The 123,293-nt window shown below is 50.9% G+C and overlaps 8 protein-coding genes, 1 non-coding gene and 1 pseudogene across 33 annotated transcripts; 2 read left to right on the top strand and 8 right to left on the bottom strand.

The window, feature by feature from the left end:
• Positions 1-2,184: 2,184 nt before the first annotated feature.
• HNRNPL (heterogeneous nuclear ribonucleoprotein L) lies at positions 2,185-14,407 on the bottom strand. Of its 3 annotated transcripts, none has more exons than XM_022585722.3 (13): positions 14,132-14,407; positions 12,084-12,202; positions 11,227-11,464; positions 11,011-11,096; positions 9,859-9,955; positions 9,700-9,772; positions 6,315-6,386; positions 5,923-6,203; positions 4,728-4,849; positions 4,230-4,431; positions 3,336-3,393; positions 3,138-3,233; positions 2,185-2,556 (listed from the first exon to the last, which is right to left on the bottom strand). In XM_022585722.3, exons 1-13 carry the CDS (start codon positions 14,390-14,392, stop codon positions 2,498-2,500), a joined length of 1,764 nt encoding a protein of 587 aa, XP_022441430.1. In that variant the 5' UTR covers positions 14,393-14,407; the 3' UTR covers positions 2,185-2,497. The 3 variants fall into 3 exon arrangements, with proteins under 3 accessions (XP_022441430.1, XP_089759022.1, XP_022441429.1); XM_089902896.1 differs by having other exon boundaries at positions 14,297-14,407; XM_022585721.2 differs by having other exon boundaries at positions 5,923-6,386.
• A 14,179-nt stretch (positions 14,408-28,586) lies between these two features.
• Positions 28,587-37,870, bottom strand: RINL (Ras and Rab interactor like). 5 transcript variants are annotated; one of them, XM_089902861.1, is made up of 12 exons: positions 37,638-37,870; positions 36,466-36,557; positions 36,107-36,266; positions 34,715-34,817; positions 33,657-33,729; positions 33,509-33,573; positions 33,092-33,241; positions 32,608-33,006; positions 31,886-32,203; positions 31,494-31,625; positions 31,179-31,342; positions 28,587-31,096 (listed from the first exon to the last, which is right to left on the bottom strand). In XM_089902861.1, exons 2-12 carry the CDS (start codon positions 36,516-36,518, stop codon positions 31,034-31,036), a joined length of 1,680 nt encoding a protein of 559 aa, XP_089758987.1. In that variant the 5' UTR covers positions 36,519-36,557; positions 37,638-37,870; the 3' UTR covers positions 28,587-31,033. The 5 variants fall into 5 exon arrangements, with proteins under 5 accessions (XP_089758987.1, XP_022441422.3, XP_089758986.1 ...); XM_022585714.3 differs by having other exon boundaries at positions 28,587-28,764; positions 37,638-37,661; XM_089902860.1 differs by having other exon boundaries at positions 28,587-28,764; positions 36,466-37,725.
• A 143-nt stretch (positions 37,871-38,013) lies between these two features.
• Positions 38,014-57,579, bottom strand: SIRT2 (sirtuin 2). Of its 3 annotated transcripts, none has more exons than XM_022585718.3 (16): positions 57,340-57,482; positions 56,460-56,506; positions 53,268-53,316; positions 52,895-53,008; positions 49,376-49,417; positions 49,109-49,215; positions 48,924-48,980; positions 48,198-48,266; positions 42,841-42,970; positions 40,952-41,011; positions 40,572-40,627; positions 40,342-40,418; positions 40,204-40,255; positions 39,086-39,156; positions 38,872-38,938; positions 38,014-38,751 (listed from the first exon to the last, which is right to left on the bottom strand). In XM_022585718.3, exons 1-16 carry the CDS (start codon positions 57,464-57,466, stop codon positions 38,596-38,598), a joined length of 1,281 nt encoding a protein of 426 aa, XP_022441426.2. In that variant the 5' UTR covers positions 57,467-57,482; the 3' UTR covers positions 38,014-38,595. The 3 variants fall into 3 exon arrangements, with proteins under 3 accessions (XP_022441426.2, XP_089758988.1, XP_022441427.2); XM_089902862.1 differs by having other exon boundaries at positions 52,904-53,008; XM_022585719.2 differs by lacking the exon at positions 56,460-56,506 and having other exon boundaries at positions 57,340-57,579.
• A 173-nt stretch (positions 57,580-57,752) lies between these two features.
• On the top strand, positions 57,753-66,423 carry NFKBIB (NFKB inhibitor beta). Its single transcript, XM_022585711.3, has 6 exons — positions 57,753-57,978; positions 63,741-63,846; positions 63,928-64,261; positions 65,065-65,153; positions 65,244-65,501; positions 66,275-66,423. Exons 1-6 carry the CDS (start codon positions 57,800-57,802, stop codon positions 66,368-66,370), a joined length of 1,062 nt encoding a protein of 353 aa, XP_022441419.1. The 5' UTR covers positions 57,753-57,799; the 3' UTR covers positions 66,371-66,423.
• Positions 66,424-66,682: 259 nt separating this feature from the next.
• CCER2 (coiled-coil glutamate rich protein 2) lies at positions 66,683-70,393 on the bottom strand. The gene is made up of 6 exons (XM_089903498.1): positions 70,375-70,393; positions 69,691-69,765; positions 68,559-68,599; positions 68,310-68,397; positions 67,519-67,981; positions 66,683-66,842 (listed from the first exon to the last, which is right to left on the bottom strand). Exons 1-6 carry the CDS (start codon positions 70,391-70,393, stop codon positions 66,800-66,802), a joined length of 729 nt encoding a protein of 242 aa, XP_089759624.1. The 3' UTR covers positions 66,683-66,799.
• SARS2 (seryl-tRNA synthetase 2, mitochondrial) lies at positions 68,929-82,132 on the bottom strand. 2 transcript variants are annotated; one of them, XM_022585704.3, is made up of 16 exons: positions 81,855-82,132; positions 77,746-77,841; positions 76,192-76,221; positions 75,460-75,600; positions 75,323-75,377; positions 74,939-75,002; positions 74,595-74,700; positions 73,862-73,909; positions 73,506-73,614; positions 73,143-73,188; positions 72,971-73,058; positions 72,764-72,873; positions 72,003-72,096; positions 71,815-71,907; positions 71,637-71,702; positions 68,929-71,549 (listed from the first exon to the last, which is right to left on the bottom strand). In XM_022585704.3, exons 1-16 carry the CDS (start codon positions 82,092-82,094, stop codon positions 71,406-71,408), a joined length of 1,530 nt encoding a protein of 509 aa, XP_022441412.2. In that variant the 5' UTR covers positions 82,095-82,132; the 3' UTR covers positions 68,929-71,405. The 2 variants fall into 2 exon arrangements, with proteins under 2 accessions (XP_022441412.2, XP_022441411.2); XM_022585703.3 differs by having other exon boundaries at positions 81,828-82,131.
• LOC111180881 (large ribosomal subunit protein eL39 pseudogene) lies at positions 77,750-81,818 on the bottom strand (annotated as a pseudogene). The gene is made up of 2 exons (XR_016390936.1): positions 78,101-81,818; positions 77,750-77,841 (listed from the first exon to the last, which is right to left on the bottom strand). The product of XR_016390936.1 is annotated as a large ribosomal subunit protein eL39 pseudogene (transcript).
• Positions 81,895-86,505, top strand: MRPS12 (mitochondrial ribosomal protein S12). 2 transcript variants are annotated; one of them, XM_022585708.3, is made up of 3 exons: positions 81,895-82,395; positions 82,691-82,758; positions 84,732-86,505. In XM_022585708.3, the coding sequence occupies exons 2-3, from the start codon at positions 82,710-82,712 to the stop codon at positions 85,100-85,102; spliced, it is 420 nt and encodes a 139-aa protein (XP_022441416.1). In that variant the 5' UTR covers positions 81,895-82,395; positions 82,691-82,709; the 3' UTR covers positions 85,103-86,505. The 2 variants fall into 2 exon arrangements, with proteins under 2 accessions (XP_022441416.1, XP_022441415.1); XM_022585707.3 differs by having other exon boundaries at positions 81,897-82,399.
• On the bottom strand, positions 86,308-114,001 carry LOC111180879 (F-box only protein 17). 14 transcript variants are annotated; one of them, XM_089902863.1, is made up of 9 exons: positions 113,450-113,960; positions 92,912-93,277; positions 92,091-92,202; positions 91,068-91,127; positions 90,519-90,551; positions 90,027-90,122; positions 89,415-89,550; positions 87,373-87,462; positions 86,308-87,281 (listed from the first exon to the last, which is right to left on the bottom strand). In XM_089902863.1, exons 1-9 carry the CDS (start codon positions 113,733-113,735, stop codon positions 87,138-87,140), a joined length of 1,323 nt encoding a protein of 440 aa, XP_089758989.1. In that variant the 5' UTR covers positions 113,736-113,960; the 3' UTR covers positions 86,308-87,137. The 14 variants fall into 14 exon arrangements, with proteins under 14 accessions (XP_089758989.1, XP_089758990.1, XP_089758996.1 ...); XM_089902864.1 differs by having other exon boundaries at positions 91,068-91,097; positions 113,450-113,958; XM_089902870.1 differs by having other exon boundaries at positions 113,434-113,518.
• Positions 99,275-99,381, bottom strand: LOC115802600 (U6 spliceosomal RNA). Its single transcript, XR_004023102.2, has one exon. It is a non-coding gene; the product is annotated as a U6 spliceosomal RNA (small nuclear RNA).
• Positions 114,002-123,293: the final 9,292 nt, after the last annotated feature.

Below are 123,293 nucleotides of genomic sequence, written 5' to 3'. Positions count from 1 at the left end.
GTGGCACAGTGGTTAAGAATCCTCCTGCCAATGCGAGGGACATGGGTTCCAGCCCTGGTCCGGGAAGATCCCACATGCCGCGGAGCAACTAAGCCCATGGGCCACAACTACTGAGCCTGCGCTCTAGAGCCAGCGAGCCACAGCTACTGAAGCCTGCGCGCCTAGAGCCAGTGCTCTGCAACAAGAGAAGCCACTGCAATGAGAAGCCTACTGGCCGCAACTAGAGAAAGCCCGCAAGCAGCAACGAAGACCCAATGCAGCCCAAAATAAAAAATAATACATATTAAAAAATAAAAGAAAAAAGTTACTACTGAATTTATCCATGTACGGGAATGGGAATATAGGCCCACCAACATTAAGCGCTGACTGTATAATCTGAATTGCCACACCACCGCGGGGTTGTACTATTTTATGTTGTATGCAGAGGAAACCGGCTGAGGAGAAGTCACTAGTTCAAAGTCTCTGTCTCTGGCAAATGGGGTTGTAATGAATACTTTGCTTTTTTTTTTTAATTTAATTTTTTGTCTGTGTTGGGTCTTCGTTGTGGTGTGCGGGCTTCTCATTGCGGTGGCTTCTCCTGTTGCACAGCACAGGCTCTAGGCGCGTGGGCTTCAGCAGTTGTGGTTTGCATGCTCTAGAGCGCAGGCTCAGTAGTTGTGGCCCACGGGCTTAGTGGCTCTGGGGCATGTGGGATCTTCCCGGACCAGGGCTGGAACCCGTGTCCCCTGCATTGGCAGGTGGATTCTTAACCACTGTGCCACCAATGAAACCCTTTGACTTTTCTTTTTGGCCGCACTGCACACTGCATGCAGGCAGAACTTCCTAGACCAGGGATCAAACCTAAGCCCCCTTCAGGGGAAGGGTTGAGTCTTAACCACAGGATCACCAAGTCAGTCCTACTTTGCCTTCTCAATGTGTCAGATGGTAAGGCTCTTTTGGAAAACAGAGAACTGTTTGGTCAGCTACACAATGGAGAACTCTGGAACCACTATGCAGATACCAAGATGTGAGGGAAAAAAATTTAAAGATGTAAACATTCAGTTAGGTTGCTATAAAAAGTTATAGATGGCTGTATCTTCATAAAAAACAATATATGCATAGAATATCTAGGAGACTCATAACTACTAACATGGGATGAAGACTGGGTGCTGGCAGACAAAATGGGGAAATTTACTTTTTACCCCCCTTGATTAGCTTAAAATAATCCTAGATTTTTATAGCTGCAAGGTGACTAGTTTTTCCTTGTCTAGAGGTTGTTTGAAGCTTTTCCTGATGAAGCTTTGATAAATGCCATCTGACTTCAGTAGATGTTAATGTTTAAAAACTCTACAGGAAATTAGCAAAGTGCGTTTTTTCAAGCGCACACAAGGAACTGGACTTTTTGACCTGCTCCTCTCTTCCCTCCAGTATGAGTCAAGGTTCTTAAAGGCGGCTCCCTTTCAGGTTATCGTCTGCCCTCCACCCGTATGGCCCAGCCCCAACCATAAGCACAAGTTCCCACACACCAAGACGGGGGAATATCTATCAAGTTGCAACTGAACGTATCCTTTAATCCAGCACTTCCACTGCTAGGAATTTACCTCCAGATCAGTATCAAGGAAGTTGGGTAACATCTGTATGAAGATGCATAGTAGTACTGTTTGCAGTAGCAAATTGGAAATTACCTTCAGAACGAAGTGAATTATGACATATCCACACAAGATACTGTGTAAGACTAAAGATAATGAGGCTGCCCTGCATGTGATATGAGAACATCTTACAGTACAAAGCATTTTCTATTAAGACACATATGCAAATAGAATTTTCCTTATGGAAAAAAACAACTTGTTTTCAAGGGGAGTGGGGAGATGACTTTCACTTTTGAGGTTTCATTTTCCAACCTTAAAGAAAGGCGGGTGTTTACTTTTTAAGATTAAGGCTTTCTTCTTTTTAAAATCTCTTCAATTTTTTCAACTATTTACTTAAAAAAAAAAAAAAAAGACTCTTCAACTAGATCCAGCTTGCTTGGATAGAGCCCATGAAGGATGCCACCAGGTCTCCCAGATTCTCAAGACCCTTTCACCATTTCCCAATCTGCAGCTCCGGCCCACACCGCTCCTCAGGGCTGGGGCAGCCCCTCTGCCCCTCTTCAGAAGACTGAGTGTGAGGGAAGTAGACACCCCCAGAATCCCAGAAAGTGCTACGTTTATTTTCCAAACAATTTTATTGAAATGTGCCAAGAGTACACGGACAGCACAAATGTATGAACAGGAAAAAAAAAAAAATCACATGTACAATAATTTTTAAAAAGTGAAGGTTAATCTTGGGAGATATCAGTTCCCCTTCCCCTCCCCCTTTAGACTTCCAGCGTTTCCATTATGGTTAAGCCTCTACTAACCTAGCATTAAAAAAAAAGGAATACAGGAACATCTGCAAAACAAAACAAAACAAAAGAAAAAACCAGCATAAAGGAAAGAAATGTTTTCCTGCTCAGATGGGACTCTCCATAGGCACCTAATTAGGAGGCGTGCTGAGCGGTGGAGAAACACAACTTCAGGGTGTAAGGGTATGGCCCATCTGCAAAAGAGAGGACAGAGGTGTAACTGGACCCCTCTCTGGATGCTCCCCCCACCCAGAGTTCCCCTGGTTTTGCACACACCTCTCATTTTCTGCAATTCAACTGCAAGGGTCAAACTCTTCACTGCCACTTTTGAGACTCAAAAACAAGACTAACACACAAGGCATTTCTCCTTCTCTTCCCTCAATTCCATGGAGGATCCCATTCCCAGCTTTTCAGCTGGCGCACAATAGGCCTGCCCAGGAACTGGGTGGGCAAATTTTACCTGCTGGCTCTTACAGCCCCCTTTCCTGGGTACTGAGCCAGCCTCTGATGCATAGAGAATGGCAGCTCCCTGGAGGACAAGCCTGAGCAACTCCCAAGCTGGCAGAGCCGGTGGCAGCAAGCAGCTAGGCTGGCCCTCCCACATGAAACATCAGGCTGCTCTCCTGGGGACCAGGTCCCACCTGCCTGTGTCAGTGACAATAAGGAAATCCCTGGGGCCCTATCTTGATGGCAGGAAGGATGGCTCTGGCCTGAAGCGAGCCAACCCATTAAGCAACAAGGGGGATGGATGACCGCAGGACCCACAGATACTCACTTGGGTTTTTCATCTGATAATGGTTCAGGAAGCCCAGAGTCTCCAGGGCATCGCTCTTGGATTCCCACTCCAGCAGCCCAGAGGAGCTGCGTTCACCTGATGGGAAAAACAAAGGTTTGAGGCTGACCTGAGCAGAAGCCAGGGAGCTGCCCATCTACAGTCAAGGAACGGGGGAGGAAGGTGGGGCAGTTTACTCACTTTTGCCTGAGAATACTTTCACAGAAGATGGCCGCTTCACTCCCAGCTCATCGCAGATCTGCAACAGAAACAGAAAACAGACTCAAAGGACTTCCCTGGTGTTTCAGTGGTTAAGACTCCATGCTTCCACTGCAGGGGGCATGGGTCTGATCCCTGGTCAGGGAACTAAGATCCCGCATGCTGCGTGGCCAAAACAAAAACAAAGAACAGACAGACTTAGAAACACAAGGAGTGCCACATGGCGGAATTCAAGCACACCACAGCTGAACACTTGGACTTTTCGGGACAAACTAAGCTTTTATCACACATTCTAAGGTGTCCCTGTAATCCCCCCAAAGGTTGAGAAACACTGCTCTTAACTATTTTGTTGCCTAAAACCGGGAAACTGCTTTTTAAATTTCCCATCTTCAGCTGTTATTTGGGTGTGTTCTGGCACTAGGTAAATGTTTGCTAAACCGAATAGCAACACCTCAGGCCACAGTAAGGCCCAAAGTCCAACTCCACAGTCAGACTTCCACCCTTCCCCAAAGCTGCCCCGGTTCCCTCTGACAGCACCATAATGGGACCCTCCCTTCTAATGTCATCTAGGCCCCAGATGGCCTGACAGTGTGGATGTTTCGAGATTGGACTCCAATCACCAGTCCGTCACCCAGACAGGGAGGAATGTTTCAAGGCAAATAAGCAGCCACTCTGACTTGCCAAAAATACAAGAAGCACGGCAAACTCCACTGTTGCTGGAAGTTTGGTGCCTTTCTGAGCCTTTCTTGGTCCCTGCTATGTCCCTAGCACCCAACCCAGAGCCCAGCAGAGCAGCTCAATAGATATTCGTTAAAATTCAAAAATGAATGGCCTCCTCAGATGGCTATGCTGAAGGACCAAGTCCACGGCACCCACCTCAAAGAAATTCTCCTCAGTCACCTCCAGAGGGGCATTGAAAAAGTGCAGCACGTTGCTAGGGTGCTGGATGCGGTTCTTGGCTGCCTGCTCTGGAGTGGAGAACCGGTTGTTCCTTGACTCACTGAAGTCTTTGTAACTGCAGGACCCATCTTCTAGCCCGTATGACTGACCGGGCATGATGGCTGGTTGCTTGGAGACACTGCAGGAGGCAAGGGGAGCCCTGTGTCAGACCTCAAGTTGTCCCCCACCTCGTACTGCGGCCTCCTTCCTCTCTGACAGCACGGTATGCCACAGCTGAGGAGAGGCCGACACACTTTCGCCCGCTGTTTCAGAAGAGCATCTGGGAACACACCTGCACGCCCAACTCCAGCCTGGATAAGCACTTAGCTTCTCTGTGCTCCTCTGACCTCTGTCCAGAGTGGGCCCCATTCCCCCTCCCTTCTCTCCTCAGTCCCTCTCCAACCCTCCCCAAGCCTGAGGAGCCTGGGTACCTACCAGACATTCAGCTTCTGCCCGAACATGAAGTTGTTGTTGAGGTGAGTGATGGCCCGGTCCACAGCATATCCATCAGCCATCTCCACCATGGCGGCCCCTGGCTTGCTTTTCATGAATTTCACCTTGAGGAGAGTAGCCGTGATCAGCACCACGGCCCAGCTGTCAGAGACACTTCTCCTGTCCCTTCCAAGTCAGTTAGAAGGAAGTCAACTCCTGCTCTGGATCGAGGCTTCCACCTCCTCCCTTGTGAGGAGCCAGGAGAACAGAGAAGCATGTCTGGCCCACAGCAAGTGCTCAGCCCAAGTTGGGCAGCAAAGACTAGGCAGTCTTTCCCTAACCTCAGGACCTGACCCATGAGTGGGTCATTTAACAAAGCACAACAGAAAAGCAGGAATGGTGGGAGGAAAAAAGCAGCTATTTCCATCAATAGACATATATACAGATACTGAGTCATGACTATGTGGGTTATGGTATAAAAACACTAAAAACAGTGTCAGCTCTGAGTCCTGCTTCCACAAAAAGGTATGTGAACCTGGGCAAGTTATCTGCCCCCCATGCTTTCACTTCCGCTGCTTGTCTCACTAAGGATTCTTGTGAGAATGAAACAACTTACAACATTTAAAGCACTTTTAACAGTGGTACAAAAAAACCCGCTTGACACGTTATTAGCTGCTAATATTAATGGGCCAGGCCAGGGGCTGTAAACCCAAAGGCTTCCAGGACCCAGATGGGTTTGACAGAAGAAATGACCTAGTCTGAGGTGGGCAGTCACCAGACAGCCCCAGCCAACTGTTATCCCAGGCAAGGCAGGAAGGCTCAGTGTTGCCATATCATCTGAAGTGTTCCAGAGAAAATCCTTACATAATGATCTTTAACTGTGATGGATAAATTTTATACACCGTAATATTTATGTAATATTAAATACTAACACTTTCATGTGATAAAGTCTTGTTTTTTTTTAAAAGAAAAACACTGAAATTAAAAAAAATAAAAAAATAAATCACCCACATAGCATGAGAACCAAATAAAATCCATCTGCAATGTCACCTGATTAAAACTAGTTACCCTCTCTGGACCTGCTTGCTCCTAAACACGCTCCTTCCCCCTTCTTTGCTCACTGGGGGGCCAAAAGGTCGGGGCCTCCCCTGGGGCTGCCAGGTCTATAAGGAAAGCAGTGGACCTAGCGGAAGCTCACCTTCTCCACGTTGCCATACAAGCAGAAGACATTGAAGACCCGGTCACAGTTCATCTTAGACTGATCCAAGCCATAGACCATGAGCACAGGGCTGTCGGCGTGGGGGCCATACTCGGGTGGTGGGGGAGGGGGGGGGGGGTGCCCATACTGGGGGCCGTAGCGACTTGGGCCCCGGCGGTGACCCCCCACTGGTGGGCCCATCCTTCTCCCTTCGTAGTGAGGTGGGGGGGGCCCGTAGCCCTCATCATGGTAATGGCTGTGGTACCCACCGTGGGGCCCTCCTGGGGGGTGGGAAGGAAAGAGAGGGAGGACGGGTGAGAATTTGCGCGTCGGGCGGCGGGCAGGGGCACATGAGCCACGGGAGTCCACGGAGGGGAACCCCCTGCCCTCACCATATTCTGCGGGGTGATCTCCGAGGAGAGGGGGCTGCCTCTGGCGTTTGTTAGGGTTGCTGCCAGGGTCACCTGCAGACAGAGAGAACAGTTAGAACCTAACTTGGAAAAAGAGGTATCTCTCTCCCTCCTGACTACAGAGGCTGATCTCAGCGTCCCTCAGCTCCCGAGAGCCTGGGCAGTGGCCTTTCCTTCCTCACAAGGGTTACTGGGGCTTCCTTCCTGTGGCCGGACCCAGGGTGGGCATGAAGCCCAGGCCTCAAGGGTGGAGCCCACTGTCCCTCCCGCCGCCCACTCCAAGCAGGCTGCTTTCCTTCATCCGTGAAGGATGAAGCCAGGTTCTGGGCCTCTCACCTTCCCGAGCTCCCCCTCTGGGGAAGCTGCAGCCACTATGGAAGCTGATATGGGGGCCGGGAACAGATTTCTAAAATAACTCCCAATGAAGGGAGAGGAGTTAAGAGCCAGAAAATAACACAGGGAAGGGTAGAAAAATAAAATTGGGCCCACAAAGCCCCAAGGGTCTGAGCGTGCTAGGGCCCACTCTCTAGAGAGAAGACTTTCTCAATCTTGGTACCAGTCACCCTCCCCTCTAGTCACATCCACCCCAAGAAGAGGGACTGTAGGAAAGGACAAACAGGGCGACATCAACATCAGTTCAAATGAGCAGTCATGTACAAGGCATCAACAGTCTCAGACAATGGCGCAGTTCCACCCCGCCCCAACCCCAACTGCAGTTCAAAATCGCTACCGTTAACCTAGCACTTGAGCGGCAACCACTGTGCTACTTTACAAACAGACATCACCGTTTCTTAAATTCCTCACAACAACCCTATGAGGTAGGTACTATTTTAGTCCCGTTTTACAGATAAGGAAAATGAGCACTTAACTTTTAACTGAGCAGTTATAATACACTTTGGCCCAAGGTCACAAAGCAAGTTAGTGGCCAAGCCGGGACTTCAACCCAGGCCTGGTTGACTCCAAAAACCCAGGGCTCGGGAACACTGCCCCTTCCTGCCACCCGGCCTGGGTTTTGTTTTCCAACAGTCATTACAAAGATGGAAAAGGGCTACTTACAGCAGAAGTACAGAGTACAATGTCCATTTGTCACAAAAACAAATCTGTATTTTCTCTTACCATTGGACGCTTCAAGTGAGTTAGCACAGTTCTGAAAGATGGCGTCCCATCAAACATACACTGCGACCCTGCATCACATGGTTTTACAGTCATAAATACAAGTTACGGTACACATCCGATACAACTTTTTTTTAAAGAATTGTTTTAAAAGTCAATGTTTTGATTAAATCAAAAATGGCTCACAGATGTTCTGTCCTCAGAAGATATCAGAAAAGTGGAAAATAAAGGTGTATGAAGTGGGTAGTGTCCCTCCATGTTGTCACCTCCTCACATTGTGTGCTGCAGTGCGGTGCTTCTGGCTGTGTAGCGTTCCGTGTGCGTGTCTCCTGGTTATGAGGTGTGCCAGTGGCCCCACTATGCCCGCGCTTTTGGCCTTGGGAGCACTCCCAGTTACCCGCCAGCAGGTAACTGTGTACCTCTGAGCTGTTTGGCTGTTTGGTTTTAGGTCTGTTTTGGTTTTTTTGATTTTTTTGCTGCTGTTGTGGTTTAAGTTTTTGGTTTTTTTTGGTTTCTGATCTCCAGTTGGTGCAGATTATGTTGGCAGCCGATGACTGCAGAAAAAATAAAAATATCAAAACAGAAAAAAAAAAGAAGGCCCTCCCCAAACCAAAGGACTTAAAAAACGAAAAACAAAAAAAACCAAACCCACATGGCGAGGAATGGAGAGGATCCTATTGTCTTGGAGGCCCATGGAATCTACTTCAGTCTATGAAACGTTCTCCGAAAAGAGCGCCGCTGGCTGGCTGGGAGAGCTCTGTTCTCTGTGTTTCCTACTTCTGTGTACATTTTCGGGTTCAAGTTTGCTTGGATTTTGGCATTTTTTTTAATGTTTAGTAAGAAAGCAGTGTCTGCTGCCATGTTGCGCCTCTTTCTTTGTCTCTGTCTGCCTCTGTGCTTGTAGCTGTTCCTTGGAGCGCGGTGTGGTGTTCTTGATGTAGTGAGCTCAAGTCTGCGGCTGTTTCTGGGGACGTGGTGGAGGCTGCGTGTTCTGTTCTCTCCAGGAAGAGCTAGTGGTTTCTACCCTGTGTGTTGGTGAGCAATGTGCAGAGGCAGAGCCGCTGAAGTCTGGTTCCCGAGGGGGTGGCGAAGCACCTCCCTCACTCCAGGTCACCTCAACAGCTCTCGTTTTTGACCCCCAGCCTGGGGGCGGCCAAAGCTGAGAGGCATCAAAACCAATGCACAGCCAGCCCCTGCCACTAGCCCTTGCCGGTCTGCACATCTTCTATTTATGTTCCTTGGAGAAGAAATGGTTGGTTGCCGTGTTTCTGTTAGCAGTCATGTAATGCCATTGCCCGCTCTGGTACATTCACTCGGTCACCAATTTGTCTCTGACCTCTGGAGGGGGCAGCGAGCCCCACAGCGCCCATTGTGAGGGTCCTGGGGAAGAGTCTAGCCCACCCGGCCCACGGCTTCCCAGCTGCAAGGGCGAACAAGACAGGCCTGCCTAGGAATGGGGGCCTCTGGCCTCCCAGGGCCTGTGAGATGTCAGCAACCAGCCACCTCCCTCAGCCCATGGCTTAGTCCGACGTATCAGACCAAGACAGAAACAGAGATGGATGGTCTTGCTGAGGGGGCGCCGCTGTTTTTCAAAGGCAATGCTCCACCTCTCCCTCCTATCCAAGGCAAACCATTCTTGACAGATTCTAGGAAGGGGGTTGTCCATTTGGGCCCCCTGCAGAGATGTTGCATTCCCTCTACAAGTGAGGTGAGGCGTGTCCGCCCTGCTCCAATCCAGGGTGTCTCACCTCCACAAGGTCAACTTGCTCAAAGGCTCTGCTGCAAGGGCCTGGGAGCCCTCGTCACATCCCCAATCTGTCCCCCCAGAAGCAGACCCTGTCAAGAGTGGAGAGCAAGAGGACCATTCCTGGCCCAGTGAGAATGGGGTCAGTGACCCTAAGCAGGCTCCTAGAAGAAAAGCAGCAGAATCCGTTTGGGAGCTGCTACTGGTTTGTAAGCCACTGCCATGGCCTGTGCTCAGTGAGGCCCTGCTCCCCACCCCACCCAGGCCTCTGCCTTGACCCTGCAACCCCTGCTGCGTCAAAGGGCCACAAGCAGCAGCTATAGGACCTACAGAGGCCCCTCATTCACCCCCTCCCACTGGAGTATATCTTCCAAGAGCTGACCCCCAAGGCCCTCCCATGTCCACAGGAGCCCAATGGCATTACATAACCCTGAGTCCAGGTCTATGAAGTGCGCTAGTCAAGTGAAGGCAAGGCGGGTATGTTTAAAACAAAGCTGCCGTCAGGATTACCTTGTCCACTGAGATTGGGGTTTGTGTAGTCCCAAGTATCCTGATCATTCTTGAACACGTTTAAGCGTGTAGGCTGCAGGGACAAAAAAAAGCTTGAGGTCAGCCAGGCTCCAGGCTCACCTAGGAAGCTGACAAGGGGCAGCCATTTCCCAGACCTACCTTCGCATACTCAATCTTCAGAGTGCAACAGCCTGAGTAGATGTCAGCCCCATTGAGTGAGGCCTTGGCCCGCTGGGCACTCTGCACAGAGTCAAATGTGAGTAAAGTTAAGGGAAAGTCCCATCCCAAGAGCTCTCTGAAAAGAGCTTCAAGTTGCACCAGAGAGGGATGAGGACAAGTAGCACCCCAAAGACTGCTCCAAGTGGGCTTCGGGGTTAGTTCACTGCCCATAGCCACCAGCCACTTGTGCAGACACAGCTGGAGTGCTGCCCCAAATGCGGAGACTCGGCCAGAGCTCCTCTGAGACCTGTACTCCCCCGCCCTGCCCCACGGCAACAACCTTCTCTGCCAGCCTCACAGGCCAAGTCACCTTCTTCAGCCTCATCTCCCCCCTCCGCCCCAGCTTCTACACGCCTTGACTAAGCCTGAACAATCTCTGAAACGTTAACTAGATTATACTCCTGCCCTGAAAACCCATCAGTGACTTCCCACCACTGCCCCCTGACCCAAGTTCACCCCACTGCCCGGGATGCCGTAACTTCTTCCAATGTCCTAAGGAACCCTCTCCGCCTCGTCAGCTGCTCCTCAGTTGTCAGGCTGTTCACTTCCTGCAACGCGAAGCTCCTGCCCACCTGGGGGCCTCTGCAGGTGGGGTGCCCTCAGCCTAAGTATCAGTTCTCAGCTCTACACGGAGACAAGGACAGCATCTCCTCAGAGGCCTTCCCAGAGCCCCTGTAACTTCTTGCCTCTTGTATCTCATGGCACACTCTTCTTCCCCTTCACACTTTAAACCCTGTACTTTCACACTACACAACACTTGAACATGTATGTGTGTGTGTTTTAGGGGCACCAACTCTCTGTGCAGTTGAAAATCCATGTATTTAACCAGCCACAGATGACATAATACCGTAGTATACATTTAGTGAGTGAGATACACCTTAAGTGGACCCACAGAGTTCAAATCTGTGCTGTTCAAGGGCCTATTTAGGTGTGATTGTTTATTAACCATCCCTTCCATGAGACCATGGGCTCTATGAAGGCATCTGGTACATGGCAGGCGTTCAGAAGACACGTGCTGGTTGAAAAGATGGATTCCTACCGAGCCCTGTGAGATCCCATCTCAAGGAACACCCATTTCCCAACAAAGGATATTCCACCATAGCCTGGACTCCATTCTTCCGGAAAATGACAATTCTCTGGACAGGACCACAAGGGTTACAGATAGTATAAAGAACATCCTGTAAAAACCAAACACAGGCAAGATGAAGGGACACTGGCAGGTCAGTCTGGCTCATGGGAGAAGACAGGGAGAAAAGGCAGGAGGGAGATTCCACAGAAGAACCTTAACGAATAACCACTGGCACGCACCGTGGTAATCGAATAGATGGGGTTCAGGATGGTAAAGAGAAGCACACTGTTGACGCTCCTGGAGTCATCCGAGTCCCCGGGGCGGGAGATTTTCTGGCTGGTAGAGTAATTGACAAAAGCTGGGTGGCCCGCGATGTAGATCTGGTTGTCGGCTGCGTAGTTCACGGCATTGCAAGCCCCCAACACATCTTCAAATTCCACCAACGCTTGTCTCTTTTTAGGCATTACCACCACATAACTGGCAAAGAGAACACAGGTTGCAATCCTCTCAGGGGGATGGAGACAAGAGTCAGAGGACGGCCTCAGTTATCTGTGATCCGACTCCTCCCTGGCTTCTGGACTCCTCTGTGCCCGTCGTGGTTTCTTGACCTGAACACCCCTTGCAGTAAGTGGCACGACAAGCAAAAGAGGTGTGTGCGGCTTTGGCATCAGCTTCTCTGGGCAGCCTTCCTTCCCAACCCCTCCCTCACCTGATCGAGTCAGATGCCTCCCACAGACGCCTGGGTTTCCCCTATCACAGTGTTGACCACTCTGGGTAGGCAACTGTCTGGGAGGAATAAAGACAGTGGTGTTCACCACTCTATTCCCATTACTCACCATGTGCCAAAATTACAAGGCAGAGAGAGAGAAAAAAAAGGAATGAGAAAAAAAAAAAAGGAAGGAGAAAAAGACACGGAACTTGCTGTAACTTATCCAAGTACAATGGCTAACCCCAGGAGTAATGGAGCCCCAGGACCTAGCTAAAGGAACCTGGACCGAAATGGCCAAGTTACTTCTAACCAGAAACCCGGTGACACACAGGACACCAAGGAGTTAACTCATCTGAATACCCAACCCCTGGCCTCTGAGCTGAGTACCTGATGGGTCCAAACTCCTGCAAGGCCTCCACAAGGTCAGCTTCCACCACGCCGTCAATCAGGCCCCTGATGTGGACAACTGGGGAGGCGGGGGTTTTGTGCGGGTCATCGTAGTTCTCCTGAGAAAGGAAGCAAAAATAAGACTTCACTTTCTGCTGTACAAGACGGTGGATTATTGGCTTCTGTGCCACTGGGGACTCAGACAGATAAAACATTCGAGTGTGTCACCCAGAAAAGACATACAGGGCAGGCAACTAGGGGCAGCAATTCAACCAATCACCCCAAAAGGATTCTGGGCCAGCAGAGCAGAAGGCCTGAGTGTATGGCCACATGCCTAATGGCTCTTACTGTAGTTTCTGATGAAGGCAAAATGGAGGACCAGACAAGTCCCAAGTCCCATCTTACAGTCTTCCCAGCACCAGTCTCTTCCCACTGGTCAAAGAAATGTGGGAAAAGAGTGGCTTGGAAAGGGGACTCAATTTTCTGCTGCATTCACCCAAGTTTTTCTGCCCTTCCCCTAGTGGAGGAGCCTACGATCACCACACAGCCAAGCACTGCTGCTCCCCACCATTCATCCCCAGGTCCAGCAGGTGCCTCAGACACCGTGGCATCCAGGCCAGTCTTGACTGCCTCTAGTCTTTACTCTCTCACCAAAATCTGTATTGGAAAATACTACCTAGGTCAGACTAACGAAAAAGACAGTAAAGTCTTTCAAAAGAAGAGAAGATCCAACCTGTACCACTAAAAATCAACACAGTTCCCTTCCCAGGGGAAGTATCTTTCCACCCACAGACAAAAGTGTCTGGGAATCAAGAAAGAACAAAGTAACTTTCTCCACCTCTCCTGGGCTCTGGGCCCAGCCTCCCATGTGAGAACCACCAAGGAGAAGCCCATGTAACACGGGCAGAATTGGATTCTATTTCAGGAATGAACCACACAAACCACAGGAGCCACACTCGCCTGAGGGTTATCAGATCAGCGATTTGGAGTTCCACAGTCCTAAGTTCTAATCCCTGTCCCTCCTCAGACTAGCTACAAGACCTAAAGGAATTTACCTTGCCTCTGTAAATGGGGAATAGTAAGCCCATCCTTTACCTCATAGAGGAGTGTTAAGAACTCAATTAAGATACCTTTCAAATGCGTGCAACAAGGCCTGGCATGGTTTAAATGCTAGTAAGTCACGGCTACAGAGCGCCGCTAAACCGTGGAAAACTCTGCAAATGGCTGAACGAGACAAGGCTTCAGGAACTTCCAAGGAGGAGGGAATGGGCTCCAAGCCAGGAGTAACAATTGGTTGTCTTTTCCGAGCAGGAGACTGAAGAGGCTGAATCCCTTACAAAGTGCCCACCCCTCAAGGAACATTTGGGTTCATCAAACCTACGGCACCCAGCTAACCCTCATAAAATGTAAGCAAACTTGTGATAACTTGAAAGCTTGGTTCAACTTCCAAACGGCTAAAAAGACCTCTCACAACGCTTTCTTCCGGTTTTTAATGCCCACAAAAATGAGGCAGATATTCTGGACTGGGAGAATATCCTCAAAGATATCAATTTCTGTACTGAGACAAATCATGACGCTACAAAAATCAAATAGCGATCACGCAGAATACCCCACTCAGGCACGGAAAAGGCTACCGCCCACTCGTTCCCCGCTCACGCGGTGCCCCCGCCCCCAACCACCCACAAGGCCCGGGCAAGAGAAGTGCGCCTGCGCATGGGACCAGAAAAGAAAATGATAAAGAAAAAATCGGCCCGACCGCGTGCCCGGGCCCCACAAGCCAGCCCGCGGCGCCTGCGCACTGCGCCACCTGCAGCGCGAGCAGTTTCCTCCGCCCCCCACACCCCGCTCTGTAGAGCGCGCACGCGCAAGCGCCTGTCCTCGCGCAAACCCCGCCGTTTGCCCAACGCCTTCCCCTCCCCCACCCCGTCCACGGCGCGAGGGCCTGGGCGCGTGCGCATAGCCCCCCTCTCCCCAAAATAAATGCCCTCAACGTGAGAATTTTCCCCTCCCTTCCCGGCCGTCTCCGGCGCTTAGGGCCCTGGCCTCACCCCGCCGCCACCGCCCGCCGCCCCGGCTCCTCCACCGCCGCCGCCGCCTCCATGCTGGTCGCCAGCGTTGTCAGTCTTGAGCCGTTTAGGGGCCCGGCCGCCCTCACTGCCGCCGCCGTAGTAGCGGCCACCGCCGCCTCCGCCGCCCGCCGCCGCCATCTTCACCATCGCTCCGGACCGCCTCCGCTGCTCCTCCGGCTGCTGCCTCTGCTCCAGCCTCCGACGCCGCTTCTCCGCCCGGGGCAGCAGCCTCCGCGACATGGCGGCCCAGAACCCGCCTCCCCCCGCCTCTCATTGGGGGAGGGACACGCCCGTCACCGGCCGCCCCCACCCGATAGGGGGAGCCAGTGGTCCCGCCGCTGGGGGAGGGGAAGCCTCCATACGCCTTGCGCAAGGATTGGGTAAAGCCCACGCCGTTCTGCAGGAGTGCCCGCCCTTGTTTGTCTGGGACACTCCTTATAGGCGAGCGCTTTCTGCCAGTCATTTCTCCGACCCCGCCGCCTTAAAATAAACTCCAACTTGATTGGTCAGATTTCTGACACTGCCGGGCCTCGTTAGGAGCACCTGATAGGAGCGGCGCTCCCCACTCTCCCCAAAAGCCCCGCCTCCTTCCCACTTTCATTGGTCTCCTCGCTAATCCATCAAACCGAAAGCCCTTAGTCTTCCGTCACAGCGACTACGTTCCCGCGCCTCTCCGCAAGGAACCAAGGAGGCCCCTCCCCTTTGCCTCTCTCCACTGGCTACTGCAGGTGTCCATCTTCTGCAAGACGCCCGATTAGTCAGTTGAGAGTGGAAAGAGTCCTCTCACCAGACGGTAGGACCACTGGTGGCCCCTGATTGGATGAAAAAGGAGAGCCCATCCCTGACCCGTGGGCGCTCTTTGGCGCAGTCTAGGAAAGGATCGGAGGAGAGGACGCATGCGCGAATCGCTTTCAGGCGCCTCTGGAGGCGGGGCGACCCTCTAAAGGAGGGAAGGCCTGAAGTACCTTGAGTCTTTATTTACTGCTGTAAGCAGCCCCGCAAGGGCAAACTAAGTTAGAAGGGCAACTGCCAGTGCAGCTCTGTCCCCATCACTATATTCTATTCCTCTCCATCTCTAACCTTCACAACGCCAGAGAAAATTTTTTTGAGCCCAATCTGACCCTTTCCTTCAGTATAAAACCATTTGCTATTGCCGACTATCTTACGACCCAGTCCGGTTCTCCGGCGTCCTTTCGCCACTCTACCACTAAATTCAACCACAAATAACTCCTTTCAGTTTGCAGAAAGGGAAGGATCTTTCGCGCACCTCTGGATCTTTGGCCCGAGCAGGCCCTTCCACCTAGAACACTTTCTCCGCCATCCCTCCTGCCAGAGCTAAAGAATAAATTTCTCGTGTTCGTGCTCTGCTCACCCTGAGAAGCGTTCCTTGTCCCTACCAGCCCAGACCCTCGGCTTCCCCCATAATAACCCCTGATCGCTCAGGCCAATGGTTCTCACGCGACAGCCCTTACTACTCTGGGTCGTCACAATTTGGTGGCTTTTTCCGTAGCGTTGAAGTGCTTGTGTGAGCAAGGGAGCGGTGGTCTCTGCCCCGGCCTTAGTGAAGCTGGCCACCCTACCAAGCGCCAGGTACAGCACCCGGCACAGTGCCAGCACTCTGCAGAGGGGAGTAGTTAGGGTATTCTAAGCGTCTGGCGGGCCTTGTTTCCTCCGAGGCGGGTAGGGCCACCCCGCAGAGAACACCTTCCCAAGTCTCTAAGGTGCAACGACGCCCAACAGCCGGAACCTGGGGGCGGGGCTGGGGGGGGTGACCTAGGATCCCGCCCTAAGGGCTTTAAACTTATGGGGCTGCCTGCTGGCGGAGGAGGGGGGAGAGGAGGAGGGGACGCTGCTCTTAGAAAGCGAGGAGATAGACGTGGTAAATGCGGGGACGCCCACCAAAGATGCTCTGGAACCTTTCCACTCGGGTGAAAGGGGGTTCCCGAAATAGGGGTCCTAGTGGAAACTAAGTTTGAAATGGGGTCAGTGGCACTAAGAGAGTGGGACAGTCCTGGTAGGTCCGCGGGTTTGAGGAGATACGAAAGTTGGAGTGGGCTGGTGGAGATGTAAATCAGCTCCCAATCACCCCGAAAAGATCCGAAAGGGCCGGCCGAACGGAGATGGGGGACGGCGCAGCGCCTCCAACACGTGATCAGTGCGACGGAATTAAGGCGGTGCGGCTCCGACTGAAGGGCGGGGTCGCGAGGTCCAGACGTCAGAGGAATGCGGTGGGGGGAGGGGAGAGAGGGGCCCCTCCCCTCCCCGCCCCCGCGCCGGGCCCGGACGCCCCTCGCGCCGGCGCGCGCCGACGGGACGCGACGGAACCGTCCCACGCGCGGCAAGTTCCAGGCAGCTTGGCCGCCCGAGCGCGCCCACGGTTGGCGACCGGGCTGCCGCGTTATCTGCACACCCGCGCTCCCGGCCTCCGCCCCTCCCCCACCCCTTGCACACGGGCCGTGGTCGCGGGCCCCGGGCGGCCCCTCCCTGGGATCCCCCCTCACTCCTCCCTGACCCCTCGCCCCCAGCCCCTACCAGTTCGGCGGCGAGCCTGGCCGGCCGTCCGAGATCGAAAAGAGAGCAGACACTGGGAAGTTTTGGGGGAGGGAGGGGCGGGACTTAAAGGGACCACGACCTCTTTCCAGCCCGGGGGGGAAAAAAAATGGGGGGGGTAGAGGGGGGAGATCGAGAGTTGCTCTGCAGTTGAATGGAGGAAACAACGCAAAAAAGGAACGGGAAGACTCCGCGTCCCTTTTCCCCAAACATCCCCAGCCCCTCAATACCCGCCCCCCATCCCTCACAGAAAGTCGCACAGTTGTTTGGGAATCACGCCTCATTCTTCCTGGTCAGCCAAGTATTCTGTTGGTTGAGGTAAATGTTGGGGTGCACATCGTACAGACGGGGAAATGGGCTCAGGGGACGCTAGCGACCTACCCGGGATCCCACCGCTTGTAAGTGTCATATAGCAGGATTTGTCTGCCACCAAAGACACATAACCAGTGCACTGCAGTGCCTGTTACGGTGATGGGGTCTGCAATATCCCTTGGAGGTTAAGAGCATGAGTCCTGGGGTCAGACTGCCAGCGTTCAAATATGGACGGTGCACCTACTTACTCTGTGGCTTTGGAAAAGTGATTTAGCATTCTGGGGCCTCTGTTTCCTCATCCAGTAGGAGGTTGGTCATAGCACCTGCAACGTTGGGTGGTCTTGAGAAGTGCTGAGAATGTCTGGAAGCAGAGGGAACCTCAGGTCCACCTCCATTTCAGAAATTGAGGCTCAGAGAGGGGAAAGACCAACTGAAATTCACCACAGCTGGGCAGCATGTGAAAGAACAAGTCCTCCCCTCCTTAGGGCCCGAACTGCGTAATCCAACCCTTGTGGGCCCATCCAAATCCATGCCTAAGCCTTTCCACTTGTCCTCTACATGGCACAAACACTGGTTCTCCTTCTGTTCATCAGATACCCAGAGCTCATTCCTGACTCTGCACTGGCTGTTCCCTCTGTCTAAAACACCCTTCTCCCAGATCTTTGCTCCTCATTTGAGAGGCCTTGGCTCAAATGTCACCTCCTGAGCACCCCAGCCTAGTTAGTCACCATACACAGTTATAATCATGGCTTCCCATTTATCTCCCTCTTTGCTCTTATTGCCATGTGAAAACAACCAGTTATTTAATTTTTGTCTCCTCACTAGAATCTGGGCCCTTTGGGGGCCAAAAGTGGGTATGTTTTCACCCCTCTAAGGACCTTACCCTGGGGTCATTCACTCATTCATCAGATGTTTATTGAGCTAACACTCTTTGGGGCATCTGGGATAAAAATGGTGAACCAGATAGGAAAAAATTCCCTCCTTCCAGGGGTTCCATTCTAGTGAAAGATGCACAATACATCAGTAAAATATGTATCAGAAAAAAAAAAAAGGAAAAAATATGTATCAGAGGTGATAACTGCTATGAAGATAATAAAACAGGGAAGGAGGCTGAGGACTACATGAGGGCAGTTTGCTCAAAAGGGTGTTCAGGTGAAGCCTCACTGAGAAGGTGACATTTTAGCAAAGGTCTGAATAGGAGAGAGAGGAAGTCATGTGGATACTGGGGGAAGAGCATTCCAAGCAGGAGGAACATCCAGTGCAAAGGCCCCGCGGTGAAATGTGCCTGGTGTGTTCCAGGAATTGCTAGAGACCTTTGTGGCTGGAGTAGAGGAAGGGAGGGGTAAATGGTAAATGATGACATCAGAAAAGGGGGAGAGGGCAGTCTGTGAGGGTCCTCCTGGGCCATGGGGAGGGGAGGACTTTTACTTTTACTCTGAGGTGAGGCCACAGGAGTGTTCCGAGCAGGTAAGGGCCCTGATCTGGCTCAGGAGCCCTGTGGCTGCGTGCTGTGGGTGTGGGAAACAGACTGTGGGAGGTGGGGTGGGAGCAGGAAGACAGGAGGCTAATTCAATGGGAATGGGCTGGAGAAGGTGGATGGGGTCAGGATGGGGGCCGTGGAGGGACTGAAGTGAGCAGGTTATGGATCTGTTTTGAAAGTAGAGCCCATAGGATGGGCTGAGGGGTCAAAACTCCTCATGATTCAAAACCACCCCAACTGTAGGGCTCATAGTGGTGGCCAACATCCCCAGCTCCTTTTGGTCCTCTATCCACTATGAGATGCTTCTTTTTTAAGGAGCATCTCTTCTCCCTCTCCCTTTGACACAGGCCTGTTCCATGGCATCCCAGGACCAGCCATCCACATCAGTGTCGCGAGTGTGCATAACTGCTCTCAAACACCTACAGCAAGCCCATCCAGGTGGAGGTGGGGATTCCCCTGGCTTGTAGCCTTTTGAAAAAACACTTTTTAAAAAAAACAATAATTTTTTAAAAAAATTATAGTTGATGTACAGTATTATGTGTCCCTCCCATGGTCACACCTAGACCTTGTCTCAATCACCACAGCCTCTTTAGAACCTCAGTTTCATGCATCTTGCGCTTTACTGGTCACCTTTCTAGTTCACTCCCTTCAGAAGCTCAACTCCGATAATCCATTAGCCCTACCGTGTTTCCATGACCCCTCCACCCCCTCATACCTTCACACAGATTAAATTCCTTGACAAACCACTATAATCGCCCCCTTACGCACATTCTCTACACACTTCCCCCTCTCCACCCTACTCATCTGGCAAAACCACAATCCTTGTTAAATCTAAGGCTCCATCTATCGCATGCCTGCATCTGTGCAGATGGAAAAAAATACGCAATCATGCTAACTGCTCTCGCCTTAAATTCATACCCACCGACTTGGAATGCTGCCTAACAAATTTTGCCTCTGCCCCTGGTCCCTTGACTCTCCCAGATGATGTATCAGATCTTCTCCTCAAACCTCTCTAACAGCGTCTTCCTCGTTGTCGCTCTCAGCAGTGACTTTCTCCCTGCTTCCTGGGAGAACTACAGCCACCCTCCCCCCATATCCACTCTCCTCCTGCCTACTTGTGAGTGGGGTAGCTAGCCATGTTCCCATCTGCTGGGCTTCTTTTTTTTCCTATGCCTATTCTCATTTTTTTCTTCCCTAGTCAAGAAATTGGTCCCCTGTGGGCCCAGGGTCTCAGGAGAGAAATGTGACAGGCCCCAAAGCAGAAATAAGCCAGCTTTCTTTTCTTTTCTTTTCTTTTTTTAAAGCCTCTTCAGGGCTCCAAGCAGAAATATCTTCATGGTCTATTGGGCCTCAGATTGAAAACTCAGATGCCTTTAGGGGTCAATGGGTGAAGCCATTGTGGTAGAGGAAAAGTTCTCAGTTGCATTACACAGTTGTGACTTATTTTTTTTCCCCAAGCTTTATTGAGATATGCCTGACATTCAAGAAACCATACATATTTAAAGAATACGGTTGATGAGTTTTGACTTATGTATAAACCTGTGAAACCGTCACCACAATCAAGTAATGACCAAAAGGAACAAGGACACCTACTGTATAGCACAAGGAACTATACTCAATATTTCATAATAACCTATATAAGAAAAGAATCTGAAAAAAAATATAGATAGATAGATAGAGATATATATGAATCGCTTTGCTGTACACCTGAAACACAACATTGTAAATCAACTATACTTCAATAAAAAATTAATTAATTTAAAAAAAATTTAAAAAGAGAATCTGAAAAAGAATATAGAACAGAATCACTGTGCTGTACACCTGAAACTAACATGATGTTGTAAATCAACTATACTTCAACTTAAAAAATAAAAAGAGGGGACTTCCCTGGCAGTCCAGTGGTTAAGACTCTGTGCTTCCATTGCAAGCGTGCACAGGTTTGATCCGTGGTCAGGGAACTAAGATCCCTAGGGACACGGGTTCAATCCCTGGTCCGGGAAGATCCCACATGCCGCGGAGCAACCAAGCCCGTGCGCCACAACTACTGAGCCTGCCTTCTAGAGCCCGCAAGCCACAACTAGTGAGCCCGTGTGCCACAGCTACTGAAGCCCGCGCCTAGAGCCCGTGCTCCGCAACAAGAGAAGCCACTGCCGTGAGAAGCCCGTGCACTGCAATAAAGAGTAGCCCCCGCTCGCTGCAACTAGAAGAAGCCCGCGCACAGCAATGAAGACCCAACGCAGCCAAAAATAAGTTACAAATAAAATAAATTAATTAAAAAAAATTTTTTAAATTAAAAAAATAAAAAGAGGGGACTTCCCTGGCAGTCCAGTTGTTAAGACTTCGTGCTTCCATTGCAGGGGTGTGCAGGTTTGATCCCTGGTCAGGGAACTAAGATCCTGCAAGCCACACAGTGGGACCCCCCAAAAAATTCTTTTTAATTAAAATAAATAAATACATTTAAAAAAGAAGAATGAATGGCTTAACCATGAAAAAAATAAAAATTTAAAAATAAATAAAATGTATGTTCTCAGGAACATCAAAAAAAAAAAAAGAAGATAATGACTAAAAAGGTAATGAATATATCCATCATCTCCAAATTTCCCCCTGCCTCTTGATAAACGCTTCATCCCTCACCCCTCCACACACACAACCCCAGACAACCACTAATCTACTTTCTATCACTGTTGGTTAGTTTGCATTTTCTAGAATGGAATTATATAGTATGTACTCTCATGTCTGGCTTTTTTCATTCAATATAATTATTTTGAGATTCATACATGTTTAACAATAATTCATCCTTTTTATTTCTTTTTTTCTTCTTCTTCTTTTTTTTTTTTTTGCGGTACGCGGGCCTCTCACCGTTGTGGCCTCTCCCGTTGCGGAGCACAGGCTCCGGACGTGCAGGCTCAGCGGCCACGGCTCACGGGCCTAGCCGCTCCGCAGCATGTGGGATCCTCCCGGACTGGGGCACGAACCCGTGTCCCCTGCATCGGCAGGCGGACTCTCAACCACTGCGCCACCAGGGAAGCCTATTCTTTTAATTTCTGAGTGCTGTTCCATTGTGTGGAATAGTTTATTTATCAAGTCACCACAATTTGTTTATCAAGTCACCCACTGATGGACATTTGTGTTGTTTGCAGTTTTTGGCAATTATACAAATAAAGGTGCTATGAACATCAATGTACAAGTCTTTGTGTGGATATGTTTTCATTTTTTTAGTGTATATACCTAGGAGTGGAATGTCTGGATCATGTGGTAGGTATATATTTAATTTTTAAAGAAAAGTTATTTTCCAAAGTAGTTGTACCACAGTGTCCAACTACTATTACTATTAACAACAACAATAAAAACCGGGTGAAAATTTAGTATTTATTTTAATTCATTTATTCCTTCATTTGACAAATATTTACTGGGTACTGCTTTGTGCCGGACCCTGTTCTAGGCACTGGGGATTCAGCAGTGAACAAGGCACACAAAATTCCCACCCTCGCGGAGATGATGTTTGACTTATCCTCTCTCAGCCCAGATGATTTGGTTTTCTAGGTTGGGACCACACACGTGCTGAGGAGCCGGATGGCCTGGTCCAAATCCTGGCTCTGCCATTTCCTAGCTACGTGGCCTTGGCAAGACCCCTTATCTCTGAGTCTTATTCTGTAAAAAGGGGGTGCTGATAATACAATCTTTACCTCCTAAGGTTGTGGCATTGTTGGTTCGCAAACTGGCCCCTGTACACAGAAGGCAAGGAGAGACCCAAGAAAGAGGCATGTCCAGATTGGTAGATGGCAGGTTTAAGAAGCAAGGGAAAGTTCATACGAACTTTTTTCATATCTTGGGCAGCCACAAGATAAGTAGATCTCCTTATCCACCTGCCAGAATCTTCAAAGTTTATATACAGAGGCCTTAACTGGGCTCAGTCACACATACCGTCGAGATGGTCTCAACAAAACCCTACTCTCCCAAGGCTGTGTCTTTGGAACAGCTCCCACTGTGGGAACAGTGGGCAGTGTACATTCCAAGGACAGGGGAGCGGGTGAGGAGACTCTGATTGCCCGGGCCCAGCTCTCAGGTCAACTGGCAGTCACGTGTGTCCTCCTGATGACCTCCGCCAACAGGCATACAAGCCACTAAGCATTAGCTATTATCTATGCTGGGGGGTGGGGGGAGCCAGAGAATAAACAGGCAAAACATACATTGTCCCTTAATGAGCATGAAATAGTGGCTTATAGTGGTTTTGATTTGCATTTCCCTAATTATTAGTGACGTTTATTATCTTTTCATGTGCCTATCAGCCACTTGCATATCTTTTTTGGAGAAATATCTATTTAAGTCCTTTGCCCATTTAAAAATTGGATTGTAGGGAATTCCCTGGCAGTCCAGTGGTTAGGACATCCGTGCTTCCACTGCCCAGGGGAGAGCTGGGGGCACCGGGCCCGGGTTCGATCCCTGGTCGGGAAACTAAGATCCTGCAAGCCATGCAGCGTGGCCAATAAATACATAAACAAACAAACAAACAAATAAAATTGGATTTTTGTGGGGTTTTTGCTGAGTTTTAGGAATTCTATACGTATTCTGGATATTGACCCTTTATGATTTGCAGGTATTTTCTCCCATTCCGTGGGTTGATGTAACACTCTGTTGATTGTTTCCTTTCATGCACACTTTTAAATTTTGATGTAGTCCAATTAACTTTTTTTGTTGTTGCCCGTTCTTTTGGCATCACACCCAAGAAATTATTGCCAAATCCAATATCATGAAGCTTTTCCCCTATGTTTTCTTCTAAGAGTTTTATAGTTTTGACATTTAGGTCTTTGATCCATTTTAGGTTAATCTTTATATAGGGTGTTAGATAAGGGTCCAACATCATTCTTTTGCACGTGGATATCCATCCAGTTTCCCCAATACCATTCGTTGAAAAGACTGTCCTTTCCCCATTGAATGATATGGACATCCTTGTCGAAAATCATTTGACCATACGTGCCAGGGTTTATTTCTAGAATTTGCATTTTTAACAAGTTGCTGTTGAAAACCATTGATATATAGTATCAGATTGTTGCAGGAAGGGGGACCCCTTCCAGGGCCCAAGAGAGGGCTCTTGTCTAATACTCAGAAGTGAATTGTCCGAGGAGAAATACATGCTGCAAAGCAAAAGACTTTATTGGAGAGGGGCATCTGGGTGGAGAGCAGCAGGGTTAGGGAACCCAGGAGAACTGCTCTGCCACGTGGCTCACAGTCTCTGGTTTTATAATAGGGTTAGTTTCCAGGTTGTCCCTGGCCAATCGTTTTGACTCAGGGTCCTTCCTGGTGGCGCGCACATCACTCAGCCAAGATGGATTCCAGTGTGAGCGTTTCTGGGAGGTTGGCAGGATATATCATCTCTTCCCTCCAACTTTTGGCCCCTCCCAAACTTTTCTGGGCTGGTTTTACAAGAGATACTATGGATGGGCATGTCCTCCCTCCTTTCAGCCCCTCCCGAATTCTCCCAGTTAGTTTTCAGTGGCAGCACCTCGTTCTTTACTAGGACCTTCTGTTGTGAGACAACTCAGGCAAGCGGTTATCATCCTGCCTGGCTAAGCTGGGCGGTTTTGGTCAACGGCTCCCTAACAAGATTAACAATAAAACAGGAAGGGAGGCTGTACTTTTTGAGAAGTCATAGAAAAGGTGATAGTTGAGCAAAGCCCTGCAAAACACAAGGGAGTCAGACAAGCATGCATCTGGGGAAGACATTCCAGGTGAGGCAGGAGGGACGGGGGGGGGGGGGGGGGGGGGGGGGGGGTGGTGGGGCAGGGCACAACTGTTAAAAGAATGACGCAGCTATTTGAGAATACAACAAAAACTAGTTAGAATCAACTAGGCCCAAGATGGCAGAAGATTTGACTTCCCATAAACCTTGAGCCTCATTATATGCTCATTGTAATACATCAGCATATGCTAAAAGACACACCCACAGGTGCCATGACAGTTCTGAGGCTGACCATAAAAGGCCAAAAAGTGGGCAGTGGCCCAATTTGTGGAAACCCCTGCCCCTTCCCCCAAATAGTTAGAATATTCCTTCTACTCATTAGCATATGAAATTACCCAGCCTATAAAAACCAACTACCCCACACGCACCTGAGATGGTCCACATTCTGTCTATGGAATGTGTGTCTCCCAGGGTGGCTCTCACTTTCTGAGACAGCCCTCATTCTGCCTATGGAATGTGCATCTCTCTAAATAAAAAATAAAAGTGTTTCTTGCAAACCTAATTTCTGGCCTGAGAGGTAGACCTCTGAGATCTATTTTTAAAATTTCCTTCTTGCTGCCACGTGGGTGGGCATTGGAGAGGATCCCCAGGACTTGGAACCAGGAGGCAGAGGGAGGCTGGGGCTGGACCAGGATGGGGCTGTGGAAAGGGAGGATGGAGTGGGAGGGAGTGGGGAGAGGGAGGGTGCAGGACGAGGCTCAGGCTCTGGCTGGCCTAGGGACCAGGGGATCGGGGGGCCCCCTGAGATGGGGACTAGAAGGAGGAATGGGTTTCAGGGAGATGCTGTGGCCAGTTTGGGACACCGTGGGAATGGGAGGCCAAGAGGAGGCATCCAGCACGAAGCCCAGAGCTCCAAAGTGTAGCCAAAGCCCTAAACCAGTGATACCCCAAACATCAGCCATTTGGTTTCACTTTCCCATACTTTGCCTCGTATCCACGCATCACCTGTACGCTTAGCTACTTAATCATTTTCTTTAAATCGATTCACTGTTTTTTTTTAAATTCAACACATTTATTTATACAGGAAACATCATTTTACTCCAGGAAGTGGAAAACAGCCATGAATAGAATATAATAGTACAAATAAATCCAATGATTCAGCAAGGATCAAAAAGAGGTGGGGCTTCCCTGGTGGCGCAGTGGTTGAGAATCTGCCTGCTAATGCATGGGACACGGGTTCGAGCACTGGTCTGGGAGGATCTCACATGCCGCGGAGCAACTAGGCCCATGAGCCACAGCTACTGAGCCTGCGCGTCTCGAGCCTGTGCTCTGCAACAAGAGAGGCCGTGATAGTGAGAGGCCTGCGCACCGTGATGAAGAGTGGCCCCCGCTTGCCGCAACTAGAGAAAGCCCTCGCACAGAAATGAAGACCCAACACAGCAAAAATAAATAACTTAATTAATAAACTCCCACCCCCAATATCTAAAAAAAAAAAAAAAAAAAAAAATGAGGTGCTGAAAGCATTGGGTAAAAATGTTGTTGGGGGACAGGTTATTCACAGGGTCTCAATGTACCACCTACGGATAACATCATAATTCAAATGGGAAGAGATCTGACAGTCACTTCCTATTATGGGCTGAACTGTGTGTCCCCGCCAAACTCATATGTTGAAGTCCTAACCCCCAGTAACTCCGAATGTGACTATATTTGGAGAAAAAGCCTTTAAGAGGTGATTAAGTGAAAATGAAATCATATGGGCAGGCCCTGATGCAACGTGAGTGGTGTCCTTATACGAAGAAGAGATTAGGACACAGACACACACAAAAGAAAGACCATATGAAGCAAAGGGAGAAAATGGGCATCTCCAAGCCAAGGAGAGAGGCCTCAGAATGAAATCAGCCCTACTGACCCCTTAATAGACTTCCAGCCTCCCGATCTGTGAGAAAACAAATCTCTGTTCTTTAACCACCCAGTCTGTGGTATTCTGCTACAGCAGCCCAATCAAACTAATATACTCCTTAACTCAATGGGCAAACTTAGCATCACAGATCACGGGGTCCCTGATGGGAGGTACTGAGAAGGACCAAACCTCACCTACACAGTATTCTTCATTTAACTGCAGGACTGGAATCTAATCGTGAAGAAACATCAGACAAATCCAGCAAGTGGGGCTGTCCACAAGACATACTCACGCAGGATATAAAGAGCTTCTACAACTCAACAACAACAGCAAAACAAATAACCCGATTTAATTATGGGCAAAAGACTTGAATAAACATTTCTCCAAAGAAGATGTACAAATGGCCAGCAAGCATATGAAAAGATGCCTAACATCACTGATCATTAGGAAAATGCAAGCCAAAACTACAATGATAATCACCTTACACCCATTAGGATGGCTACTATCCAAAAAAGAGAAAATAAGTGTTGGCAAGGATGTAGAGAAATCAGAACCCTTGTGCATTCTTGGTGGGAATGTAAGTAGTGCAGCTGTTAAGGAAAACAGCCTAGAGATAAACTGTTAAAAAATTAATTTTAATTAAATTAAAAACTGTTGTAAAACATTAAACATAGAATTACCATATGATCTGGCTATGCTACTCTTGGGTATATATCCAAAAGAAATGTAAGCTAGATTTCAAAAGATATTTGCACCCTCTTGTTCATTGCAGTATTACAATAGTCAAGAGGTGGAAGCAACCCAGTTGTCCACAGAAGGATGACTAGATAAACAAAATGTGATATATACAAACAATGGAATGTTATTCAGTCTTTTAAAAGATGGGGGACTTCTCTGGTGGTCCAGCGATTAAGACTCCACGCTTCAACTACCAGGAACATGGGTTTGATCCCTGGTCGGGGAACTAAGATCCCACATGCCGTGTGGTACAGCCAGAAAGAAAGAAAAAAAGGAAAAGTTTAGGGCTTCCCTGGTGGCACAGTGGTTGAGAGTCCGCCTGCCGATGCAGGGGACACGGGTTCGTGTCCCGGTTCTGGAGGATCCCACATGCCGTGGAGCTGCTGGGCCCGTGAGCCATGGCCGCTGGGCCTGCGCATCCGGAGCCTGTGCTCCGCGGCGGGAGAGGCCACAGCAGTGAGAGGCCCGCGTACCGCAAAAAAAAAAAAAAAAAGTTTAAAAGATGGAAATCCTGTCCTATGCTACAACATGGATGAGGCTTGAGGACTTTATGCTTAGTGAAATAAACCAGTTCACCAAGAGACAAATGCTGTATGATTTCACTTACATGAGATATCTAGAGGTGTCAAAATCATGGGAACAGAAATTAGAACGGTGGTTGCCTGGTGCTGGGGGGAAGGGGAAATAGGAGCTGTGTTCAATGGGTAGTTTTAGATTTAAAAGATGAAAACGTTCCAGAGATCTGTTACACAACAATGTGAATATAGTTAATACTACTGAACTGCACACTTATAAATGTGTAAGATGGGGGACTTCCCTGGTGGTCCAGTAGTTGACTCTGAGCTTCCAGTGCAGTGGGTATGGGTCGCATCCCTGGTTGGGGAACTAAGATGCCACATGCGGCATGGCCAAAAAACAAAAACAAACGAACAGAAAAAGAAAGAAGTGTAGGGACTTCCCTGGTGGCGCAGTGGTTAAGAATCTGCCTGCCAATGCAGGGAACATGGGTTCGAGCCCTGGTCTGGGAAGATCCCACATACTGCGGAGCAACTAAGCCCGCGCGCCTAGAGCCCATGCTCCACAACAAGAGAAGCCACCGCAGTGAGAAGCCCGTGCACCACAACGAAGACTAGTCCTTGCTCGCCCCAACTAGAGAAAGCCCGCCTACAGCAACGAGGAACCAATGCAGCCAAAAATAAATAAATAAAAATTAAAAAAAGATAAGAGCGTAAATTATATATTTTTGCTACAATTTAAAATAAATAAATACATATGTACATACATAAACACATAATAAATCAATGAAATTCTTGATGCCCTGCTTGCCCTGGAGGTCAGCTCCTTCTTACAGGACATGACCCCTCCCATATCCTGGGGTCTGACCACCCCCCTCGGTGCTGTATGAACATAAGATCAGATACTGTGTCCTGCAGTCTCTCCAATCCCTTCTTCCTACTTCACTGCCCAATGCAGCCATCCTCAAGGTTCTTGGCTTTCAAAAACAATTGTGAAAAAACTCTATTGCCTGGGACATTTTTCAGTTGACATCTAAAATTACAGCATTTTGATCATTATAAAATGTAAAATTTTAATGGCAATGCATCTCTTCATTAGATGGATTAAGAGGGATTTTCCTATTTTTCTAGTAGACGAATGTCCCTGTTGCTGGAATGAGGTTGAGTTGAGTATTAATTCTACTCTTTTTCCTTTTCATTAATAGTGCTGAGACTCTGTAAGTTTCCTGGGGCTGGTGTAACAAATGACTACAAACTCGGTGGCTTAAAACAACAGAAATTTATTCTCCTCCAGTTCCGGAGGCCAGAAATTAAACATCAGTATCACTGGGCTGAAATCAAGGTGTCAGCTGGGCCACACTTGTTCTGGAGGCTCCGTTCCTTGCCTCTTCCAGCTTCTGGAAAGTGTTCCTTGGCTTGTGGCCACATCACTCCAATCTGCAAGGCCAACATTTTCAGATCTCTCTCTGCTCTGCCTTTATAGTGCCTTCTCCTGTTTGTGTCAAGTCTTCCTTTGCCTTCCTTTTATAAGGACACATGTGGTTGCATTTAGAGCCCCCCTTGATATTCCAGGATAATCCCTCCATCTTAATCCTTAACTTGGGACTTCCCTGGTGGTCCAGTGGATAGGACCCAGCGCTTTCACTGTCGTGGGCCCAGGTTCAATCCCTGGTCTGGGAGCTAAGATCCCGCAAGCCTCAGGGCGTGGGAAAAAAAAAATCCTTAATTTGATAACATCTGCAAAGACCCCTTTCCAAATAAGGTAACATTCATGGATTCCAGAGATTAGGACATGGATATCTTTGCGGGGAGCCATTTTCAGCCTACCACAGAAAATGTGTTCATTGAATCATTCAGCAAGTATTTATTGAACACCTACTGTGTGCCAGGCATTTGTCTAGGCACTGAGGATACAGCTATGAACAGAACAGAGATCCATAGCCTCTTGGAGCTGACGTCCTAAGGCTATACTCACTGTCTAAAAATGGTAGCTACAGGCCCTGAGTGGCTATCGAGCACTTGAGATGTGCTGCAGTGTAAAACACACTGGAATTTGAAGATTTAGGATACACACAAAAAGAATGTTAAATATCTCAATAATTCAAAAATATTGATTACATGTTGAAGTGATATAATGGGTTAAATCGGATATGTTATTAAAGTTAAATTCACTCGTTTCTTTTTATTTTTAAACGTAGCTATGAGAGTATTTAGAATTACATGTGTAGCTTGTATTCTATTTCTATTGGACAGCACTGTCCTAAGGGGAGGGAGAAGATTGTGGACAATTAACACAGTAAATAAGTATATTATATGGAATGACTGGAAGTGAAAGCTTCTATGGAAAAAAAAAAGATCAGGGTAGGGGAGTGTTCCCTATGGCTGCTGTAACAAATTACCACAAACTTAGTGGCTTAAAAAAACACCCATTTATTACCTATTGCAGTTCTAAAGGTCAGATGTCCAAAATATGTCTTAGGGTCTAAAATCAAAGGCTGAACTTGAGTGGACCTAGAGATTATCATATTAAGTGAAGTAAGTCAGACAGAGAAAGACAAATGTCATGTGGTATCACTTATATGTGGAATCACCCCCCAAAAGAAAGATACAAATGAACTTATTTACAAAACAGAAACAGACTCACAGACATAGAAAACAAACAAATGGTTATCAAAAGGTATAGCAGAGGTAGGGAGGGAGGGAGAGATAAATTAGGAGTTTGGGATTAATATATACACACTACTATACATAAAATAGGTAAACAACAAGGACCTACTGTATAGCACAGGGAACTATACTCAATGTCTTGTAATAACCTATAATGGAAAGGAATCTGAAAAATAATATATATATACATAACTGAATCACTTTGCTGTACACTTGAAACTAACACAACATTGTAAATTAACTATACTTTAATTAAAAAAAAACAAAATCGAAAGCTGAGTTCCTTTTGGAGGTTCCAGGGGAAAATCCATTCCTTGTCTTTTTCAGCTTCTAGAGGATGCCTACATTGTTTGGCTCCTGGACACATCACTCCGACCTCTGCTTGCATCATCATATCTCTTCCTCTGACTCTGACCCCACTGCCTCCCTCTAATAAGGACCCTGGGGATTACATCGGGCCCACCTGAATCCAGGGTAATCTTCCCATCGCAAGACCCTTAATTTTTTTTTTTTGGCCGCACCCCACAGTATGCGGAACTTCCCCCACCAGGGATCGAACCCGCAGCCCCCACAGTGGAAGCGCGGAGTCTTAACCTCTGGACCACCAGAGAAGTCCAAGATCCTTAATTTAATCACATCTGTAAAGTCCCTTTTACCACTTAAGGTAACATATTCACAGAGTATGGAGATTAGGAGGTGAACCTCTTGGGGGGCATTATTCTGTTTATCACAGAGAGGGTCAAGCCAGAGAAGCTGTGGTTTTAGACGGGGGTGTCTGGAAGAGAGCCTCACTGAGAAGGTGACATCTGCCTAAAGACCTGAAGGAAGGGAGGGAAGGAGCAGTGTGGATATCTGGGAATGGCATTCCAGGAAGCAGGGACAGCCAATGCAAAGGCTCAGAGGTCTTCCCTCAGACCCGTTTCCTTTTCCTGGGAGCCCCTCCTTCGTGCTGCCTCTAGTCTAAACTACAGGGGTCAGAAGTTGGTGCTGCCCTAGGTGCCTCCCGAATCTTGCTTGCGGAGCAGAAGGGTTTGAGACTCTAATCATCCCTGGCCTCTTGCACAATCTCTATTGCCCATGGTTCCTCAAAGGGCAGCTTGGCCTGTGGGGAGAGGCAGGAGCCTGGGTCAGAAAGGCAACAGATCCAGCCCTCCCCTCCACCCGCAGTCCAGGGGGGTGATCACCTGGGCTTCGGTGGGGTTCTGTCTATGCAGCGTCCGCCTGCGGTGCCACTGGCGCAGGGAGGCCCGGGCCTCAGAGCTGAGCCCCTGGGGCGCGCGGCCCGTGTCGGGCTGGTAGTGGGCAATGTGGTACAGGGCCCCAAACCACGTGGTCAGGTAGTACCCGGCTAGGGGCAAGAAGGGGAGGTCAGCGCAGCCCCCTCAGGTTCCCTGACCGCCTGCAGGCTCCCTGCAGGTTGCCCGCCTTCCCTCCCGCTGCAGGCAGGCGGCCTAGGGCGCCCCCTCTTGGGTCCCGGCGTTCTGGGGCTGGGGCGTCACCCTCTCCCCGTAGCTCGTCCGGATCCAAGAGCTCCATGAGAAACTCCACGTCGAGCTGAGTCTCCCCAATGTCCGGACTCCAGATTAGTTCCTCTGTTAGCGCTGGCAGGAAGGCGTCGGCCCCCAGGGGCTCTAGGGGAGCCGGAGGACAGGCTCTGGGGTGGACGGGGCGTGCGGGCACCCTCCATCCGATCCCCAGGACCGCAAGTGCTGGCTGCCCTTCCACTTTGCCGAGCATGCAAACGCCCCTTACTAGATTCCCGCGGCCCGCGTAGACGCCTCCTGCTAGAGCATGCCATCTTCCCCTCGACGTGTGCACGGGAGCCTCCTACCTGGCTCCCGTAACCCTCAAGCCACTCCACATTCTGGTAGACTCAAGACTCCTCCTTTACCTTGGTTTTCGTCCCGAGCCAGGCCCTCGTAGACGTCACTGCACACCGCCAGCAGGAGCGACACCTTGCGGCGTGGGGCGCAGGCTGAGTGGAGGCGCGCCAGGCGCGCGTGGATGCGGCTTCGCAGGGCGGGGACGGGGCCCCGCCTCTCATGCCCCGCCCCCTGAGCTCCCGGAGGCCCCGCCTCCGCCCGCAGGGCTATCTGTCGCCGCCGCAGTTGCCGGAGAGCTGGGGCGCGGAGCGTGCGGAGTCGAGTCCACAGGGCCGGCTTCAGAGGCGCCAGCACCGCCCGGCACAGGGCCGCCTCCACCGCGGGGCCTGCAGGGGTTGAGATGGGTGAAGGAAGGGTCGCCAGGCTGACCCACGCCTACCCTCTCTCTCCAGCGACCCACCCTTGCCAACCGCAACACCTTCCTAGCCTGTGGCCACCCACTTGTGTAGACTTAGGTGTGAGCACGTGTGGAAGAAGGAGCCTGGGTGTGAACGGGCGCGTAGGAGAGAGAGTATGGCTGTCACACGTGTGTGAGATGGAGCAGTGGTGAACAGAATAGGTATTACTACAGGTAGGAAAGGGCGTGTGAGTAGAAAAGGAAACAGGTGTGCACACAGATGGAGAGAAGGAAGTTGGGTGTGAACACCTATGTAGGGCCAAGAGATGGCAAACGTGAACCTGTGCGGGTTGGGAGAGTGGCCCTAAGTTCCCTCTCAGCCCTCCTCATTACCTAGATCCTCGTCCTTCTGGGGGGCCCCGGGAGCCCTGCTCTCAAAGACAGCCCGGACATCGGGGTCCTTTGCTAAGTGATCTTGGAGGTCAGCAAGGAGGTGCCGCATATCCTGAAGCAGCTCTGTGGCCGGGTCCCCAGGCCTGTGGGGACCTTCAGCCTCTGAGGTTAGGCGCACCCGAAAGCCCCGGAACTGCCTGGCCACGTAGCTGCTCCGGGCCCTGGCTAGAGCCCGGATGTGACGCGTGAGCGCATCCTCAGCTCCCTCTTCTTCATCTTTGTAGTCATCCTCCTTCTTCTCTTCCACCAGGCTGGCCAGAGCTGGCCTAGGATGGTGTACTTCTGAGCTGAGTGGGCCTTCCACCCAGGAGACCTGGTGAGGGGCTGGGTTCCTGGGCGCTGATGGGGAGAGAGGGTTGAGTTCCACAAAACAGTGGCGGCAGCTCCTTCATCCCTCAGGGGCCCGGGGCCCTGCTCATCTAACCTGGACCATGTCTCTCGGCAGTCTCTGGAGTTGTCTCTGGGGGCGTCTGCTCCATCTCCCACTCTCTGTGGGTCTCCAGGTAGAGCTTGTTCACCACAAAGAACACCCTCCCTGAGGTGTTGAGTTGGATGCTGCCAATCTGCAGAGGATCTGGGGGCCAGCAGAAGTGAGGTGTCCCAGGTGTCCAAGGGGCCAGCCTTGGAGACTTAGTGTCCAGCTTCGTTACTGGAAGAACTGAGGCTTGGTCCCTGGCACCTCCTCACTCAGGCCCAGGAGTCGAGCACACACACCCCCACCTTTCTCAGACCCCAGCCTTATCTTCCCTCGAACCCTGTAGTTTGGTCCCTCAAGTACCATCCTCCTGGGCTAAGGAGGTGGAAAGGTGGCCTCTTCCTCCATTAGAGAATCATGCCTCACCTGTGTTTTGGTCTCCAGGCCCTAGAGTGGGAGGGGGCAAGAGCAGTGTTCTGGGCAAAACATCCCTGAGAAAAAATGAGGAGTCACAGTATGGGTGAAGTATCATAGGGAAGGATCCCCCTTAGCCCTTTTGAAAGGTGACCTGTACCTGCTGGCTGATAGGAAGGCCAGGAGATGGGGCAGGTCTGACATGCAGAGGTTAGAGGACTCCAGAGACACACCTGGTGGGGAGAGGGCAAGGAGGAACAAGTTAGAAAACTTGAGGGGTAGCAGCCTCCTTTTCCCTGGGACTCTCTCTTCCCCAGTCCTGCAGGTCCCCCAAGAACCTTCAGAACAAGGAAATTTCTACCCTTGCAGTCCCTATCTTTTCCTGTGACTTTAGGCTTGCATTCCACTTATGCCACCAAATAGGATTCATTCATTAGACAAATATTTATTGAGCACCTATTCATTTTCAGGCACTGGGGATACAGTTGTCAAAAGGCAGATACATTCTCTGTCTTCCTGTAGTTTACCTTTTAGCGGAGGGAGACAAAAATGAATGAGTAAACAAATAAAGATAAGTGTATAATGTATTGAGTGCTATGAATGAAATGGAGTGATTGAAAGTGACCAGGGCTCTCATTAGCTGTGGTGGTCAAGGAAGATTACATTTCTACAGAGGCCTAAACGATGGAGACTAAACTAACCATTCAAGGAAGGGCATTCATGCAGGAAAAACAAATACAAAGGCCCTGAAGTTGGGACACATTTAGCATGCTCAAGAAACAGAGAGAAAAAAAAAAAAAAAAGAAACAGAGAAAACAGTGTGTCTAGAGTAGAAGGAATGAAGGGCTGTAGATGGAGAGGTGGGCAGGAGCTAATCATTCATCACCTTATAGGCCATGATGGGCTGTAAGGAGTTTAATGTTTATCTAAAGGTGTTGCATGTCCTTTGCAGGGTTTAGGGCAGGAATGTATAACATCTGATTGATGTTTGAAAATATCACTCTGGCTGCCGTGTTCAGAATGGAAGAAAAGGGTGGGAGCAGGAAGACCAGAGAGGAGGCTACTGAAATTGTCTGGGCAAGAGGTGATGGTGGCTAGGATTAGGGTGATGGAGGTAGAGAGCATTGGGGAGATTCAGGAGATATTTTAGAATTAAAACTGACCAATCTTGTGATAAATTTGCTGTGGACTGCAAACTTGGGGGTATAGGCTCCTCACCTCCAGGAAGCTTCAGGATCTGGTAGGTGTTGATTTCCCCTGGTGAAGGTCCTGTCCTCAACACAAGGACCTGTCTGGGATCATGTCCTATGACCAGGAAACTCTGGGGGAATGGAGGCAAAGTTCAGCTTGAAGAGGATTTGTGCCTGCCTAGCATCCATTGCCCTTATTTTGGGTTCCACACCTCAAATTTCCTTTAGAAAACTCTCTACTCCACTCTCTACTCTAGGTCCTGTGGGTGACTAACTCTCCATCAAGCCCTAGGGGTGGGTCCATGACCTGACCTAGCCAATAGGATTGACAGTGTTCTCTGACCACTGTGATTGGTTCAGAGATGGGCACGTGCACCAAGCTCAGCCAATGGAAATCTTCCACAGGATTTTTGCTGGAGCTCTTTGGAAAGAGGCCTCTTTTTACACTGAGGTTACTAAGCTGGTGAGATGTGGCCCTGAGCTGGGGCCAGCCATCTCTCTAACTAAAAAGAGAAAGCCTCCCTGAGGAGGAAACTGTGGTATACCTGTTAGTTGCTTTATCCAGATCTATTCCCTATTCCTTGCAGAACTCCAGCTTTATTCAGGGCATTAATAGGCCCAGCCATAGAAGATGGATAATGATTGATGTAGGCAGTGGTTCTCACCTCTGTATAACTCCCAGGTGAGCTTTTAAAAATGTTGCTACCTGGGCCTTATCCGTATATTCTGAATCAATTGTGAAGGCTTTTGTTTTTCCTAGTAAAAGAAAACAATGCAACTGGTGCCTCCTTTCTTCCTTCCTCCTGCCTGGAATGCACACATGTGCTTGGGTCTGGGGCAGCCACTGGATGACCATGAGGGAAGTCCAGGAGAATTGCAGAGAAGATGGCCTTGATGCCACCCGAGGAGCAGAACTGGAGCCTGCAGCTACCTTTCTGGTTATGTTAGAAAGATAAATGCCTATTTATCTAAGCTATTATAGAACAAGTGTTTACTTGCATCCCCAAATATTTAGAATTCCCTGCAGTTTAAAGCAAAGCCAAGGGAATTCCCTGGCGGTCCAGTGGTTAGGATTCTGCGCTTTCACTGCCGAGGGCCCAGGTTCAACGCCTGGCCAGGGAACTAAGACCCTACAAGCCTTGTGGCAAAACAAAAACAAACAAGAAAAAGGGAAAAACAGAAAAACAAAAAACAAAGCCAAGAAGTGGAATGAAGAGAAATGTATACATTGTCTGATGTTCAGGATCCAGACATTCCTGAAATTACTTTTACTTCTGGGCCTTTCAGTCATTTGAATCAATAAGTAGCCTCTCAGTTTGCCTGGTCTGGGTTGTGGTTGTCACCAGCAACCAGCAGGGTCCGAGCTGATTCAGAGTGTCATGGGGAGGGTCAGAGAGGGTCCCCGGCTGTGAGCACTTACCCCTGGTGGCCACAGCTCCAGAAGGGCTTTTGCATCCTGGGCATCCAGCTCTGGGATCTGCCACACCCCCCATGTCCTCTGAAGGCGAAGGAGTGGCTCTGGGGTCCCAAGGACTCTTAAGGGGGTCTCACCTGCTCCATTCGCCTGTGATGGGATTAGTCTGGGACATGCAGGGACCAGGAGACCAGGGGACAGAGGAAGGCAGTTGGACACTGAGATGGGGTCAAAGGTACAGGAAGGGGAAGCCCAGGGGCAAAGGGTCAGAGATAGGGTTCTGGGTCCTGTGGCAGGTGGGAACTGGATGGAAGGGGCTTCTGAATCCAGGGGCAGGAGTTGGAGACAGCCCCAGCAGCCCTCACCTCTCCCCATCGGTGGAGCCTGCTGAGGCCTTGTCCTCTGGCTGTGCCATCATCCTCAGGATGCAGAAGGCCAGTGAGCCATGGTCTGGCCTCTGGCAGGGAGGAAGATAAGTCTATTTACAACCCACATGGCAGAGACCTTGACCAATCAGAATGGACTTGAGACCCGTTGCCGTGCCAGGTATTAATTCTTTATTTGCTGGATGGTGGGGCGATCTGGGGATCCCAGGAGTCTTGAGTCTTGACGTAGTGGGGGAGGAAGATGACTCAAACTGATAGCTATTTACAAAGCGGTAGGGTAATATTTCAGATTATAACATCCGGTGCAGCCTTATGAATGTGGACCAGCTAACTAACAACCTTGTCAAAATACAGTGCCCGGAAAAGGGCTCTGCCCACAGCAGGCACTCTGTAACTGTGACAAATGTTATACCACATTTCCTCTCCCTCCCTTCCCAGACCACAGAGGAGCCCTCAAATATTTTCTCCCAACGTTTTATTATGAGAGATTTAAAACATTCAGAAAAGCTGAAATAATTTTACAGGGAACATCCACATACCCGCTACCTAGATTTTACTATTATTCTTTTTGCTTTATCACACATCTGTCCCTCTATCCATCGGACCCCAACCCTTCTAACCAGGTAGAGAGTCCTACAGTGGGTTATCAGTTAAGGCGGGCATTCTAAAATATTTTCCCTGCAGCAGTCCCAGGAGTAGGAGTCCTAGGTCCATCCATGCATCCATCCATCCATCCGTGCACCCATACATCCAACAAATATTTATTGAGTACAGGCCCAGAGTAGGGTAAAAGGGTGCCTGAGGAAAAGGGCGATGGGCAGAATAGGCCCCTGCTCCCAGGGGCTTCCATTCTTCTTGGGGTGGGTATAGGGGATGGAAAATAAACAGCTAAACAAATCAATCAGCCCACTGACCAGAAGCCCAGGGTATTAGGAAGTGGGGGACAGAGAGCAGGTGCCCTGGCCAGGGGACAGCGGTCAGGAGGGGTGGGGGGAGGGAGACAGATGCCTGCCTGGGTCCCATGAGAAGGGGAGAAGGAGATGGGTGGTGCTGGGCAGGATGGGACAGCGGCAGCTGCCTGATACCTCAGGGAGGCAGTGGGTCAGTGGGGGGGTGATGATGCCAGCTGCTCAGTCCCTGGGGACCCCTACCTGTTCTCCGAGGGGAGGCCTGGAGTAGCAGGAAGTGAAAGTGTTCCTCGCAGAGAGAGGAAGCTGAGTGGGCAGGGGGAAGAGGCGGGGCTGGGGGTATTTGAAATCGACCCTCCTCCCTCTTTCCGGGGGCTCAGGCCTTAGGTGACCGGGCTCTGGAGGAAGGGACCCTGGCAGTCTGGGAGTCCAGGGGTAAGAACCATGAGGCTCCCACGGCCCCAGGAGTCCCCTCTCGGCACCCTTCGGCACCCTTCACTCTTTCTCATAAGAGCCTGTGGATGTTCTTGTTTCCTTAGGGGCCCAAGGTCTAGTCCCTTCCTCCGGCAGCTTCCCTGTGGGCCCACAGGAAAGAACAGCGAGGCCAGACAGCTGATGGTTAGTTGTTCTTTGTTTTTAATTTGTCTCTAATAAGCGACACCATCTGCCCACCCCCGTCTGGGAAGCGGGTCCCGAGTGAGGGGGCCTAGCACCCGCTTTGGGAGGTGTAGGCAGAGACTTGGGAGGCCTTGAGGCTTGGATCCCCCCACTGGGTGTGAGTTATGTTTGGAGGGCGCACCTCCCCACCCAGGGTAGGTTAGACTTCGTCTACTTGGCCTCAAGCCCCTGGGAACAGTAGAGAGCATGGGGGCCCTGGGGCTCTCGTCCTGGGACAGTTAGCAGTTTGGAGGTACCCCTGGCCCCCTGAGCAGTTAGAGATTAGGGGAGGCTGACCCTTGGCCCTAAGGGTGATTAGGGGCTGCGGGCTGTTAGAGACCGGCTGCCCAAGCCTCAGCCCCTAAGAATGTTAGAGATTTGCCGGGGTCAGGGGTGCTGGGACCCCAGTTTTGGGAGGGAGTAGTTAGTTGATTGAGGAAATGTTCTGAGCTCCCCAGAAAAGAGCTGTTAAGTTAGAGGGGGCCAGGCCTGGTTGGGGCTCAGCTGTCCCAAAGCTGGGCGTCCTGCCTGGGAGATGCGGCTGTCACTGGGGTTTCTCTCCCTCCGTGGTCCTGGCCTCCTCCTTGGCAGGAGGTGGAGACTTCCTGGAGGAAGCTGAAGTGGTGGGGTTGGGAGTCCCTGACCCCGACTGGGCATCTATGCTGGCATGCTCCTTCCGGACAAGGTCCTCCAGTTCCTTCTGCAGGGTACAAAGTTCACAGAGGTCAGAGGTCATCATGCATCATAAGGTCAGAGGACCTGTGGGACGGGGGTCCAGGGACTGGGCTCAGGGTGGGCGGGGGTGGCCCAGGCTCCTCACCTTCCATCCGAGGAGGTCGGCAAGGGCCAGGCAGCCCTGGTCGCAGTCACCCAGCCAGGCCACGTCCCTGTGGGTGGGTGAGAGTCAGAGCTCCCAGGCTTGTCCCAGGGCCCTGCCGGCTCTGCCCTGCCCTGTGCCTCCGTGCCCTCCCTCCCACCTTGGCCCTGTCCCTTGAAGGCTCCACTGCCCCCGCACTGCCACGGGAGGGCCTCACCTGTAGGCCTTCTTGGAGTCGAAGTCCATGCCTCCTCCGAGGCCCATCATCATCCCGAGGAAAGGGTCCATCTGTGGGGAAGGGGGTGGAGTCGGGGGGAGCTAAGAGCACAGACCCTGGAGCCAGGTGGCTTGGGTTGGAATCCCAGCTCTGTGACTTTGCTCAAGTGGCCTAGCCTCTCTGAACGTCAGTTTCTTTCTCTGTAGAGTGGGGGTGATCATCAAACCCACTCCTAGGGCTGTACTGTCAGCGGGTTAATACAGAGGAAATGCTTAGCACGGTATCTGGCACACCGTACGTTTTTTGCCTGTTGGAGAAACATCTGTCCCCAGGAGGGAGCCCCTGCCTGGGAGTGAAGCTACCTCAGGAAAAGAGAGATGAGAGAGGGAGCGGGTAACTCCTGACAGAACTGCTGCAGGCCCAGGGGCCAGCTAGCCCTGACTCTTCAGTCACGGGAAGCACGACATTCTCGTTTTGGCTTAAGTCGCTTTGAGCTGGGGTTCTGTCACTCGTTCAAAAGGGTGAATGAGGGACTTCCCTGGTGGAGCAGAGGTTAAGAATCTGCCTGCCAATGCAGGGGACACGGGTTCGAGCCCTGGTCCGGGAAGATCCCACATGCCATGGAGCAACTAAGCCCGTGTGCCACAACTACTGAGCCTGTGCTCTAGAGCCAGCGAGCCACAACTACTGGGCCCGTGTGCCACAACTACTGAGCCCGTGTGCCACAACTACTGAAGCCCGTGCGCTCTAGAGCCCGTGCTCTGCAACAAGAGAAGCCACTGCAATGAGAAGCCCGTGCACCGCAACAAAGAGTAGCCCCCGCTCGCCACAACTAAAGAAAGCCCATGCGCAGCAACAAAGACCCAACGCAGGCAAAAATAAATAATAAATAAATTAAAAAAAAAAAAAGGGGTGAATGACACAGAGGCCTGTGGAATCCTGGAGTCAGGGCAGCCTGGAACCTGAACACTGTGGATTCCAGAATCCTTAGGTCTGAGCTGAGGGGTCCAAAGTATCGGGATTCTCCAGAGACCCGTCCCCTGGTTCCTGAGGAGGCTGGGGGGAGGCAATGTGGGGCCCCTGTGTGGGGGTGGCAGGGTGTGACTAAAAGGACTCACCTGGCCAGTCTTCTCCTTGTTGATGAGCAGGCGCGGGGTGGAGAGGGGCGCCCTGGTGGAGGGCGAGCCGAGTGGTGAGGGCCTGTCCCGGCTCCCCCAGTCCCCAGCAGCCCCCCATAGCCCCGACCCCCAACCTACTTGCTGATAAGGGATGCGAAGGGCTGCACCTGCAGGGAGGTGCCCATGATGATGAGGAGGTCCACCTTCAGGAAGTCCTGTGAAGGGGGAGCGGCCAGTGAGGCTGGGCTGTGGTCCCCGGCCCCCGCTGCAAGCCCACCCGCAGCTACCTGGGGAAGCCACCTTCCCCAGGGCAGGACCCAGGCTGCCCCTGCGTGGACCGAGATGGGGGGCGCGGCGGGTATACTTACTGACTGCAGGCAGGAGAAGAAACGCGCTGGGAGGTTCTCGCCAAAGAACACGATATCTGAGGTGGAGATAGATGGACAGACATACACAGGGAGAGATAGAGACAGTGAAAAAGCAGGGGGGCAGAGACAGGGAGGGAGAGAGAGGACAGGCAGGAGCAGAAGGTGGACCGCAGGGCTGGGACGGGAGTGTGGAGTGCTGGGGACAGACTAGGGGCTATGGTACCCACTCTCCCTGGGGCAGACTCTGGGCACTGGTCAGGGAGAGAGGGTGACGGGGGTGGATGGATGGATAGGGAGTGTGGCCTTCTTGGGAAGGGGTTAGTGGCTGAGGGGGTCCCAGCCTGAGTCTACCTTGGTTGGTCCCTGGCCCCAAGGCTCACCAGGCTTCACCACACTCCGACATTTCTCACACTTGGGAGTCACCTCGGAGAAGATCTTCTCTGAGCGTGGGGAACGGGGAGGGAGAAGAGGAGGTAAGGGGCTTTGGGCTGGGGCTGCAGCCTGCCTGCCCACCCCATCCTTCCTTCACTGTCAACACAAACACGCCTCAGTCACCGGGTGGGCCTCCTGGGGTGTTTGCCCTGCTCAGGAGGGACCTCCCTTCTTAGACAGCTGTCCCTCCCCCGCCCCCAACATTCCTGGGGTGGCTCCCAGCACCAGCTTATAGCTATTAAATGAACAAACAAACAAATGAGCAGACACTCGCCCCTAAAAGGGGCAGCTGGGTTCCACCAACCCCCGACCTGGGGAATCTGGACTTGGGAGTGAAGCTCGTCCAGTGGGTCTTTGAGGGCAGCCCTACTTCACCGTGGGTCAGAGAGGCCTGGTAGGTGCCAGGCCTAGTGGCAGAGAGGGAAGAATTATGCCGGTGATGCTGGGACGGGGACAAAACCTTAGGTGCAGCTGCTTCCCACTCTTGGGCTCTGTGACAGACACACCCCTGCCCCCACGCACACCCCATGCTTATGACAATCCTCCTCCTCATTGCCTATTGATTAAGGAAGCTTGAAAGCATTCTGTCACTTGCAACCCACAGAATCCTGGCTTGTTCATTCAACTATTCACTCATTCCTTCAACAGATATTCACAGAGCACTGCTTTAAGGTCTGTCATTTACTTGAAAATATTTTTGCATTGACAGTACATGACATTTTGCGGGTGATGCTTGTGCTACTGCTGTAAGAGAAACATAATGGGGTAATGTTAATTGTACATCACCCCCAGCTGCGTGCACTTGGGCTATTCAGGAACCCTCACCCCAGGGGCGGGCAGCTGGCATGTTGTCAGAAGGGCCACACTCCAGGGGCCCTACTATGAGCACTGCAGCTGTCCTTATCACACAGGGACACCAGAGGCTTTGTGAAATCAGCATAAAGAACGTCAGAAATGGGTTTCCATGGATGAAGTAAGTGGCTTCTTAATTAGCACAATGGATGTCAGAAATCAGCTCTCACTGGCATTCAAGAAATGTGGATTGGCTGGATTTTTTTTTTTCCTCCTTCTCTTTTTGGACACTCTGCCCAGGCAAGAACAGGGATGATGACTTTAGCAAGCCCTGGAGTTTGCATCCTTAAGGACAGCCCCCAGTCTTCATTCCTAACCAGGGCTGTGCCCAGCTTCACACGCCACGGCCTCTGCTCGCCTGAATCCAGCTAATGGGCCGGTTGAATCCTGTGCCTCTGGGGCAGTGCTGTCCGGTATGCTGGTTAGAGCCACATGTGGCTTTTAAATTTTAATTAATACAAATTAAAGAAAGTTAAGAATTCAGTTCCTCGGTCACATTAGCCACATTTTAAGAGCTCAACAGCCGCATGTGGCAAGTGGCTGCCGTGTTGGACAGTGCAGATATGGAACATTCCCCTCACCCCAGAAAGTTCTCTCAGATACTTCTGCTCTTCTTAGAGTGTAGCTGCGCTTGCCTGGATGAGCCCCTCATGCAAGACGGGGTCAGAGCGCCCAAAGGACAAAGAGCTAGGCTTTCATGACCTCACAGAACAGGTTGTATGACCACGTGGGGGCCTGTCTGCTAACGCACGTCTCTGTGTCTGGAGTCTGCATCCATCATAACCTGGCTGTGAGGTGGTGTCGGGAGAAATGAACCCCCGCTGCCACCTCCAATCTTTGGGGGCTGCCATTATCTGCTAAAAAGAGCTGCAGAGGTGTGCAGGACAGAGCTGGCGTCCGCGCGTGGAGACCCTGTCCCTGGCGCTGGGGAGCAGACAGGGGACGGGAGGCCTGCCCTTGGGGATAATAACCTCTAGCCCCTCACCTTTCATCCAGCTTAGCGTGTACTCCTGCCGGCAGACGGGGCTGATGCAGTGAGACGTGTAGAAGGTGCCATGGGCCTCCACCAGGTCCTCGGCTTCCAGCCCCGCCACTCGCTCCAGGGTGTCTATGTTCTGGAGGGAGAGATGAAGGAGAGAGGGTCAGGAGCGAACCACACCCCACAAGGGGCAGAAGGCATAGCCAGGAGTCGTGGCTGAGAAAAGCAAGTGGGACAGGGGAGAAGGGAGGGAGGGAGAAGCAAGGGGCAGGGTGTGTCTAAAACTTTTCTGTTCATCCTGATGGTGCCTCTGAAAAGGTAAGTCATGGACACTTAAAGGCAGGGGCCCAAACTCAAATCTCTATGAGCCCAGACCCACTGCCACCAACCAGCCCTGGCAAATTTGGGCCACTTTGCTTCCGTTTTGCTGCAAATGTGTTTTGTTAGAACCAGACACTCTAGTGGCACCTGCCAGAAATTTGGCGAAATAAACGTACAACTTTCCAGTGTCTCCACTGTAAACGCAGCCCCCTCAGATATGGCATCCTTGTGCAGTACCCAACCTGCACAGCTGTCTGTGGCAGCCCTGGCCAGGCATTAACATAAATCAATGAATCAGGAGGGTTTTTTGGGTTTTCATCACACTGTTTTCCTACTTAACCTTACTATGGTCTGCTGCATTGATAGTATATTAACTTGTAGTCTTTTCAGACAGAGATACTTTCCTTATTCAACAGGCAAGAATATTCTTCTCTTGCACATAGACACTTGCGCTTTCTCCAGCCCCGCCCACGAGGAATGCTGCCGAGGCAGGTGCTGCTGGAGGACACTGGCAGGCGTTACAGAGATGGCCGGGCATATGCAGCCCACAGCTGACCCGACGAGGTTTCCTGGAGGCTCCGTGAACAACTGAGAGGGTTCCCTTGCAAGGGCAGACAGCCCCAACTGCCCTCTCTGCTCCCAGCCAGCCATCAGTTTATCCCCAACACATGCAGACAAGAGTCACTGTTCCCAGACTCTCTGTGGCTTTCCCTCTCTCCACTTTACTAGAAATGCTAGTTTTGCCTTTGTTTCTTGACTTAGTCTACCAGCTCCCTGACACGTAAGTAAGCAGTGTGCGTGCATATAACTAAATGGCACGTCAAAGGTCTACCTACATGCCTCTGGGTTACCCTTTGATGTCACTTTTTTTTTTTTTTTTGCCATGCTGTGCGGCTTGCGGGACCTTAGTTCCCTGGCCAGGGATCGAACCCACACTCTCAGCAGTGAAAGCACAGAGTCCTAACCACTGGACCACCAGGGAATTCCCTTGATGCCACTTTTGATGGAGAAACCACAAACAAACAAAAATGAATGCGGTCAACCCATATGTACTGGTATGAAGGGATCTCTCCAAGATGTTAGAAGGCCCAAAGCACAAAGGCAGTGTGTACAGGATGTGAAAAAATCAATATATGAATTTGTGTATTTGCTTGCCTAAGTATGGAATATCTTCAAAGGAGACCCAAGAAGTAGGCAGCAGCCGTGGCCCCCGGGAGGGAAGCTGGGGCTGGGGAATATGGCCCAAGAGGTTCGCTATACAGGCCAAGCAGCAATGAATGCATGGCAACACACAGCAACTGACGTCTGGCCTCAGCATCAGGCAGGAAAGAGGTCATGGTGAGGAGGCGGGCCCCGGGCAAGGTGGGCAGTGGCCACTCAGCTCCAGCCAACCACTCTCCCCCACAGAAAGCCACCCAGGGTACAGCCAGCTCTTCCTGATTTTCAAGAGGAGACTGATGTCTGGGTTTTCATCTGCAATCTCTTGAATTTTAAACCTTGGCTCACTTCTGGTTTCAAGACATCACGTCTCTGACATGCTTTTAAAAAGCATGAAGCTGGGACTTCCCTGGTGGCACAGTGGTTAAGAATCCGCCTGCCAATGCAGGGGACATGGGTTCGAGCCCTAGTCTGGGAAGATCCCATATGCCAGAGAGCAACTAAGCCCGTGTGCCACAACTACTGGGCCTGCGCTCTAGAGCCTGCGAGCCACAACTACTGAGCCCGCGTGCCACAATTACTGAAGCCCGTGCGCCTAGAGCCCGTGCTCCGCAACAAGAAAAGACACCGCAATGAGAAGCCCGCGCACCGCAACGAAGAGTAGTCCCCGCTCGCCGCAACTAGAGAAAGCCCACCTGCAGCAACGAAGACCAACGCAGGCAAAAATAAAATAAATAAATAAATAAATAAAAAATTTCAAAAAAGCATGAAGCTGCTATGTGGGTGCAGATATGGAAGGATCCTCCAGATAGGGCTTAAATGAAAGAAAGCCAAGTACAAACCCTATGTATGACGTAAATGCCATAGATATAGATTTAAAAGAGCGATAAGCTGGTTTGCTGAGGCGATCACAGTGACTTGAACGAGGCGACAACTGTTCTCATGTTTGAATGGATACTTGTGTCTTGAGATAAAAATAGCATCGCGCGTGGCTTTGAAAGTGCTGCATCGTCACAATTCAGAAAGACGTGAAGACAATGTGTTCCAGAAAACTGGGTCAGTGACTCAAAAAGTGGCTGAGGTTAAAGAAGAGGGTGATGAGTTTTAAAAAAAAAAGGTTTCATGAAACGTGAGACTGGAAAATTTTTTTCCACCTTTGTCTATGTTACGTAATGTGCCATTCTGAATACGTATGCGTGCTTAAATCCACACATGAAGAATTGCAACTGGGGGGGAAATGCCACCACATTTCACGCTGACCTCACAACGCATTGGTGTTGGCTTTCGTCTAAAAATAGCCTACAGCTGGTGTGCTTTTGTGGTTGGGGCAGGGGGTTCTGCCTCAGACAGAGCTGGGAAGCGAGCCCTCTGAGCAGCCCCCATGAGCCACCTGGTCCTGGGCCTGGGCTTCTCGTGCTGGGACCCCTGTGATCTCATCCTGTCTGGAGGGTTTAAACATCGTCTATCTGCTGCTCTCCAGCTCGAGTCCAGACTCCTGTGTCCAGCTGTCTGCCCATGTCCCCAGGTGGTTGTCTAATGGGCATCTCAACCCCGACATGCCTACAGCCAAGCTCCTCCTCTGCCCCCCCACCCCTGCACGTCCCACCATCTCAATAAAAGGCAGCAGGTGCTCAGGCTGAGAGGGAGCCAGTCATCCCTGACTCCTTTCCTTCTCTCACGAATCGTTTCACATTCAACCCATTGGCAAGTCCTGCCAGCTCCACCTTCAAAACGGGTTCATAAGCCGCCCACTTCTCCCCTTCGGCGGCCCCCTCCCTGGCCCAGCCTCCATCCTCTCCTGCTTGGAACATCATTGCAGCCTCCTCCCTGGTCTTGGTAGCCGCCCCCCACTGCTCCCACAGTCTGCCCCCCTCATGCAGCCAGAGGGACCCTGTGAACACCTGGGTCAGGTCACGTCCCTGCCCTGCTCAGAGTCCTCCTGTGATTCCATCTCACTCAGGGGAAAGGACAAAGCCCTCCCTGTGGCCCCCAAGCCCCCACACGGTCCACCCCTGTCACCTCCCTGACCTCGTCTCCTCCATCTTCTCCTACTACTGTCCTCCCTGCTCACTCAGATCCAGCTTCTTCTTCTTTTCTCCTTTTTAAAATATTTATTTGGCTGTGCCGGGTCTTAGCTGTGGCATGTGGGATCTAGTTCCCTGACCAGGGATCGAACCTGGGCCCCCTGCATTGGGAGCGTGGAGTCTTAACCACTGGACTGCCAGGGAAGTCCAGATCCAGCTTCTTGAACACGCCAAATGCAGCCTCCCCTCAGGACCTCTGGACTGGCTGTTCGCTTTGCCTGGAATGCACTCTCCCCCGACATATGATCCCATGGCTCCCTCCCTCCCCTCCTACAGGTCTCTGTTTAAATGTCCTGCTTCTCAGTGAGGCCTTCCCTGACATCCTGTTCACTACAGCACCCCTGACCCCACACACACAGAGCTTGAGTCCCCTTTCCTGCTCAGCTGCACGCCACAGACCTCTCAGCATCAGCATAGATACGCAACTCACCCATCTCGTCCGTTGTCTCTCCCCACACTACAGTGTCAGTTCCAGGAGGGCAGGGATGTCTGCTCCCTCCGTTCACTGCCTGCAGGGCCTGGCACTGGGTTGGCACTCAGTAAACATTGGGACAGAAGCTTACAAACAGGTTTGCCAGCAGGGCTATGGTGAGGATTTCATGAAGGCACTTGGCTTCAGGTGAGCTGTTCGTATCAAGTCTGAGTCACATCTCATGGAAAAAACTGACTCTCTGGGAAGAAAGGTCAGGTTTATTCTGAGCTGGGGCTCCTGCTGGAAGGAGGAGGCCATCCCCTCCCCCGCCAGCCCTGGGTGGGAGCACATACCCCACTTGAGAATTCCGGACCTACAAAGATTTCATCCTCCCCCTGGTGGCAACTTCTGAGGCTGCAGGCTCCCGATTGCCAGGCGCAAGAAGAAAATAATAGAACACCTATTTCTATCCATGTGTTCTCTCTCTATTTTATAATTTTGAGTTCTGAGGTATGAATCAGAGCAGGCATGGTATCAGGGCTATAGTACATCATGTAATTTGAATACGTATTTATGAAACAAAGGTAGAGGTGCAAACATTTTTCACTATTAGGGGTGCGAGACCCTAAAAGGCTCACCAACTCGGAAGCCAACAATGTGAGCTGTCCTTCCCTGAGGACACCCCGGCGAGGCCCTCAGCCTGACATGTATGAGCCACGGCCCCACGGTACGCACAAGGCCTTTGTGCAAATTATAAAAGGGTGTCCCAGGACTTCCCCAGTGGTGCAGTGGTTAAGACTCCACGCTCCCAATGCAGGTGGCCGGGGTTCAATCCCTGGTTGGGGAACTAGATCCCACATGCATGCCACAACTAAGGATCCCGCCTGCTGCAACTAAGGAGCTGGTGTGCCGTAACTAATAAGCCAGCGAGCCGCAACTAAGGAGCCCGCCTGCCACAACTAAGACCCAGCACAGCCAAATAAATAAATATATTTTTAAAAGGTGCCCCCCACACACACAAAAAATAGTGCTCTTTCCTTAAGAGTTTACAGCTACCAGCCGGAAAACTGTCAGGTGTAGTGATCATATTAGATCAACTCAGTTTGGAGTCATTTGCTGGAAAGCCCTGCCAAATACGAAATCTATGGTGCCAATAGTGTCTGCTCAGAGAAGTACTCCTGGGATGGCCCTGAGGGAGGTCACTGCCACATCACCACAGGCCTGAGAGGGCGAAGCTGTTCTGGCCTCTGTTTTATAGAAAGGGAAACTGAGGCTGAGAGAGGGGGATGTGAGTCACTGCAGGTCACGTGACAGAGAAGCCGTGGCCTGAGCTCTCGGGCCCCTCCAGCCCGTGCTCTTCCTCCCAGCATGCCCGCGGTCCCGCCTACCTGCGTGTAGCAGCGCAGGAGCAGCCCTTTCTCCTTCAGCAGGCGGATGAAGTAGTGGCAGACGGTGGGCTGGAGGGGAGCAATCATGACAATGCCGATGAAGACAGAAGACACTGACCGCGCACCGCTGTGTGCCGGGAACCGTTCTAGGCACCATGCCTGTTTTCCCTCACGGAATCGTCACACCGACCTCGCGAGGTGCGCACCTTTGTTATCCCCATTTCACAGGTGAGGGAACTGAGGCACACAGACTGTCCTGCCAAAGTCACCCAGGTTGTGGAGTTGGGGTTTGCACAGAGAGGACTGGCTCTGGAGTCTGGGCTCTTGCATGTATCATTAACTCATTTAAGCCTCACAACAACCCTTCTCATGGACAGTTATCAGCTTCATTTTACATAAGGGAAAACTGAGGCTCAAGGACACAAGAGCAGGACTTGGACCCAGGCAGTCTGGGCCCGGAGCCCATGTATATATATATATATATATATATTTTTTTTTTTTTTTGGTTGGTGCCACACGGCTTGCAGGATCTCAGTTCCCCAACCAGGGACTGAACCCGGGCCACAGCAGTGAAGGCCCGGAATCCTAACCACTAGGCCAGGGAACTTCCCCAGAGCCCACGTGTTTAACGGCTATTATATTTGTCTGAAGGGCCCTGGAGGGGGCTTTCCCATGCCTGCTGGCCCCCAACCTTCCCTGTCACCGCCTCCACAAAAGAGTGCTCACCTTGAACTGCCCAGGATAGAGCTCCTTGGCGAGGGCAAAGAAGGGCTCTGGGTGTTTCTGTGGGAGAGAGAGCCGGAGGGCAGGTGGGCACCCAGATGGCCCTGGTGAGATGAGAGCTGGAGAGAGGCGGCCACGCCTCCACCCCCCACCCCCATTACAGACGTTCCTCCCTGCAGGACACGTACCTTGAAGTAGCCAATCTCAAAGATGGCCTCCGGGTAGGGAAGGTGGTACTTCTCCAGGTTGGCGTAGAGGCCCGTGTTTGGGGAGCGGAAGTCAGGGATGCCCGCCGCTGGGGGAGGAGTGGCAGTGGGCATTCAATCGATGAGGGACTTTGGCCCCTTCTCTACCACACTGACCCTCCCAGGCAAGGGCCCCCACATGGCTCCTCCCCAGCTCTTGGAAGGGGCGCCCCCAACCAGGGAGTTCTCTTGGGGGAGGGGGGCACTTACAAGTGGAGATTCCAGCTCCCACCAAACAGATAACCCTGCGACCTGGAGAAGAGTTTATGCAGCGTGGGTTTTTTGTTTTTGTTTTTTTTCAGTTTACGTTTGTTTAGTGTTGTAACATTTTGTTTTGAACATCAAACACTGCTCCAAAATGTGACCATTTATCTTAAGACAGTTGTCTTTGCCATAAACTAAGTCCTGAGCTGGTGTTCACCAGTTGTCTTTGCCATAAACTAAGTACCGAACTGGTGTTCACCAGTTGTCTTTGCCATAAACTAAGTACTGAGCTGGTGTTCACAATGAACTTCTGACAGCTTAAAAAATTATTAGTGGTTCTGCTGTCTAATAATCAAATATATCGTCACAGACTGAATGTAATGATTACATTAAAAGACCAAAGTTTCCCCTTCCCTTTCTTACCCTTAAATAATACCACCCATCACAGTCCCTGAAGCCGTTTACTCTGTGCCTGGCCCTGGGGCAAGCATTTCAGATCCCTGAATGGCTCTCCCAACCATCTCAAGGAGGGAGGTGTTAACATCCCACTTTATAGATGAGGAAACTGAGGCTCAGATAGGGGAAGGGGTCACACAGGTGACTGATGGAAGAGCCAGCGTGGGGTCAGAGAATCCACTGTTTGAAATCACACCAATGCGGACTTCCCTGGTGGCGCAGTGGTTAAGAATCCACCTGCAATGCAGGGCACACGGGTTCGAGCCCTGGTCTGGGAAGATCCCACATGTCGCGGAGCAACTAAGCCTGTGGGCTACAACTACTGAGCCTGCGCTCTAGAGCCCGCGAGCCACAACTACTGAAGCTCGCGCACCTAGAGCCCGTGCTCCGCAACAAGAGAGGCCACCGCAATGTTCTCATGCGTACTGCAACAAACTGCAAGTAGAGAAAGCCCACGCGTAGCAACGAAGACCCAACGTAGCCAAAATAAATAAATAAATTTATATTAAAAGAAATGAAATTATAGCAATGTAGTAAGATTCAAGAAAAGGCCACTTGGAGAGAAATTTCTCCTCGCTAGATCTAGACAAAAATGCATGAGATCTTAGTGAGAGGGGTGGGGTGGGGGGTTCCCCCGGAAGAGCTGCAGGTTACTGTGAAAAAAATCTCTGGCCACCCCTCATCTTTTGGACATAATCTTGGATGGCCATCTACTTCTAGCATACGATACACATTCCTTCACCCTGTGCCTTCCCTCCATAATCAAATGCACATCAGCCACCGGAAGTCTGGTAATTTTCAGGTGAGGACCAAAGACTGGCCACCCTCAGCCCATGCCCAGTGAGCAGCAGAGTGGATAAGGGCTTCCAATCCTAGTTCTTCTGCATACCAGCGGGGGCGTCTTAGTTCAGATCACCACTCTGGGCTTTCGCTTCCTGCTCTGTAAAATGGGCATAATCACAGTACTGACCTCGCAGGGCTGTTGAGAGAATGAATTCATCCCTGTGAAGCTTAGATCAGTGCCCAGCACTGATGATTCTTCAAGTCACTCGTGCTCAACTTCTTTAGCCCCATGATTCGTACACCTATAAGCGCTTTGCTCCCCCATTGTCACCAGCTTTCAGAAAAGAAGATGGGGAGGCGTGGTAGGGATGGCATCACTTCACAAGCACGTGGGGCTGTGCAGAAATAGCCCAGCTGCCTCTTCAGTGGCTGGCTGGCTGGCAGCCCTGCCACGCAGCACCCTTGGCATCTGCCCATCAGCTGATGGACAGACACGGGCGTGAGGTGCCTGTGAACCGGGCGCCTCTGGGGTGTTCTATGCAAAGGAGGACAGCAAGGGTGACAAAGGCTGAGGCCTGCTACAGCCACAGCCCTTGGCTTCGTCTCGGGATGCCATTGGACTAGGCCCAGTGGACCCACCAGGGGCCATGTGGAAGGGAGCGTGCGCCCTGGATTCAGGCGGCCTGGCATCGAGCCCTGATTCTGCCTCTTGCCAGAAGTGTGACCCTGTACCAAGTCACAGTCTCTCTGCGCCTCAGTTTCCTCCTCTGTCCAGATCACTCCTCACAGGTATCATGTGAAGATCAAAGGAGGGGACACCTGTCAAGTGCTTAGCCCAGTGCCTGGCAAACAGCGAGAGCTCAACTCATTGTTATTATTATTTTTATATTTTTAAGATTTTTTTGGTGTGGACCATTTTTGTTTGTTTGTTTGTTTTGTGGTACGCGGGCCTCTCACTGTCGTGTCCCCTCTCCCGTTACGGAGCACAGGCTCCGGATGCGCAGGCTCAGCGGCCATGGCTCACGGGCCCAGCCGTTCCGCGGCATGTGGGATCTTCCCGGACCGGGGCACGAACCCGCGTGTCCTGCGTCGGCAGGCGGACTCTCAACCACTGCGCCACCAGGGAGGCCCCTTTGTCGATCATTTTTAAAGTCTTTATTGAATTTTGATTACAATATTGCTTCTGTTTTATGTTTTGGTTCTTTGGCCGTGAGGCATGTGGGATCTCAGCTCCCCAGCCAGGGAGCGAACCCATACATACCCCCTGCGTTGGAAGGCGAAGTCTTAACCAATGGACCACCATGCAAGTCCCCATTGTTATTATTTATTATTATCCCCTCATAGGCGCCCTCATGAATCAATTATCCTAAGACCCATGCGCAGGAGGACAGAAGGAATGAAAGCTTTGATGCCACTGCCTTCGTTCTCTTGGGGGCCCACCCAAGCCAAGAGATGGCTGCAGACAGCTGTCTGGCCTGCCCTAGGAGAGGGAGGTTCAGGACGGCCGGCCTGGCTGCCCTCGGAGAGACGGCAGCAGCTGGAGGACAGGGAAACTGGAGAAGACGTCCTCAACAAAAGACTGTTCAGGACCCTCAAAGAGTGGATTGTTCTAGTCAAGGACTGCCGAGGGCTCGGTTTCTCAGACTCTGGTGACCTCAACTCGTGGCAAGAAATATAAATTACATGGTGACCCCATAAAGAGGCACCTCTACACCACACCTGAAACAAGCCTCCTGTAATAATCGTCACAGAGAACACTTACGCAGCTCTTGCTCTGTTCCAGGCCCGGTTCCAGGCATTTACATCTATGAATTTATGTAACCCCCTCATAACCCTATAAGGTAATTACTATTATTAGCATCTTCATTCTGTCAAACAGGCCTGGCCAATCAGAGACACGGTGATTGGTTCAGGGGTAGGAATGTGACCCAACCTGGGCCAATTGGAGCCGATCTCTGCTCTTTTGCCTGAACTACAGGGAGAAAGATGCTCTCTTCAGTGGGAGCCACTAGGCTGGTGGAACTTGTATTTGCCACTGCCAGGAGCAACCTTGACCCCAACACAGAGAAGAGCTGCACCAGAGAGGGTTCAGGTTTTTGACAACAGCATGGAAGCCGCTGAATCCAGCCATGATTAAAGCGGGGTTTTCGTTACAGGATCAACACACTCCCTTTTTGGCATAAGCCAGTTCGAGTTGAGGTTCTTGTGACTTGCAGATGAAAGTTGTGAATTAAGTCACTTGGGGCCAGGAGAGGGGAAGGGGCCCAGTGCAGGGAGAGGACTCACAGCGCTCACTCTGCATGTAGCGGGTCACCCCTTCCAGGGTTAATTCATCCAGCAGACGCTCCTTCTGGGTGCCCAGGCCCAGTGTCTGGGAGAAGAAATTCCGCAGGAAGTCCACTGGCCAAAAAGAAGAGAGACAGCAGCCGGGTGGGTGTTCAGTCAGGGTGCCCAGAGGCCCCGAGTGCCCCCGCCCAGCCCTGGGGCCCCGCCGCCTTCCTGCGACTAAGAGCTCAATGCCTGGCCCAGTCAGGGGCCTCCAGGCACTGGCACTGCATCTGTTATTACATACTTTGAATGTCACCCCTGGCGGAGGTGAGCACCCAGATCCCTGCCCTAAACCGCCCCCCAGAACCGTGCTCTCAAGGAAGATACTCACTCTCTCCTTCTCCGCCAGCCGCTCCTCCCTCAGTGTCTGAATCTGAGTCCTGGAAGGGGTGGGGGTGGGGTGATCAGGCCCCAGAAGTGGGGTGAGGGAAGGAGGGAAGTGGGGGTGACACCGGGTTTGGGGAAAAGGCTCTGGCTGGGAGCTGGGCCCGAGGAAGTGAGGGGTGGAGGGGACAGCGCTGGGGGCCAGTGTGTGGGCTCTGGGACAGGCTGCCTGTGTTGGAAAACCCAGCTCTGCTACTCGCAAGGAGCACAGTCTCCGGTGGGTGACTTGGCTTTTCTGAGTCTCCGAGCTCCTCCTCTTAGAGACGGAGCTCAGAGGACACTGACCTCAGAGTGCTGCTGTGAGATGAAGTGAGCTCGCCTCTGGGAGGTGCTCAGAACAGCGCGGGGGCGGGTGTGTGGTGGGGATTGCTCAGGGAGCACTGGCTATGTTCTCACCACCTCCCGGTGTCCACGGCCTCGCCTTACAACCCCTCTAGTCCCCTGCCCCGGCCAGCAGCCCTGCAGCCCTCCTCACCTTCGTCACTCCTGTGAATAATGCCTCGGTCCTCACCCTGCGGCTGTCAGCCCTCCTGCCTGAAGCCCCCACTCCACCTTTCCAACCCTTCCATCTCCTTTATCGACTCCTCCCCTCAGCCAGACTTCCAAATTGAGGGTCTGGGACTCTGTCCCGGGCCCTCCCTACTTTCTCTGTTCACCTTCCCTGCTCGGCCTCATCCACGCCACTGGTCTGTCCTCCAGATCCAGGGTTCCCGCAGCCTCCTGGTATGCCTCCTTCTAAGTGACCCCTGGTCCCTCACTCCCACCGTGTCCCAAACTGGCCTCAGCACCTCCTCCAAACCTGCTCCTCCTCCTGGGCCCCATCTCAGTGTGGCTTCCGGCCCCCGGTCTGCCAGACGCCTCCTGCCTCCCTCCCCTGCCCTCCTGCCATAACACGTGGGCTCCACGTGGCCCAGCCTGTCCTCCCCGCGGTCCTGCCCCGACCTCCTCCCTAGGCTCCCAGCCTCAGTCTTCACCTCTGATCTACTCTGCTGCCCTGTGTGTGGCGGCCTGCCTGGGTCGGCCCGCTCCCCTCCACTTCAAAGGCCCTTCTCTGTGGCTTCTCCAGTCTAATCACCTGATCACGAACATCTATGGAGTCTGCCGTGATGTCAGCTCCAAGAAGGCTGGGAGTTTTCGTCATCACCACTGGATGCCCAGCACCAAGAACAGGGTCTGGCACTTGGCGGGAGTTCCAGAACTATCCACCACTGAACAAACGGACACCGGCTGTGCTGTGTGCTAGACCAGGCCTGGGCCCTGTAATGGACCTCATGCAAGGGTAGGAATGCAATTCTGGGGAATTCCCTGGCAGTCCAGTGGTTAGGACTACGCGATCTTACTGCCAAGGACCTGCATTCAATCCCTGGTTGGGGAACTAAGATCCCGCAAGCCGAGTGGTGCAGCCAAAAAAAAAAAAAAAAAATCTAACCAATTCGCTCTCCTGTTTAAAATCCCTCCAACAACCCCTCTCCATCACTCACAACTCTAGTTCCAAGCCTTTTTGAATAGAAACCTCCCTTGCAAACATAGTGAAAACTTTTCATTACTTTTGGACTATGTAAGCTGCACAAAAACTTTGACCATTAGACAATGTATAACTTGGGGGCACTTGCTTCATGAGTCCCTCCCCCACAACCCCTGTCCCATTCCCCCACTTCAAGCTAACCACTATTATTAACAGTACAATGGTAATTACTCCAGATTTTGTCTCTGCGGGTAAAACTCGTCATTTCCCCAGAAATGGGTCATACCACAGTATGATGCTGCAACTTGCATTTTCCGCCAAACAATATATCATAGACCCACCAGCTACATAGTGTTGCAGTGTAAAGATGCCCCATAGTTCATTTAACCCATCAACTGATAGCCGCTTGGGCTGTTTCCAGTTTTTCTGTATGAGACAATGCTGCAATTTACATCCTCGAATCTCTCTCTTTGGGACTGAGGATCGCTTTTTCACATTAAACCTTTTTCCCTGACAGTGGTCATGCTTTGGGAGCCAGGCGAGGGAGAAGCCCGGCCTGACAGGAAGCTCTTATCCCCTCGGTGTGGCTCTGCTGTGTCTCTGTGGGGTGCTCTCATCACAGCTTCTGCACTGGCCTACATCTGAACTGCGATCTCACGTCTGTGGGTGGGCTGGCATGATTTCAGGTTGCAGACAGTGAGGCTCTGTGGAAGGATTTCAGGGCCCTGCTGAGAACATGGGAGCAACAGGGCCTAAGGGGGAGCTGGAGGTGCTGGTGGGGCCTCTGTGAGCCTGCTTCCAGCGAAGTGTCCGGGACGCAACGTGCTGGGTGCCATGGGTCGCAAACCCGTCCCTGCCCTTCTAGCCAAGGGACAGTGGACAAGTTACTGAACAACTCTGTTTCCAATTCCTCATCTATAAAATGGCTACAGTAGACCTTGCCCCCCAACAGGGATGCTGGGAAGATGAAATGAGATGAGGCACATCAAACACTAAGCAGAGTACCCGGCTGGAGTAAGTACTCAATAAATGCTAACCGTGAATATAATTAGCTGACCTCCCCAGCCACCTGATTACTGAACACATCACATTCTTTCATGCCCCTCAGTGTTTGCAAAAGCTGTACCCTCTGTCTGGGACACCATTTCTCACCTTGCCTGAGAAAATTCTAAATCACTCTACACTCTAACTACCGCGTGCTGTATCTCAATCTGACTCCTAGAACAGCCTGTGGATTCCTCCAGGGGAGGGACTGGCAGGCATCTGTGTGACCCCGCAAAGTTTACTCTGGGCTCCCAGAGTGCCCTGAGCTACTTTCATCATCACCCCATAGGGTCATTGTCTAGTCACTTGTCCCGTGAGATCTGTGAGTTCAGGGACCAAAGCTCTTCCATGCCCAGTGCAAATGAGTTTCAGAAGGGATGGGGGGCGCGGTGGGGAGGGCAAGGAGAAAGGAAAGTTTGGAAGGGCAGGCCTGGGGCTGAGGCTGCACATCCTTCTCTGACAGTCCCCAGAATCCACCATTCCCCAGGAGGATGAACCAGGAGGTGGGGTGAGGGACTGGGGCAGTGAGCTGAGGGCCCTGGGGTATCTGTCTCCCCTCTGCCACCTCCCCCCGTGTGGGGTGTTGGAAATCCATCTCTCTCCTTCCCTCCACCCTTCCCCCCATCTCACCTGAGCCTCCTGCACCTTCCCTGCCTGGGTCTCCACAGGGTCAGAGGCTGGGGGAGGAGGGGGAGCAGATGTGGTTATGGTGAAGGGAGTGGTTAAGGGGGAATGAAGGGTTTCAAAGCAGCGGGGGGCAGAGGGGGTCAAGAAGACCCACCAACCTAGTTATACTGGGGTGGAAATGTAAAAATGGAGTAGATGGAGGGAGGGAATGGGGAAAAGCAGATCTTATCAGAGTGGGGAGTGCTGGGAGGACAGGTGGTTAGTGAGGGACAAAGAGGCTGGGACGGGAAGGTTTAGGAGAGAGAAAAGAAAGTAAAGCATACAGGGTATGGAGGAAGACTGAGGAGGAGTTAGGAAGGACGCAGTAGTGTGTGAGTGTGTACGGGGAGGGTTAGGTTTACAAGCAGAGGGAAGCGTAGAAAGCAAGAGAGAAGATAAGAAGAGATACTCCGCCTGGAAGAGGTGTTGGGTGGTGGGGGGCAGGGAGGGTGGGATGGTAGGTTTAGGAGAGGAAGGAAGAGATAGGAGGGGACACCAGGGGTCCCCTAGCATCCTACAGTTCCCACTAACAACCAGGTACCCTTAGCAACCTGGACCGCGGCATTCTAAGTCCCTAGCAACGAGGGTCCTTAGCAACTAAGGTGAGAGAAAGACGCGATCATTAGTAACCTGGGGGACGTGGCAAACGGACCCTTAAAACCTCGCGACCCAGAAACCCACCAATCTAGCAATATGGATCATTTTGCAACGGCCCCTGAATCCCATTCCCCCCCATGCAGCCCCCATCTCCTGCCCCACCACGCCCGCCCTCGGGCCCCGGGGCCTGCAGCCCTCAGCCAGGCCCCGGCGCGGCCCGACCCTCCCACCAGGGCCCCCGACTCACGATCCGGCTCAGCCATGGGCGCGGGGCGGGGGCCCTCGGGACTGTCACCGACTGCTCTGCCCCGTGACGGCACCGGAAACAGGAGGGGTCCGAGACAGGGCAAAGAACTACAACTCCCAGGAGCCATCGCGGCCGCCAGCAACTCCCGGAGCTAGCCCCTCTGCGGTAAGGAAGACACGAGAGGGCTGGACTACGAATCCCAGAGTGCCCCGCTCCCGCAGCCATGTTGGTAAAGGGCGCGCGGAAAGAGTGGGAAAGGGTGGAGAGTCGCAGTCCATCTGAATTCTCTGATTGGTCACGGTGTGGTATGGGGGCGGGGCGTTTACTATTTAACCCAGTCTGATTGGCTGAGTCAGGGGGGCGTGTTGGGGAATTCCCCCCAGGGCGGAAGCGCTAGAATTCCAGGCAGAGCCCAGCGACTGGCTGGCGGCCGCTGGGGTCCCCTGAGGCTTTGGGGGCCATGGCCGGGGTCGCGTGCTTGGGGAAAGCTGCGGATGCCGACGAATGGTGCGACAGCGGCCTGGGCTCTCTGGGTCCGGACGCGGCGGCCCCCGGAGGACCGGGGCTAGGCGCGGAGCTGGGCCCGGGGCTGTCGTGGGCGCCCCTCGTCTTTGGCTACGTCACTGAGGATGGCGACACGTGAGTGAACCTTAGGCTGCCACACCGGGCCCTAAAATCCCACATCTGACTCTCTATTAGTCTCTGATCCTGACTTCCCAACCTCTCAATCCTAAATCTGTCTTCTAATGCTTGCTCTGACCTCTAACCCCCAAGTCTAACCTTTGATAAATCAATTTCCAATCTAATTTTGATCCTAACCCCTTCCTTTCGGAACTCTGGTTCTCAGAGCTCCACATCCATTGATTGATTCCACATCCAAGGCTCGATTTGACCTTCCTGACTGCGGTCCTGAGACCTATGTTAGAACTGAAGTTCAGGCAGGCTCCTCCTGACATCTGACCTCTAAATATGATCTTTGATCCTTAGCTCCTAACTTAGACGCATTAGATTTTGATTTCCGAAATTAATACTTGGCTTTTGACTCTAAGATCCCACCTTCTGAGCACTAATCTTCAAACCTTACATTCAAACAGAAAATGTAAACTCCATGACAGCAGGGATTCATCTGTTAAACAAATATTTATCCAACACCGACAACGTTTCAGGCCCTGTTTTAGGTGCTGGTGATAAGGCTGTGAAGAAAGCACAAAAACTTATGACTTGTGGAGCCTACATTCTAGTGGGGGTATATAGATGGCAGGGCAGACAGACTTACAGAAAGGAAGGGAGGAAGGGTGCGAGGAACAAAAAAGAAAGAAAGGTAGAGAGAAGGAAAGAAAGAAACAGAAAACCACATAGACACAAAGTAAGAAAGAGAGAGAGAAGAGAAGAAAGATAGGAAGAAACAAAGATGGAAAAATGAAAAAAAAATAAGAAAAATGGTATGTCAGAAGATAGTAAGTTCTTTGGAGAAAAATAAAGTAGGAAAGTGGGACGAGTAGATAATCTGGGGAGAGCATTCCAGGTAGAAGGAACAATGTCGTAGAGGCCCAACTGAGGGAATGTCCCTGGGGTTTTTGTGTGTTGTGTTTACGGTTGTATCCCCAGTGACGGAACAGTGCCTGGCCCATAGGAGGCACTCAAGAAACACCGATCTTCTCAAAGAACCAACTGTGGTTTCATTTATTTTCTCTATAGGTTTTTTTTTTTTTTTGCTTTCTATTTTGTTGATCTCTGTTCTGACTTTCATTATTTACTTTCTTCTGCTTACTTTAGGTTTAATTTGTTCTTCTTTTTCTAGTTTCTTAAGGTGGAAGCTGAGGTCATTGATTTGAGACCTTTCTTTTTTTCTAGTATAGGTGTTTCATGTAAATTTCCCAGAGTAGTGCTTTAGCAGTATCTCACAAATTCTGGTGTGCTGTGTTTTTATTTTCACTTAATTCAGTACACTTTCTAATTTCTCTTTTGATTTCTCCTTTGGCTGGTGGATTATTTAGAAGTATGCTATTTAGTTTCCAGATAGTCCAAATATCTTCCTTTTATTGGTTTTTAGTTTAATTCCATTGTGTGTGCACTTGAAAAGAATGTGTATTCTGCTGCTGTTGGTGTGGTGTTCTCCAAGTGTCAGTTAGAGGTTGTATTGGTTTCTTTGGTTCTTCTGTTGTTCAGGTCTACTGTATCCTTGCTGATGATTTCTGTCTACTTGTTCTGTCAGTTATTGAGAGAGGGGTATTGAAATCTTCAACAATAATTGTGGATTTGTAGATTTCCTTGTTGTTCTATCAGGTTTTCCTTCGTGTAATTTGACGCCCTGTTATTAGGGGCACAAATGTTTAGGATTATTATGTCTTCTTCCTTAATTGACCTCTTTGTCATTAGGAAATAATCTTCTCTATCCGTGGTAATATTCCTTGCTCTGAAATCTACTCTGATATTAAAATACTCACTCCTGCTTTCTTTTTTTTTTTAAACTTGTTTTTCATTGAGTATCTGTTTTTTATGCTAGCCAACGTTAGGGGCTTTTGTGTATGCTGTCCTATTTATTTATTTATTTTTTGGCTGCGTTGGGTCTTCATTGCTGCGGGCGGCCTTTCTCTATTTGCGGCGAGTGGGGGCTACTCTTCGTTGTGGTGCATGGGCTTCTCATTGAGGTGGCTTCTTGTTGTGGAGCATGGGCTCTAGGCGCACGGGCTTCAGTAGTTGCAGCGCATGGGTTCAGTAGTTGTGGCTCGCGGTCTCTAGAGCGCGGGCTCAGTAGTTGTGGCACACGGGCTTAGTTGATCCGTGGCATGTGGGATCTTCCCGGACCAGGGATTGAACCCGTGTCCCCTGCATTGGCAGGCGGATTCTTAACCACTGTGCCACCAGGGGAGTCCTTCACTCTTGCTTTCTTTTGACTGACTGGTGTTAGCATGGTATATCTTTTTCCATTCTTTTATTTGTAACCTATTTTAAAATTTATTTTAAAGGGTGTTACTTGTAGGTAGCATATAGTTGGGTTTTGCTTTTTTATTCAATCTGACAGTTTCTACCTTTTAATTGGAGCTTTTAGACCATTTACATTTAATTTAATTATTGATATAGTTATGTCTATCATCTCGTTATTAGTTTTCTACTTATCTCTTCTTTGTTTACCTTTTCCTCTTTTTCTGCCTTTTGGAACAAGCAAATTTTGTTCCGTTGTATTTCTTTTCCTTTTCTTTCTTTTTTTTTTTTTTTGCGGTATGCGGGCCTCTCACTGTTGTGGCCTCTCCCGTTGCGGAGCACAGGCTCCGGACGCACAGGCTCAGTGGCCCTGGCTCACGGGCCCAGCTGCTCTGCGGCATGTGGGATCTTCCCGGACCGGGGCACGAACCCGTGTCCCCTGCATCGGCAGGAAGACTCTCAACCACTGCGCCACCAGGGAAGCCCCGTTGTATTTCTTTTGTTGGCTTATTACCTTTACCTCTTTGTTTTTTATTTTAGTGGTTGCTCTGAAAGAAAGGTTGGCAAACTATGGTCTTTGCCAACAAAGACAGGCAAAATCCAGCCAGCTACCTGCTTTTGTATGGCTGTGAGCTAAGAATGGTTTTTACATTTTTAAAAGGTTGGAAGAAAATCAAAAGAAGAAAAACATTTCATTGCAAGTGAAAATTATATGAAATCCAAATTGCAGACTCCATAAAGTAAGTTCTGTTGGAATCCAGCCATGCCCATTCATTTACATATCGCCAATGGCTGCTTTTGCATCCTGCCAGGAGAGCTGAGTAGGTGAAAGAGAGACCATGTCGTCCACTAAACTTGAATTATTTATCTGTCCCTTTACAGAAAAATTTGCTGACTCCTGCTTTAGGGCTTATAGTGTGCCACTTTAACTTATTATGGTCTGCCTTCAAGTGATACGATGCCGCTTCTCATAGCATAAAAGAACCTTAGAATAGTATATTTCCATTTGTCTCTTCCTGGCCTTTGTTGTATTGCTGTCGTACATTTCACTTATACATGTGTTATAAACTCCACCAGACACTGTTATAATTTTTGCTTAAACAGTCAATTCTTTTTAAAAAATTATCTTCTAAAGAAATTTACATATTAAGAAAGAAAATCTTATGTACTTACCCGTATAGTTACTGTTTTCAGTGTTCTTTATTCTGTTGTATAGATCCATATTTTCGTTTGATGTCATTTTCCTTTTGCTTACAGGTTTCCTTGAACATTTCTTGTGATGTGGGTCTGCTGGTGATGAGTTTCTTTTGTATAGTTGAAAGCAGCTGTATTTTGTCTCCATTTTTGAGAGATATTTTTGCTGGGTTAAAGAATTCTAGGTTGGGGCTTCCCTGGTGGCGCAGTGGTTGAGAGTCCGCCTGCCAATGCAGGGGACGCGGGTTCGTGCCCCGGTCCGGGAAGACCCCACATGCCGCGGAGCGGCTGGACCTGTGAGCCATGGCCACTAAGCCTGCACGTCCGGAGCCTGTGCTCCGCAACGGGAGAGACCACAACAGAGAGAAGCGCGTGTACCGCTAAAAACAAACAAACAAACAAACAAAAAAGAATTCTAGGTTGACAGTCCGTCTTTGAGTACTTTAAAGATGTGGCCCCATCGTGTTCTCCTGTATTATTTCCTTTGTGAAACCTGCTGTCGTGCTTATTTTTATTCCTTTATACTTAAGGTATCTTTTCCTCTGGCTGCTCCGAAGATATTTATCTTAATTGTTGATTTTGAACAGGTTTTTCATGTGGGGCCTCGGTATACTTTTCTTCATATTTCTTGTGCTCGGGAGTCATAGAGCTTCTTGGAGCCGTGGGTTTATAGTTTCCATCAGATTCGGAAAACTTTCTAGACATTATTTCTTCAAACGTTTTTTCTACCCCCTGCTCCTTTAGGAACTTGTTACGGATAGACTGGGCCTCTTGAAGTTGGCCCACGGCTCACTGATGTTCTTCCCGTTCTTAAGTGTTCTCTGTGTTTCATTCTGGAGAGTTGCTATTGTGAAGTCCTGAGGTTTGCTGATCTTTTTTTTTGGTAGTGTGTAATCTGTTAATTCCATCCAGTGTCTTTTTCATTTCAGGTGCTGTAGTTTTTATCTCTAGGAGTTCAGTTTGAGTCTTTTTTTTTTTTTTTTTAATCCATGTCTCTACTTAACTTGTTGAATGTATAAGATACAGTTTGAATGTTCTCGTTTGCTAATTCTGCCGTCTGAGTCATTTCTGGGTCAGTGTCCATTGATTGATTATTCTCACTATGGATCATGCTTTCCTGCTTCTTTGTATGCTTGATAATCTTTGATTAGATGCCAGACATTGTAATTTTTACCTTGTCAGGCTAGCTAGCTTTGTATTCCTATAAATACTCTTAAATATTGTTCTGGGATGCGGTTAAATTACTTGTAAGTAGTTTGACCCTTTGGGGTTTTGCTTTTATGATTTGTTAGGTGGGTCCTGAGCACCCACCTAATCTGGGGCTCGTTATTCCTCATTACTGATGAAGTAAGACCTTCCGGAGTATTCTACGCAATATCCTGTGAATTGTGGGTTTGTCCTAGTCCCGGCCCTGTGTGAGCACCAGGCATATCTCTCTAATCCTTTTGGTTGGTTTTCCCCCAGCCTGGGGTAGTTTCCTTACACCCTTGCACTGACCAGTATTCTTCTAAATATTCAAGAGGCCCCTCTGCGATCCCTGGGCAGCTGTCTCCTCTCTGGTTCCCTGTCCTGTGACTCCAGCTGTCTTGCTCTCCTGAGACTCAGCTCTGTCTCCTCACCTCAGGCAAATCTGCCTGCATCCCCCTCTCTGCATCATGGCTTGGAAACTCTCAAGACAGAAAGCTGTGGCAGTCAACTGAAGGGCTCATCGAGTGTGCTGCCTGTTTCCCTAGAATTGCTGTCATTCATTGCATGATGTCCAGTATCTTGGGAACTGTTGTTTCATATACTGTATTATGTCTGGGTTTTTTTGGTTGGTTGGAGATGGGAGTGAAATCTGGTCCATGTTACTTCATCTTGGGAGGGAGTAGAAGTCCTACTTAATAAACACTGGAGACTTCCCTGCTGGTCCAGTGATTAAGGCTCCACGCTTCCACTGCAGGGGGCTCGGGTTCTATCCCTGGTCAGGGAGCTAAGATCCCCCGTGCCGTGCGGTGTAGCCAAAAAAACCCCAAACCAAACCAAACGAAAACATTGATTAAACAAATTGGCTGAATTAACTCTGACCTGACCCTCCCAGGTTCCTGACAGCTGGTTCCAGAACTGTGGTCATAATGCCTAGCACCCAGTAGGTGCTCCATGTTTGTTGAATGAACGCATGCTAGAGTACTTGACCTCATAAGAAGTAAAACAAACAAACCAAAAAAAAAAAAAACGAACACCCGAGCAAACTAAAAAGAGAGTGCTAGACCTCTGCCTTCTGACCCAGTCCTTGTCCTCAGGGCACTGCACTTGGCCGTGATTCATCGGCACGAGCCCTTCCTGGATTTCCTCCTGGGATTCGCCGCTGGTACTGAGTACCTGTACCTGCAGAATGACCTGGGCCAGGTGAGCCACCCGTAGACACTGTAGGGCTTGGGGGCCAGACTTCTCTGTGTGACCCCTAACCCCTGCCTTCTGCTCCTGCAGACAGCCCTGCATCTGGCAGCCATCCTGGAAGAGGCATCCACGGTGGAGAAGCTGTATGCGGCGGGTGCCAGCTTGCTGGTGGCGGAGCGTGGGGGCCACACGGCGCTGCACCTGGCCTGCCGCGTTGGGGCACACGCCTGTGCTCGTGTGCTGCTCCAGCCCCGCCCCCAGTGCCCCAGGGGAGTCCCCAACACCTACCTCGCTCAGGGCTCTGACCACGCCCCTGACACCAGCCACACCTCTGTTGCCTTGTACCCTGAGCCTGACCTGGAGCAGGAAGAGGGTGAGAGTGAAGAGGACTGGAAGCTGCAGCTGGAGGCTGAAAACTATGAGGGTGAGTGTCCTCTGTCACTGGGAAGGGCCCGGGCTCCCAGGCAGGGTAAGGGTGCCTGGCTCTGGGCTCGGCTCTCCTGACTCAAAGCCTGGCCCCTTGGGAAATAATACCGAGGCTTTAGGGAACCCAGGCATCAGGCCCAAGGACTCCTGCGCAGGTCCCAGCTTATTGAGAACCACAAGCCCCAGGCCACCCAGGACAAGGGAACTCAAGCGCCAAGCCCTCTGGGAAACTCTGGCAGCCCAGGTTCCCAGAGGTTGACATTGGAGTTCAGGGTCAGCCCTCCTCAGCCAGGCCTCATGGGAAAATAGACCTTGTCTACCCAGGGCCCTAGCATCTGAGTCTCAGCTCCCCCGTCTCTAAGCCCACCCAAGTACTCGGGACCAGGCCCCTCCACAGGTGGAAGGGTGGGACCCAGTGTTCAGGGCCCACCCCACCCCCCAAGGTCATAGGCCCTTCAACTACTCAGGACCCAGGAATTTGGGGTCCTGGTTCTTTGTGAAGTAAGACCAGAGACTCAGGTCTCCTAGCCCCAAGATCCAGGCCTCCTGTCCAAAGCCCCTGGGCTCTTCACGCATGGGCCCCAGACATCCCACAACCCAGGCATTGGCACTGCCAGCAAGTTCCAGACCCCCTGAGACTTAGGCATTTGGGATGCAGGAGCCTCTTTGATATACCCAGGCATGCAGGAGCCAGACCCCAAACTCCATCACCCTCAGGCCAAAAAACCCTCCCCTAGGATCGTGGCATTGGGGGCCCAGGCCCACCCCCCCATCATCTGACATAGGTCACTCTGTCCCCAGGCCACACCCCACTCCATGTGGCTGTCATCCACAAAGACGCGGAGATGGTCCGACTGCTCTGGGAGGCCGGAGCTGACCTCAACAAACCGGTGAGCTGCCCTAGGGAGAAGGCGTGGCAGGGTGGGGATCGTCCCCGAGCGGGGCAGGGTCTCCTCTAACCTCTCTGCTGCACCCCACAGGAGCCCACGTGTGGCCGGAGCCCCTTGCACTTGGCAGTGGAGGCCCAGGCAGCCGATGTGCTGGAACTTCTCCTGAAGGCCGGTGCCAACCCCGCCACCCGCATGTACGGTGGCCGCACCCCACTCGGCAGCGCCATGCTCCGGCCCAACCCCATCCTCGCCCGCCTCCTCCGTGCACACGGAGCCCCTGAGCCCGAGGACGAGGACAAGCCCGGCCCCTGCAGCAGCAGTAGCGACAGCGACAGCGGGGACGAGGGCGTGAGTCAGGAGGAAAGACTGGGCGGCCCAGCTTTGGGGGTCAGGGTAAACGGGCAGGTGGAAGGGGGAGAAGAGAAATTAGGCAGCACGTTGAGACTGACGTCGGGCTGCTGTGATTAGAGAACTCGGGCAGCAGTGAAAGTGATATCAGACAGCGATCAGGGGAGACCTGGACAGGGGTGGCGGGGAGAACTCAGGCAGTGGCAGTTGAGAAGTGGCAGAGGTAGAACTCAGGCAGAGGGAGAGAAAAGACCTTGGTCCTAGTGGTTGGTAAACATCGACAGCAGAGGGTGGCAGCGTGGGGAGTTGTTTTGTGGGAGCAAGAGCTGGAGAGTTTAGGCTGTGGGAAGATGACCTTGGGCAGCAGTGATTCAAACACTGGCAGCGGTGGGGAAAGACCTAAGCCAGCGGTGAGGAGGCTTCATTGGAGAACCCAGGCAGCAGAGACACTGCTGGGGGCAGGGGTTGTCGTTGAACGGTGGGGGTTGAGGAATTTGGGTAGAGGCAGAGGGAAGGGGCGGAGGGGGAGACCTCAGCCTGCGGCGGCTGAAGGGCTGGAGAGGCAGCAGGACTGGAGCCCACACAGTAGCGCTGGGAGAACACAGGTGACCTGGAAAGTGGTGCTTAGAGAACTAGAAGCAGGGAAGTTGAACTGGGAGCGGGGAACTTGGGCTTCAAGGCAGCACCCGGTTCTCAGGGTGGGTGGGAGAACTTGGGCAGCGGGCAAGGTGGCAGCCGCCTGAGCCCCTCTGCCTGGCCCCCTCTGCCCCCAGGATGAATATGACGACATCGTGGTCCACAGTGGCCGGAGCCCAAACCAGCTACCTCCCACCCCAGCCTCGAAACCGCTCCCTGATGACCCCATCTGACTTAATTGTGAATAGAGTTTCCAATTTAATAAAAAATCCCAGTTCTGACAACAGTCGCCTTCCCAGGCCTCCCGCCCACTCCTCAGCTCCTGTCCCTCTAAAATCAAGTGCTACACGATAAGCCTTGGTGGTTTTCTTTGTGCTTTATTCACTCGGGAGGGTTGGACTGCGTTAGACGGGTGTCAGGGCTGTTTCCTGAGTCAGTCTGAGCCCAGCCCCTCTACCCAGCTCAGACTTGGCCCCTCAGGCCTGGTTTCAAGGTGCACCCTTCTCTCCACTCCTGCAGGTTGGGGAGCAGAGTGGGGTGACGGACTGGAAGGGTTTGGGGGTCAACAGTCCTAAGCCGTAGGGTGTGTGAGGAAGGAGGACACGAGGTCAGGGGTCCGCCCGCCCTCCTGAGCTCCTCTCCCAGCATCTCCGTCACCTCCTTCAGCTCATCTCTCGTGTGCTCCAGCCGTTCCACGTCACGCTCCTGGGGGGATCAGAAATGGGGCGCTCAGCACCCACCTTCAAAGGCAGGCCACCTCAGTGGTTGCCCATGAATGTGGGCCAGGTCAGTTCACTTAGTGGCAACCAGCAGTGGTCATCCTGGTCATCGTGGGCCACGATGGTCGCCCTGCTGGTTGCTGCAACCCTGGAAGAGTCACGTCAGCTAACGTGGCCAGCAGTGAGGCCTCCGGTGTGTGCCATAGCCAACAGCGGCAGACAGAGGACTAGCAAAGGCGCTAGTGACTGGGATGCCGTGACCCATTTGTGAGGTGATGGCCCTTTCGGTAACTGCCACCGATCATGGTGACATCTTTACTTCCCATGACCCAGCAGTGGTGTCCATCTATAGCCCAGTGAACCAGCCGTGGCAGCTACTTTTCATGGTGGTCAACTTGCTGGTCACAGACTAGCAATGGTGGCTAACTCGGGCACTTCTGTGTGGTAATGGTGGCCTTCTTGGTTACTGTAATGGAAGTACGGAAGCCCTCTTGATCAAGTAAAGGCCCTGCTTAGATGTTGCTACCTAGTCCTCATGTCAGTCCTGGTCACTACGGCCCATTTGTGGTGGATCTTGCTGTTTATGGCCCAACATTGGTGGCTGTTCGGTAGGAAGTCCACTGACATCTCCACCCCACTCCCTCCTTGCCTCCTCCACTCACCTCCTGTCCGCAGCCTCTCTCTTCTCCTGCTTGGGCTCAGCTTCTGCCTGGTGGAGGTGGTGGCGGTCCTCGCGTCTCTCTCCACCCGCCTCGGCACCCGGCCACAGGCTGTGGCCCCTGCCCAGCACCTGCACCCCCTTCTCCTCTGCCTCGAACTGGGCTGTCTCCTCATCGCTGGTCTGCTCTGCCACCCGCTTCCACGGGCCCTCAGTGGCCTCCATGGGCCCCCTCTCCTTTTCCTCCTCCTCCTCTCTGTGCTTCTGGCGGAGCCGGCCGTGGAGCTGCTCGTGGATGGCCGGTTCCCGCACTTCGGCCTTGTGGGTCCTTTCTGCTGCCTCCTCTTCCTTGTCCCTCACCTCCTGGCTGGATCTTGTCTTCCCAGCCTCTGGCTTTTTAAAATCCCCAACCAGGAGGCCTTTCTCGTCAGTGGACCCACAGCCGCAGGACTCTGTCTCACACATTTCTAGAGGAAAGAGAGGATGTTCTCTGTGCAGCCAAACAGAAAACAGCCCTAGAGGAGTTCTGGGGCTGCCCGAGGTCCCACAGGGGCACTGTCCAGACCTGGGAGGGGAGAGTCAGGTGCTGGGAGACACTCTCTGCCCTCATCCTGTACCCTTGCAGGGAGCCCCGAGGGTGGGGCTAGGGGCCAGGCTCCTTCAGTCTGGACACACTTGACAATGCCAGGCCAGCCCAGACAATGGCTCTAGGATGAGAAGAGGACACCCCTTCCTCCAGGCAGCCCTGGTGGGGTGGGAGCTCCTAAGAGGAACTGCGGCCTGGGCCCTCCTTACCTTTGTGGAGGAGAGCCATGCAGGGGCCTCGCTTGGCCTGGCCCAGCATCAGCACTTCTGTGACCACCTCTGCCAGACAGCGGGTCAGCTGGGGGTGAAGGGTCAGAGGGGAGGTTGAGGGTAGGGCAGATGGGGGGCATGAGAGCAGTGGGAGGGTTGGAGGGGAGACAAAAGATCGTGGAGGGGGCTGGGAAGGGGGGACCAGGGCCCCAGGGAGATGAGGCAGGGCAAGAGGGCCGCAGTCCTCACCTCCTCCTTGGAGGGTCGCGGTGCCAGGGGAGCCGCGGTGGCTGTGGAAGAAGGACGGGGGTGCTGGGCTTCTACTCCGGGCGCTGTCCCGGGTGCTGATTCCAGCTCCGAGGTCGTCCCGGTACCCACAAGTCCCCTCCCCCAGCCCCCCTGCCAGGTGCGCCGTCTCCACCTGGAAGCTCAGCCCATGAAAGCTCTAGTCTGGCCCCGCTGGGTGCGCCGTCCCCGCCCCCGGTCACCCGAGTCCCCCGCTCCCCAGGCTGGCCGGGGGGGTCGCCCTGGTCTCAGGCGCTCACCCGCCCCGAGCAGCAGCGCCAGCAAAGGAGGCAGCAGCAGCAGCAAGAGCGGCACGGTGGGCTCGCGGCGCTGCATGGTGGGGCGTCCGGACCAGGGTCCTCGCACCGTGCGGCCGGGGAGGCAGCTCCTTATAACCCGCGCCCCCAGTGGCCCCCACGGGAGGAAGTGACGTCACCACCACCCGCTCCCCGCCAGATGGAGGGCAACAGCTGCGGGGCGGAGACCCGTCTGAGACCCTCTATTATTCATGGGGGCCCACTCCCTGCACCCTCCCCTCCAGCTTCCGGCCCCTGAGCTCCAGCGCGGGGCGGGTTGGAATTCTCTGCCCAGGTAAACAGGGTCTGATGAGCTTAAGGCCCCACTGGGAGGCGGGACCTGGGTTTGAATCCAGAGGCAGCCACTTACAGACCAACCTCAGGCAACTCCTTCCTTTCCTTGGCCCATTTTCTCCTCTGGAAAGTGGGTCTGATAAATCTACTTCCTCAGAGCTGTATCTGGCCCCCACCTGAGTCCCAGCTCCTCCACTACCAGCTGTGCAGCCCTGGGACAACTGCTTAATCTAAGACCTGCTCCTCACTTGTGAAATAGGGCTGGTGACAACCTACTCCACAGCTTGATGGGGAAGATTAAATAAGTTAATGCACATGTTAGCTTGGGCAGTGCTTGGCACTGCGAACTACACAGGCCCGAGCTCCTTCACCCCAGTCATTTTTATTGAGCGCCCATTACATGCCCAGTCCTCTTCTAGACCCTGGTGCTACAACAATGAATGGGGCTGCTGGCAAACTTCCCTGGCCTCTTGGAGCAGACATCTCAGAATGGGGCAAGACAGTACCCAAGGAAGGAGGCTGCGGTGCATTGCAGCACGGCGGCGTGGATGCCGAGTGCTGGGGTTTGTACTTTGGCCAGGCTGGTCAGGGAAGTCCTCTCGGAGGAGGTGACATCTGGGCTAAGGCCTGAGTGACAAAATGCAAGCAATCACACAAGATCTGGGGAAGAGTAGCCGGGGAGTGGTCTAGCAAGCGCAGAGGCCTGAGTGACAAAATGCAAGCAATCACACAAGATCTAGGGGAGAGGAGCCGGGGAGTGGTCTAGCAAGCGCAGAGGCCTGAGTGACAGAATGCAAGCAATCACACAAGATCTAGGGGAGAGGAGCCGGGGAGTGGTCTAGCAAGCGCAGAGGCCTGAGTGACAGAATGCAAGCAATCACACAAGATCTAGGGGAGAGGAGCCGGGGAGTGGTCTAGCAAGCGCAGAGGCCTGAGTGACAGAATGCAAGCAATCACACAAGATCTAGGGGAGAGGAGCCGGGGAGTGGTCTAGCAAGCGCAGAGGCCTGAGTGACAGAATGCAAGCAATCACACAAGATCTGGGGGAGAGGAGCCGGGGAGTGGTCCAGCAAGCGCAGAGGCCTGAGCTGGGAGTAAGTCTGAGAATGCGGACAGCAAGGCAGGTTGGGGGGTGGCCAGAGCATGGCAGGGAAGAGGCTGGTTGAAGAGGAAGGCGGGGAGCAGGTCACGTGGGGCCCCGTGCACCATGGTGACAGCTTTTCTTTTCCCAAGTGAGATGGAGCCACAGGAGGGCCCTGAGCAGGGAGGGATGTGACCCAACGCAGGTGTCCACAGGGTCCCTCTGGCTTTGTGCGGGGGACAGGGAGCAGGAAGACGGCCGACAGACTGCTGCGACTCTCCAAATGGGAGATATCAGTGGACAGGCCCAGGGAGGGGCCAGGGACGAGAGGGCAAAGGCGGGATCTGGAAATATTTTGAAGGAGGAGCTGCCAGGGTTTGCTGAAGGACGGGATGTGGATGCGGAGAGGAGAGAATAGTCGAGGATGACTCTCAGGGCTGCAGCCTGAGGAGCTGGGAGAGCAGTTCCAGGTACTGAGACAGGGGCACTTAGGGGACGAGTGAGTTCTGGCTTCACCGAGTTTGGGCTGCTTCCTGGACCCCACCCGGAGCTGGGGAATGAGGGGGGAGGTTGGATGTGAGGTGCCACTTGTCCCAGAGTCAGCGGAGAGGCCTCGGCATCCTCTCAATTCCCTCAGTGGCCCCCAAGCTACCCTCCACGTGCTCTGGGGATGCTGGACACTTCTGGCTTGGTTCCTGCAGCCACAGACCCCCTGAGGATTCAGCACCTCTGAGCAATAGCCCAGCATCCCTAGCAGGTTGGCCAGGCCACCCCCTAACTCACAGACCCACAAAGGCCTTTGTTCCACCATTTATTGGGGGATTTCTCTTAAGCACTGAGGGTGGGAAGAAGAAAGGAGGGATGGAGGCCTTCCCCCATCCCTAGAACCTCCAAGTCCCCTTGGAGGAACCACTGCTTCCCAGCACAGGCTGGGAGCTCCAACGACAACAGGATCACTGACTGATCCTGAGGAAGTAGGGGCACAGGAGTGGTGGACCCTGGAGTCCACGGGCCCAGGCAGGGAGCTGACATGAGGAAGGCAAATGTTGGGATGGCTCAGGACAACAGGTCCCAGGGGCCCAGCGACCCCCTAAGCTCCAGGAAACAGCGACAACCCTACTGGCCAACGAGGATGAGTCCTCAGCTGGAGGCAGGCTGGCCCGGGAGCCTGGGCTTCTGGGGCTGGTTGGGGCCGATGTACTGGAGAGGCACGTGGGTGGGGGTCGTGATCCGATCGGTGCTGAGGTAGGGCTGGAGGACAGGGGGCACGAGCACCGAGCCGTCCTGGGGAGAGAGGAGGCCTCAGGCCGCTGCCCTGCCAGCCCTGCAGCCTCCGCCTCCCTGCGTGAGATCCTCCCGCTGCCCCCTCACCTTTTGCTGATTGCTCTCCAGGAGCGCAATGAGGAGGCGGGGGACAGCACAGGCTGTGGCGTTCACCTGCGAGAGGGGCACGCTCAGACCCAGCTGCCGGCCGGCCCAGGGAGGGGCTGAGGTGGTGGGCCCGGGGCGCCGGGGCACTGGGGAGGGTGGGCGAGGGTGTGTGGCTCACCGTGTGGGCGAACTGCAGCTCCCCGGCCTCCGTCTGGACCATGACATGGAGGCGGCGGCTCTGGAAGTCCGTGCAGTTGGAAGCACTGGTGACCTGGGCATAGGGGTGGGGTGGGCTGAGACAATGGGCCGTCGGCGGCGGTGGGGTCCTCTTTCCCACCCTGTCGCCCCGCCGGGCAGGGGGCTCACCTCGCCAAAGCAGCCTCGGCCCGGCATCCAGGCCTCGATGTCAAACTTGCGGTAGGCGGGCAGGCCCAGCTCCTGGGTGGGCATATCCAGGACCCTGCAGCCCAGGAGAAAGACATGGCAAGGGCCAGCAGGTGAGAGGTGGTGGAGGAGCGGGGCAGGGGCAAGGGGAGGTGATGGAAGAGGAGGCAGCCAAAAGAGGGAAATGCAAGGGATAAAGTAGAGGACAGTGGCAAAGGGGAAGAGGTGGCCGAGTGGGCTGTTCACCATCGCCGTGCTTCCTTCTGTAACAGGAGCACCCTCAGGTTTTTGTAATGGGTCACCCAGATAAAAGTCCACACTTCCCAGCTTCTCTTGAAAGCTCCATGTGACTGACAGGGTGCGAGGAGGTGGGGCTTGTGACGTCCAGTCACCCCCTTAAAGGGAAGGGGTGTGCCCTCCCCCCCTGGAGGGTGAAGAGCCATCTTGGACCACGCAGACGAGGCAGCACCCTAGGGATGGGGAGCAACAGGAGGGAAGGGGCCTGGTCTTGACACTGGAGTGCCCTGCGCAGCTTATGCGGCCATTACGATCCTATACGGGATTTTATAGACTGATAGGTAGACGGACATCCTATATATAATCGTAACACAGGCAAAAGGGGGCAGAGGAAGAAGAGGTGGTGAGGATTTTCAAGATGGGGGAGCACCTAGCCAGCCCTTCCCTCCCTCCTCCCTCACCCCCATCCTCTGCCACCCACCTCAGCCCCCGGCCCCTCCCCGCACCGGAAGTGCAAGCCCAGCTCTGTCAAGATCTCCATCTGAAGGGACAGGAACTCCTCCAGCAGCTGCGAGCTCTGCTCCAGCCCAGGGCCTGTCACCCCGAACATCTCCACCTGGGGCAGGGCGGGGGGCACAGGAGTCAGGAGGCGCTAGGCTGTTGGGCTTGACGGGCTGGGGCGCTGGGCTGTTGCCAGTCCTAGCTATGCCAACCTTGGTGAAGTGGTGCACTCGATACAGCCCCCACGGCTCCTTCCCCGTGTCTGTTTCCGCCCGGTAGCAGGTACTGGAACAAACCATCCTGGGGGGAGCAGGGTAGGTGGGGTCAGGGAGAGGAGAGGGAATGTCACTGGTGGGGACAAGGGCTAAAGGAACTGGGCATCACCTGATTGGCAGATCCCTGAAGGCCACAGAGTGGTCCATGAAGTAGCCTGGGAGGAGAGGAGGACAGAATGGGTCAGCCAAGGCCACCATCCAGCCAGCCATAGGAAACCTTTGTGAGAATTAGAAAAGGTGTCCCTCTAGCAGACGCAACCTCAAGTCGGGACATGTGGCTGGATCCTCACCGTACCACTGTGCAGTAAACAACCTACCCAACTGTACACGTAGGCCCTGGGGTCGCTGAGATATCCTGGGCGTGCAGCCATCACCCGCCAGGAGGCTCCTGGCTGTCCCCTTTCGATCCCTTCCTGCTCTGAGGACACTGGAGGTGTCCTCACCCCACTCTTGCCCCCAGGTAGGAACTCACCTGCAAGTCCCACCTCTGCTGTCCCGGCCAGGTTGAGGTCTTCAAAGCGGGAGGGGTCGATGTTGTAAATTTGGGATGGTTTGGCATTTGGTGTCATCCCACAGCCTTCCTGGGGAGGAGGCCAGGCCACAGAGGTCAGGGGTCAGGTAACCTGGGTGGCCCCCATTCTGCAGTCACAACTCCTGCTCCTCCCCTAAAAGCATCTGGAATCACCCTGAGCTCCCTGTTATGGCTTGACCCCCTCAACCCAGCCCCAGGGCAGGTTCCTCAGGGGAGACAGGCTGGTCTCTCCACCTGGAACCCTCAGAATGGGGCCTGACACACGGCTGGGCATGGGGAACAGAGTCCTCACTCACAAACACAGCTCCTCGGAGAAGGTCTGGCACCGTCATGGGGGTGAAGCCCTGTGAGGGGGGACAGGAGGGGTGAGGAGCACAGCCAGGACCCCCACCAGACCCCAAGCTCAGGCCTGAAGAAAGGACGCTGCAGGGTGGCCCAATGGCTCCCCCGTGTCACTCCGAAGTCCATTTCACTTCAGAGGAAATCGAGGCAGGCCTGAGCAGTGGGCTTGGAGCTGGACCCGGGGTCCTGGGCCCCTGTCACTGGGGCCCCCTCTGCTGGTGCTTCCTGGTTTCCTCACTTGGATATACCACTTAGATCTGACCATGTCCCTCCCCTGCTGAAAGCCTTCTGTGGCTCCCCGGTGCCCTCAGGAAATGTCTGAGTCCCTCACCATGGCCAACATCCCCTGCATTCATCCCTTGCCGACCCCTCCAGTTTCAACGGATGCTGTATTTCCCCAACACTCCTTGTACACTGCAAGCAGGCAGTGAGGGGCAGTGGTCACAGGCGCGGCTCCACACGCTAGCTGGGAGACCCTGGCTAGTTACTCCCTCCTCCATCTTTAAAGGGGATAATAATAGCACTCACCTCGTAAAGTTGTCCTAAGAATTAAATATGTCAATAATACATGTAAAGCTCTGAAAACAGTGACTGGAGCAGAGGTCACCCCCTCCTCTCCACCCTGAGCCTTCAGAGCTCAGCTTCAATGCCACCCCCTCCAGGCAACCCTCCCATCCAGGCCCATACCCGGTGGATGAGCTTGTTGAGTGTGAAGTTGACCAGGCCGTGCTGCAGGAGGGCCCCAGCCCCACGCAGGTAATAGGAGCGGTGGCCAGACACATGGGACAGACGCCTGGGAGACAGATGGGCAGACAGGCGGGGGCACGTGGGCCAGGGCTGGTGGGGGAAGAGGGGGACTCAAGCACCCCGGGGCAGAGGCCCAGCTGCCAGGCGGGGGGCCAGGCATCAAACATTCATGCCGGGCAAGGCCCTGGCAGTTCCACATCCCATGCTGAGCCCAATGAGGCGGAGCCGGCAGCCAGCTGTTGGGTTGGGAGGGCTGGGTGATGGGGGCTGGGAGGGGGGCTCACTTCTGACGGATGATGTCGAGTTTCTCAGCTATTTCCAGGTGGCCCCGGGGTTGGAAGGAGAAAGCTATATACGGATGAAAAGCAATGGGGTAAGAGGGGGAGGAGAGACAGGGAACAGGGACAGAGAGAAAGAGGATTAGAGAGAGAGCGGAAGGAGAGGAGGACAGAGGGAGGGAGAGAAAAGGAGAGGAAAAGAGAGGGGGGAGGAAAAAAGACAAATACATGTGTGCATGTACACACACAATCGTGTACCCGCACACACACACATACGAGACAGGGTGAGAAATGAGAAAGCCCTGGGGCTCTACAGGCTCCAGCCATGGTCCCAGACCCCAGGAGCCCCCGCCCCCAGCCTGGGGTCCCCTGGCCTGGGCTGTGGTCCACCTGGCTTGTCTCCAACCACATGGAGCACTCGGGCCTGGCTTTCGTCCCCGACGGGCTGCAGGGAAACAGTGGGTGTCACTGGGAAGGTGGCACTAGGTGGACCCCTGGCCTCCCCCGCTGCCCAGCGCGACGCTCACCACGTCTGGGTGGGTCTGGTTGGGCAGCCTCAGCGCCCGCAGGTAGAACTGCTCCTCGAGTTGGGCCTTCTTGGGGTACAGGAGCATGAGTTGCTTCCGGATCTCCCGGCCACGTGCCCGCAGACTCTGATACTGGGGGTCCTGGGAGTGGGGCAGGCAGGGTCAACCCAGGAGCGGGTGGGGTCCCTCAACCAGTTTGACCTTGATCCCAGCTAGCACAACCTCTGTGGTGGATGTCTGCTGCTGCTTGTTTTCACTCAACATCTTGTATTTCCTTCTAGGAACCTCCCCTCACCACCACAGGGCATGTCCACAGGGACGTGACTCTGGCCTGGTCTACTAGAACATTCCATTGCTTTGACCATAGTGATTGGCTTAAAGACAGGTACATGACCCAAGACGAACTCATGAGAATCAGCCCCAGGGCTGTGTCTGGAGCTGTCAGGAAAATGGTCCTCTCTGCACCAGACCCTGCCTCCCCTTGCCCCAAGGGGAGAAAGCTGGTCTGGGAATAAGAAGGAAGCAGAAGCAAATATGGGCCAGGACCTGGATCCAGCTGTACCTGAAGCCAGTCTGTTTAGTTTCATGAATCAATAGAGCCTCTTGATGTTATTTTCCTTACTCCTATTTGAGTTATGTTTTCTATCACATACAATGGAGACTTCATGGCTGATAATGGGATCTTTGCTGCCCACCCCTCACCAGGGACAGGATATCAACTCCCTGTAGTACCTGCTGCACTTGATTGTGGTCCTGGTTTACCTGTAGAAAAGAGAAGGAGGGGGTGATCAGGTTGATGAAGTTGGGGATGGGGAGGAGGGGTGAAAGGTCAGGGCCAGGGGATCTGAATTCCTTGCTCTGCCAGTGCCTGGCTGGACCCTCCTCCACTCTGTGCCTCAGTTTCTCTGTCAGTAAAGCTGGGAGGAGGCAAGGTAACGTAATAGTAATCATGCCTGCAGCTCCATTTATTGAGTGCTGCCTCATGCCTGGCCATGTGCAGAGGACTCTCATATGATCCTATTTCTTCATAACCCACTCCATGAGTTTCGCGCATCAATGTGATCCCCGTTTTGTAGATGAGAAAACTGAAGCTCGGAATGGTAAAGTCTGTGAGCATGCATTTGGAGGCCTGAGACCAAGGGTCTGTGATACTCTGAACCTTCTGTGGTCCTGAGCACCAGAGGGAATCAGGCAGATCTGGGTCTGAATGTTGGGTGCCTACCAGCTGTGTGCCCTTAGGCAAATCTCTTCCCTTCTCTGAGCCTTGGTATCCTGGTCTGTGAAATGGGCTGATAACAGGAGCTCCTTAGTAGGGCTGTTGCCTGGCTTCCTGAGAAGATGAGCTAGTGCTCACTGAACATGAACTGTGATCAATTTTGTTGTTTTCACTGGCTGCTCGCCTGCGATGCACGTAGCCCAGGGCCTGGCAAGACAAAGCAGGTCACTGGGAGATGTAGTTAGGGTTGGGAGAGTGGCGAAAAGCTGCCCAGATGCCTGGGTGCCAATCCCACCTCTCCTGCTTCCTAGCTGTGAGACAGGCACGTTTTAACCTCTTGAGGTCTCGGTTCCCTCAGCTGTAGAACCGGGTTTGTATTGTTCCTGACTCACAGAGCTGTGACGATTAAGAGTGAGGAAAGCACCTAGGACAGTGTGTGGCAGGCAGCGACGGCTATGTACATGTCTGCTGTTATTACGATGACTGCTTTTCAGCCCTCTGTGGCAGATGCTGTAGGCTGTCTAACCCAAGACCATTTACCCTCCTTCCTCCTTCTAGCCAGAGACCCCTGACTCAGTTCACCCTCCCCTGGGTGGCCTGCAGTTCAGGGAACGTGGGCCCAGCCAAGGTTGCCTCTTGTCATTGACTGGTGTGGCTGTGGGGTGTCTGGGCCCATGAGACATGAGGGGACTCTGCTGGATGCTTCAGGAAAGGTCTCCCTGCTCTTGGAAAAGGCACTCAAGCCAGAGAAGTCCTGTTTTCTGCCTCCGGCAGAGACATGCCAGGAGACGCTGTACTACGGCAGCCACCCTGGGACCCTGAGGGGGCAACTGAGGTCAAATCAACATGGTGAAGTTGCAGGTGCAGAGAGAGGGAAGGAACCTGGCTTAGGGGTGCTGGGGAGAGCTGCTAATTCATCAGTCCCAGGGATGCCTGGCCCTGGGTGGCTTGTTGTGTGACATAATGAATGTCCACATCCTTCACGTTCCATAAATTGGGTTTCCTGTTACCTGCAGCCAGAGGCATCCTCCTGCCACCCCACCCCACCCACCCAGGACCCCCGCGCTCACCAGCAGGGCCTGCACTGCCTCAGCCACGGCCCCCTTCTCCTCCTCCAGGCTCCGGATCTGCTCCCGCTGCTGCCTCAGCTCCTGCCATGTTGAGATCTGGGGGTGGACACAGGAGGGAAAGATGTGAAGCGGCCACTGTCCCCTGCCCCTTCTGGCTGGAGCCTCGTCCCCTCAGCCCCCTGGACCAGCAGTGGGGTGAGGTAGAGACCACTCACTGTCCCCCAGTAGCCATTCTCCCCTCCTTCCCTTCACTACTTGAACCCTCTGATGTTTAGCCGGGCACACAGCTGCCCAGAATTAAGATACACTCCCAGCCTCCCGGGCAGCTACATGTGTCTGTGGGCCCAAGACTGACCAAGGGACATGAGTTGAAGTGGTAGGTGTCACTCTTGAGTTGCCTCCTTAAAGATAAGCCCCCATACTGGACTTTCTCACTCCCTTTGGACTGGACGACGGACCCTGAGGAGAGGTGAACAGGACAACCCCCTAAGGGATGCAGAGCAAGAAGACGAAAGGACCTGGGCGCTGGGGGACGTGGAGCTGAGCCGCACTTACCTCTTGACTCTCATGTGAGAGCAAAACAGCCTCTGTCCTATGGCGCGGCCACGGCAGCTACACCTGCACTCACCAACCCAGGGGGGTCAGGAGGGTCAGGAGGGGCGGGAGAGACGCAGCCCCCTCCAGCCCTCACTCTTTGGGCACACCTACTGCTGTGGAGTCCCTCTGTGAGCCCAGATCCCCGAGCAAAGCCCTCTGTCCTCTCTGGCTGCAGTTTTCCCTTCGACAAAATGGTGAAAGCAACACTGTCCTACCTCCCTGGAAGGGGGAGGGGAAGCCAGAGGGGAGAGAGGGAGATCACAGGATGGTTTGTTACCCACCTGGTGGCTCCCCCTGGATGTCTCCTGGACACCTCCCAGCTCACCGTGTGCAAGAGTGACTCTGGGAAAAGTATCTCCCCCACATCTGCTCCTCCTCAGGGACAGCCCCACTAACGCCCACCCTCCACCCCAGCCCCACAGCCAGGTACCACGTCCTGACCTTTCTGTCCTTCCTCATCTCCCCACTCCTGCCCCACCCCAGATTCCATCATCTCTCCGCAGAAGCCCTGTGCCAGCCTCCTGGCCTTCAGGCTCACCTTCTCCAGTCCAGCCAGAGTTCTTATACAATCCTCTCCTGCCTGAGAGCACCCCTGACCCCCAGCGCCCCCAGGAACAAACTGCATGCCTTGCTACTGCCTGACAAGCCACACGCCATATTCCTCTCCATACTTATGCCCTAAGGAAGTGTTTTTCAGGCTTTGGAATGTGATCCATTTGTGGGTTATAAATTTAACTTAGGGTCTCTAAACCAGCACTTTAGTAAACTGAGGTAAAATATACATAAAACTTACCTTTTGTTTTTCTTTTTCCCAACAAAAGGTTCACATGTTTATTACTGAGCTACACAGTGAGCAGTGGTGAGGAAAGATCAAGAAAAGAGAGAGCATCAAACATAGGCAGTTGTTCCAGACACTAGTGATGTTCTGACAACGTGCGCCACTTCATATGTGAGGCTCCTTATAGCCCCAGCTTGGTTCTTCTCTTAGAGTTGTACCTGATTTCATTACCAGTTTTCATTCGAATCCATTGGGGAATGGGACGATTCTACTTTTGTTTCTTGGCCAGGAATCGCTTGATCCTGAAAGACTTGTGAGAAGACATGGCGAGGAGCAAATCCAACCGCCAAAATTTACCATTTTAATAATTAGAAAAGTATTTTAAAAAATTTATTTATTCTTTTATTTTTGGCTGCATTGGGTCTTCATTGTTGCATGTGGGCTTGCTCTAGTTGCGGTGAGCGGGGGCTACTCTTCGTTGCAGTGCAAGGGCTTCTCATTGCGATGGCTCCTCTTGTTGTGGAGCACGGCCTCCACACGGTGCATGGGCTTCAGTAGTTCTGGCATGTGGGCTCAGTAGTTGTGGCGCATAGTCTTAGTTGCTCCGTGGCGTGTGGGATCTTCCTGGACCAGGGCTGGAACCCATGTCCCCTGCACTGGCAGGTGGATTCTTAACCACTGTGCCACCAGGGAAGTCCTTTAACCATTTTTTAAGTGTACAGTTCGGGGAGGAGGGATAAATTGGGAGATTGGGACTGACCTATACACACTATATAAAATAGATAACTAATAAGGACCTAATGTATAGCACAGGGAACTCCACTCAATATTCTGCAATGACCTATATGGAAAAAAATCTAAAAAGGAGTGGATATATGTATATGTATAACTGATTCACTTTGCTGTACACCTGAAACTAACACAACGTTGTAAAGCAACTACTCCAATAAAAATTTTTTTTAAAGTGTACAGTTCAGTGGCATTAAGTACATTCATATCGTCGTGCTATCATCATAACTATCCATCTCTGGAACTTCTTTACATTCCCAGACTGAAACTCTGTACCCATTAAACTTTCTCCCCTCCTGCCCCTGACAACCACCATTCTACATTCTGACTCTGTGAATTTGCTCCAGGTGCCTCATACAACTGGAATCACACAGTATTTGCCCTTTTGTGACTGGCAAATTTAACTTAGCATAACGTCTTTAAAGTGCATCCACGTTGTAGCATGTGTCAGAATGTCCTTCCCTTTTTAAGGCTGAATGTTATTCCATTGTATGTATTTACCACATTTTGCTAATCCATTTATCCATCAGTGGACCCTTGGGTTGCTTCCACCTTTTGGCTACTGTGACTAACGCAGCTATAAACATGGGCATACAAATATCTGAGTCCCTTCTTTCAGTTCTTTTTGGGTATATATCTAGAAGTGGAATTGCTGGAATACATGGTAATTCTATGTTTAATTTTTTGAGGAACTGCCATATATTTTTTGTTTTTCTTTTTTGAAAAATTAATTAATTTTTAATTTATTTTTGGCTGCGTCGGGTCTTCCTTGCTGTGCACAGGCTTCCTCTAAGTTGTGGTGAGCGGGGGCTACTCTTCCTTGCAGTGTGCCGGCTTCTCATTGCGGTGGCTCCCCTTGTTGTGGTGCTCGGGCTCTAGGCACGCAGGCTTCAGTAGTTGTGGCACATGGGCTCAGTAGTTGTGGCTCGCTGGCTCTAGAGCACAGGCTCAGTAGTTGTGGCGCACAGGATTCGTTGTTCCGCGGCATGTGGGATCTTCCCGGACCGGGGCTTGTACCCGTGTCCCCTGCGTTGGCAGGCGGATTCTTAACCACTGCGCCACCAGGGAAGTTCCTAGTTTTTCTTTTTTAATTAACTTCTCTGAGCCTTAACTTCCCCTCTGATAAAACAGGGGAAATAATGGTACCCACCTCATAAAGTTGTTGTGAAATTTAAATGAGACTCATCTGTGTAAAGCACTTAAAATAGGATGGTAGGGGGGCCCAAGAGAGGGCTGCGAGGATTTGGGGTCCCTATCATCCTCAGCACCCCAGCAGGGTCTAGAAGTACGGTGACCCTGGTTCTAGTTCCCCAGCATGCAGTATTATATAAGTGCTAGCTTTATTATTATTATTATTATTAATATTCACTGCCTTATTCTCAACATCTGGAAAATAACAGGGGTGCTCCCTACATATCTGTTCAAAAGCACATTCATTCATTAAATAACACTATCTAACTGCCTACTACCAGTGGGGTAGGTGCACAACTCTACCTCTCAGTCTCCAAAGGCAAGAGGCAAGCCCCGCCCCTACCGCTGATTCACACCCCCCGCCGCTGATTCACATCCCTGTCCCCCATTTTCCTTCGTGGCCTTAGGATAAGCCTGGCATGAGGTCTAAGCACAGAGGACACTGACAGACAGTAAGTTCCTAACGCAGAGTGGGTACCCAGCACGCTTTATGGGGCAAGCGCATCATGGGTATCTATACAGTAGGGCCTTAGCACTCTGGCTGACTGGCACGTAGTTAGGTGCCAAGTACAACACGTTGGCTAAACTTGGGAAGGAACTAAAATTCCTGCGATAAGATCGCCCCCTGCTGGAGAGTTTCTTGCTAGCCCATTTCGTCCGTAAAACGAACAGCCAATAGACAAAGCGGCCCGGCCTCGCAACCACCGGCCGGCGCAAGCGCACTCACGATCGCGGGCAGATCCTCCGACCGCACCTCCCCCTTGCGGAGCTCCAGGGCGCGCGCGGCCTCTTCCGGGTATGCGCACAGCGGCTCCATGTCCAGCTGAGGGAGCGCGCTGTAGCCCTCACGCGCGTGCTCGTACAGCAGGTTCCGGTCTCGTCTCTCCGTAGCGAAACTTCTCCTTGGGCTCTGGTTGCAAACGCAGCCTCCCCGGAGCCGCAGGCCCCGAGCAGCCACCAGAGGCCACAAGCGCCGCATTATGGACGCAGCCATCTTGGAAGGGGGACGAAGAGTCACGCACTCTTCGTCCCGCCCACTACGCGTTTAGACTAATTGCAAAGCAGCTATTCTTGGGACTAGCCAATCAGAGCCTGGAAGGGGTGAGCCCTCTCCCATGCCTCAAGAAAAAAGATCAGCGAGAACAGTTGACCGAGATTGACACTGTCGTTGCCCAATCGTCGTCTGTTCCCCGCCCCTTCAGTGTACGGGAGAGGCAGAACCAGCCAATCCCTGCCGGGATAATCCTCAGACTGTGCTAGAGGCCAGGTTCGGCGTGTCTGTGGACCCGGCTAGGGTCGGTAAGGTCGACAGAGTTCTCGGGTCCTCCAAACTTCCCGGGCCTCCTCTCAGTTTCTAGTTTCCTTCTGTTTGTGAGCGGGGGCGGTTGGGACAGCCTATTCAGAGCAAGACTAAATTTACGGAGGGATTTTCTGTTAGCAGCGTTAGTGGTTGTAGTTTTACAGTGAGAGGAAATTCCTTAGATTTAACCGGAAGGCTCCGAGAGTGGGATGGGGAGAATTTGGACCCTCCCCCGACTACGGCCACTTTCCCCTCCTCCTGCTTAATGAGTCTCTTATCCCCTAACACAGGGACGCTGCCGGCGGCGGGATGTCCTGGTCCGGCCTTCTCCGTGGCCTCCGCACGTCCCTAAATCATGGTAAATGGGGGGCTTGGGCTGCAGAGACGAGGCTGCGTGAGGGTTATTTCCCCTGGGACTTGTGTCCCTCTGCCATAGCCCCGAGTTTCGGCGGAGCTGGGGTTGTAAGGGCAAGAGGTAGGAAGTAGCATTTAGGCGTCTGGTGGGTATCAGGAGTTCGGGTCAATTATTTTTTTCAGCAAATGATATTAAATACTTCCCATGGGTGAGACATCCAAGCAAGACTTTGAAGTCATTCATTCAACTGACGTTTTCTTTTCCTTTTTTTTTTTTTTTGGCCGAGCCACACGGCTTGTGGGATCTTAGTTCCCTGATCAGGGATCAAACCCGCGCCCCTTGCACCCTTGCAGTGGAAGCGTGGAGTCTCAACCACTGGACCGCCAGGGAAGTCCCCAACTGATGTTTTTCAAGAGCCTACTACATGCCAGGCACTGAGAGGGACACTTTATTTATGAACCTAGTTCTTCCACAAACATCAAATGATTCTCCTGGGCCATGCCCTTATGAGAAATATTCCACTCAGTCACTCTGCAGACCTTTATTCACCAAGGGTCACAGGACTGGACAAGACAGATCTGTGCCCTGCTTGGGGAATCTGGGCTGGCTTGACATGCATATTTCATGGAAGCCTCTCACACACGGTGCTCAGGAGGGAGACCTGACTGTGGTGCACCATACAGATGAGGACACTGAGGCACTGAGAGGTGAACAGTCTTGGTCAAGGGCAGACCCGTCGGAAGAGACTTCTAGGAATGTCTCGTCCTCTCTGAGGATTGTGCTGTAACTTGAGGCATAAGGACACATGGAAATGGACTGTAGGGCCAGGACCTGCCCTGAATCTGGAGGGGAGTGTGACGTTTGGGTGTGAGAGGGCATTCGTGCTAGTGACACAGAGAGAGGATGCACCTCACAGCTCTGGCCTGGGAGCTCCAAGAGGACATGGCCCAGGGTTGTCTCAGTCACCACTGCGTCTCCATTATTGATTGGGGCCAAGACACAGTAGGTGCTCAATGAATGTTTGTCGAAGAGAATCCAGTTGTTTGAGTCTTTTTATGTCCTATTTCCTGTCTATGAGCACATCCTGTCATCTACCTTAGAACCATATTCCTGCCCTTTTCCCCCACCTGCCTTTCCTCTCACTGCACTGCAGCCACACTGCCCTCCTTTCTGTTGATGTGTTTGTGGACACAGGCTGAGGCTGGAGCAGGGATAACGAGGGGGCAAGTGAGGAGATGAGGTCAGAGAGATAGCTCGCAGACCATGTGGGGCCTCGTGGTGGGGCCTCGTGGGCCCCCGGGGGGGAATTTGGCTCTTACCCTCACTGAGATGGAGCCACAAGAGGGCTCTGAGCAGGGGAGGGATGTGATCTGACCCAGGTGTCCATGGGGTCCCTGTGGCTTCGAGTGGGGAGCAGACAGTAGGAGTCGGGAGACCTGGGAGGAGGAGGAAGGAGGACAGGAGAGTCCAGTGGGAGACGGGGGTGGACAGGACCAGGGTGGATGCCATGGGGGAGGGAGAAAAGGGATTCTGATCAGTTGTGAAGGTTCAGTTGATAGGATCTGCTCACCGGGACAGGAGAGGGTGCGACGGGAGGAGGAGGAGTGACACCTCCCAGGGATACCCCTTGGGGTCGCTGTGGAGCAGCATGAATTAACGTAGGTACAATGCATAGAACAGTACAGGACACAGTGGGAGCCTGTTTGCGTTTATTGTTGTTTAAACAGCATTAAAATTAATGTCTTCTTTGCATAATAAAATGAGTTAATTCATAGAAAATGCTTAAAATAGGACCTGACACGTGGTGGTTACTCCATAAATGTTATATTACTCTCAGCCGTGAGTACCCCAGCCGTAAACAGATGCACCCTGGCGAAGTGCTTGGAACGGTGCCGACAACACCAGAGCGGAGTGGCTGATGCTATCATCTGTTCACTGGGATAATAACCGCGGCCCTCCCGGTTGTGTCTCTCCAGGCCTAGCCCTGGCCCCGCGGCCTTGGGCCCCGCGTCCCATGGCCACCCTGAACCAGATGCACCGCCGGGGGCCTCCAAAGCATCCGCCTACGAAAGTGGGCCCCACGGAGGGCCGGCCACAGCTGAAGGGCGTGGTCCTGCGCACGTTCGTCCGCAAGCCCAAGAAGCCCAACTCGGCCAACCGCAAATGCTGCCGCGTGCGGCTCAGCACCGGTCGGGAGGCCGTCTGCTTCATCCCCGGAGAGGGCCACAACCTGCAGGAGCACCACATCGTGCTCGTGCAGGGCGGCCGCACGCAGGACCTGCCCGGCGTCAAGCTCACCGTCGTGCGGGGCAAGTACGACTGTGGCCACGTGCAGAAGAAGAAGTGACTCCCTCCCCACCTCCCCCGGGACACGGCGGGTGGGTGATCACCGCAGAACAAAACCTTCCCCTTGGGGCCCCTGCAGTGTCCTTGGGAAGCTAGTACAACTCTAGAAGTAGCTGGTCGTGGTTCAAAGCCTGGCCGCCTCTTCCATCAGGACCACCCTTAACCCATAGTGGTCCTGGGTGTGAGTCAGAAAAAAGGCGCCCCTCTCCCAGCACCCTTGGTTTCCATGTTGGCGCCAGGGACCTCTTCTGCTGGGACGAGACACTGTAGTGCCATCTACTGGGAAGGGGTTGCAATAAACACAGAGACACGCCCCCCCCCTTGTGGTATTTGCATGGTATTTGCCCTCTGTGTGGTCTTGGGCACCGACATCCCCTCTGGCCTCAGTTTCCTCCTGCAGAAAAAAATAGCTCCACTTGCAGTATCGCCTTTGTTGGGTTTGGTGAAGATTAAACTGGGTGCTTTATGTGTATAACACATGCAGTGGCCACTCTGTTTTAAACTTTGGAGTTAGTGGGCAGCACTGAGGCCCAGTTCCCCTTCCTGCAGGCTGAGGGCCTGGGCACGAAAGCCCTGCTGTCAAGCTTCCTCATCTGAAAAGTGGCAGTAATTGTAATGTTGGCCACGAAGGGGTGTTGCGAGGATTAATGGTGCGTGCTGCTCTTCTGTTATTCTCAGACTCACACACACCTGGCTTCAAATCCTGCCTCCACCTCTTCCTTGTTCTGTGACTCTGGGTATATTTGCTTCCCCCTCAGGCTTCAGTTTCCTCCCTTGGAAAATGGCACTGAGCGTGATGCTGCCCTCACGCGATCATGTGCTTGGCCATGTTAGGTTTGAAAATTTGGGAGCTGAGCTTGTATCATCAGGCTTTGGAACCCAATGTCTGGTATAAGTCCGGCTTCCCCTGTTTCCTGGCCAGGTGATGCTGGGCAGGCCTTTTAAATTCTGAGCCCGTTTCTGTCTGGACTAAATGGCAGTGATGACAGTGCCTCCGTGAGAGCTGCTGGGAGAACAGCTGAGATCGGGCACAGGAGCTGTTGGGTGAGCCCTTGTAGCCCGTCTCTGGGTTCTCAAAGCCCACCTCTGTTTCTTGCACGGCACTTAGCACACCTGAAGTTCTCACGATTGGAAACATCCCACAAGGCCTTTTAGGATCGGAGCTAGCGGCAAACAAGTGCATCAGTTACAGACAAAAATCCCCCATCACCTCATGCTTAGCACCGATTTTATTGAGCGAGCTTGTTGGCTGCGCTCAGTTGGGGAAAGGAGAGCTTTCCTTCACAGCATGCCTTGCTCCTGGGGTCCATCTCCAAGCGGGCTCAAGTGTGGAGAAAAGGAGGCTGTCGCCTGACAGGAGGCGAGCTGCCCCTGAGGCAGGGGCAGGAGGTGGGGGTGGAGGATACAGTTTGGGGGTCAGCGCAGAACTGGCCTCAGAAATTCTGAAAGAAATGGCACCAGTCTGGCCCAGAGGGGAGGTGCTGATGGGCGTGGTGCTGGAGGAGGTTGCACGGGCCCCACTGCCAAATCCCAGAGACTCCCCAAAACAACAGGAAGAGTTCACTTTGAGGCCGCTGTTGGTCCCCTCAAGGACCTCTGCTCCCTCCCAGCAATCACCTTGCCCCCAAAACGTGCTGATAAGAGTCCTTGTCCAAGATTGTCAGCAGCTTTCCTCTATTTGAAATCCTGGTTTGGCCTTTGTTTTTTGACTCAGTCTGTCAACTGATATCCACACATGTGAGAAAAAAATTTGCAAGTAACGTACAGGTCTCTGAGTTACTCTTTGACACTCTCCCTGGGAAGCTGGGGAAGCAAGTGCCCAGCCTGGTTGGATCCCTGGTTTCTCAAATAGCATGGGGGCCACCACGCTGAAGCAGCAGCAAGTGGGGTTCACTGGAAACATTCCGGGAACAGGCTACACGGGACCCCCACTGTCCTCGGGCATCCTCCGGCTCGTGGCTGCAGAGCCGACCTTGATTGACGATGGTGTCTGGCAGATGGTGGTCTGTCCCAGAAGGCTGGATCAGGCTGGTTAGCTAGGACAGGCGGATCCTGACCCTCACGCTGGAGTGGGTCACGAGGGCACCATAGTGCCCCACCCAGGAACGCGTGTCTCTTCCATACTGCTCAAAAGACACATAGCGGATGCCCTTGCCAAAGTTGGTAAAGACGTGGGAGACCTGTGCAGGGAAGGAGAGTGAGGGAGTGAGGCTCCATGGACTTCTCTTCCTCCGCAACCTCAACAGATATTCCCCAACACCAAGTAGGTACCTGGCCCTGCTCCAGGCGCTGGGGATATAGCCGTGAAGAAAGCAGCCAAAAGATCGTATCCTGGCGAAGCTGAGAGTCTAGACTGTGACGCTGAAGACAGATGGGGGAAAGGGCGGAGGAAATACTGCAGGAGGTGGGATTGTAAAGCAAGGGCCCCACTGAGATGACAGAGACTTGATGGGGCGGGGGAGCCAAGTGGGGATCTGGAGTGTTCCAGACAGAGGAACAGTCAGTGCAAAGGCCCTGAGGTGGCAGTGTGCCTGGAGCAGAGTGAGGGGAGAAGTAAGAGATGGGGTCAGGGAGGTAGCTGGCAGATCGTGTGGGGCCTTTGAGATTGGCCACAGAAGGACTTTGGCTTCTGGCTTTTTTTTTTTTTTTTTTTTTTGGCCACGCCACTCGGCATGTGGGATCTTGGTTCCCCTGACCAGGGATTGAACCCACGCCCCCTGCAGTGGAAGCGTGGAGTCTTAACCACTGGACTGCCAGGGAAGTCCCTGGCTTCTGGCTTTTTAAATCTTCTTTAATTTTTTAAATTGAGCTGAAATCCACCTAACATAAAATGTACCATTTAAAACTGTACAATTCAGTGGTTTTTTTGTTTGTGTGTGTGTGTGTATTCGTAATGTTATGCAATCATCACCACTATCTAATTCTGGAACATTTTCATCACCCCAGGAAGAAAACCTCGAATCCCTTAGCTGTCACTTCCAATTCCTCCCTCCCCCTATCCTCTGGCAACCAGTAATCTATCTGCTTTCTGTCTCTATGGCTTTGCTTATTCTGGAAATTTCATATAAACGCAGTCATACAATATGTGGCCCTTTGTGTCTGGCCTCTTTCACTTGGCACAGTTTCCAAGGCTCACGCATGTTGAAGTGTGAATCTGTACTTCATTCCTTTTTATAGCTGCATGATAGGCTGTTGGCTTCTGCTCTGAGATGTAGCCACGGAAGGGTTACAAGCAGGTGAGATCCGTGGTCTGACTCACCTTTTTTAAAAAATAAATTTATGGGCCTCCCTGGTGGCGCAGTGGTTGAGAGTCCACCTACCGATGCAGGGGATGCGGGTTCGTGCCCCGTTCCGGGAGGATCCCACATGCCGCGGAGCGGCTGGGCCCGTGAGCCATGGCCGCTGAGCCTGCGCGTCCGGAGCCTGTGCTCCGCAGCGGGAGAGGCCACAGCAGTGAGAGGCCTGCGTACCGCAAAAATAGTAATAATAAAATAAAAATAAACTTATTTTATTTATTATTTTTGGCTGTGTTGGGTCTTCATTGCTGCACGCGGGCTTTCTCTAGTTGCGGCGAGCGAGGGCTACTCTTTGTTGCAGTACTCGGGCTTCTCATTGCGGTGGCTTCTCTTGCTGTGGAGCATGGGCTTTAGGTGCACGGGCTCTAGACTGCAGGCTCAGTAGTTGTGGCGCACGGGCTTAGTTGCTCCGCGGCATGTGGGATCTTCCCAGACCAGGGCTTCGACCTGTGTCCCCTGCATTGGCAGGCGGATTCTTAACCACTGCGCCACCAGGGAAGCCCCTGACTCACTTTTTAATAGGAGCTTTCTGGATGCTGAGTCTGTGTGTTGGGTTGGGGGTGGGTGGGAAGAGATCAGGAATGGAAACCAAAAGACCACCTAAAAGGTTACTTTGATAAGTGAGGTATGATGACCATGACAGTTTAGGCTCAGGAGCCAGCCTGGGGTTGAATCACGCCCTGCACGCTTTAGGGTGACTTCGGGCCAGTCACCTAACCTCCCATGCCTCAGTTTCCCCAACTCTAGAATGGGGATGGAGCAAGGACTTTGGTTCACTGCTGCATTTCTAGCAACTAGAGCATAGCAGGCACACAGTAGGTGCTCAAAAATGTCTGTTGAACAACGAGGCCATTGTGCTAATGAAATGAATTAATGGGTGAAACTCTTGGGCAGGCCTGTAATAAGGGTTCAATGATTGTTAGCTGTTGTTATAGATACCCAGCAGTGCTGAGAGCAGAATTTGAGCAGGGTGAGAGGTGGGTGTGCCTCTGGGTCAGGGAGGTAGTCTGGACCCACCTGTCGGCAGCCTCTTTCAGTCCACTGAAGGACCGGGTTGGGTGATGCCGAGAACTTGGCCACTTCGTCTTCGTACATGTCCAGGAGGCGGACGCGGAGCCGGTAGATGCAGCCGCAGTTCTCCCGGGCACCCCACCTGCCGGGTGGCAGTGAGCCTTGATAGCCTCACCACCCGCTCAGATTTCTGGGTTGGGGAGGGCGACTGAGGTCTGGCCTCCCTGCACTTTGATGAGGTTAAGCCTGGGAAACTAGGGGGAGGAGCCTAGGTGCCCCTGGGGTGGAGCCAGGGCCTGGGGGAAGAGCCTGGGTGCTCCTGGGGGCAGATTCAGGAGGCTTTGGGTCAGGTGTATATGGAGGGGGGTGGGGAGGTAATGGTGTTCTGGGAAGGAACCACAACCTTGGGGAGGAGCTTGAGGGTGTAGGAATCTGGGGGTTCTGGGCTCACCAAAGTTCCGCCCCTCCCTGGCTCTGCTACTATGAGAGCATCACTTCCCCTCTGTCAGCCTCACTATGAAGGGGGCACAGTAGCCGTGCCAGCCCGTGGAGTTGATGCGGGTGTGAAATGACTCCCTTCTGCAGAACTGCTGCCACCACGGGGGGTTCTCCACTCACCAGTCGGCCACACAGATCTCGATCTGGGAGCTGTCGAGCAGCTCCTGCCACACACCCTCCATCACCAAGTCCACAAGCTGCCTCTTGAAGCACCATCTAGGAAGGGGGGATGATAGGATGGGTGGGGGGGTAGAGAGTCCCATCATTCAAGTGAGCCCAGAAATCACCTCCTCCCAGAAATCACCTCCTCCCAGAAGCCTCCCCTGACTACCCTGTCTAAAGCAGCCCATCAGGGTTGCTCTACCAGACAAGATGTATGATGGGCTGTGCAACCCCACTGGCCTCTCAGATCCCCTCCACCCTTCACTCTGCTGTGGACTCCAGGAGGCTGACTGTATGCAGGCCTGCCCCTAATATTTGTGGGGACCAGGACATGAATACAAATGGAGGCCCACATACTAGACATCTGAGCAGAGAATTCTGGGATCTCCTCAAGCACCAAGAAGCCCATGGTCTAAGGTTGTGTTGCCTGTATGGAAGGGTCTCCCTTACCCTCTACTTCCTGTTGGGTCAGCCAATGGGAAGCTCCAGCAGCAGATAGAAGGGAGAAGAGAGTGAAATCAGGGTATTTATTCTCCTGGCTCCCTCCCAAGGGATCATCGTGGGACTGTTGTATTTCTCAACGAAAGGGCCCTCTCCACAGTGCCCTCTCCTCCCAGCCCTCTCTGTCTTCATGTTTCGGTAATTGCTTCCTCCCCTTACCCCTGCCAGGCCTAGGGGTGGTAAGGTCCCTTCCCCCCACTGTTACTAGCCTAGAGTCCTGTAGTATCTCTTGTGTTCTGCCTGCACCTTTGTAAACAGTCCTTCTCCTCGAATTTCAATGTACCATAATAACAGAAGTAGTGATTTATCAGAAGAACTGATAAATTGACCAGAACTGAACAGAGTGCTCAAGGATAGACCTAGGTTTGTATGGGAACTTCATAAATGATAGAGGTGGCACCGCCATTCCATGGGGGAAGGGAAGGATTCTTTAGTAGATGGTGTTGGGAAAACTGGCTCAATATAAGGAGGGGGATAAAAAGAAAACTGGATCCTTACCTAACATCACATTCAAGGTGGATTAAAGATCTAAATGTAAAAGATAAAACTATGAGGTTACTAGAAGAGAGTATAAGAGAACACTGTTAGGATCTAAGGGTAGGGAAGGATTTTTTAAACAAAATTTCAAAAAACAAATTCTAAAGCAAAAAGATAAATTTGATCATATGTAAATACCAAATAACACCATGGACATAGTTAATGCAGATGGTAGAGTGGGGGATTTCTATAATGTCCAGGATGGACAAGGGACTGACAGCTAGAATATACAAGAAATTCTTGTATATCAACGAGAATAAGATATCAACCTTAATAGAAAATATGAACAGGCAACTTACAAAAGAGGGAATCCAAAAAGCTAACAAGCACATGAAGAGATGTTTAATTATTAGTAAACTGAAACATGCAAATTAAAATAACAATGAGATATCCCGTCACCCCTAATATACTGGTAACTACTAGAAAGCTAGATGCCACGAGAATGGTTGACTGTGGGGGGAGGGCACAAGGAAAATGGGTATGGGGTATGAGGATACAGAGAATCAGCCAATCAAACTGTTTTTATGTCTTCACAGCATTTATCACCATCAGAAGCTCTGAAGTCAGACTACCTGGGTTCGAATCCCAGATCCACCATTTATAATAATGGTATTTGTGTCATAGGGTTATTGCCAGGATTTAAAAATTTACATGTAAAGCATCTGGCATAGAGTAAGCCCTCTAAATGTTTATTATGTTTGTTTGTTTTTTTTTTTTTTACTGTTTATGCGTTTAATGGCTTCCCCAACCCTACATCTAAAATGCAAATGAAAAAAGAGCAGGTTCCTGATCTTTCTGAATTTTCCTTGTGTCTCTGACATGTAAAACAGTGCCTGGTACCTGGTAGGCCCTTAACAAATATTAGCTGGTTGACTGACTGAACAAATGAATGTGCGAAGGAGAGGCTGAAAGTGGGTGAGGGTGAGGATGAGGACGGTAGGGTAGAGTCCCCCTCCCTCGCACCAGGGATCAAGGGCCACTCACTCGAAAGAAGTCACGAAGCAGGTCTGGGAAGGAGCGCCCGGCACCAGTATTAGGTTCTTTTCCACAGCCCAGCCATTCCCGCCGTGCTCCACCTCCCAGCCTCTGAAGCCCTCTGTGAGATATAAAAGGGTTGAACACCAGGAATTCGCCCGCCAGCTCGTCCCGCAGACAACCCGCCACCACCTAGCTTGCTCCGCCCACCAGCTCCTCCCTCCCAGCAGGCTGTATTCGTGGTCCCACCCCACAACGGCGTCACTCAGCCCTGCCCATCCACTCAGCTTCACCCCAGCCTCTCTAGGCCCCGCCCCCTGTTCTGCCTCCCTTCACTCTCAAACTACAGGGCTTCAATTCTGGCCCCGCCCCGGGCTCCTTACACCACCGCTTCCGGGCCCCTCCTACCTTGGTCTCGCCCACTTACTCAGTTCCCCTCCCCACAGCCTCTCAATACGACCTTATATTTCTATGCAAGCTCCGCCCCTGCCAGCACCCAATCGGCTTCTCCCCAGGCCTCCCCGGGCTCCTCCCCCTTTAACCGCGCCCACCTAATCTACAGTTCAAGCATAGCTTCCCGGCCCAGTCCCCTGGATCCTCCTGCTCTGTCTCGCCCAGCCATCTTGGCTCGCTATACGGCCCACAGCCCCTGGCTCCTCCCACCCAGTTTCCCAAGAGCCTCGACCACGTCCCCTGGCTCCCGGCCCCGCCCCTGTCTGCTTCACCCTGGCCGCGCCCACTCACTCCACCTCGCCTGGGTCCCCAGGACACACATCCTTTTGGTCTCTTTTTTCCCGCCCCTGCTGCTAGCCCCTGCCCCCGGCACCCACGCTCTCCGCAGGAGTTGAAGATGAGGTTGCGGCCGAGGGGCGCTCTCAGGCAGTAGCGCGCCAGGGCGCAGAGCGGAAACTCCTCCTCGTCCTCGCTGTTGGGCGGGCAGCGCTGGGCCACCGCGTAGAGAGCGCGGCCCTCCGCGCTGCGGTCGCGGGCCAGCTGCAGCAGCCACACGGTGGGCCCGTCCACCACGTCGCGCCAGGCGCGGCACACTGGGCGGCAGCGCGTCACTAACGCTCGCGGTGGCACGTGGCTCAGCACCTCCACGAGCAGCTCCGGCGGCAGCGCGTCCAAGGCTATGGGCGGGTCCGCGGGCAGCCGCCGCCGCGAAAGCCGGGCGCCCATCTCCGGCCGCCAGAGTCCTGCAGGTCGAGAGGGGTCGGCGGGTCAGAGCAGCCCGGCCTCCCTCCACTTCTCCTTCCAGGACGCAAGTCCCCTGCGACTTGACCGTGACCTCACCAGGTACACGGGCGACCGGGGGACTGCCATAACCAAGAAAATGCAGCATCTATTTCCTACCACTTGGCTCTGGACGGGGACCGGTTTCTCCCCACCTTTCCCCCTCAAGCAGCAAACCCCTGGCCTGATCACGACCCCACCAGGACTGCTAACCACGACTTCTGTCTCTGGCCGGTGCACTTGTGTCTGGCTAAGCACTTTACATATGCACACTGAAGACCCATGAGAAAAATCCACCGAGGAGGAAACCATTTCCATCCCATCCCCCAACCTGTCCCAACTCTAGGGCCTTTGGAATCCAGGACCTGTCCTTCAGCAAAATCTATTTCTTCAATCTCTTCGCTGAAGATTCTTGTCACATTTTTGCTCTAACCAGAACCCAGCTGTCCTGTGAGCCTTCCAAGTGGGTAAATCTCCTTGCTCCCTGGTGCTGTTTCCAGAGATTCTCCCTCCATCCTCCCCCAAATGCCGCAGCTATGAATCTCATCATCAGGGTAGATCGTTTGTCACCTTGTCATAATCTGCTGACCCAGATGACTACCCCTCACTTCTCCATGATTTTAGCTCCAGGCTCACAGCCACTCAAGCTGCTCTTATCAACATTCTTGGTGATTTCCGTATCCAGGATGACGATCCTTCCTTCTGCCACCAGGCCTCTCTTGTTCCCTGACCAGCTGTTCTTCTAGCCCCTCCATCCCGTGGTCGCACCTACACCTTGTCTCAGTAACCACAGCCTCTTCAGAGCCTCAGCCTCAGGCTTCTCACTCCCCACGCATCACCTCCTCTCTTTCCAGGTCTCTCCCTCCAGTGCCCTAGACCTACCCCCCGCCACACACACAGTCCTTCCAACCCACTCTGATCTCCCATCCTTTGTCCCTACCTCTTTTTCACTGCACCACACCCCCTCAAGTCCTCAGTTCTTCCTTATCCAGCTTAAATTCCTTGGTTAATCATTTAAAACATTCTTTGCATACACCCTTGCCTCCTCCGGCTTCTTCCAACGCGTGCCCCGGTTAAATCCAGCCCTCCACCTACCTGTGCCTGTACCCGCACAGTTTAAAGCAGCTGAAGAGCAACACACAACTCCACTGGCTGGCCTCACTTTAAGTTTGTGCGCTTGATGCTCAAGCGTACCCACAGTGCTGCCTGGCAATCAGATTATATTTCTCTTATCCTCTTGCTCTTCCTCTCTGTAGATAACTATTTCACACCTTCTCCCCTATCCCCAACACATCACACTTCCTTCCACCTTTTCACTCTCTCTTTGCTTCTTAATTTTTTTTGGCCGCGCTGTGCAGCATGGGGGATCTTAGTTCCCCTACCAGGGATCGAACCCATGCTCCCTGCAATGGAAACACGGAGTCCTAGCCACTGGACCACCAGGGAATTCCCTCCTTGCTTCTTATTTTCCAGAAAAACTAAAATCGATGGGAAGTGAACATCCAGAGACCCCCACCGCCCCATGTACCACCTGTGCTTTCCCACCGTGACTGCTCCCACCCCAGGTCACCGTCTCACAGTTCTCCCCTCTCTCTGCTGCACCTTCAGCTTCCCCCTCTGCACTGGATCATTCCCGTCAGCTCGCACAGAGTCATCTCTCATTTGAAAACAAATTAAACTCCTCTTGACTCCACCTCCCCTTCCAGCTCTGACCCCATTTCTTTGCTCCTCTTTATAGTAAATCTTCTCCAAAAAGTTGTCACACTCACTGCCTCCATATTTTCTACTGATCTTCTCTCTCAAACCTTCTCTAATCAGACTTTGCCCTCCTTCTCTACCCTGAAATGTCAAGGTCATCAATGACCCCCCCCCTTGGTGCTGAGCCAGTAGTCACTGTTCAGTCCTCACCTTGCTTGACCTGTCAGCAGCACCTGACACGGTGAGGTGACGCTCTTCTCACTTGGCTCTGGGCCAGCACGTCCCTCTGAACCCCTCCCGTCTGCCTGTGGCTCCTAGTTGGTCTCCTCAGCTGTTCCTTCCTCCTCCCTCTGATTTCAGTGTCAGGGATCGGTCTTTTTTTTAAAAACAAATTTATTTATTTTTGACTGCGTTGGGTCTTCATCGCTGCGCATGGGCTTTCTCTAGTTGCAGCAAGCGGGGGCTACTCGGCTACTCTTTGTTGGGGTGCATGGGCTTCTCATTGAGGTGGCTTCTGTTGTTGCGGAGCACGGGCTCTAGGTGTGTGGGCTTCAGTAGTTGTGGCACGCGGGCTCAGTAGTTGTGGCGTGCGGGTTTAGTTGCTCTGCAGCATGTGGGATCTTCCCGATTAGGGCTCGAACCCGTGTCCTCTGAATTGGCAGGCAGATTCTTAACCACTGCACCACCAGGGAAGTCCCAGGGATGAGTCTTTGAACCTCCTCTATTCTCCATCACCTCTCACCTGGACCATTACTGTCTCCCTGCTCCTTTCCCCAGCTATCAGGTGTGAACACCTGAGTCAGGTCCTGTCCTTGCCCTGCTCAGAGCCCTCCTGTGGCTCCACCTCACTCAGGGTCAGGGCAAGGTCCTCAATGCAGCCCACAAGCCCCACACGATCTGTACCCATCACCTCCCTGCCCTCATCTCCCCCTCACTCACTCTGCCCCAGCCACACCGGCCTCCACACCTCAGGGCCTTTGCACAGGCTGTTTCCTCCACCTGGAACCAGAGCATTTCTTGGCTCACCTCCACATTCCCTTCAGTCTTTGCTCAGATGTCAAATTCTCCATGAGACTGTCCCTGGCCACATTATTTACAATTTCAGGGCCTCATGACCATCACCTCCTCCTCCTTCCCATTTTCTTACTTTATTCTTCCCTAAAGAAACCCACTTCACAGATGAGCAAACTGAGGCATAGCAAGGTGAAACACCTTTATTTAACAAGAACTCAGTGAATAGTTCAAGACCTAGTGAGAAACGCATTTCATTTCCCCATCAGGGCAGAAGAGCTTAGTGATGAAATGCTCATGCCTGGGTCCAGCCAGCCTGGGTTTGAGTCCCAGCTAAGCCTCTTGCCTCAAGGGCAAGTCACTTCAACTTTTTATGCCTCAGTTTCCTCTTCTGAAAATGAGGATGTTAACCTTACCCACTTCATAGGGTTATTGTGAGGATGAAACGAATTAATATTTATTTGTAAAGCGCTTAAATAATCGCTGGTGTTTCATAAATAAAAGTGGTATTGATATAATATTAGACACTAAATTATGTTAGTTGCTATTATTATTACACACCATAAAAAGGTGGCGAGCAACCATTTAGCTACAATATTTTCATCTGGTGACATTTACTGAGCCCTTACTAAACCACCCGTGCTGAGCATTTAAGCTGGATCATCGCACTGAATCCCATCATCGTGTTTTAATGTCCAAAACAATCCTTGGAGGTTGCCCTGGGTTAAGAGGCTTCAATGATCTAATGCTTGTTATACTATCTAATGCCAGTAAGTGCTCCATTCATGTCAGCTGTTACTATTTTGAAATAAATTGATTAAGGTCTTGTTAAGGATTAAAGCTCTATCAAGCCAGTGGTCCGTGGACGTGGCACAAAGCCCGATTCCCCTTCATCCCCACAACAGAGAACTGAAGTTGTAGAGACACGCTTTAGAGACTAGGGTGTGCTTTGCCCCAGGTGGTTATTAGCTGCATTAATAATTAGCTGCAATTTACAAGCGAATCCACCAGCTTGCCCGGTATGGATGTGTGCCGATCACTGGCAAACAGGGGATCCCTGGAGCTGGGGGTGGTCCCCTCACACAACGAGGGCAGCCAGACTTCACTGAGGGGCAAGGACCTTCAAGTGATGTACCATACGAGCCCTGGGTATTCAAAATGATTGTGTGTGATGCTCTCCTGAGGACCACGAGGTGCCTTGTAGCCAGCATGTCCAACACGGCTGAATGCCAACGACTGGCTGGGTCAGAATGGCACGGCGCTGCCTGCTGCTAGGGTGTTTGGGAGTGTGTGTGGGGGGGGTGTGTTTGGTGGGGAGGATATTGCATTGGTTGTCACAGTGACTGGGGGATGGTACTGATATTCGGTTTCCAGGGACCTGTGATGCATGGCAGACATCTTCCCCAGATGGTTATAACAACGTATCCAAACTGATGTGCTCTTTTCCAGGGACTGGCCGTTCTCCATTAAGGAGTGGTGTCCACAGCCCTCCCCTTGACATGGGCAGGCCTTTGGGATTGTTTCGCCTTTCAGAGCATTGCAGAAGTGACATTGCTAAGGGATTTCAGAGGCTGGGTCAGGAAAGAGGATACAGCCTCTGCCTGACTCTCTGGGGATGCGTGCATGGGGAGCCGTGAGTCCAGCGGTGTGCTCCTAAAACGTTTAACAACTGGCTCTGTAGGGGAAAAAAAGAAAAGAGTCTGGGTGTGTAGCATTTGCTGATTTCTGTGGTGTGTATACACCTTCCATGGCTGACAACAAGCTACCAACACGACGTCCCTGGACTTTGGCGTTGGAAAGAGCTGTCCACAACGTGCTTCCAGGATCCAGTGTGAGCCAGCTCCAGCACACCACGGCCTGAGTCACCATGTAAGTCTGGCTGCCCTGAAGTCGTCACACTGGAGATACACAGGGAGATAGACATGCTTGGGAGCCCCAGCTGTTTGGGTCTCCCCGTCCAAGGTGCTACAGAGAGGAGTGAATGAGCCCTCAGATGACCCAGTCCCAACCACTGCCTGACGGCACCTGCACAAGAGCCCCTGAGAACTGCTTAGCTGAGCCCAGTCAATCCCCAGAGCCGTCAAAATAATAAAGGAATGGTTATTGTTTTAAGTCATTGCGTTTTGAGTGGTCTGTTATGTAGCACTTGCTAAATGTAACGATGCTCAGCGACCTGTATTTCAGGGGACAGGTACCACTCACAAAGGGTGGCCAAGAGAATTCCAGTCAGCATTAAAAGTTCCATCTGGAATGGACAAAGAAGATGTGGTCCATATATACCATGGAATACTACTCAGCCATGAAAAAGAACGAAATGATGTCATTTGCAGCAACGTGGACGGACCTGGAGCTTATCGTACGAAGTGAAGCAAATCAGAAAAAGACAAATACCATATGATATCATTTATATGTGGAACTAAAATATGACACAAATGAACTTATCTGTGAAACAGAAACAGACTCACAGACATAGAGAACAGACTTGTGGTTGGTTGCCAAGAGGGAGGGGGTGGGGGAGGGATGGACTGAGAGTTTGGGATTAGCAGATGCAAACTATTATAAATATTATAGAATGAATTAACCACAAGGTCCTACTGTATAGCACAGGGAACTATATTCAATATCCTGTGATAAACCATAATGGAAAAGAATATAAAAATGAATGTATATGTATATGTGTATAACTGAGTCACTTTGCTGTATGGCAGAAATTAACACAACATTGTAAATCAACTCTACTTCAATAAGTTAAAAAAAAAGTTCCATCTGGGCAGAGGAACTGCCTTTAGAAACATTTAGAAAGGTTGTTTTTCTTTCTTCTTGTTTTTTTTTTTTTTTTTTTGCGGTATGCGGGCCTCTCACTGTTGTGGCCTCTCCCGTTGCAGAGCACAGGCTCCGGACGCGCAGGCTTAGTGGCCATGGCTCACGGGCCCAGCCGCTCCGCGGCATGCGGGATCTTCCCGGACTGGGGCACGAACCCGTGTCCCCTGCATCGGCAGGCAGACTCTCAACCACTGCGCCACCAGGGAAGCCCTCTTCTTGTTTCTTGATCTGAGGGCTGGTTACATGTGCGTTCGCTTGTAAAAATTCATCAGGCTGTATAGTTTGTGTACTTTCTAGAAAAGGTTTACTAGAAACGATAACAACAATAAAAACAGAGATGGTAGTCCATGGAAAGGAACCAAGGGATGTCCAAAAAGCTCTCCCCACTGTTATCAAACAAAAGATAGGATTATTATTATTACTATTATTTTAAAATGGAACGCTTCACAGATTTGCTTGTCATCCTGGTGCAGGGGCCAGGCTAATCTTCTCTCTATTGTTCCAATTTTAGTATATGTGCTGCCAAAGTGAGCACGATAGGATTATTTTTAAATTAAGGACCCCATGAGAGTATTAAGAGGTAGCTTCTCTCTCTCCTCAGTGGTTCCTCCAATCAAGTAGGGCCTTTTTATAGTGATGGAAAATTTTGCACAAAAATACCTCCGTGACTCAGTGGTGATACCATTGCCATGGTTTGGTGGCATATACTTATAATAACCATTATTTTATGATTATTTTTTATGGCTCTAGGGACTGACTGGGCTCAGCCAAGCAGTTCTCAGCGGCTCTCATGCAGTGGTCTTCAGGCAGGGGCTGGTGCTGGGTCACCTGAAGGCTCATCACTCCTCTGTCGAGCACCAGAGGTGGGGACTCAAACAGCTGGGGGCTCCCCAGCATTTCTCCGTCTCCACGTGGTCTCCTGCTAGCGCATACTTTTCCCTGAGTAGCCACTCTTTTTTTATTTTTAATGCTTTTTGCCACATAAAAGTAAACACTTTATTTTCTTTGTTGTTGTACAAATCACGATGATGGAATTGTCCTTCTCTCTCTCTTTTGTTTTTGGCCGTGTGGCACAGCATGTGGGATCTTAGTTCCCCTACCAGGGATCAAACCCTGGTACATTTTGGTACTTGAAATATCATGTCGTTAACTTTTGTTTTATGAATTTGGAAGACTGAACAGTTACTGTGAATAGTAATATTTCAGTATCGGTCTAAAAAAATACATGGGTATTGTCCTTGTCTCCCTTTCTTAGGAGTCAGTGTTTATTCACTGTATAATTATTTCAGCTTTGGGAATTTCCTGGCAGTCCAGTGTTAGGACTCGGAGCTCTCACTGCCGAGGGCGTGGGTTCCATTCCAGATCAGGGAACTAAGATCCCACAAGCTGTGCAGCGTGGCAAAAAATAAAAATAAAAAAATAAAAAAAATTTAAAAATCAGCTTTTCTGTATGCTTGAATTCGCTTTTCTGTATCGTTGAATTTTTTCAGAATATAATCATGTGGGTAGAAAAGACCCAACTGTCAAAGTTTCAGTGTCCAGGCTTCCCTGGTGGCACAGTGCTTAAGAATCCGCCTGTCAGCGTAGGGGACACAGGTTCGAGCCCTGGTCCAGGAAGATCCCACATGCCTCGGATGCCACAACTACTGAGGCTGCGCTCTAGAGCCCATGAGCCACAACTACCGAGCCCGCGTGCCGCAACTACTGAAGCCCGCACGCCTAGAGGCCATGCTCTGCAACAAGAGAAGCCACCGCAATGAGAAGCCCGCGCACCGCGACGAAGAGTAGCCCCCACTCGCCGCAACTAGAGAAAGCCCGCGCACAGCAACGAAGACCCAACGCAGCCAAAAATAAGTTAAAAAAAAAACAAGATTCAGTGTCTGCAAAGCCTATTAGGACCCTCTGCCGAGGGCAGGGAGCAACTGAAGGTTTCCAGGACCCTGGGCTGCTGCTCCCAGCAGGATAGCTGATGGTCAGGACCTCCCACTATGGAGGCAGACGATCAACGTTCAAATCCTGGTTCTGCCTCTTCTTGGGCAGGCCATCACTTAGGCATGTTGCTGGCCTCTGAGCCTCAGTTTTCTTGTCTGTAACATGGGAATAACTATTGTTCTACCTCAAAGGATGGATGTGAGCAGTGAAGGACAAATATCCCTAAGCCATGCCTGGGACTCAAGGAATAACTCCCAATGGTCATAGAAGAGCTGTAGGCTTTCGCTCTTTGGATGAGGATTTGATAATCTGAAAGAATTGGGAACCTAGTGAGATGTCCTCTGTGGATCCCCCTTGGGAAGAAGGGAAATGGGAGAAGGGGGTGGGCACACATCTACCTCATCACCCTTTCAAAACTCTGCCAACTACCCAGGGCACCCATGTTGAACTTGAACTCCTCAGGGAGAATGCATGAGCAAACCACAAAGCCAAAGCCAGAAACTACTTCCAATAACACCCCATGGAGACATATGCACCTGCATAAGCTGGGGAATCTTGGTGGTGGGATTTGTGGTGCATTTCTGCTGTGTGTGTACACGTACATGTTCCATTTATATTTGCACACAGGGAGCCCTGTTTCCCAGAATGGGTACCTTTTTAAAAAAATTACCTTCATGGATGTATAAATTACATCCAATAAGATGCACACTCTTCAGGTGTACAATTTGTGTTCTAACACTGCGTACAACTGTACAACCACGCCCACAGCCAAGATGTGGGACATTTCTCTCACTCTAAAAGGTTTACCCCTTCCCAGTTAAGCCCCACCTCCATCCCCGCCACTAATCTGCTTTCTGTCACTATAAATTCGAGTTTTCTCTTCTAGAATTCCATATAAATGGAATCATATGGTGTGCCAGTTATTAATTTACTTCCTCACAGCTCCAAGTTGAGAAATTGGAATCTGGGCGTGTAAATCTTTTCCCTTTGCCGGCTGACATGTTAAATTTTTCCAGTAGAGGGAGCCAGAGAGGCATTGCAGGAGGAACTGCTGTGTTAGATTCTGCTGCACAGCAAAGTGAATATGCATACATATATCTCCGTATCCCCTCCCTCTTGAGCCTCCCTCCCACCCTCCCTATCCCACCCCTCTAGACGGTCGCAAAGCACCGAGCTGATCTCCCTGTGCTATGCGGCTGCTTGCCACTAGCTATCTATTTTACATTTGGTAGTGTATATATGTCCATGCCACTCTCTCACTTCGCCCCAGCTTCCCCCTCCCCCCATCCCGTGTCCTCAAGTCCATTCTCTATGTCTGCGTATTTATTCCTGCCCTGCCACTAGGTTCATCAGTACCATTTTCTTTTTCCTTTTTTTAGATTCCATATATATGTGTTATTTGCAGTGAGGTGGATGGACCTAGAGTCTGTCATACAGAGGAAGGGGTTTTGCTTCCCACTTCCAGACTGCCGGGATAGGCAGTTTCTCCTGCCCCATTCCCAAGCGTACATGCATGCTTCTCCGGTGTCTGGCAGTCAGCAGCGTCCCTCAGCCAGCACGCTCCCCTGGCACCCACCTCAGCTGGTTTCCTAGCTGAGTGCCGCTGGTGAGATACTTCCTTGGGAACTGCTTTCCCTGGCATCCTAGAGGACTGACTTCTGGCAAGTTCCAGAGGGTGGATTTCCAGCAAGTTCTACAGGTGCAGCACCAAAGGGATTCTTTTGCCCTTTAGTGAGCCATCTCCAAGTGTTCTCCAAAAACAGCAGGGATTCTGGGGCTGCCACGGACGGCCTGGGACTGGCATCTTTCTCAAGCTCTCTGTCTTAGATCTTAGGGGTAGTGGCTGCCCCTTGTAGTTGCTATTTCTATATTCTTTAGCATTATTTCTTAGCAGCTAATCCCTCTAACTCTAATTCTCTGCTATAATTAATAATTCTGTATATTAAACATTCTCCCTTCAAATTCCTGTGTGGTTCCAGTCTCCTGATTGGACCCTGACTGATAACTATAGAATGTGCCCCCGTGTCTTCTTTCCTTCAGCATCACATTCTGTGATTCAGCCACGTCGTTGCATGTATCCATCAGTAGTTCACTCCTTTTTATCGCGGAGTAGTATTCCGTTGAACAGGTTAAACCACGACCTGTTTACCCACCCAGCATGATGGACATTTGGGTTGTTTCCAACTTGAGGCTATTATGAATAAAGCTTCTATGAACATGCACATACAAGTGTTTGTGTGGACATATGTTTTCATTTCTCATGAGTAACTATGTAGGAGTGGAATTCTTGGATCACATGGTAAGTGTGTATTTCACTTTACAAGAACACGCCCGATCGTTTTTTTCAGCATGTTGTGCCATTTGCGATCCCATCAACCATGTATGAGAGTTGCAGTTGTCAGCACCTTGTATTGTGAATCTTTTCAATTTTAGACAGAATGGCTTCCTTTTGATGCCCCGGGGAGATTTTCCTCTACCTGACATCCTCATTTATTAATTTTTTTTTTTTTTTTTTGGCTGCACCTTGCGGCTCGTGGGATCTTAGTTCCCCGACCAAGGACCGAACCCGTGCCCTCAGGAGTGGAAGTGTGCAGTCCTGGACTGCCAGGGAATTCTCTCCCTTATTAATTTTAACTCTTTACTCTGAACTGTGGTGCCAGTGTTGTTTCTAACCTGTGACAAATGGTTACAGAAAAACCATCAATAAAACAAGATTGAAAATTCTTTGCTTTTTGGAATTATTTGCATGTACGAAGATTTGGTGTGTCTTCTCGTTTAAGAAGGCAGACTGAGCTATTGATAATCAGAGCCTCTACTGGCCTGTAAGAGTTTTTAGGTAGATTTTTAAAAAACGGTACCCTTTCTGGGTGAATGCAAGCCTGGGGTAGCAGGGCCTGGTGATCAGAGCAAGGGCTGCATTCAAGCCCCCGGCTGGCCTCATAATAATAATAGCTGGTTCTGTGCTAGATGCTGTCAAAACAGAATCCCAGGAATCCCAAGTTCAAATGCCTACAAGAGACAGGCAGTATCCAAAGTGAGACCAACTGGGTAGAAGCAAACCAGAGAGAAGAGCCCAGCCTGGAGGCTGTGCCAGTGTTCACTGTGGCTGATTTATTGCCCAGTAGGAAGGTGGGCCCAGTTCGGCTACATTTTCCAGTTTGTCAAGTGATTGGAAATCCCTGTTTTTATGTGAAATCACCCAATTTTTAAATGTTAGCAGTGCATTTAAAGAAAAAAAAATAAAGAACAGTGTGGGCCAGGTGAGACAGATCTGCAGACCCAGGAACTGATTGCGGGTAGCCTTTTGTGGCTTCTGTATTATCCCAGTTGATCTTCACACCATGAGGAAACTGAGGCCCAGAGACGTGAAATGAGGCACAAAAGGTCACACAGCAGTCAGAAGTGGAGTGGCGATGGGAATCTGGGCAGTCTGATCTCCCTCCCAAAGGGCATCCTCCCTATGTACAGCAAAGAAATTAAAAAGCAAAGTGAACAGGAGGGAGGCCATCACCAAGAAAGAAATGTTGATAAATTTCTGCAAGACAGAAAGCAGAAAGAAGTGTAGGGGCTAGGACAGAACTCAAGGTGGGGACAATGGAGCCTCAAGGACCCCCAGAGGCTCTGGACCCAGAGTTGAGGATCCAGAGGGGCCCAGGCTGTGGTAGAAGTGCAGGTCAGGAGTCGAGAGGGCAGAGGGAGGACAGAGGTTAGTCCATCTCTGAAAAACTGTGCCTGTTGGTTCCCCGTTCCCTCACCTTCCTCCCCCACGCTTTGCCGCACAGATCTCAAGCTACCCAACATTCACATACAGGAAAAACAAAACAATACTGGATGACTGTTCTTTGAAAACATTGCATGAAGCATCCAGGAAGTGCCCAGGCTGCTGGTGCTCCTGAGGATAGCCTTCCCCACTCTGGCATCTGGGAGTGAGCTCCCAGCAGCCTGGTTTCCCCCAAGTTATCACTGACAAGTGCTGCCTCCAAACACAGGGTTCTCAGTCATACCTTCAGCTGGACAAAGAGGCCAGTGGGAAAGCAGGACCATATTTACGAAAGCCCCAAATTTCATACCAGTTACTTAAATAAGTCACCCAGCCCCTTGTTCGTTTGAAAATGTGATTGGACAAGCAGGGATCACCAGATGCTTAAAGGAAACCAGCAGCCTGAAAAAGAACCAGTAAGATGAACATGCAGGGCTTCCCTGGTGGCACAGTGGTTAAGAATCCGCCTGCCGATGCAGCAGGCACGGGTTGAAGCCCTGGTTCCTGAAGATGCCGCGGAGCAACTAAGCCCGTGCGCCACAACTACTGAGCCTGCAAGCCATAACTATTGAGCCCGTGTGCCACAACTACTGAAGCTTGCATGCCTAGAGCCCGTGCTCCACAATAAGAGAAGCCACCGCAATGAGAGGCCCATACACCGCAACGAAGAGTAGCCCCTGCTCACCGCAACTAGAGAAAGCCGCGCACAGCAACAAAGACCCAATGCAGCCAAAAATAAATAATAAATTAATTAATTAATTTTTTAAAAAAAGATAAACATGCAGAGCAAAAGTGAACTGACCCCAGAGGTAACAGAGACAGTTCAGAGGGCCAAAAGAATGTAAAGGAAAAGAAAAACCCTAATTCGTACACTCAGGGCCGGCTTCAGGCTTCACGGGTGTGTGACCTTTGGAGTTGTACTTAGAAGGGCTCCATGCCTGTTTAATGGTCTGCTACTGCCAACCTGAAATTCTTAATCGTTTTTTAACAAGGGGCCCAATTTTCATTTTGTACTGGGCCCTGCAAATTATGTAGCTGATCCTGAGTACACGTAGATTTGAGAAGAAATTCAAAGCAAAACAAGAACAGGATACTAAAAAAGGAAGAATGTCTTTAAAAAAAAAAAAAAAAGGAAGACTGTCGTCAAGAAGAAAAAAGAATTCCAAGAAATAGATGGGATGAGTTAAAAACAGGAAAATCCTTCTCTCAAAAGAGAAAAAGTAAAGCTATTTAAAAATACTGCAGGAAAAACAAAAAACTGTTTAAGAAAGTCATGGCGCAAATATGATATACACTAAACCATATCCATGTTATATCCATTTGATAACGTACAAGAAAAAGGAATCCATTTGACCTGGAGGCTACGGGCATTCTCCTTATACTAGCTCTGTTTATTGGTTTTCAAGGGAAAAATATTGTTTTTGTTTTATTGAGATATAATTAATATTGTGTAAATTTAAGATGTACAGCCTGTTTTTTTTTTTTTTTTTGGCCGCAGCACGTGGCTTGTGGGACCTTAGTTCCCTGACCAGGGATCGAACCTGGACCCCCGGCAGTGGAAGCAAGGAGTCCTAACCACTGGACGGCCAGGGAATTCTCCAGCCTGTTGATTTGACACATTTATATATTGCAATATGATTATTTATTAGCAATGCCTTTATCACTTCACATAATTATTTCCTTTTTTGGTGAGAACATTTAAGATCTGGTCTCTTAACATAAAGATTGTCTTTTCAAAAAAAGACAATCTTTTGGATTGTGCTAGGAAATCTACACGCAAAAAGATGAATTTAGGCCTTTACCTCACACCATACACAAACATCAACTCAAAATGAATTAGAGACCTAAATGTAAGAGTTAAAACTATAACATTTTTAGAAGAAAACAGGAGAAAAATCTCATGATCTTGGGTTAGGCAAAGATTTCTTAGATACAATACCAAAAGTATGATTCATAAAAGAAAAAATGGATTAATTAAACACCATCAAATTTTTAAACTTTTGTACTTCAAAAGACATCATTAAGAAAATGAAAAGACAAGTTATAGATCAGAAAATATTTGCATACCATATATTTGATAAAGGATGTGTATCTAGACTATTTAAAGAACACTTAAAATTCAATAATAAGACAAGCCAATTTAAAAATTGATGAAAGGGGCTTCCCTGGTGGCGCAGTGGTTGAGAGTCCGCCTGCCGATGCAGGGGACGCGGGTTCGTGCCCCGGTCCGGGAAGATCCCACATGCCGCCCAGCGGCTGGGCCCGTGAGCCATGGCCGCTGAGCCTGCGCGCCCGGAGCCTGTGCTCCGCAATGGGAGAGGCCACAACAGTGAGAGGCCCACGTACCGCAAAAAAAAAAAAAAAAATTGATGAAAGATTTGAATACACACTTCACTGAAGAAGAAATACAAATGACTAATAAGCACATGAAAAGATGCTCAACATCATTAGTCATTAAGGAAATGCAATTTGAAATCACAATGTGATACCACTTCATGCCCACTAGAATGGCTATTGTCCAAAAGATCGGCAAGGACAGGGAGAAACTGGAACCCTCACACACTGCTGGTGGGAATGGAAAATGGTACAGCCTCTTTGGAAAACAGTTTCTCTAAAAGTTGAACATTAAAAAAAAGAAAAAGTTAAACATAAACTTACCATGCAACCCAGCAATTCTACTATTAGGCTACCTACCCAAGAGAAATGAAAACACACGTCCACGCAAAGACTTGACTGCAAAAGTGCATAGCAGCATTATATCTTTGGAAACAATCCAAATGTCCATCAACTGGTGAATGGATAAACAAAATGTGGTATAGTCATACAGTGGAATACTGTTCAACAATAAAAGGAATGAAGTACTGGTACATGCTACAGTATGAGAATGAACCCCCAAACAGTATGCTAAGTGAAAGCACCAGACACAAAAGATCACATATTGTATGATGGATTCATATGAAATGTCCGGAAAAGACATACAGAAAGATTAGTAGTTGCCTGGGACTGGACATGGGAACAGGAAGTGATCACAAATAGGCACAAGGGATATTTTGGAGGTGATAGAAATGCTCTAAAACTGTGGTGATGGCTGCAAAACTCTGTAAATTCACTAAATCACTGAATTGTACACTTAAAAGGGCTGAATTTTATGGTATGTAGATTGCACTTCAATAAAGCTGTCCAAGAAAAAAAAAAAAAAAGCCCAAACCTGGCAAACTTTACAGTTAAAGCATGTAAGACTTAAATAGCGTAACAGAGCAGACTGTAGAAGTAATCAACCTTGACAGTGTGAAAGCAAGTGTACAACTGACAAAAGATGGGAAAGGAAAAGGTGGGAGGAGGGGAAGCCAAGACACTTCTCTCACTCACTCAGTATCATGGGAATCAAAAGTTGCCAGGATAAGAAATACAAGTGAAGCATAAAATTTAAAGTTACAAAGGTAAATAAGAAATGATCTTTTAAAAAGTACAATTATTAAAAATTAGTGGAGCGAATACACAGTGAGCTAAACACCGTCTTTCATAGCAGACGGTAATAGATGATACTGAATTTCCCTATTTCTCTGTCATTTTCACTGTCATCACCCTCTCAGTTATTCAGCTGCCTTCTGGGCCACAGCATGGGTGAAATGGGAGGCAAAGTTACTTCTGATTTTGGTATATTCTAGTTTAAATGTCATGAACATCATGCGTATTAAAATCAACCAACCAACCAGCCAACTAGGGCAATGTCACTATAACTTACTTAAAATGCCACTAGTGAGAACTCCCATACACACCTGACGAGAGTAAAAATTGGTGGAACCACTTTGGAAACTAGTTGGGCATTTTTTTAATTAATTAATTAATTTATTTATTATGTGGCCGCACCACAGGGCATGTGGGATCTTAGTTCCCCATCAGGGGTTGAACCCGCCGCGCCTGCAGTGGAAGTGCGGAGTCTTAATCACTGGACCGCCAGGGAATTCCCTAGTTGGACATTTTTAATTAATTTATTTTTGGCTGCATTGGGTATTCGTTGCTGCGTGTGGGATTTCTCTAGTTGCGGTGAGCAGGGGCTACTCTTTGTTGCGGTGCACTGGCTTCTCATTGTGGTGGCTTTTGTTTGTTGCGGAGCACGGGCTCTAGGCGCGCGGGCTTCAGTAGTTGCAGCACGTGGGCTCAGTAGTTGTGGCTTGTGGGCTCTAGAGCACAGGCTCAGTCGTTGTGGCGCACGGGCTTAGTTGCTCCATGGCATGTGGGATCTTCCTGGACCAGGGCTCGAACCCGTGTCCCCTGCATTGGCAGGTGGATTCTTAACCACTGCGCCATCAGGGAAGTCCCAAGACATTTTTTACTTAAGTTAGAAATGTGCCTTCTCCATGACCCAGCAATTCGACCCCAGAGCCAGGAAACACATACTAGGATATTCACGACAGCATTGCCCCTAACAGCTTCAGCCTGGAAATGACCCAGGTGCCCATCCCCTGTAAGATGTATAAACAAATTAAGGCAGCCACAGAATGGGATACTAAGTAGCAATAAAAAAGAGTTAATGACAAGTAAACACAACAACACAAATGGACCTCAAAAGCATAATTTTGGGTGAAGTTGCCAGACACAACAAGTCACCCAGAGTGCGAGTCCCAGGACAACCAGACAGCTGGGTGGCCTGGGGCAGTCCTGTCTACACCTAGTGTCCCAGGGTAATTAGGGTCATTGTTAACAGTAACCCCTATCACTTCCAAAATTCCCTGGTTTAGATGATAAATTATATACTCACACCAGTGGTTCTACTCTTAGAAAGTTTACAAACAAGCTAAACTAATCAATACTACTTATGGATGTACACACATATTAAAAGGTACTAACACCATATTAAAAAAACCAAGCAGGGAGACGAGCATTATAAAAGTCGGGACGCTGGTTCCCTCTGTGGGGATGGAGAGGGCTACTAACCAGAGGAGCATCTGGGGGCTGGTAATGTTCTCCTTGTTGACCTGGGTGCTGGTTATATACTTTATAATTATTTGTTAAACTGTACATGTATATTTTATGTACTTTTCTGTATGAGTGTTATATTTCGCCATTTAACAATTATTAGTGCTATCAGTGAACACCATGATTATTTAAGTCAAAGAAGGAAACAGTCACACTGCATCTTAGTGCAAATAATAGTTCATATTTGTCGATGCTTTCTTTGTGTAAGGCATCCTGAGAAATTCTTTACGTGCATCATCTCATTCCCTGGAGGCAGCACTGACATTTCTGGGGCATCACAGGGCTAGTCGGGGACATTGGTTTTGGGAACTGCTGGTGACAGCCTGCAGAGGAGGTGGCACTGGGGAGAGGTGAAATGTTGCCAGTTCCACATTCAGTCAGCCCCGGGTTCGCCCCAGCCCTAATTCAAACTTCTTCGTGAATTTGGGCATATGGCTTTCCCTCTCTAAGCGTAGATTTCCCCTCTGGAAAATGGGAAATGTGCAGGTCCACATCTCCTGTCCACAATCCCTAAATCCAAAAGCTCTGCAAACCAAGTCTTTCACTGACCCATTTGGTGGCAGAGCTGCCTGGAACTGATGGAAGGTTTTATTTATGGTATGAACTTGCATTTCACTGAAGAAATATCAGTGTGTTTGATTACTCTCCAGCCCCACTAGGAATCTTATCTAATGTATAGGATGGTTCCTATGGCTTAGGCTCATATTCACTTCCCAAATGCATTGGGCCTCAAAAGTTTTGGCTAAGACACTGTGGACTTGTAGTAACTCTCACTTCTCATGGTGATGGGGAAATTCAGTGAGATCAAGGCCTGGCCCTCGACAAGTGTTAGCTGCCATTGTGAACGCTGTGACTACGATTAGCACTTAAGTCCATCTATGGGACTGGAGTCTGTGGCTGCACCTCCTTATGTCAGAATCACGCAGCCATTAAAACCATGACTGGAGGAATGTGGGCTAAGGGGATCCTTAGGGAGTAACGAAACACAGCAGGACATGAAACTGTAGCAATGGCAAGGTCAGAGCCATTCAGTGAATTTAAAAACGGCAAAAGAAAATGCCAAGTTTGGGACTTCCCTGGTGGCGCAGTGGTTAAGAATCTGCCTGCCAATGCAGAGGACACGGGTTCGAGCCCTGGTCTGGGAAGATCCCACATGCCGCAGAGCAAATAAGCCCGTGCGCCACAACTACTGAGCTTGAGCTCTAGAGCCCGCGAGCTACAACTACCGAAGCCCACGTGCCTAGAGCCCATGCTCTGAAACAAGAGAAGCCACTGCAATAAGAAGCCCGCACACCACAAAGAAGAGTAGCGCCCACTCGCCACAGCTAGAGAAAGCCCGTGTGCAGCAGTGAAGACCCAATGCAGCCAAAAATAAATTAATTAAATTAAAAAAAAAAGAAAATGGCAAGTTCAAAAGCTATCTCCAGAAAAAAAGAGTAGAAGGAAGGGCTCAAGAGCAGTGATGATGTTATGAGCAGTTATTCCCAGGTGAGCAGACCATGGTAGTTAAGAAAAATCCTTCACAAAATACTAACAGCTAATGTTAACTGCACTCTAACTGCTCTAGGCATGTGGAAAGTGCTTTACAAGGTCTCACAGAAGCCCCCACAACAACCCCATGAGGCAGGCGCTATTTTTCAGCTGGGGAAACTGAGGCTTGGAGGAGGGAAGCAACCGACCCAAGGTCACCTGACAGGCAAGCAGGTCGGGGATTTGAACCTCAGTGTGGAGGACTCCAGGGTTTGTGCCACTGTGCACGTCTTCATCTCTGAGTTTCTATACTGTCTTACTTTATTTACATCAAATTTTACCATAAAAATGTCACCGTACAGAAAAGTTGAAAAAAATAGTTAAAACGAATATCTCAATGTGTTCCATATTTTGCCATATCGGCTTTCTCTCCCTCCCTCTCTTTTGATTAACCTTTTTGGTTTTTTTTGATGGTCTTGAGCCACGTGGCATTTTATTTGAATTGCATTTTACATTTTCTGTCTTGGTATGTTGTGACTCCAGAGGACTAGCTACTGTTGCCAAGGCAAGATGACTTTGGGTTACTTCAGGGATCCACAGGGGTTTTTGTTTGTTTTTTAAATTATTTTTTATTGGAGTATAGTTGATTTACAATGTCTCTTTTGATGAACTATTAAACATGCATCTTCTAAGAAAGAATAAGGACCCTCTATAAGTCTATACTAACATTTAATCCACTAAGAGAAATCCATTCTACCATCTAATCTTCACTCCATGAACACTTTTTCCCATTGTCCCAAGGTCTTCTGGAGCTGTATCTTCCTAACAAAGATGGGGCTCACACACTGCTGGGGGTGCTCATGTCTCTCTAATCTCTTTTAATCTAAAACACTGCCCCTGCCTTTTCCATTTTTCTTAAAGAGATTATATTTCTTTAATCATAGGAAAAAACTAAGGCAGATTTTTCTATTTGATTTGTGAACCATATGTATAACTTGACTGGATTGAAAAATTAGCATTTAAATAAATATAAATACTTTATTAAAAATATTTTAGGGACTTCCCTGGTGGCACAGTGGTTAAGACTCCACGCTCCCAATGCAGGGGGCTGGGTTCGATCCCTGGTCAGGGAACTAGATCCCACATGCATGCCTCAACTAAGAGTTCGCATGCCACAACTAAGGAGCTCACATGCCACAACTAAGGAACTCGCAAGCCGCAACTAGGACCCAGAGCAACCAAACAAATAAATTAAAAATATATATATTTTTTAAAGTAGATTCCTCAGCCAGGCATACAAAAATGGGAGTCAACAGATTATATACATATATATATATAAAAAATATATATATATAGTTATATATAGATATATTTAATGGAAAAGAAAACAAAAGTTTACAAAAATTATTTCATGTTACAAAAGTGTCAATAGAGAAACTAAAAGGAATGTCACGATTATATAGGAAGGAGGGAAACCGTGGAGATGATGAAAGTTGTCTCCATCTATTTTTGGCAAAGGATTAACAGACATTGTCTCAAAGTTGATAAACTAAGAAATAACAATGGAAGAATTTGCTTTAAAAATTTGGAAGTAACTACCAGAGTAATAAAAAGCAGAGAAAGGTTTAAAACCATGCACCACGGATCACAAGTTACTTTTGCCATTTCTGAAAAGTAATTTAATTACAAAGTTTTAAAACTGGCTGCGGGGGAGGGTGCGCTGTTTAAACGATTGATATTTCATGCAAAGCTTTGTCCCGTTTGTCTTCTGTTCTTGTGTTACTGGGACATTTAAAAAATTGTTATTACTTATTTTAAAAGTAGGTTGGTAATATTGTAAATTTGAATATTGGTAATATTCAAAATAAGGGGTAAACAGCTGCTGTCTAAAGTTGAAGGATCAAGATACGGAGTGTTAACAAATATTACTGAACACTGCAAAGGTTAACTTAGAACAAAATTTAAATTGGGTGGAGCGGCCGCAGCTAAAAACATACTGTGCCCAAGTTGCTAAATCGAGAAACGGCGCTCTAAGATCTTCTGATTCACAGATTTTTCCGCCGGTCAGAGGAAACAAAAACCAGAATTGGTAAAAAGTGGTCTGGCCTTTCACCAGCTGCTGCGAACACGTGTTGGTCGGGTAGGTTTCGGAGGGGGATTTATTTAACGGTGGCCTCCGCGGGCCAGCAGCCGAGCGGAGAGGCGAGGGCTTTAGAGGACTGCTTTTAGCAAAGCCCTTTCCGAACGATCTGGGGCTTTCAAACGTGCGATTGTGTAACTCTGGACTTAAAGGGGCAGAAGCTGGCTGGGGCAGGCCGGGAAGGGGCACTAGGGCGCAGGACTCTCGGGACACGCCCCTCCGGGCAGGCCCTGGGGCGGAAATCCTTCCCGGGGAGGCTCAGCCGCGAGTGGGGACGGGACACCGGTCCCGACCTGGGTCCCTACCTGTCCCGGCGCTCACCTGGCGGCCTGCTCGGAGGCGGCGGCGGGCTAGGATCCCCTTCCCCACCCTGCTCTGAGAGGCAGTCGGGGGGCTCCCCGGGAACGGCCCCGCCCAGGGAGCCCCGGGACCCGCGCTCTGGGCAGTCGGTCCTCTCCGGGGCGGACGGCTGTGAGATCCCGCGGGCGGGCGACTGCGTGGAGCCGGAGCGAGGGAGGGGCGGGGTCTGGGAGGCTGTAGGCGCTGGGAGGAGGGCCCAGCTGCCGCAAGGCTGGCGGGAGGGGAACCAGCCCCCGCCCTCGTGCATCTCGGGGCCCGCTCCTCTGAGAGTCTACATTTTCTCCACGTGGTTACGTGCTGCCCAGGCGCCCCGCGATCTGAGACCCGGGTTCCCCGGCGCTTAGCGCAGGCACCTCCGGTGGGCGAGTCCCACCTCCCGGGGAGCCTCCCGCCGTGGGAATGGTCCCAGCTCCCCCCACCCCCCTAAATCCTGTCTTTCCTTCCTTTTCCCGCCACCTGCCTACAACCGCCTCGCCATTCACAACATCTCTCCCACCATCTGTCAACTTCTAGTAAATGGCCGAGCTGTGACTTCGACCCTGGGCTTGGTGTGAAACACTTGGATAGAAGTTTCTATCCACAGGGGTTCTCTCGAATTTACATTGTGTCCCCAGGGTGGTAGTGTCTCAGAAGCCCAGGCTTGTTCTTAAGTTGAGCCTCTCTGCCAAACATACCTCTCTGGGGCGACAACCTGGGCGCTCCTACGTTAGAAACCTGTCCCCTCCCCTAAATTGCAGACAAGGTAATTAATCCGAGGTTCACAGTAAGGATGGGGCCAAGACCCATTTCTCTCTTGACCTCTGCCCTTGGCCCTGCACAGTTTCTTCGGATTGCCCTGTACTGCGCAAGGAACCTCAAGGACTGACCTTAGCCTCCCCAGAGCCAGTCTTCTGAGCTCCAGGCCTCCCACAACCTAGGAAATCGTCACCAGTCCCAGTTACCCCAGCGCTCACTCATCGCGGGCACTGAAACCGATAGAACACGTCTCTGTACTCAGTAGAGCGTAGGTTCCTCTGTCTCCAGGTAGAGAGACTTCAGGGAGAGGCAGAGTGACAGGTAAGAAAAGAGTTTACAGTATTAGTATAGGACGCTTGTGAGGCCTACAAGCTGGTGGGCAAGGGAGTGCCACGCCTGGAGAACTTAGTGGGCTACAGTTTTATAATCAAAGGAAAAGTGGAGAGGGGGAGAAGACCACCTTCTTCCTCATTCTTGAGTAGATGGTGGGCTTCCATCATCAGCTCTTCCTCCATGTCAGGCGGGGGAGTTTCCTTGTCCCTCCACGGTCAAGCCGGGACTGTCACAGCGCAATGGAAATGAGCAAAAAGGCGGTAACGTATGCTAAAAAAATGTAAATCATCTCAGCGTTCAGTATAATGTCACCCTTTCCTTATATTTTTGTTTTCAGTGTGCCCAGAGGAGCATGTCCTAGGAATCATTAACTTACTGAGCTCACTGGGCAGGATGTGGGTCTCACGCCACCATCGTTTTATTGTTTTGGGGCATGTCTCATGCTTCTGTTGCATGGTTTTGTTGCTAAGCGAGCCTGCTTGGTTTTGTGGTTAAGCAAACCTGTTTTCTTGAGTGATCATTAACTTACAGGGGTCTCCCATACTTTTTTCTCTACTTAAAATCCCCTAGTGGGATTAACTAATCACCTACTTTGTCCCTTTACTCTGTCCCTATCAACTATGCTAAATGCTTTATATGCATTTTTCCATGGACACCTCTCCTGAGAAACTGAGGCCCAGAGATACGTAGGCTTTGCACGAGGTGCAAGTCACTGGCTTGGTGGTCACACAGGAAAGGGTTTAAGCCTCGGTTCCCCAGGTCCCCTCCGCCGGAAGCCTCATAAAGGCACCACAACGCCATCGTGAGGACGGCGTGAGGTCCGTGCCTGCAGCGCGCAGTAAACGTCAGCTCTCGTTATTTGTACCACCTGCCTTTCGAAGCATTTTCTGCGGCGGGTTGTAAAATTGTTGTATTATTGGTAGCGTGTATAGTATCGATCCACACACAGTCCCTTATCTGAAAGGCCTAGGACTAGATAGTTTGGATTCCGGATTGTTTATTTTTTACTTTTCAAATTTAGAAGGCAGTAGAATGCATATAACATATATACAGCATTCTGCAGTATTCCCAGCAGGATCAGGGCAGCATTCCACGATCATGTGATATTTCTGCGTTAAACTGTGTGTAGAAAGAACTACATAGTGCAATAGTTATGAATACCTGATGTCAGTTCAGTCAGGTCTTATTGCTTGAAGAGATTGGGGCCTAATTTACGAAGAAAGTTTGTGGGTAAGAAACTATAACAATGTTTTTAAGTTGTTATTTATTTATTTATTTATTTATTGAGCCTCACTGCACAGCTTGTGGGGTCTTAGTTCCCTGACCAGGGATGCAACCCAGGCCCGGTGCAGGGGAAGTGAAGAGTCCGAACCACTGGACCTCCAGGGAATTCCCTATTTTTTTTTAAAAATAACTTTATTTATTTATTTATTTTTGGCTGCGTTGGGTCTTCGTTGCTGCATGCCAGCTTTCTCTAGTTGCGGTGAGCGGGGGCTGCTCTTCATTGCAGTGTGCGGGCTTCTCATTGCAGTGGCTTCTCTTGTTGCAGAGCATGGGCTCTAGGTGTGCAGGCTTCAGCAGTTGTGGCTCCCGGGCTCTAGAGAGCGGGCTCAGTAGTTGTGGCAGATGGACTTAGTTGATCCGTGGCATGTGGGATCTTCCCGGGCCAGGGCTCAAACCCATGTCCCCTGAATTGGCAGGCGGATTTTTAACCACTGCTCCACCAGGGAAGTCCCCTTGATTGGGTCTTGAATTGGTGATTTCCTTTGGGTTCTGTCTTGCTCGGGGCTAGTTTTCTTTTCCTGTCTGATGATCTAGCTTGTTCCTTGCCATTCTCAACTGAGGAGCAAGGCTAGTGTCTGGTAGGTGATGGGACTGTGCTTCCTGTTATAAATGTTGGACTGTTTTCTCGCCAGGTCTCAGGGTGAATGGGAGCTTTGTGTCTGGGTGTGGGGCTTGCTGCCGGGCCGGCCTCACATGTGGATGGTGAGAGACCAGAAGCCCCACTTCCGGCTGCCCCTCCCCTCCTCCATAAGTGCCAAAATAGGACTGGCTTTTTCCAGAAGCTGACACCTAGCCTAGTTACCACCTCAGGCTGGCAGAGAGCTGGATCTCTTTAGCGAAGCGCCCTTCGATTCTTGTTTTCCTGCCCATGAATGTTGGGTGGCCTGTGCCCTGGGGAAGGGGGGAGGAGAGGGTGCAGGCAGTGTGGAAAACTATCATCGGAGCCTGCCTTGGCCCTTTTTTCTCACTCCTGCCTGTCTCCTACAGCCCGGGTCATGCTGGACTCCCTCTTCCCTGCAGTCCTGTCCTGAGTGCGATGACCTCTTCACTCTGATTCATGTCCCCAAGCCTCTAGCAGGTTTGCCTACCAGAAAAGTGTGCGAATCTCTTACATGTGGGTGATCTCTGCAGTGGGCTGAATAAAGACCCTCTAAACGTATCTGTGCCCTAATCCTTGGGACCTGTGAATACTGCCGAAAATGTGGCACAAAATATTTTACAGACTTGTAAGCTCCAGAACTGTAAAAGAATAACTTTTGTTGTGTTAAGCCATTGAGTTTATGGTCATTCGTTGCAGCAGCAACAGGAAATGAATCCAGTCTCCTCCCCCATCCCTTTGTACTGTCAGCTGATTTCCTTTTTTATTCCATTACTTTATAGAAATGGGAGTGTATCATAACCTCTAAGGTGCTAAGACAGGGGGGCTCTGGGTCAGACTTTATCTCCTGGTGACACCGCTGATTACTGAGTGACCCGAGGCAGGTCACTTTGCTGTCTCACTGTGTTGTCATTTTCCTTGTGCCGTGAAGGTCAAACTGGATGACGCAGCTTCTATCAGGCCTACAGATCTGTTTTGTTTAGCTTTCAGTGTTTTAAAGTTTCTCATTGTATTTATTTTAAATTGGATAATATATTTACAAGGTATAAAAATTTAAAAGTATAAAAAAGGTTCCTAGGGATAATCTCTCTTCTACCACTGCCCTCAGCTACCCCAGTTTTCCCCTCGATTCAGACATGTTCTTGCAGAGATTTTCTATACATGTACAAGGAATTATGCAGACACACACTCTCTTCAAATAAACAATAACATACCATGTACTCCCTGTTTGACACTTTGCTTTTACCGTATAATATATATTTTAAAAATTCTTTTCCTTTATGGTTTATTACAGGATATTGAATATAGTTCTCTATGCTCTACAATAGGACCTTGTTGTTTATCCATTCTATATACAATCGTTTGCATCTGCTAATCCCAAACTCCCAATCCATCCCTCCCCCACCTCCCCTCATTTAATATACTTTGATGATCTTTCCATATCATTACATAGAGAGCTTCCTTATTTATTTACTTTTATGTATGGGGGTACCCCATGTTTTACTCTTATCCTTTACTGATGGAAATACAGGGTTTTGTTGTTACCAACAGTGCTGCCATATACAGTGTGTGTCATCATAGTATGTGTATATTTCTAAAAGTGGAACTGCTGGGTCACAAGATATGTGCATGGTTGTAATTTTAAAAAGGAACAATGACAAGTGTTGTTGAGGGTGCAGGTAAATCGGAACCCTCATACACTGCTGCTGGTGAAAACATAAAATGGTGTAGCTGCTTTGGACAGCAATCTGACAGTTGCTCAAAGAGTTGAACTTAAGTTCCCATAAAACCCGCAATTCCACTCCTAGGTATATACTGTAGAGAAAGAAAAACTTATCTCCACACAAAAACTTGTACACAAGTGTTCATAGCAGGATTATTCATAATAGCCAAAAGATGGAAACAACCCAAGTGTCCATTAATTAATGAATAGATAAGCATAATGTGATATTTCCATGCAATGGAATTATTGAAATGGGATTACTGAGCCAGAAAAAGAAATGAAGTATGGATACATGTTACCACATGGATGAACCTTGAAATCCTGTTGATAAGTTAAAGGAGCCAGACACAGAAGGCCACATGCTGTACCGATTCCATTTACATGGAAATGACCAGAATAGGCAAATTTACAGAGGCAGAAAGTAGACTAGTGGTTGCCAAGGGCTGGGGGAATTGCAGAGAACGGGGAGATGATAATGTTCTGGAATTAGATAGTGGTGATGATTGCACAAGATTTTAAATATACTAGAAACCACAGACTCAAACACTTTAAAATGATTAATTGTTTTGTTATGTGAATTCTATCTCAATAAAATAGTTATACTTATGAGAAAGTATGTGCAGCATAAAATTTTCTTAGCTACTGCAGAATTACCCATTACTCACCAGTAATGTATGCAAGCAGCCATTTTTCCATGCTGCTGGATCTGCTTACAACCATGGGGCTTGCATGTAAACAGGAATACTAACTAATCTTTGTTCTTTGATAAAATCGTTAAGCAGTTATTCTTCTATATCAGAATTCCCTAACCAATTAAACACTCCTTCCAAATGTAATCACTTAAACCCTTCACAAGTCTAATATCAGGTCTTTGCAAACGTTGTAAATACCTTAACGAATAGATGAGGCAATTGTGTGATATTATAATGATTATAAAACTAACTTGTACTGACACATGTCACAAATGTGCTGACACCGTGGGTTTGAATTTGTTTCTTTACGATGGCTGTTCCAATGTGTATTCTTCTTTCCTGTTGGGCGTATGATTTTATTTGCCAATGTAAAGAGTCAGAGTTATTGCCTCAGAGCTGCTGAGGTTTTGGGTGGAGGTGGAGCCAGTTTCGGGATGGCTGATGATTCAGGACCAGTGAGGAGATGGGGAGGCACCCACCGCAGCAGCCCACTGATGTGGTCTTTCCTCAAAACTGTCCACGGTATTGGCTCTGAACAAGCAGATAGGCTGGCACTCTTTGTTCTGAGCAGGATCTGTTTCTTTTTCTTCCTTTTTTTAATATTTATTTGGCTGCGTCGGCTCTTAGTTGCGGCACGCGGGCTCTTCATTGTGGCACCTGGGCTTAGTTGCCCCGCAGCATGTGGGATTCTAGTTCCCCAACCAGGGATTGAACCCAAGTCCCCAGCATTAGAAGGCAGACTCTTAACCACTGGACCACCAGGGAAGTCCCTGAGCAGGACCTGTTTCTATACAGTCAAATCCAAAGCTCTTCATCAGTGTGGCTTAATAAAACCCCAACTTACATTTTTTAAATATATTTATTTATGTTTGGCTGCGTTGGGTCTTCCTTGCTGCGCGGGCTTTCTCTAGTTGCGGCGAGTGGGGGCTACTCTTCTTTGCAGTGCACGGGCTTCTCATTGCGGTGGCTTCTCTTGTTGCAGAGCACGGGCTTTAGGCGCGTGGGCTTCAGTAGTTGTGGAACACGGGCTCCATAGTTGTGGCTTGTGGGCTCTAGAGCGCAGGCTCAGTAGTTGTGGCGCACGGGCTTAGTTGCTCTGCGGCATGTGGGATCTTCCCGGACCAGGGCTCGAACCCGTGTCCCCTGCATTGGCAGGTGGATTCTTAATCACTGTGCCACCAGGGAAATCCTTAACTGTTTAATTTTCTTTGGACACTCAACAGAAGCTTCTAAAAAGCGAAACCTTCCCAAGTATTTAACTCTTACAATAAATTACAAGAGTGTCAAGATCTTTTAAATATTCTAGTACCATTTACTCTGTTTGAAAAATTCCCTTTCACATTTCAGTGACAAATTACAAGTCTAAAATAATGTATTACTCAATTACACACTTCAAGTTGGAAGACTTACATTTACAGGACACATTCGTCACATTTTCTCCTATGCCAAATTCTCTTAAACATTTCAAATATATTAAATACCAAATATCCCAGATGATTCTTAAACATAACACAAAACTATTAATTCTGTGGGTTCACCTGACTTTCTCTGATTGTAAGCCTTCTTACAACTAACTGGGCATTAAAAGACACTCATAAGGAAAATTTTACTAGTGAGTTGAGGGTGATTCTTGGCCAGGAATTTGGGACTGGAACAGGAGCTCTGACTTGCTGGTTATGAAAAAACCCACGGGGCCCCTTTTAAATAGTTACCAAAACAAAGCGGCTTCGCAGGCTACCAAGTTCTTGTCCCCTGGGTTGCATTCCATGTCGGGCTGTACCATTACCTGACATGTGTACAATTTCACAGCCAGTGAAATCAGAGGAAGTCTGCGGCACTAGCCGGGTTGTTCACATCTGGATTGGCATCAGCTGGTCTGTTTACTGCCCAGCTCTATTCTGCATTCTTTCCTAAGTCTCACTGTTGTTGGGCCTGGCCATAATCCCAGGAGGTAGTTAAATGACGTCCAGTGTGTTAATGGCATCATGTAGCATCCCTTTGCCTGGCTCTGCTCCTGACCTGGCTGAAGTCAGGGCTGTGATCCGGAGATGAACGGGGATGTCTTAGAAGGTCCCACAGGGATTGGAGATCAGAGGTTTGGAGATTGTCCCTGGGATGGATCAACTCCCACTATTATGTCAATGGAATGGGAGTGTGGCAAGGGTACAACCAGCCTGGAATTAACCACCCTGGGTGTGAGGGGAGCAGCTGAGCTCAAATTGTTTTTGTTTTTGTTTTAGCGGTGCCATGTGGCTTAGAGGATATTACTTCCCTGACCAGGGATTGAACCCGGGCCACGGCAGTGAAAACGCTGAGTCCTAACCACTGGACCACCAGGGAATTCTCTAGGTTCAAATTCTTAAAAACCCCAGAGGCCCCATGGCCTGGAGGAGGGGATGCAAGGGGTCGACGTGGAGGAAGATCAGAGATCGGGCTCTTGCGGGGGTGCTGGAGGGGGACAGTGGAAGGATGGCAGGACGCCGGCCAAGTGAATTCACAGCCCAGCCAAGAGAGGGTGAGGAGGCAAATCAGTCAGCCTGGACATGAGCACCTACTGCATGCAGCACCTACTACGTGCGGGGCGCCTTCCTGGGTCCTGCTGTCTCCGAACTACATGAATCATAACTGAGGTGAGAGGTAATCCTGCCCGGGACCAGAGCCAGGTGGTGGCAGAGATGCGGCTGATTTTGCATGTATTTTGAAGGGCTCCAGAGCGTGTGGGCTTAGTTGCCCCATGGCATGTGGGATCTTAGTTCCCAGACCAGGGCTCGAACCCGTGTCCCCTGCATTGGTAGGTGGATTCTTAACCACTGGACCACCAGGGAAGTCCTGGATTGAAATTTTTTATGATTGTTTAAATATGAAAATAAGGATGCTGCTAAGTGTTCCACGAACCCCAGGACAGTCCCTTACGGACAAGGATTATCCAGGCCAAAATGGCAGCAGTGCTGAGGTTAAGAAACCCTGCCCTAGAGACACTTGTGCCCATGACCTCAGAGGCAGGTACGAGAACGTTCATTGCAGCAGTGAGTAATAATAGTCGCGAAACTGGAGACAACACGCATGTCCGTCAAGAGTGGAACAGACGTGCATATTGTAGTTTATTCACATAATGAAGAAAATTAACAAGCGATAGCTATGTCATCAAAATGGGTGAATCTCACTTCGATGCTGAATGAAAGAAGCAGGTCACAGAATACATGCTGTATAATTCAAAAGCAAAGATATATATATAGATATAGATAGATAGATATAGATAAAGATATACATGAAATACATAGGTACTAAACACACACACAGACACACACACACACACACACGCACACACCAAGAGATTATTACCAAATATCAAGATGTTGATGATCTCTGAGTAAGCTGGAAGGGGAAAGACGGGGAAGGACCCACAAGGGGCTTCTAAGGCACTGGCAATGTTCTATTCCAGAACTTAGTTGGTGGACACATAAATATTTATTTTATTTTTGTTTAAAAATAAACACACATGGGACTTCCCTGGTGGCACAGTGGTTAAGAATCCGCCTGCCAATGCAGGGGACACGGGTTCGAGCCCTGGTCCGGGAAGATCCCACATGCCGCGGAGCAACTAAGCCCGTGCGCCACAACTACTGAAGCCCGTGCACCTAGAGCCGGTGCTCCGCAACAAGAGAAGCCACCGCAATGAGAAGCACGTGCACAGCAACGAAGAGTAGCCCCTGCTCGCCGCAACTAGAGAAAGCCCGTGTGCAGCAACGAAGACCCAGCACAGCCAAAAATAAATAAATAAATAATAAACACACATAACATTCACATTTTTGACACCTAGGGTTTCCTAGGAAACAGACTTTGAGGTAGAGGTTTGAAGCCCAAACTGCTGGTTTCTGGGAAGAGCTCTCTGGGGCAACATTTATAAGGAAGAGAGGAGGCAGGAAAGGCACAGGGAGAAGCTGACGTGGTTGCAGCAGGGCCTCCGTCCATCCTACAGGGAAACTGGAGGGGGCTGGCCTTCTGGGTTGTCCCTAATTGAGGCACGGAGCCAGGCTTTTTTTTTTTTAATTTATTAATTAATTTTTCTTGGCTGCGCAGGATCTTCGTTGTGGCGTGTTTAGTTGCGGCATGTGGGATCTAGTTCCCTGACCAGGGATCGAACCCGGGCCCCCTGCATTGAGAGCGCGGAATCTTACCCACTGGGCCACCAGGGAAGTCCCTGGAGCCAGGCTTTTGTCCCCTCATTGACCAGACATGGAATATGGGCTGCCCCTAGGAAAGGGACATAAGCTTAAGCAAGATGGTTTTCTCCAGCTGAGGGCATTGACCAGACAGATGCTCAGCTCTAAGCCATCAGCTGCCAACACTCCTGACAGCTGGTGGAAACAATTCCTCCATCCTGAAGAGGGTATTTGGGTGGCATATCATAGCAACCAGTCCACTTTCCTACCTATGACA

The sequence above is a fragment of the Delphinapterus leucas genome, chromosome 20, assembly GCF_059928025.1.
Source record: "Delphinapterus leucas isolate spDelLeu-1000000601 "Yukka" chromosome 20, BTC_Dleu_Yukka2, whole genome shotgun sequence".
Lineage (NCBI taxonomy): Eukaryota > Metazoa > Chordata > Mammalia > Artiodactyla > Monodontidae > Delphinapterus > Delphinapterus leucas.
Note: the sequence above shows the minus strand (reverse complement) of the source record. Positions and strands in the feature narration are given on the sequence as shown.

Coding starts and splice junctions, on each gene's coding strand:
- HNRNPL (XM_022585721.2), bottom strand. CDS start 14,392: ATGTCGCGGAGGCTGCTGCCCCGGGCGGAGAAGCGGCGTCGGAGGCTG. Junction 12,203..14,131: donor CGGCGGGCGGTGGCGGCGGG/GTGAGGCCAGGG, acceptor TTCCTTTCTCAG/GAGAACTACGATGACCCGCA. Junction 4,850..5,922: donor TGTATGGCAACGTGGAGAAG/GTGAGCTTCCGC, acceptor ACTCTCCTCAAG/GTGAAATTCATGAAAAGCAA.
- RINL (XM_089902860.1), bottom strand. CDS start 36,518: ATGATGGCACAGCCAGAGGACAAGGCCTCAGCAGGCTCCACCGATGGG. Junction 33,574..33,656: donor GCCTTCCTATCAGCCAGCAG/GTACAGGTCACC, acceptor ATTTTTTCTCAG/GGATGTTTTGCCCAGAACAC. Junction 32,204..32,607: donor CCAGAAGGACGAGGATCTAG/GTAATGAGGAGG, acceptor CAACCCCTGCAG/GCCCCGCGGTGGAGGCGGCC.
- MRPS12 (XM_022585708.3), top strand. CDS start 82,710: ATGTCCTGGTCCGGCCTTCTCCGTGGCCTCCGCACGTCCCTAAATCAT. Junction 82,759..84,731: donor CCGCACGTCCCTAAATCATG/GTAAATGGGGGG, acceptor GTGTCTCTCCAG/GCCTAGCCCTGGCCCCGCGG.
- SIRT2 (XM_022585719.2), bottom strand. CDS start 57,564: ATGGCTGCGGGAGCGGGGCACTCTGGGATTCGTAGTCCAGCCCTCTCG. Junction 40,628..40,951: donor TCGGAGTGTGGTGAAGCCTG/GTGAGCCTTGGG, acceptor TCTCCACCTCAG/ATATCGTGTTCTTTGGCGAG. Junction 38,939..39,085: donor GACTCCAAGAAGGCCTACAG/GTGAGGCCCTCC, acceptor ACCCACCCACAG/GGACGTGGCCTGGCTGGGTG.
- CCER2 (XM_089903498.1), bottom strand. Junction 68,398..68,558: donor CGCGACCCTCCAAGGAGGAG/GTGAGGACTGCG, acceptor CTTCACCCCCAG/CTGACCCGCTGTCTGGCAGA. Junction 67,982..68,309: donor CATGGCTCTCCTCCACAAAG/GTAAGGAGGGCC, acceptor TCTTTCCTCTAG/AAATGTGTGAGACAGAGTCC.
- SARS2 (XM_022585703.3), bottom strand. CDS start 82,094: ATGGCTGCGTCCATAATGCGGCGCTTGTGGCCTCTGGTGGCTGCTCGG. Junction 74,701..74,938: donor CTCGACATCATCCGTCAGAA/GTGAGCCCCCCT, acceptor TCTGTCTCCCAG/GCGTCTGTCCCATGTGTCTG. Junction 72,874..72,970: donor GAGTGCACCACTTCACCAAG/GTTGGCATAGCT, acceptor GCCCTGCCCCAG/GTGGAGATGTTCGGGGTGAC.
- NFKBIB (XM_022585711.3), top strand. CDS start 57,800: ATGGCCGGGGTCGCGTGCTTGGGGAAAGCTGCGGATGCCGACGAATGG. Junction 57,979..63,740: donor GTCACTGAGGATGGCGACAC/GTGAGTGAACCT, acceptor CCTTGTCCTCAG/GGCACTGCACTTGGCCGTGA. Junction 64,262..65,064: donor GGAGGCTGAAAACTATGAGG/GTGAGTGTCCTC, acceptor CTCTGTCCCCAG/GCCACACCCCACTCCATGTG.
- LOC111180879 (XM_089902863.1), bottom strand. CDS start 113,735: ATGCACGAGGGCGGGGGCTGGTTCCCCTCCCGCCAGCCTTGCGGCAGC. Junction 93,278..113,449: donor GCCTCCGAGCAGGCCGCCAG/GTGAGCGCCGGG, acceptor CTCGACCTGCAG/GACTCTGGCGGCCGGAGATG. Junction 90,123..90,518: donor GACCCAACAGGAAGTAGAGG/GTAAGGGAGACC, acceptor CCCCCTTCCTAG/ATGGTGCTTCAAGAGGCAGC.